Raw genomic sequence first — 108891 nt, 5'->3', positions numbered from 1 at the left:
AAAACGATCATAGATCCTCAGTCGATCTTCTTCGGAACCGCCGTACACATACAGCTCGCACTTGGCAAAATTAAGTTCCAGGCCGAGTTTGGAGGCTTCGTTTTGTACAGTGATAAAATCTTCCAAAACAATTTCTGGGTCACCTCCTTCCGTCCCGTCGTCCAGATACCAAACATTGAGATCAGCGCGGAGGCTTCTGGTCAATTTGCTAGATCCCAGGCAGAACAGCAACGGACCGAGGGGATCGCCCTGTTGGACGCCATTGGCGGATAATATCATTGTGTCCCCACAAAACAACGTCGAGCTCTCTTGATAAAACTGTGAAACAAAATGATAATACTGCGGTATTCTTTCAGCTGCTTCCTTCAAAACAACATCCCGACGTATAGTGTTAAATGCGTTACGGAAGTCCAGTTTCAAAATCACATTAGGGCTGGCTGGGTGTGCTCTAATAAATTTCCGAGTGGCATGCACAGCAGCTTCCGCTCCACCTCGAGTTCCATACCCTAACTGAACTGGGCGGAAAAATGCATCCAACTCAGACTGAACGCGTTTACTTATCACCTTCCCACACAGGCGTCGTATGGTGCAACCGATTGCTATGGGCCGTATTCCACCCGACTTCTTGTTTAAAGGAATGAGCGTTGCGCCATAAAGCACCGTTCGTGCACCATCGGGGACAGAGTCAATACTCATCCTGAGTATCCGCAGCTATGTGTTCGACACCATGTTTTACGGAAGCGTACCAGAGAACTGTACCGCTCCCATCGACATCCAGGACATTCATCCTGAGCCGTTCGCTAATATGCTTAGCCTCAGGTGTGTCGATCATGCAGTATTTCGGAAACGTCCGCGCAGCGAAATCGCTAATAACAGCACATCCTTTGCAGTTACATCTACACCGATGCCGTGAAGAACTTCACTGGGAAAACGTCTTTCATACACTGAGCTGCGCGGACAAGTACGAGTTACCCCTGCTGGTAGCCTGCTGCGTCAACTTCATTCAGAAAAACGTCAACTTCTGCAGCTGTCTGGACACGCTGGAAAGCGTACGTTTTCTCTGGTGCAGCCGATCAACCGAAGACTACGAGTACTGATTGTATCGCTTAGGCGGTTTTCTATGCAACCGTTGCACTGAGTATCCTGAAGAGGCACCGCGACATTTCGCCGCGGACAACTGGTCGCAGAACTTTTGGCCGCAGACATTTCACCGCAAGGCCATTTCGCCTCGCGACGTTTCGTCGCAGGAAATTTCGTCAGTAGGACTTAACGCCGCGAGACTTTCCGTCGCATGGCCGTTTCGACGCAAGGCAATATCGCCGCAAGGATATCTCGACGAAGCGACTTTTCGACTATTCGATAAATAATTTACTAAGCTAATACATAAGTCAGAATAGGGAAAAATAAAAAACAAAACCAAACGCACAACCTAAGAAACCGTAGAAACTTTAGAAACCTAAGAAACCTAAGCAAAACCTAAGAATAACCTAAGAAACCTAAGAAAATCTAAGAAAACCTAAGAAACTTAAGAAACCTAAGAAGCCTAAGAAAATCTAAGAAATCTTAAGAAAAACTAAGAACAAGCTTAAAAAACTAAAACTAGTGAGAATTAAACGCGGTGAATTACTTTGCGGCGATTAGTCGCATCGATCAAAAAGACCCAAGGCGAATTGTTCGCGACCAGACGTCTTCCGTCGAAATGTCGCAAAGGTAAAATGTCTCAAACGATAATGTCCCGAACCGAAATGCCCCAGCGTCCGAATGTCCGGCGGGCCGGGGCGGCGAAATGTCTTCGCGGCGAAAAGTCGCGCGTCGAGTTTGAGTGCGGCGAAATGTCACACTCTCAATTGTCCGGGTGTGCCTGAAGAAGTGTTGCCGCCTGATTGATGAATCAGCGATAGTTATCTGGGAATCAGAGCAGTGCTGTACGCTTTCACACGAGGCGCTACGCATGATTCCCAACGGGACACGCTAACAGCTGAAGAAGACATACTAACTCTTAAGGGGACCACTAGCAGTAGAAAGCGGGTTCGGGAAAACGGGAAGACTTTAAAAACGATGGCCAGATACATGTTTTTACAACTTTGACTAAACGCAGAGAGGATTTAGCTTCACAATGGTGTGGCGCGATCCTCTCTGGCCTGTGTCTAGACCGAGCTATTCATCAAACAAAGAAAAAACTTTGAAACTAAAAGCTGAATGAGAAAGTTTCTTTGTTTATGATGTGATATACATAGTTGTGTGTGTTTTCTTCTAGAAAGCTTATATACCGAAACTCCAATGTTGTACAACAGAATGTACTCCATTTAAATGCAAAAAAACACTTTTCAGAAAGTGTTTTTTGCGTTTAATTTGAACATTTTCAACTTTTCTATCAGCATGTTTCGGTATATAAGCTTTCTAGAAGAAAACACACACAATGATGCACATCATATCATAAACAAAGAAACTTTCTCATTCAGCTTTTAGTTTCAAAGCTTTTCTTTGTTTGATGAATAGCTCGGTCTAGACAGGCCAGAGATCGCGCCACACATTGTGAAGCTAAATCCTCTCTGCGTTCAGTCAAAGTTGTGAAAACATGTATCTGGCCATCGTTTTCAAAGCATTCCCGTTTTCCCAAACCCGCTTTCTACTGCTAGGGATCCCCTTAAGGAAAGTGGTAACAAAGCTCCCATGACAGACTGTCTGCATATGCATATAGCTAGTTTGATCTACGTATACATTTGGTTAGATCCCCACCCGCACCAGGGATACTGGAACCAGGAACAGCGGCACCTGGCGGCATCAAAATCGGTGTCTGGCGTTTATACCGTCCTGGCTGTGTCTTGTCGGGCAGTGCGCTGCAAACCGTTGCTGATCTTCGTGATTCCGCCGCGACTGCCTGCACTTGGACTTCTAAACTTGGACTTGGACTCTTCATTTTGGACTTTTTACTTGGACTTTTACAACTTGGACTTCTAAACTTGGACTTGGGCTCTTCAACTTGGACTTTTCTTGGGTTTCTTAGGTTTCTCAGGGTTCTTAGGTTTCTTAGGTTTCTTAGGCTTTCTTAGGTTTATTTGGTTTCACAGGTTCCTTAATTTCCTTAGGTTTCTTAGGCTTACTAAGTTTATTTCTAAGGAGAAGTCCAAGTTGAATAGTGACTCAGGAGTCCAAGTTAGGAACTCCAAGTCCAAGGTATGAAGTCCAGTTGTGGTCCAAGTCCAAGTTTCAGTATTTCAAGTCCGAGTTTGAGCGCGGGCCATATCAAAACTGAATCAACATTGGCGTCTGTAGCCGGCAGAACTGTTAACATGTTAACGGTTAACGCATTAACACGTGTGCCGGGCGAGGATGTTAACGTTAACATTCCCGCCGGGCCCAGATGTTGGCGACCGAAATCGTACACGTTGAACATGGATTTAATGATTTATGTTATGGATACAAATCCTACAACGTATGTAATAATAATTACTTATAGAAGTATCGAGTTTAATTATTTTTGCCGTTTCTGCAAGAAACGTTTTTTAAAGGGTCGTAAAAGAGGGTTTGCAAAATTTCGGGCGGAAGGGGTCTAAAACGGAAAGCAGAACGCATGACTCAGGTGCCTGATGCGAAACCACCTCTCAACTGCGGGAACAAGAAGATGACATAACAATCAGTACAGGAGTATCGGTACCTGGCTTATGTTTTGGCTAACCGTTTTTAGTTATAATTAAAATTTTTCAAAAGAAATCATTGGTTTTCGTGAATCAGTAGTTAACGATTTCAACTAAAGGTATGTTTTGACTCAAAATTTCTACACCTTCTTTTTGCTTATAATTTACTTACCAATAATGCGCATGTCTGCGCTCGGCTGTTAAACTTGTTGGGCAGACAGACAGCCAGCAAACAGGCTGCAGCACACATGCTGAAGCGCTGTATATTCAAGTAAAACAAACCTTCGACGGCTCATCAGTGGTATCAAATTACACCGTTAACATTCTAGCCGGGCCAGAATGTTAACGCCGTTAACATGGGTGCCGGTCTTATTTTCCAGTTCAAGTCTTCTACTTCGGAATGTGTTTTCTGTTTTTACAAATGCTGTCTGGACAATCGTGTAAACGCCATTGATGTGCAATTAATGCTATGCGATTTCACTAATTAATTAATTTGTGAGAATTACTATCGCATCTAATAAGCATTAGCACATCCCTGCCGGCACGTGTGTTAGCGTTAACATCCCCGCGCGACAGCAATGGTAATGTTTGGTTAACCGTGCGGTAATGTGCGTTCTGTTTTCCTGAAAAAGACAAATTCAGGGGCGATTTTGGTTTTCGCCGACCGCCCGGGGTGTTGATACGCAAAGGCGTTTTTTGCCAGCTTCCGACCAACAAAACCGCGTGGCGCATATTTTGAATACGAACCGACAGTAACTTGATCTGATTATGTGATAAAGAGAAACAGTCGAAATTGCACCCGCCCGTGTATCTGAGACCCTTCATGGGCAATGGTGTTGGCACGCAACACAAGATTTTGACGGACTGCGAGTTCAGTAAAAACTAGTGAGCTCTCATAGCATTAATTGCACAACAATGGCAATTACACGATGGTAGAGATAGAATTTGTAGGAATAGAAAACACAATCCAAAGTAAAAGACTTTCTTGAATTGGAGAAATAAGCCCGGCACTCATGTTAACGGCGTTAACATCCCTGCCCGGCTCCGATGTTAACGGTGTAATTTGATACCACTGATGAGCCGTCGAGAGTCTGTTCTCTAGACGAGGCGCGCTTGTGTGCTGTAGCCCGTATGCTGGGTGTCTGCCTGCCAAACAAGTTCAACAGCCGAGCGCAGATTTGCGCATTCGTAAGTAACTCACTAGAAAATACTGTATAATCATGTTAGAATTTTGAGTCAAACTTTTAGTATAAAACGTTTGTTATTATCGGTTCACAAAGACCGCTGATTTTTTTTCCAAAAACAGTAACCATAACGCAGTCAATTGTAGAAAGGTACAATTGTAGAACGGTCCATTAGAGGGCAGAGCTTCCAGAGCAAATTCTTGGAATGCGAAAAACGCAGGTACAGTATCAGTTTATGCTAAGACTACGTTTTACTTCAAAACAATTGGTCTAAACACAAGCCTGTACCACTACTCTAGTCCTGTACTGTCATCTTCTTGTGCCCATAATTGTGAGGCTTCGCAATTCGCATCAAGCATCTCAGTCAATGCGTTTCACTTTCCGTTTTAGTGGCATCCCACCCGAAATTTTGCGAACTTTATTCTTTATACATCTCTTTAGCAAAAAAACTTTCCTTGCAGCACCTGATTCGTGGCCAGGTGATGCCCTGATACATGGCCAGGGTGATGGATCCTGATTCGTGGTCAGGATGTATGAGTGCACCTTGCGGTGCCTTTCTGTGCGTACCATGGCGAGAGAGCTGCGCGAGTGAGAACTGGCCTTTATTCAATATTTTACAAAGTACCCATGCGTTAGTTTAAACAGTACAACATGATGCTAAAGAGGGGTGGGAAGGCGGGTAACTTCCAGCAGTTGAAAGGTCACATTCAACCTTAACGGTTGCAAAAAATTATATTCGATCCGACACGCGTGCAAAACCAAATGAAATGACAGCCATCACTTAACGCGCAGCCAAATTTCGCGCAATGCTATCGAGTAACTAGGTTAACTCCCGCTGCCGATGAAAGGGACGGATAGGCAATGAGAGGAGGGACAGGTAAGCGCGGGAGTAGCTGCGGTGACAAAGGGCAGGCAGGCGATCCGCTAGGACGATTCCGCATTCCACGGAGATAGAGAGGAGGCAGTCATCACGTCCGTGCGAAGTCCATCAGTTGTCCATCAATGTCCTGCTTTAACGAGAATTCATGCTGGCCGGCGTTTCTCTTACCGCGTTAAGGCCATGGCTATTTTGGCTTTAATGCTAAATTAACATTTTCCGTAAAAAATCCGACATACTAAACGAAGACTCCTTTATCAGTTGGAAGAAAGTTCAAACCTATAAGATCAGTACGCTTCGAAATATGAATTTATGAAGTATGCGACCTAAAGTGTTCGCTACTGCATCTAATGACTGGCTCGGCTTATCATTACGTGAGTATATGCAAGCTAGCGAATATGTGATATAAAATCAATGGAAGCATAAATTTGCGATCCACATCTTTTGTCATACCGAGCCATAAAACGTCACTGGACATTGGTAGAATGAAAGCAAACACAGAAAGACAATAGATTTTGATCACACGCAAGTGTGGCTGAAGCGGACACTCGGCTGTCTGGATAGTCTCTGTGGCGGGATGCATGTGGTGAGTGGAATCAGCCAACATGTGCACAGGAGACATAAACTTGCTTGAACTTTCGAAAGGTGCCGCTAAAAATGCAGCCAAATAACCTCGAAAATTAACTTCTAATTTCGGAGTTGTACGACTTTTTTGAAACTCGGGCAACAGATGCAAGAACATCTCAAAAGCAATTGCGAGAGCAGATTTAAAATATTCGGTTTCACTTGAGTTATAACGATAACCAGCAATTGTAAAGTGTTTTTTTAAAGGCGGCGAATTTAAAATTTGTTTTTTGAAAAAAGCCCTCGCAAGGTGCAAGAGGACCGTGTTCTGGATTTTGTGGATGCTTACGTGGAATTTTCCCACTAGCTTGTGCAGACTAGTTACTTTTTTAGTGGAATTATTTTATTTCAAATTTTAAACTGCATCGTTTAGGTTCCGTTTGGGCTGATTCGCACTGAATTTTCTTTAATTTTCACTGGATACATAGATAGACCTAAATACCATGTACGTTTCGAAGCAGAAGGAAAAACTGCTCATTTCAAAACGATTAAAGCCAAAATAATGGCCTTAAACAAAGTTAGCGCACCAGCGCAAACTTCCATTAACAAAAAAACTTTCCTTGCAGCAACGGCAAAAATAATGAAACTCATTATAATTATTATTACATACGTTGTAGGATTTGGGTCCATAAATCCATGTGCAATGTATAAGATTCGGTCGTTAACATTTGGGTCCGGCGGGAATGTTAAGTAAATAGTTTATAGTTAATTGTACAGCTATAGTTTCAAATCATGTGTTTCACGATTTTTAATTTTGCATACATATATGCTGAATGTTGATCTTACAGATTTTTCTTGATCATTCGAAGCACAGCATTATAGGCAAAACTGCATTAAATTATTATCGTAAAAAGTAAATATCCGGAATTCCAGTCAAAACCGCTTGTTAACGCCCGGTTAACATTTGAGCCAGCAAATGTTATAACGCCGTTAACATTTCAGCCGGCACGCATTATAACGGCTTAAGAGACATGGCCCGGTACTTGTACATGGCACAACATACGTGTACATGCACGAAAACTCAGTTTTGCGCACTCCGATACACTCCATTGCTTTGTTTTATGACATTCTGTGGCCAGATGATTTGCATTAACAGGTGTCAAAACAGTTTGGGCGCGTGTGAATTTTTGAAATTCAGTTTAGAAGTTGAAAAACATGCTAGAACAGTGGATCGGTAAAAGAACGATTTTTATGGTTGTGCGCATTATTTACAGGCGAAGTTTAAAGAAGATCGGTCCATACTCCATAGTGACTTTTGGTATACCGGAATGCATTAAAACTTTTTGGAATTTTATTACCCTAATACCTCAAAACCGGATGCTGCACGTGCAAACGGATTTCACACCTACGTATACAATTCGTTTGGCTGCAAAATACTATGTATAAAACAATGCAAAAAAATGTGTGGGGTGTGTGCAGCAGCAAGTTCCCGTGTATGTACAGGAATTTGGTGCTATGTACCGGGCCAAATCCCTTAACTTTCCAGCCCGGTGAGCTTTTTAATGCTTTCTTTAATCAAAAATTAATGTTTTGATTTTACAAATACCGGCATTATCGTGAGCACATGGGTTGGTTCTGCTCAAAGTTTTTGATATATAACCTTCTTGTAAACACAGCGCAAAGAGCGACTGTTAATAGATTATTGAGAAGGTGGTGAACACGAACTTGTTTACAACTAAATTTAAAACACTCAGCGTTATATCATGTTTGCTATAGTTGATGTTTTTGCGCCATAAAAAGATTTTAGAAAGGATTTTTTAGATTTTTGACAAATGACCGACATAGATTCAGACTGCGTATTGACAGTTTACGTACTGCTACAACTATTACAGCTTTTACCATAAGTATGGACTGTACATTAAGGAGACGCACGTAATGTTTACTGTATCTACTTTCTTCCACCCTAAGTTACACAACCAGGCTAAGTATTTTTATTACTGTCCCAGGGAATAGGAGCAGCCAACTGTTACGATCCACGGCCCGTAAATTGCGTTTACTGTAGTTTGTTACGGAGATTGAACGAACAACTTGCATGATTTCGGCCATTTTCTGCGTTAACATTTGGGCCCGGCTGGAATGTTAACGTTAACATTCTCGCCCGGCTCACATGTTAATGCGTTAACCGTTAACATGTTAACTGTTTTGCCGGCTACAGGCGTCCATCTCGATACGTCGTGATTCGACCAGCACCCAGTTCATGCGTTACAAATTTATCCTTTCCTGTGCTTTCATACTTTATCGCTTCATGGTGTATTGTAGATACACTGTTTTTCAAATTTTTTAAAATTCTGGCTGGTGAAATACTTCCTTGATTTCTTCACTTCCAAACTTTATTGCGCTGCTTGGTTTGAGTTCTACTTGTTCTGGCTCACCTAAAATTCCTTTGAAAGCACGTTCACCAATTCTTCGTTGCCATGTTTCAGAATTTGGCTTCCCCATCATCGGATTTGGCAAATCGCGCCGGGATCGCGAAGACCAGTGATGGTATGCTCCTCGTCTTAGCCAATGCCGAAATGAGCGATGTCCAGTTCGCGGTGAGGCAGGACTATGGTGCCATGAAAATATTTCCAGCGCACAGGTGAGTACGCCCCGTTATTTCAGTCTTAGTGTAGCCTTGATCCAGAGTCTGGCAATCCATCTGATTGACAAATTTTCTCGGAAATTGTCCGTTCGGTCTTGCAGACTCATCCTGAGTATGCGCAGCGATGTGTTCGATACAACGTTCTACGGAAGTGTACCAGAGAATTGCGCAGCTCACATCGACGTCCCGGATATTCATCCCGAGGCCTTTGCTAATATGCTTAGGAGTGTTTATCGTACAATATTTTGTTACATACTGTGCAGCGAACACCGCCAATGACAACATAGCATCATTCGCAGCTACATTTACACTGATGCGGCGAAGAGCTTGTCCCAGCTCAACGTCTTTCAAACACTGGGCTGCGCGGACAAGTATGACTTGCCATGGCTGGTAGCCATCTGCGTTAATTTTGCTTTGACTCAACTCAAAGTCCAGAACTGTTTGGATATGCTGGATGGTGTAGGTTTTTTCGAGTGTTATGGCTACCTTTAGGCTGCCCACAAGGCCACAACCGATATCACCTGCTTAGTGCAGGCGGTGTTTTACGCAGATGTTGCGCCAAGTATCCTGGAGAAGTGCTTGTGCCTAATTGACGAATCAGCGGAAAGTGTGTTGAAGATGGAGCAGTTCTCTGTGATTGGACACGAGGCGCTACGCATCATTCTCCAACGGGACACACTGACCGCAACGAAGACACGATTTATTCGGCGGTTGAGAGGTATACGCATTCCGGTAGTCCTCTGCTAGTGCCACGAAAACTCCAGCTAATTGTATCTGTGACCTTTGGCAATCCAATGTCGACAGCGTCTTTCTCCTCTCATGTATTTGCGATTATATCAAGCGTTTTATCAGGTGGGCTGCAAACATGTGCAAGCTGAGAAACGTGGACGTCTCTCTCTCCATCGACGCGAGAATTTGGGCCAAGCGTTGTACCTGATTCGGTTTCCGCTTATGACTGATACTCAACTGGTTGATGGGCCCGGGCAGGTACGGTCTTCATACGGCTTTTTAATTTGTTTTTCGTAAAGCCACTGATCTAACCAAATCTTGGCCCGCGCTAACCGTAATGAGAAGCGCTGGACATGTATTTAATAGAGAACGTAAAAACGAAATACATGATCTCCGATAGAATGCATTACGGCAAATGCTGCTTTTTTCAGACTGGTTTATTGCTGCAGTCAGAGACATGGGAGATCTGCCAGTACAAACACGCCGTCATCAAGCCAGAACTGCCCTTCTCTACGCAACCACGGCAAAGTCAGCGTAGTTACTTCGATTGCTAAGTTGTAATCATTTTTCCAACCATCTGCAATTTCCAGATGTGCGCGCTGAGGGGGTCATTAATTATACGATTCCGGATTTGAGGGAACTCAGGGAGAAGAGTATGTACAGCGATCCCATTGCAGTGAAGAAGTTGTTGTGGTAAGAATAACATGGCAGAGATAGGCTGGATCGAGATGTGTGGCCGTCGATGTCACAATCACCTGTCGTTTTACAGGAAAATCGAGGTGCTCAAAAGCAATAAAAGTGGGTCTCCTACTCTGGGATTCTTCTTGAAGTGTTCTGGCGATCCCGAATCTGATTCTTGGAAGTATCAAGTTACAGCAGAATTTCAACTGCTACCATGGAAAAAGGGAACTACAGCAATTACGAAGCGTATGTTCGCTTCGCTTTTTTGTAACCTCATCTGTTGATTACGAACGCTGCAAAGGTATTCTGCATTTCTGCAGAGTGCAAATATCTCTTCAACAATGAGATCTTTTGCTGGGGAACTTCGAAATTCACCATTATGAAGGTGAAGGTTTCGTGCGGGAAATTCTTGATTTAGCGTGGTTTGCAAAAAGTTTGCACTTTCAGGAATTGCTGGATCCGGCAGAAGGATACGTCAATCCTGTTGACTTTTCCTTGAAGCTGCAAGTTCGTCTGACCGCTGATCTTCCTCCTGAATAATTATTGTGTCAGTGAGCTTTTTGTGGATACGGACCAGAAAACAACACCACTTGAAGTACGCAGTTTGAACGTTCTTGAAGTACGCAGTTTGATCCCCACCAGCAGATGCGTGGTGTGTTTCGCGAGATACTGACGAGTTTTGTAGCGTTAACTTTTGTGGATTGATTACCTTTGAAGCTGATGATTAGTCGTATAATGTCTATTAGAAATCGTTATGTAACTTGTGTTTATTAGCATTTTTAATGTTTTATACGAGCACTAATTGATCTCGTATTGATTAAAATGAGCTTACAGAGTATATATGTGTTAATTCCTTCTGTAATTCCTTCTTTTGCTTTTGCTGTAAGAGTAGGGACAAGCAAGCAATTGTGGTCCTTTGCAGCTAATATAACGCCTGAGGCCCTGAAAGCTATCGTATTCGCATTTTCAGGTGTTTTACACGTAATTGTTCACTTGTAATTGCTGTATTCGTGCACTGCGGCAATGCTCTTCCCTATACATACTGTACAGATACTGTATGTACAGCACCTCCCTCCTTTTCGTCTGCACATTGGGATGTGTTTTTGGCTTACGATTCCGGCAACGCAGCCAATCAGCTTTGGTATTTAGTTACCATATGACGGTGATATTCCAGAAAATTCAAAACGGTTGCAGAATTCAAGAATAAGCCAATCTGTGGAATAACAACAGCCCTCGAAAATATAGTTAGGTAGAACCCATTATGGATTTATCATGAACGTGTAATCCTTGTAGCGGCTCGTTTGTGTAGTAGCATGAATGTTTAGGCACTATACCTTCCGCCAGTTTCATAGTTGGATACACGGAAGTTGGGACGATCCTACAGGATTAACAAGAACGTGCGTTTTTTTCAAAAAGGTCATCCGTCATGCACTCCTTCAGGCGATTATCGCACGAGCGGCATCATCATCAATAAGAAAACTACGATATACACTGTAATATGATCGCGAAACACGGTGTCGCACTGTACGTACTGAAGAAAAGTTTCGAAAATTAATAATGATCACTTCAGAGGTATAATCGTTTCAGAGGCGCAAAATATATATAGTATTCTCAACAAGTCGTACGTAGAGAATGCTCACGCGGATCGGCGAGTGTTGCCAGGCGCGTAGAAATGGCACAGTGCAATTTGCTTAACCTGGTTAAGAAAGCTCGTCGCATTATAATTATTATTTTACAGAAAAATTTCGTACAAATTGTTCAGGTTTCCAAATTTACATAATATGTGGAGCGCACATGTCACGATTGTTAAGGTCGTTTTCAAAATAGTTCATCTTTGGTATCATACAGGATGACACAAAAACTTCAACATTATACGACGTATATGCATTCTATATTTACATTTCATAAAAACCGCATTACCGCAATATATGTTGCCGCCACAAAACTGTAGGCAACAGTTCATGGTTCGGTAAACGCAAAAACCGCAACGAGTTCCAATTACTAAAATTAATTGCAGCTGATAGGAGCATCATCATCGCACGAAACAGAATAAATCACGTCCCACGACAAAATCGTCCTTAAACAAAAGTAAAACGCCATTACGAATCCGAACGGAAAGCCGAATGTTTCCTGTTTCCATTGTTAAAGTTTTCGGATGATCAGTTTCCGGCAATAACTCAGTTACTCCTGCGAGACGCCATATGTACTCGTATCAAATTCCAGCCGAAATCGCTGTCATTTGAATTTGCAGTTTCAATAGTCTCACTCAATCTTCAACTCCCTGCACGGGTTGGCAACCCCGTGGAGAGGGGGAGTGATTAAAGCAGCGAATAAGAAGATGTCTCCCAATTCAAGTTACAAACGAAGATTGAGAGTGATTTCCAGTGTTTTGCGCTTTGCGCGTCCGGAGTTGTTCCTCTATGGAGCAAGATGAAAAAATTTTAAGTTCGTCTGACAAAATTTTATTTGATGAATTTTAAGGCTGTATTCTAACGGCAGCGTACACATTTGGGCATCAAGACAAAAGAAACAAAAAAGTTTACTTTTGAAAAGTTTTACTTTTTTAAGTATTTGTGATGAGTTTTGTTTTATGGAAATGCGTGAAAATAAATTTTTGCCTTTCTGTGGCATCAAAATTGAGAACGGAAGGTTGGTTTGGTCGGGGTACGTCCACGGCGAAGCTGCACCAGCTATTTAGCTGGTCTACGTCGTAGACCGTATTTGCAACTCCGTGGAGAACAGCGACCAATCACGGCGCAAGGCGGGGCCAATTAGCTCCACGGAGTTGCAACTCCGTGCAGGGAGTTGAAGATTGAGTGTAGCTAATGAGAAGTTACAGAGGGTGATTTCGCAATATGCTTCCACTTTATTCATAAATTAATTATAATCTCCGCCGCATATACTTTATTTTAATATTTGCTCTGTCTGAAAGCCCTTCTTCTCTGCCATCAACTCCACACGATAACGCCAGGACCGAATTATTTTGTGGCTCAGGGTAATTGAAATTCTAGACAAAGATGGGCGCGCGACTGTTAACAAACTGCGAATCGACGTTGCATGCTTGTGATACAAAATTCTTTTAAAAATCCCGTTCGTTCCAAAATCCATGGATGCAAAGTCCGGGGAGTTGCTCGGCCACATGCCCTTCGGAATATATCGGATGCCGCGAGAAGCTAGCCTCTGGCAGGTTTTTTTGGCAGTATGTGCGGGAACGGGGTCCTGATGCAGTACTACCTTCCTTTCTTCACCTGGACAAAGACGGGGGAAGTCTTCTCGCATTAATGGCTTGGACACGTTTTGAATGTAGAAATCGGCGGTTATTTTAGCAGTGGGAGAAATGAACCGGATCACTGTTGGGCCACGATAAAAAACTTTGGCGATAACGTAACGCCTTGTGGTTTTTTAACTTTCCAAAATTTCATCCAATTTTCGGAATTTTTGGATCCTTTAAACTCGTAGCAGATCTTTCTTCGCTAGCCGTATAATAAAGATAGACTAATGCTGCGTCGATTAAAATGATGTAGGGCAAATTTCGCTGGTTCGGAAATTTGGCAAATCGGGGACCACGAGAAGCACGATGTTCTGCCTGCTTATTTGACAGTGCATGTACTTTGCCTTTCTTACGTACTTTCGCTTCAAGATTACGATGAATAATCTTCGATATCGTGTACTGGGATGTCCTAAATTTCCCTGCCAGCTGTCTCTGATACGGTGGATTCGGTATTAAGATAGCCCTCTTGACGTCGGCGATGAGGGACTTTGTGGGAACTTTGGGTGGGCACCGATTTCCTAGGCGTTTTACAGGCGAACCACTCCCTTCGCTCTCGGGCCCATATATTTTCAAAAGCTTATTCATCCTAGTATGAGAAATAACGATCCCTTTGCTCATCAAACGCTCGGTGATTTTTCTGTGGCTTTTACAAATTGTTAATAACGCCAGCACACGGCACCCTGTTCTTCAATCGGTTTTTCATGCCATGTTGATCGCTCGAACTCCACAAATCATTCTGAACAATTAGGCACACTTTGTCCCACAAGACTGTTTAGCAAACAAATAAAAAGAATAGTAAGGGAATTTTTTGGGAATTTTTTCCCTTGCTGGAAGCATATTGCGAAATCACCCTCTGTATAAGGATTGACGTAGCCTTTCGCCGGATCCAGTAATTCCTGCAAATGCAAACTCAAGTAAACACTGTGCAATCCAGTATTTCTGTGTCCAGAAGCCTTGCCTTCATATTGATGTAGTTCCTGAATCCCCAATCAGATTTCTTCTTGCTGAACAAATTGGATAGCTCTGCAAAATTTAAAAAGGCTTAACGAAGAGGATAATCAAGGAAGAGAATATTATTATTCTCCTAATTTTCCAATGACCGCTTTAGCAAGCCTACGCTTCTTGGCTGATGCAGTTCCCGGTTTCCATGGTAACAATTGCAGCTCTGCTTCAATTGTTACTGAACTGCCTGTACTGAACTGCCTGTACTGAACTGCCTGTAGAATATAATTAATTGTAAACAGCTGCTGCAGCCAAAGCAACCGAGAAACCTACAATATCCAGCATATCCAGGCAGTTGTTGGCACTGAGATCAGTCAGGATAAAGTCGGTGCAAATGGCTGCCAGCAGTGGCAAGTCGTACTTGACCGCGCAGCGCAGAGTGTGGACGACATTACCCTTGGAGAAGTTCTTGACGCCGTCCGTGTAGATGTAGCTGCGCATAACAATGTATTTGCATCAGCGCTATTCACTGGAAAGAGCGAGATATGGGATTGTTGTTCGGTGGCCTCACCTGAGCATATTACCGAAGGCCTCGGGATGAACGTCAGGAATGTCGATGTGAGCTGTGCAGTTTGCAGGGACGCTTCCATAGAACACTTCACTAAGCAGAGTATGGAACACAGAGCTACGCGCACCCACGATGAGTCTGCATCAAACCATTGACAATTCACAAGAACTGCGCCAGACGGCCTTAACAAGACGTATAGATTGAAATGACAGGAAAGATTCACCTGTGAGCCGGGAAGATCTTCACGCCGCCATAATCTCGTCCCTCGGTGAACTGGACATCGCTCCTTTCGCCACTTACTAAGATGCGCTGCATACCGTCGCCGAGCTTCGCAATCCCGCCGCGACTCCCAGAATCCTGAGACGGTGCAGTTGACTTAGCAGGCATGATAGCAGAGATTCGCAGTCAGTTTTCAAAAACTTAGACCAAGCGGAACATAATCAGTGTAGAAGGTGAAACCCATTAGTCAGTTAAGTGTTTCACCAGTCAGAATTCGTAAACTTCCTCACTTATTCGCCACCACGTAGCGGCATAGCACCAAGGTCATCAGAGTGCCGAAGTACTACCATTCCATTGCGATTGCGTGTAGTCTACACTCATATAGCCACTGGGCGGAACTGATTGTAAAAGAGCCTTGCTTTAATACGAGCACTGGATTTACCGTAAGCTGCAGCTGGCTACAGCCAGATTCCTTTACAAATTAGCATACATTTTATTTTGTGTACTTAGTGTGTCCTGCTTTATCCAGTATCCATTGTTGAGTTTCATGCTTTTTCGCTTAGTAAGTAGTGTTGGCCACTGCATGATAACTAGCAATGAATCCGCTAGACGGAATTGTGCATAGAAGTATCGTATTGCGGAAGCCACGACGATTGCGCAGCCACTTTAAAATTCAGTTTTGGTTTTGCAGAAGAGAGAATGAATTAACGGAAAAGGTTATTCTTCTAATGCTCGCTGCTACCGTTAGCTCATTCCACGAGATTCAATTCGACCACACAAAATTTAAAAATAATTAATTATGTTTTCGGTATAATTACACTGGGCGTATATTCAATTAGGTCTATATAGGCTTGCTGTAAACACTTCTTAATAAAAATATACAGTGGCTCAGCTAAAACTCAGTATTGCAGATACTATTGATGGCCAAAACTATTGTTCTATCATGTACGTACTGACCTTTTGGGCGGGGCTTTGCGATCAAGTAGACACTCATACTGGTAGTACTAGCGGTGGTTGTTAACCACAACAGTGCACCAAGCGAGCGCCAGTACCACTGGAAAATGATATTGGATTTGTGGAATTTAAAAAGCTTGACGTACGCTCTTCGTGGCGTCAGACAAATTTTATGCTCTTGACGAAGGCTTAATAATAGCATCTCGCTGCGCTCGATGCAAATTATACAAACTGGCAACGCAAGTGGAATGAAAACTGAATTCCGGAAAGCCGTTAAATTCTGAAAAACAGCAGAGAAAAACGGTTTATTTTGTATATACAAAAAATTAAGAAGTCTTTCTGTCGCCCTTCCCGGAGGCTTGCCAGTACGGCGTAAACAAAAAACGATTTCTGATAGTGCTTTAATTGATTTGATAAGACGAGAAACAAAAACCCGTGGTTTGTATCGTGCTATGTGCCAAATGACGTGTCGGAATCTGACTGAAATTTTCCCCATTTTGCCTATGGGATGAGTAAACAATAAACGAGTTGTCGAGTAACAGAAAAAAAAACAGTTTTAATAGCTAGCACAACTTAGCCATGATCAGCAGTTGCCGGCTTTCTCTGCAATAAATTTGGGAAAGCCGCGGACGCGTTACTCGCGAACTGAGCTTTTTCGAAGCATTTCTATTTTTTTTCTACGTAATTTATAGACTTCCTTGATTTATCGACTATCGTCACACAGCATGCATAGCTAAAGCACTAAGCACCACGTCCCAGTGCAAGGAGCACTTCTTCAATATTGCATAGAAGTAATACAATATTTATGCGTCAAGGACTGTCAAATCGACAAAGAAAATTGTGCGCGGTCACACTGCATAACATTTTATAACATTTGGAAACAACGACGTTCCTAGTTAATTTTCGCTTAAGGTTTTGCTCGGACCAGTCATTAACACCGCTCTTTTAATAGGGTAACACGAAAATTATTCATTTTATCTGTACAGTGAAATTTGCACGGGCACAGTGCAGCAGCAGCTGCGACTGCATGTAGCGAACGTTTCTCCCACGACACGCTGCCCTGAGAACTTTGCACAGCCGTGAGCGCAATCGATCATCTGCTCCAGTTTGTACAAAACAGTTTATCTCCATAGACATACACATATAATGAGGCTAACCTCTGATTAAACGTCCATGACAATGCAATGTACAGAGGTACGTACAGACGGTGTAGTCTCTACTAACATATACCTACTCTGAACGTACGTGACAGCATATCCCACGGTTGAGATGGTTTACTCGTGGTGGATTTGGCTGGGTGAGATTACACTGTGGAATTCGTTCAGTTGCGAATTTCTTTGACTTTGAAATAGAATCGGAAAACGATAAGCATTTCTTTGACAAGGAGAGCTTGCCCAAAGGGCTCTCTTATGCAGTTCCTAATTTAGTTTTCGCTAGTCTCTGCGATAGACAAATAAACTTTTAATTCTTTTTAGCTGTTGCATTCTCCAGGGAGTTTTTGTATCGATCAGCATTTCGCGATAATATTCGCGCAGTACATGAAGTTTCTTCCGTAGCGATTATTGTCCGTCAAACACACGGCTCAGGTCTGAGAGGGAAGCTTATGCAGCATAGAAACGGAACGAACCTAAAAACAGTTAGTAGTAAAAAGAACCAGTCTTCTATAAAGAGAGAACCATGCCATGAGAAAACGCCAGCCAGCGTGAGCGTTCAGACGGAGCACTTCAACTGTAACATCGTAACAACTGCTTCCGTTAGTCAGTTTTTGCTACCCATCCAGCTGGCGTTACATTTATCCATTCCAGTAGGAAGATGAGCGGTCAGCTGGACTTGCAGTTTCAAGGAGAAGTCAGCAGGATTAACATAACCCTTCGCCGGATCCAATAACGCCTATAACATAATCTTGTATCAAGAATGCGAAGCAAAGCATTCAGTTTTCAACACAACAAGATCATTGTTTACTGCAAAGGTAGGCGGACAACCGTATGACAAAATAGTTTACCTGCATAGACATATAATCTCTGGATCCATAGTTATCATGATCCTTGCGGAACATATGGAGTATCGCTACAACATTCCAGCATACCTTAGCGAACATTCATGCATGTGTAGCCTGCGTTACCACAGTCCTTACGTTTATTAACGGGTGCTACTTCGGCTTTCCACGGTAATAGGCGAAGTTCTCCAGTAACCGCGCATGTCCAAGAATCGCTTTTCGGGTAGCCAGAGCACGTCAGGAAGAATTCCAGTGCAGGCAAATCACTGTCATCAGAGTTCTCAGCCACCTCGATACTCCTGCAAAACGGTGCATATCAAACCCGTTTGGCCTCGTCAAGATTACTAATTATCGGTGCTTCTGCAGCAGCGACCTCTCACCAACGCAGCTCTTGGACTTTTATGGAATCGCTCGACGTATACTCGACCTTCGACAGCTTTCTGACATCCGGAACTGTATAATTAATGACACCCTCAGCGTATACCCCTATGAAAGAAAATCAATTTCTACAATACAGCCGCAATTTTCTCCGAAAGCACTGAACGCTAACTTTGTCGGGGCTTCACAGGGAACGGCAGCATTGGCTTCATGGTCGCATACTTATACTGATAGATTTCCCATCCTTCCGACTGCAGCAACAAACCGCTCTGAAAACAGCACAACATTTTACAGAGAACATTCATTTGTGTTCTGTACTCAAGCGGTTATTACAGTGACGCATGGTATACGTATTAGCGACTACCATCACAAGGAAGTCAAAGAAACGGCGCAATTCACGGTCCGATTAGATCTTCCTTGGCAGCAACTGCTTAGTGCAAACAGAAAAAGTTGTTGCATAGAACGTACCTTTATGGGCCCATCCAACAGCTGAGTATCGGTCATAAAGGGAAATCGAATGAGAAACAACGTCTGGCCCAACATTTCACGCCGGTTGGCGGAGGTAGCATCCACGTTCTTTTGCGCGCACATGTTGGAAGCCCATCTGGTGAAAAAAAGACCGCTGTTGCCATTGTTCACAGTATCCTGAATTTATCCCAGCCATTACGCATTAGCACCTCCTCCGTACATCGGCACCCTATTGCGGTAGCCAGGTGAAAGTCCATCCGCCTGTTTTTACTCCAGCTTGAGATCTGTACTATTAAACGGTTTCACCATCCTTGACTATTTTAAAAATTCGTTGTTTTTTTCGCTTGCTTTTCAGTCATGCTTCTACTGAACTGTTGGTTGCTCTATTGTCCACTACTGTAAAATGGCATTGCCCATCGCACGAAGACATTAAACTCCTAATTATTATTAATAAAAGCCACATATATACCGCGCTTAATAGCATTCTGTGCCCTTAAACAAGCAAAGTCGTACTTGTCAACGGAAGAGCAGATGGTATCTTCATTGGCGCTCAACGTATCGCCGTTGGAGAACAATGCGCAGCGCGTCTTCCCCAATATCACAAAACTGCTCTGATTCCCATATAGCTTTCGCTGATTCGTCAATCAGACACAAGCACACCTCCAGGATCCTAGGGGCTGCAAGGGCGTAGTGAACCGCCTATATAAAAATATTAAAATAACAAAAATGGTTGGAATCGGCACCGGGGCAGCCCACTAAGTCCAAGATAGCAAAAGGTACAGAGAACCTACATTATCCAGAATATCCAAGCAGTTGTCAATGCTGAGATTATCCAGGATGAACTCGGTGCAGAGGTTAACCAACAGCGGTAAGTCATACTTGTCTGCGCAGCCGAGTGTGAGGAAGACGTTATCCTCGGTGAAGTTATTTACCGCGTCAGTGTATACATAGCTGCAGTGTGTTAAGTTTGTTATACCGTGATTTCCTGCCACAGATAACGGAATGTTGCACGATAGGCATACCTGAGCATGTTAGCGAATGCTCCGGGATGAATGTCCGGAATGTCGATGGGAGCTGCGCAGTTCTCTGGTATGGCTCCATAGAACATTCTGTGGAACACATCGCTGCGAATACCCAGGATGAGCCTGCATGACACAACTGAGAATTAACCAGTGATCCCCCAGGCGAATTAGCATACCTTGGACGAAGATTTCTATTTTAGCGTGATTCTTAAAATCTTAGCGATGACTGCGGACTCACCTGTGAGCTGGAAAGATCTTCGCAGCACCATGGTCTCTCCCCACTGCGAACTGAACATCGCTCATTTCGCCACAGACCAAAATACGCTCCACGCCATCACTGATCTTCGTGATCTTGGCGCGAGCTCCCAAATCCGAGGACGATGAAGTAGGATTCTGAGACATGACAACAAAGTGAATGTCTGAATTCCCAATCAAACTTTACGCAGTCAGAGCCCACAAATAAGCAGAACGTAAGAATCAAAATTAATGTAACCAGCCAGAATTTTAAAGAAATCTAGTTACTAGATTGAAGTTGAAGATTCTAGTAAAAAATATTCGGTAAAATTGTGGAAAAACACCTCGAAACGACGAAACTTCAAAATTACGAAGAGCCTAAATTCTGTAAGCAGCTTTTATTGCCTGACAGTCGCCCGGTGGTAGTAAAGGCTATCGACAGAGCCGAAAAAGACTGCTTTGTGCGTACTGTCGGTATTCCCTGTACAGTACAGGGATACTGTGCGTACTTCACTGTACTTATTAAGTGTGGGTGCTGGACAGTTTGCATCCATACAACGTCGCAGCTCTCTTCCGGAGGGAGCTAACTTATTCGTTTCGCGCTCCGCTCTTTATCTTAACTCGTACTAATTAGTAACTAGTATCGAAGGTCGTAACCGCCCTTAGTGCAAGCGAGCGAGCGTGTAAATTTTTTTGTTGAAAAAGACTTAGCAGGGTGAGACAGCAATCTAACCAAGTAGTTGAGAGTCTACTTAGCTTTTTATATCTTTTGCTTACCGGCCGAGTTATCAACAGATCTGCTCAGATATCAGTTTGTTTTTGGCACCGCTGCGATACCGACGCGATACCATCATTTTATGACGTTTTACGGAATCATGCCGATACGGTGTATTAATTTTAAAACGATTCCTTCAGTAACTCCGGCGCGGGACTGCTAATGCTTTACCGCACATGGCCGCCCTTTCCGCTTGTTCTCCGCCGCACCAAATTCTTTACATTGGGACAGTGATCTCATTTCTTCAGTTTTTCATTCCCAGTAACGATACTTCATTCCCAATACCGATAAGACTTATACAGGTCACCGCCAAAGCCAATTCAGTGGCCACGCTCAGCTTGCCTGTTTATATTGGTTGGGAAGTGTACAAGCCCGTTTAAGAACCCCAATCCCGGCCATCGTCAGTTCAGATCAATCGTTTTCCCGACTGAAATTTGAAAGCCACCACTTGCGAAGGCAAAAACGATGAACTACTTACTGGAGAGATTTTTTAGAAGGATCCGCAATTTAGAGCGCTTTTTTTGCTGCGGATGCACTTGCACAACGATTTACAAAAGGAAACGCTAATGCCGATGGAACCGCACTGGTTCTGAAACACACCGGTGGAGATTTCAAATTTCTATGTCCAATAATTTTCCACTAATTTGCTGCGAGAACGATTTATCGTTTCAGGACGGCAATAATCCAGGAAAAGGAGTTTTATCAAATTTTCTGTTTCCGTGAAAAGTGACTATTAAATGCGACGCTTGTAAAGCAACACGCCGTAATTCACCTGTCATGAATACCGCTTTCAGTAATAATAAAAACCCTTGGCATGGATCTCTATTATTTTTCTCCGCAAAGAAACAGAAATGTTTATCAATTAGGTTTATCTTATTGTTTTTCAAATTAAATTGATATGAAACTACAAATGAGCTCATGTTCAAAGTTGAAAACTAAAAGTGTAGCTCAAAATAAGAAACTTTGATCAATTTCTCAAAAGATTCGCAATTTATTTACAAGATTTCAAATTTGAACTCTGATAGAGTTATTTTTTAAATTTTGTTTAATCTTTTTTAAAACACAGGCTGAAAGAAAGCGAGAAAAAAGTCGTTCCGTTCTACTTGCTGCTTTGCTCGCATCGCTCCGCTTACTCAGGCCGCAGCTCAGAGTCGCTTCGGCTCCGCTTTCGATTTCCTTAGAAACAGTTACTCGCTACTGTACAGTATCATCACGAAAAGTGAACGTTTGAATTGAACCGTTAACAAAACCATTTCCGAAGCAAAGGATATAATAATGATTAAATAATTCTTTGGCATTACTTGCTGCTCCGCTCGCTGCGCTGCGCTTGCTCACGCCACAGCTCGGCGTCGCCTTCGGCTCCGCCTTCGATTTCCGTAGAAACGGTTATTCGCTTTGGTATCATCGCAATAATGGAACGTTTGAACTATACCATAAAAAAATCTTTTTGGAAGAAAGAAAAATCGAACCCTTTGGTACTTGCTGCTCCGTTTGCTACGCTGCGTTTGTTTAAGCCGCAGATCGGCGTTGCCTTTGGCTACGCTTTAAGTTTCAACAGCAAGGGTGACGGCAATCCGTTAACAATAGTTACGGTAGCCCTTACTGTGACAGAAACTGAGACGGTTACGGTAACATGTTTTAGGTATGGTAGCGTAACATTTATTATTAGTACACTTAATTAGTGTGGTGAAAGCTGGTAACGCGTTACCATGACTCATTGCAAAATGAATGCAGCTCAATTGGTCCTGTAAAGTGAGTGCTAATGTTGGTAAAATTGCTAACGATAGTAACGGTAATAACGGTTCCTGACTTCAATTAGCATGGTTTGCTACGTCATCGTTTCAACATGGTCTGTATACAGTCCCTGCAGCAGACCGAAATTTATCGAAAGCAAGCGTATCTGAGTTTCTGCTCGGTGGTCGGGGAGCGCTCTGATTTTATTCGATGCTTTAACATAAAGAGAGTATATCGGAAGAAGTTAGTACACACGCTCTGTATGCTGCAGCTCCTATCCGTCCCCGTCCCCCCATCAAAAACTCGGTTACGCTTGCTTTTACAGCAGTGCAGTGACGTATATATACAGACCATGGTTTCAAGGTGATGGCCTTATGATAACGTATGGCTTGAATGACCGAGCTCAACTGGTTTACAAAGTTATATACTGGTTGAAGACCTTCGAGTATTTCCAACATTTGCTCAAACATAGCATTATAATGAATGTTGTGAATCATGTTACAAAATTTCGCCTCGCTGGAATGCGTTTCCCAGCCCTACCCCTACAATTACACACACAGCATGGAGGCTTTGCTAGGGCGCAAGCAGCAAAATTCCCCTAAGTGAAAAACGCACCAACCGGTCGAGCAAATTTCCCGGACCAGGTTCTAAAAAACGGGCCCTCCATACTGTTTGTATGGCGGGTTCGTGAGAAATGCCCCGGTGGTTCCCGCATGTCGGTTCCCCAAAAACGCACCAACCGGGGCCGGCAAAATTCCCGGACCGGGTCCAAAAAAACGGGCCCTCCATACTATATGTACGGCGGGTTCGTGAAAAATGCCCCGGTGGTTCCCGCATGTCGGTTCCCCAAAAACGCACCAACCGGGGCCGGCAAAATTCCCGGACCGGGTCCACAAAAACGGGCCCTCCATACTATATGTACGGCGGGTTCGTGAAAAATGCCCCGGTGGTTCCCCGCATGTCGGTTCCTCAAAAACGCCCCAACCGGGGCCGGCGAAATTCCCGGACCGGGTCCAAAAAAACGGGCCCTCCATACTATATGTACGGCGGGTTCGTGAAAAATGCCCCGGTGGTTCCACGCATGTCGGTTACCCAAAAACGCACCAACCGGGGCGGGCAAAATTCCCGGACCGGGATCTAAAAAACGGGTCCTCCATACTGTTTGTATGGCGGGTTCGTGAAAATGCCCCGGTGGTTTCCCGCATGTCGGTTCCTCAAAAACGATCCACCCGGCCAGTCTGTATGAGTGTAACGGGTTCAAATTTACGATCTCTTATGCATTTACTGCAGCAGGTCCGTAAAAAATAACCCGGTTAGTTTTTCGATTTTTTGACTACCTTCTCAATTGTTTCAGCGGGGCGCAGCTACCTGCTGTGGGGCTCCGCCCCAAACCCCGGCCAGGGGCTTGGACCCCGGGGACCCAGCTCTCCGCATGTCGCACCGCAGATTAAAAACGCTCGCTCGCTTCGCTCGCTCGCTTGATTACAAACTTTAATGACTAATGCCGACAACGTGGCACGTATGCTCCGTAGTACTTAGTGTGCGCGATAATACATAATAATATGTCCAAAGCTCACCTGTCGAGTACACCACATCGAGTACAGCAGAGGAATTTATACCACATGCAGAGCTGCGTTAATTACCGGCACCCGCTTCGTGCTGGAAATTTGTGGTTTGTGTCTACTGAAACCGAGCGCCGAAAGTCCCTGTTATCCCTTTTCGGGAGCCCATGATAGACGTGCGCCGGACGGATGAGGAAATCGTTTTGCGCGCGTTTTGATAACATCAGTGTTGTAGTAAACGCGACATTAGCAAAATCTGATAACTAGCGAAAGAACTAACCGTGCATAAAATCGTACGCCGTAACATAAGCTGCAAAAAACATTTTACAAAAGAATTTCTCATTTTATGATCCGAGATTCCAGAAGTGCGCTTCTCCTGCTATCATTTTCGCTACTCGTAGTCACTGTTCGTCCGCCATCTCTTTGCATTCACATTTCGTTGATACCAGCAGGTGGATCAGCGGTCAGGTGAACCTGCAGTTTCACGGAGTAATCATTCGGATTAATGTATCCTTTCGTCGGATCCAGCAATTCCTAGAAAATAACCTTGTATGAACGATGTGAAGCAAAGCATCCCCAACTTCCACCCGCCGTAGCACCATAGCAGCTTCCTGACTGTTATGGGATCGCTGTACACAGAAACCTCTGCCAGCTCCCTCACATCCGGGATCGTAAAATTGATGACACCCCCAGAACGTACATCTAGAAATTTAACGACAATTTGTGCCATATGCCCGCAATTTTTTGTAAACTCATAAACACGCTAACTTTGCCGCGGCTCGGCACTAAACGTTAGCTGCGGTTTGTTGGCGGCGTGCTTGTAGCGGAAGATGTCCCATCCTTCCGTTTGCAGCAACAAGCCGCTCTGAAAAAAGAAAGATTTCACCGCACACGTTAACTATGTCCGACAACTAAAGAGTGACTTTCCCTTCCACTTTCCTTGACTGTAACCGTGTAACTGTTACAGGCGCGTTAAAAATCAGATAATAAAGCTTTGAGAAGACCGTACCTCGGCGGGCCCGTTAAGCAACTGAGAGTGCGTCAGCAGCGGAAACCGGATGAGGAACAACGCCTGACCCAATACTTTACGTCGATTTGCTGATGAAGAGTCCATACTCCTCCGCGAACACATGTTTGCAGCCCACCTGTCAAAAAACGCCCGGTTAACCACGCAAAAATACCGGAATAACCTTTCTGCAGAAGAGGACTAATAAAATTGTTCTACTTGTCAACAGAAGAACAAATGGTGTCTTCATTGGCGGTCAGTGTGTCCCGTTGGAGAATCATGCGCAGTGCATCCTGTCCAATCGTAGAGAACTCATCCGACTGGAACACCGTTTCCGCGGCTTCGTCAATCAGGCACAAACACTTCTCCAGAATGCTCGGCGAATAGTTGCATAGGGTACAGCCTAGAGAACACCAACCAGTTACAAAGTATGTATTTCATATAAACGGTTGTATGGAAGCCCCTAGTAGCAAAATCATATTATCAAAATTTCGAAAACCCACACTATCCAGTGTCTCCAGGCAGTTGCCGATGCTGATCCCACTCAGGATGAAATCGATGTATTTAACCGTTAACAACCGGAAACCATACTTATCCGCAGAGCCCAGGGTATGGAAGACGTTGTCGTGGGTAAAGTTCTTCACAACATCGGTGTAGATGTAGCTGCATAAATTGCCCGTTTGCAAAACGGGGGTTCACCGGAATGTACGACAGGAAATTGTTGTAACGATTATTGCACCTGAGCATATGAGCGAAGGCCTCGGGAAGGATGTCCGGAATGTCGATGGGGGCTGTGCAGGTCTCGGGGACGCTCCCGTAGAACATAGTGTGGAACACAGCGCTGCGTGCGCTTAGGAGGAGTCTGCAGGGCGCATTACACGGTAAACAAAAAAATCGGTCCAGTGGATTTACAGATTAGTCATTTCGATGCAGTTGAGATTATGGATAATATTATAGCGAGGACTGACCTGTGAGCATGGAAGATCTTCACGTCACCATAATCCCGTCCCACCGCGAACTGGACATCGCTCATCTCGCCACAGGCTAAATGATGCAGGATCCCCTCACTGATCGTGACGATCCCGGCGCAGTCCACTGCGTCCGAATGTGGTGCCGTTGTCCGAGACATACCTGCAGAGACTACTAGGACCCAGTTAAAAATTAAACTTTTACCGCCAAGACCCACTCAACGCAGCAGTAGAAAATCTTCCGCAATGCAGCTCGAGCTACTTTCTCCGTATCAGCCAAAATTAATTGGTTGGCAGTGTTTGCTAAAAAACCGCGGAAGGGTTCTTCGTATAATTAAAAAGACTGCCCCAAAAAAGTGTATCTAGCTGCCGTCTGACAACTTAGTAAGCTTACGGGCTGCTTACCGTGAGGACCTTGCGATGTAGTAACATCGTCAGGTCCTCGCCCGGTTCGCCCGGTGGAGTGAGTGGTGTCGACAACGTTTAAACAGCGAGTAGCTATCGCCAAAGGGCGGTTAGCACGTCAGCGTCGCTCCTATATCCGAACACCGGAAAGCGCAGTGATGCAGTAAGTTCGTCACACGGAACGACCTGCCGTTCCGTGTGACGCGACAGCTCCTCGTCGGACGGCCGATGCCGGCAACGAGGCCCCTGTGTATGCAGCACCTATTCTGTGGTATCTGAACATACCAGAAAATTAGCAGGCTTTATTAAACTGATCCCAGTGTTGTAAGCCCAGTTCAGCCCACTGTTGAAGATGTTCTGTCTGCAATTTTCAGTGCGATAACAAGCTGGCTTAGAAGCGTGCGGGAAGTTTATTATTACGTATTTGAATTTCGACAAAGGATTTTTATATTCGTGACAGTGCTGGTGAATCTTCTGCACAACAATCTACCAAAAAAACTGGTACAAGAACCACCTTGAAACGAACTAATCCCGCAGTTACAGATTCTCTTGTCGATCTTTCGAGCAAGAAAGGGTGGTAAGCTTTCTAGCTATTACCATTTCCGCAAATCATTCATTGGTACATACATAACATAAAGTGATAATTCTACTCGATTCCACGCGTGGTTACTGCCATTTGAATTTGCAGTTTCAGTGAAAAGTCATTAGAATTGACGTAGCCGTTTGCCGGCGCCAGTAATTCCTAGAAAGACAAACGTAGCGTGAACAAAGCATAATCAAGGGGTTCTCCACCCCAAACCCTCACCTTCATAGAGATATATTTCGAGTATCCCCAAGCGCTGCTATTCTTGTCAAACAGATGGGAAATATCTACGACGTTTGAGAAACCTTTGCGAGGAACACCGAAAGAGCTGTTTGCGGAGAGCATCATACGAGTACGTACGCTTCTTGATTATTGTATTTCCCGTTTTCCACGACAGCAGGCGCAGCTCCGCACTAGCCTGGCACGTCCAGGGAGCTGGTTTCGGACATCCCGAACATCGGAGGAAGAAGCCCAGAGTTGCAGAACTGTCACGCCTTACCTTCTCCAACTGGATAGTCCTGCAACAATACCAAGAGCGTGATCAGTGTCGACCTTTGTTGAAATTGACAGTAAAACCACTCACCAAAGCAGCTTTCCAACTGCTACAGGATCGCTTAGTCTATGCGCGCCCTCCGACAGTTCTTTGACATTCAGAAACGTATGGTTGAGGACACCCTCATCGCGTACCACTAAAAATACGAGGAACGTTAGGAGCATGGCATCAGATTCAATAAACGCAAGAACGCGCTAACTTTGCCGAGGTTCCGTAGGAAAAGGAAGCTGCGGCTCGATGGTGGCATACTTGTACTGGTAGATGCCTCGTCCTTCCGATTGCAGCAACAAACCGCTCTACATAATGTACAATATCGCGTTAAACATGCTTGTTTGTAATTTGCGGGCTGGCTGTTCCGGCCAAAGCATGGTTCATCCGCCAACCAAGGGGCCGACGTCATCTAACTTGTAAGCTCTGATCAGACCGCCCCTTGTCAGAGATCAAAGATTGATAAGTACATTGTAAATCGTTGTGCAAATGTACCTTTACGGGCCCATTCAGCAGCTGCGACATGGTCATGAGGGGAAATCGGATAAGGAACAACGTCTGACCCAGTACCTCACGCCGATTGGCCGCCGAAGTGTCCACGTTTTTTAGCGTACACATGTTGACAGCCCACCTGACAAAACGCCAGATGACGTCAACAAAAGTAATAATAACAGGCTCGCTTTTGTGCGTCTTGAAAATCATCTCCCAAAATCGCTATACCTGTCAACAGACGAACAAATGATATCTTCACTGGCGGTCAACGTATCACGTTGGAGAATCAAGGCTAGCGCGTCCAGTGCAATCGCATCGAACTGTTCCGATTCCCATACACTTTCCCTTGATTCATCAATCAGGCACAAACACTTCTCGAGAATGTTCGGAGCAGCACTTGCGTACTGCATAGCCTGCCGAAGCAGAACAGCTTGTCAATTTGGTATTGGGGCAGCCAAAAACAGCCGTTCACACGAATACGTACAGCAGAGATCACATCCAGGCAGTTGTTGATGTCAAGATCTTTCGTGACAAAGTCGGCGCAGATGGCTCCCAATCTGGGTAACTTATACTTGCCCGCGCAGCACATTGTGTGGAAGACGTTGTCCAGAGTGAATGTCTTCACGGCATCCGTGTACATGTAGCTGCACAGTTGTGTTACACTCAGTACTAGCGATGTGCGTGACAAGCCGACAAATAACGATAATAAATAACTTAAAAGTCTGGTACGACAGGCGCACCTGGCCATGTTAGCGAAGCCCTCGGGATGAATGTCCGGAAGGTCGTGTACCAGAAAACGGCTCTGCCCCCATCTGCATTCCTGACATTCTTCCCGAGGCATTCGCCAACATGCTTAGGTGTCCTTTGTACAATATTTTCTATCGTCTGCAGCGAATAATGGCATGTAACTGTAAGCGTAAAACTGTACAGCTACATCTATTCCGATTCCGTAAAGAAATTTACCCAAGATAACGTTTTTGCCACATTGGGCTGCGCGGACAAGTACGACTTACCATTGTTTGTCGCTATGTGCATTGACTTCATCCTGAATCTGCTCAACACCAGCAACTGCCTGGAGATGCTGGAGAGTGTAAGTTTTCACGTGTGGTTTTCCTTCTTTTGCTGTGGCAGATATTAAGTTGTGCGGCGTAGGCGTTTCTCCATTCCGTTGCTGCTCCGAGCATCCTGGAGAAGTGTTTATGTCTGATTGATGATTCACCGAAAATGGTATGGGAATCTGAGCAGTTTTATGCCATTGGAGAAGAGACGCTGCGTATCATTCTGGAACGGGATACGCTGACCGCCAACGAAGACATAATTTACTCGGCTGTTGACAAGTACAGTAAACTGTAAAGTGATTTTGACCGCTCTCCTTTACGCAGGAATGAACGCGTTAAATCTGTGGATCATACAAATCTTTTTTGCAGGTGGGCTGCAAACATGTGTACACAAAAAAATATGGACGCCAACTCCGCCAACCGACGTGAAGTGATAGGTCAGACGTTTTTTCTTATCCGATTTCCGCTGTTATCCGACACTCAGCTTCTGGATGGACCCGGCAAGGTATGAAATTCGCTCAAATTTTAATCTGTTTTTGGGTAAGCCTTAGGCCGAAACCATGGACAAGGAGCAGCTAAACCAGGCGCCGGTTTCTGTCTGCCGTTTTTAAATGAAAGATAGGTCCTGTGTTAACGAAAGTATAAAGGCACAAAGGTGAAATGTTGTTTTGTGTTAAGACTGGTATGTTGCTAGAGTCTGAACTATGGGATATCTGCCACTACAAACACGCCGCCATCAAACCGCAGTTATCGTTCCCAACCAAGCCTCGACAAAGTTCGCCAGTTGATGCGTTTGCTGAAACCTATAGTCCTTATGTTTTAAAAAGAAAGTATTGCTGTATTTCTAGATGTGCGCACTGAGGGTGTCATCAACTATACGATTCCGGATTTGAGGGAACTGCCGGCGAAGGGTATGCACAGCGATCCTATTACAGTGAGGAAGCTTGCTGTGGTAAGGAATGGGTGTAGCGCAAGAAAAAGCCGGCAAAATCGTTGAAAGCCAGACGTCAGACACCACACCTTTTCGTTGTTTGGCAGGAATATGAAGGTGATAAAGGACACTGCTTCTCGCTGTCCTTCGCTGGGCTTCTACCTGCAGTGCTATGATCGACCGAAATCCGATTACTGGAAATGCCAGGTCGATGTCGAGTTGCGTCTGCTGCCATCGAGGTTGGAAACTGCGCCTATTAAGAAAAGTATGTCCGTTTTGGCTGCTAATGCAACCGGAGGCGTCGCTTGACTAAACTACCTTCGCGTAAATATTCCACGATGTTGTAGAGAAATCAATGTTGTTCCACAAGAGTAGTTGGATCGTGGGAGCTGCGGAATTGATCTCCACGGAGGTGAGTGCTTCGTACCGGGAAATGCTGGGTTACCAACTTACCATGGGACATTGGTCACGTAAGTTTTATTCACAGAAATTAGTGGATCTGTTGGGCTACACTAATCCTAGTGACTTCTCGTTGAAACTGCAAGCTCAGATCACAGTGGCTGCTGACCTTCCTGATGAATATTAATGAATAATGAAAAGGCATGTCCCACTGAACGGTTGCCGGAAATGGATCAACGGAAATAATATTACATAACAATGTTCTGTTTCAAGGTGTATTGTTGCTAGTAGGCCTAGACCGGAAATAGCGTGGTTCCAGCAACTGAAGACGTCAAACTGATTAGTCGTACAAGCAGCCTTCTGAAAGCGTCGTTGCGTTTATGGACGTTTTTTTCCTTTGATATTCATGCACGTTGCGCAGCGAATATATAACAATTCTATATACTACTACATTTTAATTGCATGAAATTGTGTCCTTTGCCAATTCACAGCGCATGAGAACAGCAACCTTCTGCTTTTTTTAGAAAAACTGTTACTGAGTGCGTATGTGTGATAAATCCTAATAGTTTACCACCTACAGTAATTCAATTGCGATTGCCGTAATTTTGTTAGATTAAATTGTTTTCGTCAAAAATCGTGTATATTACCAGCAGCCAAAGATTATTTGGGGGTACCAGAATAGCTAAATTTGTGTCGGCTTTTTATCAGTGGTCAGGCGAAGTCGGAATCATGCATCTGCACGCACAAAGGAGTAACTATACATTAGTAACTATAACGTGGGGCCGTATGGGCGCCACGCGTATCCTCGACAGCGAACAGCGTGAACCCGGATGAGGCTTTATTGCCGAATCTAATGCGCACCGTGGCGCAGCAACACCAGACTAATGAGGAAGGATCCTGCAGCCAGTGCAACTGTGCTGAAGGTCCGTCAAAACAGCGCAGCAATGTGCGGGGTGGAAATCCCCAGAAACAGCGAATAGCTACTCAGGAGGGCGGGGCGTCCCGCCCTTACATAACTATACAAAGAGTAACTTCTAATGTGAGGATGTGCACCGTACATTGCAAGAATCGCAAACTTTCATTATTAGTAATTTATTACACGCGCCTGTAGCCGGCAGGAAGGTTGACGGGTTGATGGTTGACGGACAATGAAGGTCATCAACCTTTCTACAAAGGTCATCAACCTTTCTCGAAAGGTCATCAACCTATCCATCAACCTTTCTCGAAAGGTCATCAACCTTTCCATCAACCTTTCTCTAAAGGTCATCAACCTTTCCACCGGCGGTATCCATTAATTTGCTTCGCAGCCATTGTGTGCATAAACCTTAAGTTTGCGGAATCGAGTGGTTCGTTTTTTATCACACTTCGTCTACGTGTTCAATTGCGTAAGTAGGCCTAATATTGACATGCAGCTCACAGAACGTAGTCACAGAATCCGCCAACGGTCTTGCAAAAGTGGAGTATGGAAGAAGTTCTTGTCATTTTTGCATTGATTTCTCTGTGCGGTGCAAAAATTTCACAAAGTCCGTCATTTTACGATTAATCGGTTGCAAGTTTCCTCATCCTTAACTCAAAATTTTAATTAAGAAACGAGCAAAGATAATTCGCCTTATTTACCGGCAGAACTGCAAAAAGCGAGCGTAGCATCCACCTTTCTGCCGACGGGTGGCGGCATCCATTCATCAAGCTTTTGCGCCATTGCAAAGATTTTCTGTCACAGTTGTTACCATTGCTATTGCCTGATCAGTTAATTCGCTTAACTATGATCAAAATTGCAGACGCAAGGTACGAACATAGTCGACATAATATGTATTACCGAGTGGCGAAATAGTTGTGTGGCACAATGTACTACATACAATACAATGAGCACAATAACATCAATGGACGCCGCCGGCAGAAAGGTGGACGGTTTTACGGAAAGGTTGATGACCTTTACGGAAAGGTTGATGACCTTTATGAAAAGGTTGATGACCTTCACAGAAAGGTGGATGACCGGCCAGTATTACAGCCCAGCTCCTAATATGTTTTTTCCGTTACTTTGGTTTGATGTTGTGACGTGTGGGAGTAGGATCACACGCCGGAGTGTACGTACGGATGCTGACTGTCCGCCTTCCACCTGCAACATAACAGATAATCTAGTCAATCTCTACTGTGATTTGCTGTTCTCTTTTACTAGCGATGTAAATGATGTCATAACGCAGAGTCTATATAAGTTCTTGTTGTCACTGATATCGGCAGCAGTCGCTAATCAGTAGTCTGAGATTTACTTCTGAGACTGCTCTCTAATTACGATTTCCTAGCGTTGTGAACTGTGATGAGAATTGGATAAAGAGACAGCAATACTTGTTCCTTCTGACGTACATGATCGCTCCCGGATTATTGCATAGAATACAATTTTGCTCGTGACACAATTGTCCTGGCTCTTGCCGATCCACACAGGACTCGCGACCGGAAGTTGCAGTTGGAGTGTTCCTGAGGGATTTCTGATTTGTGTTCCTGATTCGTCGTTCGTGTTTCCACCGTAATTATTCTGTTACAGTTTGAGAGTACGAGTGCCTACCGACTGAGCATTACAGGCGTGGAAGAGTAAAGATTGTTCATGGAACCTTAACCGGTGTGAACGATTATACACGACATGGCGCCCACCGGTGTCTTTTAATTTTCCCGATGTAACAGAAAATTATTGGTGGAAAGTTTGATGGTAATTTATTTGTAAAGTGGTCCGCATAGAAAGGCGTCGAACCGCAAAGGTACGCCGAAGGAGGTCAGCGTTCCCGATCTGGCCTAATTTAATTGATTTTTGGCGAGCTTCCTCGCAAATTGTGAGCTTCCTCACGGCTAAGCTTCCTCGCCAATTAAATTAAATTTATTTAATTCGGACCGTAGGAAAACAGTCGAAACCTTAAAGGTCGGCTGTGTGCAGAAAGTGGTATTTTGTGGGTAATTTCCGGGTTGTCTGCGCAAAGCAGTAACTGCGTGAATAAACTGTAAAGTGCAGTGTCAGTGTACCTGGCCTGCAGATAGATCAGATAGTGAGTACCAAGCCATTGTCAGTGGCTAGGTGAGATAACGATCTCCAGCAGCTAGATAAAGGCAAGCCGCAAGCGGTAGCCAGAATCAGCAGCTAGAGATTGTGACAGCAAAATTTGTCAACACCGGCAAACGGTGATTGACCCGTGAGTTAAGATTACGGCAGTACGCACAGTACAGCTGAATAATTTTAACTGTTATTTTTGTAGTCGAAACCGCAAAGGTCGGCTGCATTAATTTTTCACGAAGCAATTCAAACCTTAAAGGAGGATTGTTAGTGAGTAATCTTGCACAATTGCAAGTACGAAATTTCAGAGAAAGCAGTAGCATAATCGCTGCTGTAAACTGTATTTTGAATAGCCGCAAAGGTTAATTCAAAGTAAAGTAAAATGTCTGGTAGTTCAGTCCCCAGGACTCGGCCTCCGCCGCGAAGAATACCAGACGATAAAGTAATTATTGGTGCATATGAAGGAGCGAGAGCTCAAACCAGATTTAGGTTCAAACCGAAAGAAATGCCGCTGGGTCTCATGTACCTAGCTTTGAACGTTATTCCACCAGAAGCACAAGATGCATTTTGTGGAAAAGATTGGATAGATTATCAAGAAATAAGACGGATAATTAATCCCAAAATTAAACAACCCAACTATTATCGAACATAGTTGGACCATGAGTGTTGTATTCCGGAAGCTTACCTGGACATTACGGACGAACAGTTAGATAAAGCTCATCAAGATGCGTTGAAATGGCTTCCAGATTACATAAACAACTTGGGTGAACGTAGAGCAGCGGCACAAGCAGCTCATCTGGCGGCTAAAACAGCCGGAAAAACTCCCAAAAAGCAAGCTGCAACTGAGCGTGTCACGCGCAGTGCAAAGGAAAAAGTCCAAACACAGGCGTCTGGATCCTTGCATGAAGAACCGGTGTCGGAAAATGGAAGCGTGATCAGCGGTCCGGTGGAGATTCCTTCTTCCCAGTCGGACAATAATTTAATTGAATTAGCTGGTGCAGATAAAGAGGATGCCTCGGAGGGATCTGAAAGCACAAAGAAGAGCAAAGGCATTATTGGGGGAACAATGAGTTTCCACCCGGCGCAGCTAAAACTACACAGCTTCGTCTCTGAGAAAGATTTCGAACAACCGGATGACGAATTTCTTTCCCAGGCGAAAGAAGTGGACGAACAACTTGAGGCAGCTGAAACAGACCAGGAGGTTGGGTTAATTGTCAGGAACACAATGCCAGTGCTTCTCCAGAGTCTCCGCACTCTTATTGCGTCCACAAAAACAAAAGTGGATGAAATGGGAAACTCGATGTCTTTAGACGCCCGAGTTGAGGAAGAACGAAATCAAAAGTTAAAATTCCAGTCAGATTTTAATGAAATGCGCATTAAATTCGATAATGAACAAACGGCGAATGACCGGCTAACTAATGAATTACGGATTGCAAGTGATAATTTAAACCGGTTAAGGGACGCAAATAAAAATGCGCAAAACGCCTATGACAGTATGAAAAATGAAAAAGATACGTTAAAAGATACCAACCGGCAATTAGAAAAGCAGCTGGAAGATGTTCAGAGAGAGTTGTCGGTTGCAAGAGTTACCATTGATAGTTTTAAGGCACAGACACTTCCAGACACGGCAAAACAAATGGTTGACTTGGATCAGAAATTGACCAAAGCATATAAGGATTTAAATGCTGAAAGAGACGCGCATAAGTTGACGAATAAAAACTTAACAGATGCGCAAAACCTGTCTCAGAAACTCACCAAAGAGTTGGACGATGAAAAGAAGCGCGCCAAGGACAGGGAGGATACGCTTCAGCGAGACCTCACGCATGCGAACGTTCAGCTCAATAAATTGTCCACTGTTGGCCCGATGCACATTCCTAAAGAAAGCAATGAAGCAAGTCAGAAAGAAATTGACCGGCTTCAGGGGTTATTAAATGCAGAAAGAGAAACTGTCCGAAAAGTACAGGCTGAACTTGAGGAATTTAAGTCTGATAATAAATGTGCTAATTGTGAAAAAGCAGTTAAAGCTAAGAAAGAAGCACAAGCTGCTGCGTACGAAAAATCAGAACATTGTAATAGGTTGTACGAAGAGAACCGACAGCTCCGCGATCAGTGGTACGAAAAACAGGGACAACTTACCAAAATGGAGGAGGAATATCGGCAAGCATGTACGCAGCTCCACCAGTTTCGAAACCCAGGTGTTGCTCTGGGAGGCGGCCAGATACACTTCGAAAGGGAGGCACCAGTAGCGACAGGAGATGTAGTACGGCCTACTCCATTCCCAATGTTTGATCCACAGAATTACCATGTGTCTAGCGAACAGCCTTCGGCTGCAACAGGCAATCCGGTTGGTATTTTACGCAGACCCAGGCAGGAATCGCGTGTAGAGTTTTCTGAAGCGCACTCCGTGCAGCGTTCGTCTTCCGAAGGCCAGATTCCAAAAGAGACAGTGCCGAGAAAAAATAGACCAACCGATTTACGTCATGAGGTCTTTAGACGAGCAGCAGATGACCCTACTCGTCAGTCCCGTGGAACTGAAAACAGGGATGGTTCAGACACAGAGAATGAATTCATGGATGGCATTCCGATGGATGATGATTCCATCCGCTGTCCCAGTAGTACGGCAAGTAACGACTCTGTATCCAGAAATCCCCAACTGGAAGAGTGGTTAATTAAGCAAACACAGATTTCAGACAGAGCAACGCTTACTCAAGAGAGTGTTGTCGAATTACTGGCAAAACTCGCAGAAAAAGGTAGTGATAAGGTTGGAGCCATGAAGCTGCTTACCTTTGATGACTCTCATCCGGAAAAAATTCAAAAGTGGCTGATGAATGTTGAACAGTGCCGAACCACGAACAATTGGGATGATGAGGTTACCTGTCGCAGAATAACCGGTGCATTCACTGGAGCATCTTTTCAATGGTTCGAAAAGTTCTGGAAGGACAATAAAGGAAAGTCATGGAATGATTTCTTCAAACCGGCAATTATCTCACATTTTAATGGTTCTCTCTCTAAAGCTGATATTCGTAGAAAAATGAATAACCGTAAACTTGATTTCTACGAGCCGGTTCGTGCTTACCTGGATAGTTTCCTGCCATGGTTTGAAGAACTGAAAATATCTGATGAGGAACAAGTCGAAGCACTTTTGGAGGGCGTGCAGGATCACCGGCCAGCATGGTTCCGCGAAATTTATAATGCATCTCCTAAAAATTATACAGAATTTGAGAAGAAGCTGCAGGAATGTGAGAAATTGTGGAAGCGTATGAATAAAGATAAGAAAGCGCCAGAACCGACGCAGAAGAATACTTCGGCTGAACCGAGAAGTGCCGGTAATAATAATAATTCTAATTACGAAAATAGAGGCGGCCGCGGTGGCTCGTTTCAAAGAGGAAATTATTACCCGACTCGTGGAGGTCGTGGAAACTATGGGAATAATCGCGGAGGATATTCCCGTCCATATACGGAAACGGTGATTCCGCAGCAGCAGAATTCGGCTCCTGTGCAGCCTGTCCTGAATGTTGCCCAGCCGCAGTTTGTCCCGGTTCCGGTTTATCAGCAGCCACAATTTGTTGAACAGCAACCGGTACGATTCGCCCAAACATTTCAGCAGCCCATCCCGATGCAGGCTGCGATGCCAGTCCCTATGCAGATGATGAATCCGATGGTTCTAGTATTTGCGCAGCCGCAGCCAGTTCAAACTGTACAGAATCTTGATCCGCAGTATCAGCAGGACGGCTCGGTAAATAATAATAATAACGGCGGTTATAATCGTGGGAACTACCGGCAAAATAACAACTATCGCGGAAACAATCAGCGTGGTGGTTATAATAATAATAATAATCGTCAGAATCAAAATTTTAGGCCCAATCAGCAAGCTAATAATCAACCTCCGTTTGATGAACGAAATATTCAAAGAGAAAAATGGCGGACAAATCGTGGAGTTGAAATTTGCTTCCGCTGCCATGGTTTACACCCAGCAGCAGGTTGTACAAATCAATATGTACTTCCTCGCCAGTATGAGCCGTCGGCAGAATTATTGGCTGAATATAATAATCCTCCGCAACAGATGAACATGATGGAATTGGACTTACCTGCTGGTCTGTCCTCGCCGGCGCCACAGTGTCATAAGATGGAAGTCCAGGATTTTTCGCAATATCCGTTAGCTGACCACGTTTGTCTCCTGCCCACTCTTGATGCCCAGGCGTGGTACTCTGTAATCGATATCAACTATCAGAAGGTGAAAACTATGCTGGATACGGGTTCTAGCATATCTGTCATGTCTCTGAAGATGGCAAAAGATTTAAAATTAAATGTTCACCGCTGTCCTGACCATGTTAAAGGAAGAATTGTACATACAGCGTATCAAGGAAGGCAGTTAATCGAGCCGCTTTCCGTAGTCGTCACGATTCACGAATTTGGGATTTGGGATATTGGTCAGTTCTACTTTCGACAGAGATCACGTTGTTTTAGGTTTAGACTTTTTAGCTATGAAGCCTTTTATCCTAGACATGAATACGATGACGTGGCGCCTGTCGCGCAGACCGTCTAATGCACCGGCATTTTTACGCCGTGAAACTCACCTGATGTCTGATGTTATTCGGTCTCATGACTTTGATCCACTGATCCCTCCGGGAGTCAAACCGTCGCCTGCGATTCCGGCTCTGATGTTAACCGAACGCATCGGTGTTGCTAAAGAGGCAAAATTCGTTCCCTACGAATCAGCCCATCTAATTTTGGCAAAAGCTGATCCAGAAATCTGTATCTTACACTTGCAGAAGGCGAAGCAGTCGTGGCCTCGCTTGACTCAGCCGACACAATCTAACAAGACAAATGTCGTCGATGTACCAGCAAAAGCTGAAGTTAAAGAAGTTGTGCCCGTGAATGCTGCACCGGTTAAAGTTGGATCTGATCAACGTGATGAGGAGTTTGTACGGAGCGTGGTACAGGAAATGATCCGGCAATATTTGCCCAAGGCAGCTTCCGTCGCCGACGAACCGGTCAAACCTGTAATTAAAAAGGAGATTAAGAAAGAGAAAATCCCAGAACAAAGTCAAGTTCGTGGGGGAGGCGGAGAACCTGTTGTAAATAGTATCCAGTCAAGTTCGTGGGGGGGAGAGCAAGCGTCTTCCCAGCCGCAGATTAAGAGTGAGAAAGTCTCTTCGCCGCCGCCGACAAGCAGCTCGAGTAGTGCAAGCATCTCGTCTTCAGCATCAGTTAGTCCTGTGCCTTATGCTGACTCCAGTCAAGTTCGTGGGGGTGAAGATTCCCTGCAGCTTCCAATCCAAATCTCCTCGCTTGATGCAGTACTCCAGCAGCATCCTGCAACAAGATACTTATATATGGGAGTTGTGCGGAAGTCTTCTAAATCTGTGGAGTGTCTAAGCATTGACAATAAATTATTAAATGTCATACCTGTTGAGCGCGATCGCAGAGATGTCGATGAAGTCCATGATTATCCGTCGTACATGGCACGGAATCCAGAGTTGAAAAAATGGATGACGCCGATGGATAGGCCGCAGGATAAAGGCTTATTCCCTACAGAGAAAATGTTCCGTGACCCGCAGTTTTGGCGCGAAACGCAACAAATGTGTGTAGATAGCCGTATGTGGTACAAGATGTATAAAAAGCCGTCGCATGCAAATACTAATTATACTAAGTACGAAATAAATCGGTTTACCATCTGTGAAGGAATTCTGTGCAGAGTGCCCGATCACTCCGGTGCATGTCCGAGGATTTACGTGCCGCACCAATGGCGACAAAAATCGATAGCCTGTTTCCACGATATTCTGGTTCATAAGCAAGTTTACGGCCGCTGTGAAAGATTGTACCCGTATTTAGTCAAATTGTTTTACTGGCCGGACTGCATAATTGAAATCGAACGATACGAGAGAAATTGTGACACGTGCCGAAATTCAGTTAATGATCGACAGCATTTCGAAACGTTAAAAAGAAATGAACAGTTAGCCGCTCAGAAAGTTAAAGGGAAGCGTAAAGTTACCTTTTCTGTCGATAATCCGGCTCCGGCAGGTGAATTCGAGGATGGAAACTTTATCCCTGTACAGGGAATGCCGCCGATAAGTGTTGGTCCTTGTCCGGTTTCCTACGAGGATAGACAGGCGGAGAAGCAAAGAGAAATAAACTCGCAAATAGTGGGTGACTCACCGCAAAATCATAAGTTGATCAGTGATCAGATGTTGGATTTGCTTCCTCCGGCAGTCAGGGCCTCTTACGACTCTCCAGTAGACGTAGATATTAACGAGCAGTGGGAGATTTGGAACGAAATTCAGAAGCAAAAAGCATTGAGTGAGTCTGTGGCGACTAATGCAGCGCAACCTACTGTGGGAAATTACGAGCCGTCAATGGAAGGTTCGGCAAGAAGTTCGCCTCGCCGGAAAAAGTCCAGTTACAGCCGAAGGATTAAACGCGAATATGCAGAGCGGGAAGCAGCGAGTCAGATGTCCGCTGAAACCGCGCAGCCACTCCCTGCTCAGCAACCGACTGCCAAAAATCTTCCCAAGCGATCGCAGGATGTCCGTGAGTCCACAGAGATCCCGGCTTGCGTATATACGAAAGATGCAATTGAGTTGGCGTATAGGGACGCCCATCTGAAACAAGCCCAAGCACAGACAGAGATTAATTACGCGGAACAGGACATTTATCGCTTTGAGCCTGAACCCGGCCCGATTGATTGCTTTAAAATGGAGCTATTTCCGGCCTCTCCTGTCATAATTCAGCCCCACTCACAAGGAATTATTCGCGCTACAACGGCAATGTCGGATGAACAGTTCATGGAATTTCAAGATGAGTACCTGTACACGCAGCCGTTTTTATATGAAGGTTGTATCCCTGAAACAAATAAAAACGCAGTCCTGTTAGACGACGTCTTAACGTTAAATGAGTACGGCAATTGCAGAGTCTGCGTAGTCAATGTCTCAGACAAACCGCTAGTCCTTAATGAACAAACAAACCTTGGTGAACTTGCGTTAGTCGATGCAGTGTACCAAATGGACTCACCAGAGTTCCTTGAAAGTTACCATGATGAGTCTTGTGGTGTTTCGCGCGATCGGCAGGGAGTTCCAGTCCCGGAGAAGCTTAATGAGTGTAAAGCTATGCAGCTTCCGCCGCCAGCCGCTAGTGTCATAGACCATGAAACAGAAGAAACCTTTGCAAAAATTAAGGTTGGTGATATTTGTCCGAGTAAAGAAGAATTAAAAGCTATATTTTACGAGGCGAAGTCTGTGTTACCGACGAAAGCGCGTCCTGTCGGATGTTGTACCATATATGAGCACTCTGTAGACACGGGAACGAGTTTGCCGGTTCGAACTCCTCCGTATCGCACTTCGTTCGAAGATAGAAAATGGCTCCAAGCTAAAACACAGGAAATGATTAAAGACGGCATAATCGAACCGACTAACTCGGCGTGGGGTAGTCCTATTTGTATAGTGAAAAAGAAGGACAAATCTCGCCGCTTAACCGTGGATTTTCGAAAGCTCAATGAGAGATTAATGGGTAGCAGTTATCCGCTCCCTAGAGTGGACGATATTCTTAATGCATTAGATAAAGCCACCGTGTTCAGCAAAATTGATTTAAAAAGTGGCTTTTGGCAAATAAAGATTAAACCGGAAGACCGGTGTAAGACAACAATGGTTGGAGAAGAGTTCACGTTTCAATATAAAGTCTTACCGTTTGGGATGAAGGACGCGCCTTCTGCATTTCAGCGGGCCATGGATTTGACATTTGCGAATATGAAGTGGAGGAACGTGCTTGTATTCATTGATGACATTATTGTCTTTAGCAAAAACCTGGCTGATCATATGCGGGATTTACGGGAGCTCTTCCTCAGGCTCCAGGAGTGTGGCTGGACGATTAACCCTGAAAAAACAGAATTATTCGTCAACTCCATTACGTTTTTGGGACATACCGTTGACCAGTTTGGAATAAGCACAGATCCAGAGAAAATCCAGGCTGTTAAGGACTTCGGCCCTATAAAAGATAAGAAGGACATTTTAAGGTTTTTAGGCATGGTAGGATATTATCGCCAATTCATTAAAAACTTCCAAGAAATTGCTGAGCCGCTTCAGAAATTAATTCCTAAAAAAGTTACCTTTGAGTGGGGAACTGATCAGTGTAGAGCGGTCGAGCAGTTGAAGGAGGCCTTGGTTACGGCGCCGGTCCTGGCCCGTTATGATCCAGAGGCTTTGTCGCGTGTAGTAGTCGATGCTAGCACTATTGCGGTCGGCGCAGTGCTTATGCAATGTCCGCGGGATAAGCCGACCGATGTTCCGACCAATTGGAGACCTATTGCGTATTTAAGTCGTAAATCAACAGAGACACAGAAGAGACTTTACTTTCCTACAGAACTTGAGGCTTATGCGGTTATTTGTGCGTTAAAGAAATGGAAGCATTACCTGTCCGATTATCAGTTTGAAGTCCAGACCGATCACCAGGCTTTGGTGTTTTTAAATAACATGCGTGATGCTGCTGGCCGCCTTGGACGCTGTGCATTGTATATACAGCAATTTAACACTAAGCCTGTCCACATCCCTGAAAAAGAGAACGTTATTGCTGACGCTTTAAGCAGAAATCCAGGAGAACAACCAGAACCCGACTCTGACGATTCAGATATTGAATTTGATTATCGGCAAACTTACCCTTTTGCTGGTGATGCAGCGATGATTGAGTGTTGCTTCGCAATTTTGGAACGAGATTATGTGGACATCCGCTTTGAAATGATGTCGGCGGAAGTTAAGGCGGTTTCTGAGGAAGACATGAAGGCCTTTGACGCGGACAAAGTGCAAAAGTTGATTACGGATGACAAAGCCTCGTATTGGGCTGAAGAACAATCCCGTGATGCGCGCATCGTCCGATGGCGGTTACTCTTGGAGAACAAAAAGGAAAAAATGTCAGAGCACGAGCAGCTACACTTGACTAAATTTGTGGTTAAACAGGGTGTAGTATATTACAAGTTCGAATTGAATCGCAAAATCTATTATTGTATGTACGTGCCAGTGCACTGGCGTTTACAGTTTTTACAGGATAATCATGACTCACCTTTAGCGGCGCATTTAGGAGTTTTAGCTACTTACAAGCGGATGTATAAATACTTTTATTGGCCACGGATGTTTGAGTCGGTGAAGAATTACTGTGCATCCTGTGCGGCGTGTCTCGCCCAAAATGTCCCTGCTACAGCCCCGGCTGGCGCTCTGCAGTCGAATCCGACAGTTCCACCACGATTGGTATGGGCAATCGATGTTGCTCCGGCTCTCCCAACGACAGAATCCGGAAATAAAAACATTATTATTGCAGTCGATTACGGAAGCAAATATATCGTTGCTGAAGCAGTAGAGAGAAACGATGCCGCCACCTTGGCATTATTCTTTTATCGGCGTATTTTAACAGTTTTTGGTATGCCGATTCACATTACGTCAGATCGTGGCAGCAACTTTATGTCTGAAATGTTTCGTGAGCTTTTAGCTCTCGCTGGTCTTGCTCACGCACCGACGGCGTCAGGTCATCAGCAAGGAAATGGTTTGGTTGAAAAACGTGTCGGTGAAATTAAGAAGGCTTTGGCGAAGTACGTAAATGAGCAACAAAGTGACTGGGATATTTTTCTTCCAGCACTTTGTGCTGCCTTTAACAGTAAGGTAGTGGAGCGAACGGGCCGCACACCATTCTTCATGATGCACGGCACCGAGATGCGCTTACCCGTCAATAACTTTGCCGTTTGAAGACGACCCTGTTGTTCCCGCTCATGTTTTTGTGCAGCAGATGCAGCGTGGCCTTGGTGAGGCATTGGACTTGGTCAATGCAGAGGAGTTCCGGCATATACTGAAAGACAAAATTCGTTATGATTCGAACATTTCACATGTTACCTATAAGTCGGGCGATCAAGTCCTGGTGTACGTACTTCACAGAAAAGTGGGCAAAAATCCGTTTCTTATGCCCCGCTGGACTGCTGGATGGGAAATAATTGTGCGCCCGTCTGGGCCAGTGCACTATGTTGTAAAGAGTAATAGACGTGGAAACGTTAAAGTTGAAACAATCCACGTTAGCCGCTTAAAACCCTATAATTTTCGCGACGTTGACACTATACTACAGGATGAGCAATTACCTAAGTTGCTGGATTGTGTGGAGAAGAGTGTCCTGCTGAAGTTGTTGACGCGCCCGCGCCGCCACCGGTCATTCCATCTGTTGATGCGGCATCCTCCAAGTTGGACGCTGAATACGCCGAATACTTGGATGAAGAGATGGAAAAAGTCCCGTTACTTAGGACTCGCTCCGGGCGCGTGGTGAAACCTGTAGAGAGACTCATCAATGAAAGCAATGACAAAAAACGCAAGAGAGACCCATCTGCGGATAATAGAAAGCGTATTATTACAAATAGCCGAAATACTGCTGTTCCGAATATATCCCAGACTACGGAAAGTATATCTGTGCTCGTTGAACCGCCGGCTAGCAATTCACCGCCCATTACCTGTAATGCGATGGAAATTGCTCCTGTGTTGGTGCCAGTATCTCCGGTTGTCTCTGAACAGAAGATTTTACCAGCTCCGGCTTGGGCGCGTCCGATTGAACAGTTTTGGCCCCAGGGCGTGATCACTGACGATGCCTTGGACAAACGGGAGTTTTGGAAATTTCGGCAAATGGAGTGCAGCGACACCATGCTGTGGGATGCTGTAGTTGATGGTGATTGCACATTGGAGGAATCCCCGTACGCCGCTTGGCATCTTCCTTTAGTCCTGAAAATTAACGGTATTATTTGTCATTACGGAGAAAAGGCCGATATCGTGAAGCGTGTCCCTAAAATATTCATACCATTCCAGTGGCGTAAAATATTGGTTGAATCAGTACACCGGCGCCTGGTGCACAAATATCATAGTGCAATTACACCATTCGAATATCTATATAAGCAACTCCGATTTTTCTGGCCGGAAATGCGGCATGATCTGCTGAAATACTGCAAAATCTGCACGCTGTGCAACACTGTTTAAAGGGCCGAGCGGCCGTGTAATTATGTACAGTATTTTGAATTTCAATTTTAGATTGCTCTTAATTTTATAATTTTACCTGTATTCTGAAAATCCCCGAAACCCCCGAAGGAGTTGTTGTACGTACAATGCGCAAATTGCTGAATCGCCATTGGACAGCGGTAGTGACGTAGAGTTTGTTGCTCCCGTGCGGATTTTCTTTCGGCGCAGTTATTCATTCGTACTCGTTAGAAGTTCAAATCAGCACCTGTAAATCAGTGTTAGCTACTCGAATTTGCGAACTAGCCTTAAGTCTCGTCGCAAATTTCCGCTTACAATTTTGCTCTGGTTTTTGTTGGCACTTACGATGCATCGTCCGAGATTGCCTCCACACCGCTCTCAGCAGCAGGAAGAAAGCACTAGTTCTTCCGAGGATTCGGTGCAGGTTTTGGCAGATGTTTTAGCAGATGTCCGGCCGCCAATGTACCCTGATCCTCATGTCGGATGGCCAGAACCAACATTTGAATGGTCGACTCGTATGGTTGATTGTGGCGTTCCGCTATCTCCATATGATTATGCTCGTGGAGGAAAGAGTTACATTCCTCCGTCTGGATTAATTCACTGCCCTCACAATCCAGACACGGATTATGTTGAATTGCATCCGGATACCCGTCTGCGTTTCCGCGGCAAGATTTACCAGAATGGTTCGCAAATGACGCTGGGCAAATATAATCGCTTTGTCCACACTTTGGATTTGAAAAAGGATGCACATTATGCGTTGCTTCGTTACCTGCGGGTCGATTTCCGACAAGGGTGGCTCATCGGGCAGATTGTCTGCGAACTTCGTCGGAACCACGGCATCAATGTTGTACGCAACCCCGTTGAGTTCCTCACTGCGTTGGATTATGTTCCTGGCGAAACGGGAGACCGCGGTGCTGTTGTCACACTAGTCGATGTGTATAATCAACACATTGAAGATGAAGTTTCTACTATCGACGAAGACTTACGATTGGAAGCGGAGCATCGCTTTTATGAGCGTTTGAATGCAGCAGATCCGCGCTCTGCAGCACAACGTTGGCAGGAAATGCAACAGGTTCGCTGGTTGCTGGAGGAAGGACAGGAGAAACGCGGACCAGGCAGATTGGATGCTTCTATTGCCAAGCGCCACCATCCAGGCCGGGACGATGATGACAACATGGGCGCTGCTGTGTAGTAATTCCCTGTAGATTTTATGCACTGTCAGCTATTTACGTTTGTTTTTATCATTCTCTAGCTGTCACTGTTCTATATCAAGCAGCGTCGTTTGGTTAACGGAAATATTCTTCCGCTATTTTGAAATTACTATGTACAGATCTCTAGTTTTAGTTCCAAGAATCAGCTGTTTAGAATATTAGGAATAGCATTTTTAGCTGTTTACGATACTGTTTTCACTTACTGTTGATGATGCAAGGGGATTAAAAGATGGTGTTTTGTCGCTGGCCAATAACTCGTATGGTTAAATAATAAATCTTATCCTCGCTAGAAGCTGCACAAAATTTCATGGAAATACCATGGAATAATTCAAATCCACAAGCTTTTCTAAATTTAGCGGAAAACCTCACTTTTTCACGCTTTAACATGTAGCAGTTGGTAGTCGCTGTATCAGCCGGCCGTATGTCGCCAAATGTTAGGGCAGTCGCAGTTTGGGGCGTACAGCTGTTTCCGGTTGCTGCAGAGCAGTGCGTCAGCACTTTTTCATGTTCGGACTTGTAGCCTTACATCTTCTATCATTTTTATTTTCAATCGTAAATCTCCTCTCCTCTGGTCTAAATTTCTCCTCTTTCTCAGAATGGAGATGGAATTTTACAAATCTGAGCGCGGGCGCATGATTTGCGCAGAGCAAGATGAGAAGAAGCGCCGTAAGTTTGTCAAGTTCGCTGATACTGTTGCGTATGTCGTGGCAAACCAGGAACATATTGAGAAGTTTGTTTACTTTTGGCGTTCCTTGGTTGCTCCTTATACTTCTATCACGGAGTTGTGTAAGCTCTCTAACTCCAAAATTATGGCCTTAAATTTTGTAGAACCTGAGCCGTTAGATTTCGAGGCTCAAGTGGCTTTAGCGATCGCGGACGTTCGGAAGTCGGAGATGATGATGTATTATGTCAAGATCGGATTTATCCTGTTTCCCGACACTCCAGTTCGCCGCGAAGCTGCCGAACGAATCCGTGCGGAGTTTGGGTGGCCTTCGCTCTTTAACCCTCCGGAATCTCCCCGTGCGCGTCGCAGGCGCCAAGTCGAAGAAAACCGCATTTTGGAGGAGGAACTTTGCTGTGTGGAGTGCAACAACAATGGTCCTGGTTCCTGCGGTCGTATTTTGTGGACTATTGTTGATGAACCTGTTCCCAAATCGTGGCCATCTGGCAACCTCGATGGCTGGAAGCCAGAGGGCGATCCAGATTATGCAGCGTACTGGGAGGAGAGGGGCCTCAAGCTGGACATCATGGTCCCTGAGTGGGTGAATGTGCCGCCTCCGTTTCCGGAAACACCGAAGAAGAAGAGTAAGCACATTGTAGTGCGGCGCCATTCCCTGCGTGGCATTCCCCACAGCTATTGGAAATGAGGATTTTCGTTGATTGTCTGTTTGGATGTCGGCTTAATGATTTAAACTGTATGGGCTCCCTTTTGTTTAAATCTTTTGCTGATTGGGTGTCTTCTTGCTGCGTTTTAATGAAGTCTCAGTGTGGCACGCATAATCGCGTATAATGTTAGAGCTGCTGCGCTGTGGATATTTAAAAACGAGTGTCGTTTTGCTTCTCTCCCAGTTGTGATCGAGCCTATCGTTATGGCTCAGTTTTCTGTGAATTTTGTACGGACTGCATAATTCAGCCAATGCTATTGTAATTTTGTAATTTTGCAAGGTATGAAGGATTTTGCAAAGGGAATTAAAAGCGTTTGGGAAATTTGAGTCGCGTGTTTAAAGTGGTAAATTGATGGGTGTATATTGACTCAATATACATACGCTAGCGAAGCTACCGACAGATTCCAGTACTGTTGCTGCACTCCGAGTGTATACACATTCTGCCATAGACTTGTGTGCTATTCCGATGCGGTATGACTTCGCAGCTTACGAAGTATGCGGTCGCCGGTGTGGGCGGTTGTCAAATCGTGATTTGAATACATCCCAGCTTGGAATTCTATACAATTCAATTTGTGCATGTCCTATTTCATATCACTTCTTGGGGATAACTTCTCGTTTGATTCATTACTAGTCTGGAGATTTCTACATCAATATGACTCCGCCAGCGTGTGAGCAGAAGAAAGCTGCGGCTAAGCAGGCGCTGGAGAACCGCGTTACGGAATGGACAGCGTCTGTTGCGCAGAAGATGGCCTTGCGCTCTGAAGCCCAGCACCGCTTTAAGCGGAAGCGGATTGCAGTTAAGGAAGCCGTCTCAAAGCTTCCGCTAAAGAACCCGTAGTGTCCTTGTGACTCAATGGCGTCCATGAGTGGGATTCTGCCTTGCGTTACATCGTGGTATGAAAATCAGTGGACGCTGCTGCTTTAGCTTTTCAGTAGGTTACCTTTTCTGTTTAGTTGCAGCTTGGCTGATTATTCTTTCGTGATCTCGTATCTTGCTCTCATTTAGCAATTTTACCTCTTTTAGAATTTTATTGGCAGTTTCGGTATGTTTTGGTTTTCGTTTCGTTGTTCTTGTGAGCTGCAGTTGCTTTACGCTCTGCACGGGTAGCATTATGGCCGTTGCGTTGGGTTTGGTTTTAGTTCAGATATTGGTGTTATTATACAGATTGCGGATTATTAAAGTTTATGTAGTTGCCGTTTGTTCTGTTGTTGGCCGATTTTGAAACGTTGTAGTCTGCAACCTCTGGATAGACCACTTCCGTGAACGTTCACATTAATTGCCTTAAACACTGTCATCTCGGGCGGGTGGCCTGTATGCAGATTTCGCATGTAATTATACGCCTTTGGCGCTGTCGTCAATTTTACTTTTACGTAGAGCGACCCTGCTGGTATAGTAGTGGCTTCCGTTGCTTCGTCATTACTGATCGGAGGTTCTAGTCCACACAAAGTTGCAATTTTGTAAATGTATTTTCTTTTTATGCTCTTATTTTGTGTATTTTTATATTTTCATGTGCTGAGTTCAGTATCGTGAATTATGGGTAGTTTTCCATCGAGAAACAAAGGTTTAAGTGTCGCACACACGATATGGCAATTCGCTGCAGTATTTTCGTAATGGCTTGTATGGCCGAGAGGAGTAGTAACAAGAACAATTGACCGCAACCACAAGCTGGTCTCTGGTTCCATTCCACATAAAAACGCAATTTTGTAAAAGTGTTTTCTTTTTTTTTAGTTTTAGTATTTCTGTCTTTATATTTGTATGCGCTGGGTTTAATGGTTTGAATTATGGCTCACTCTACGTTGCAAGCGGTCTTTTCGAAAAGTGCGAAGCGCAGTGCATCAACTGTATGATATTTTTCACAACGTTTTTGTTGATTTTCGTGTGGTCGAGTGGTCTAGTACGAGAAAAATATCAAACGCCTTTCGGCTAGGCATTGGGTTCCAATCCCAAACAATTGTAAAAGCATTTTCTCAACCTTCTTTTTTTTTTTTTTACTCTATTATTTTGTGTTTTATGTTCTGGTGTATTTTGCGTACTTGCGTTAATATTGGATTATTTTTCAATGAGCAGTATGTGCAAGTGTGCATTTGTTTGTATTTGTCGTAAGACTCTGTGGTGTAGTGGCTAGGCGGAGAATTCTCGCTCACCAACTGTTGCACAGGTCTAGAGTTCGAACCCATAAAATTAAAATTGCAAATCTTAAAACCTTCTTTTCGGTTTTATATTTTTATGGCATCATGAAATAATTTGTTTGTGTTGACATTGGTAATTTTGCGACCACTTCCGTTGAGCAACTTCAAATGTTAATATCGTAGTATTGCGTAGTGTAGTGCTCTGCACCGTTGAACTACAGTATTGGGGAAACTAATAGGTTGCGGGTTCAAGTCCCTTACAGTTAATTAGCATTTTCTGAGAAACTTACTTTTTCTCGTTTTATATTTTTATAATCTTCTGGCGAAATTAATGGCAATGGTCCCCGGAATATTAGACGCAATTTCGAAGAGCAGCGCATAAATTGTGTACTCGATGGTTGCCATGGTGTATCGTCGCTTGTTCTTTAGCAGTCGGATGACTTTGTAGTTCAGTGGCTGTGTATGATGGCCATTCAGTGCATGACTACGTCTCCGACGGCCTCAGGTTTAAATTCCGGTTTGCATGTGCATGTCGAAACTCACTTTTTCGACTTTGTATTTTGTATTTTTAGTGGAATAAAATTGTGTTAGTGAGATACTGATTTTTATAAGTATCCTGAGTGAGCACTTTTCGGTGTTAAAATTTATTCGGAAATATTGTAGAAGTATCCGTAGTCTAGTGCAGAGAACTGTTAATCCACAACAACGGGTGTACCGGGCGGTTCTGGGTTCAAACCCTTATAAATAAGTTTGCAATTTTAAAACTTTCTTTTTCGGTGTTTTCCCTTGGTATTTTTGTGGCACAACACCGTGGCATTTTTATTTTTAATTTTATGGTACTTACGGTTGAGTGATTTGCATTTCACGCCACTAATGACAGCTTGGCCTTAACTATACACGACATATCGCCTCCGGTGTTTATAAGTTTAACTTCCCAATGTGGTATAACCATGCTGGCGTAGGGGCAAGAGCAGGATGTTGTTGTCCAGCTAGACGAAGGTTCAATCCCTCGTGAATACAAATTTTGCAAGTTGTAGAGTTTTCTTTTTATTTTTTTTGGCTTTCAGTGGTCAAGTGTCGACGTTTAAATTTCTATCGGAATAATAAAATTGTTTCTGCATCGGATTCTCGGTTGTGGGGACAAAAGTTGGCTTTACACGGTTATTTTTGCCAGTAATAACAGACAATCGGAATTTATTGTGATTTCCACCAAGTCCTTCTGTTACCGTCTTTTATTGCGGTTATTAATCTACTACATCAGATTCAAAATTAATCTCGGATTAAAAGATCTGTCCGACCGGCAAAATTAACGACTATATGAGAATCTGTATGAGAGTTATGAAATTAAACCGTCGATGAGATTAATCCAACGAGATTAGGAAAATAACAACTGGCTAAATTATCAGACAGCCGTGACGAAACCATTGCACACCGCAACACAGCCCTTTAATCCAAGTCCAATTTCTCCTGGGCATCCTTCAAATTAGACAGACGCTGTTCCAGCGCCTCGCGGATATACGCGATGTGACGGGCGTCCGCTAATTTTCGCATCTTTAGCGTGTTTACCAGCGCCTTGCAGTTGTCCATGATGTCCTTTTCTCGCTCAACCTTTTCCAGAAGCTTGTCGATTTCGTCCAGCTCTCTAGTGGCCTCAGCACCGGGCTTCTCACCTTCTTCCTTAGTTTTCTTTTCTGTAGTTGCATTTTTCGCGGGGGCAACATATTTCGGACGGCCGTTCATGGCTTTCAGCTGTGTCAGAGTGATGATAGGCTCTCTTTCGATTCGTGCATCCTTGCTGGCCCGGATCACCAAGTTGGCGTCAGCCGTGTTATTCTGCGCTGGGTCAATCGCGTCCAGACGCTCCATGATGCCGTCAATGACCAAGTTGACGTCCTCCCCCACATAACCGAAACTGCAGTCGGCGACCTGTTGCTTGATCTCTTTCCCCTGCTGCGTGATTTTCATGGTGCCCATTTTTACATCTGCAAATAGTTGGCCGTCAGTACTAAAAACAGTCAAACAACAGAATTATCGTGCACATGTAGCTTAGACGCATATGAAAGTCTAAATCGTGCGATGATTAGATAGGATTATGCCTGTTAATTACTGGTTGTAAATTGCCTGTATCACTATCTGTACGAATTGCCGCAAAATACTCTTACTAATCATCTGAGCCAAGGTGTCGCAAAGACAACACCCGCGAATGCTTCTCAGCCACAAGTCGATGCAACTATCCACATATAGATTGCCATAGACGGTGATAATCTGTTTCTTTTTCACCAGACGACGCATTCCCCGCTCGAACCAATAGTCGTAGTCTTCGAGTCGCAGGTCGTAGGTGCAGGCCCAGTGTTGAATTTCGGTGCGCGATAGGGCATAGCGGGCGTGGTAGAGGATCGCACGGATCATACGGCGAAGCTTACTGTAGGTATCAATCAGCTTCTCCTCTCGGTTCTTTTTGACTTCCTCAGCGACTTCTAAGACGAAGCGCCCGTCGCGCGCCATCTTTTTCAGCAGTATTCCTGCGTTAATTGCGTCGCCCAGGAAGAAGTCCACTCGGTCTGCGGTAAAGTCGCCATGCATGTCCACAATGAATTGCTTAATGGAAGCCATGTCCACGTAGAAACCACAAATATCTGCTTCCAGGATGCAGGCATGAGCGGCCGTGTGCATCGCCAGTTGTCGACGGTTTTTTACGGTCTCCCTTTCTCTCAGAGGTTCGGCCAAGGCAAACTGGATAGATTTACGTGTTCGCTCCTTCCAGTATCGGGCATGCTCGATAGCATCTGTTTCGGGCGATGGTAATGGCTCCCCAGCTGGTCCAACAGGCTGCGCTGACATGATAATAATGAGATGTTAGAAGATAAAAAGAAAACAAACAGGTGTGAATAACAGAAAAGACCTTCACCGTAAAAAGGAATAAAATTGTTGGGTTCTCCACGCTACGACTAAAAACAGCTGATATTTGTAGCGGTCTTCATGCGGCATCTTGTCTCCAGCCGACCGCTCTGAGGTGTGAGTTTGTGCGGAAACTGTGCAGTTTCCGGTTTATGTTCTGAGTTTATCCTAGCCATTCTCTGATTACAGAGGTGCTCGTGTTTAGAAATATTAAATTTTAGGGGTCAAATTTGCAAATTCACCAGGGAAAACTTTAGTTGGTTTTCTTCTGGAACGAAGCAATTAAAACCTAGTAAAATTTAAGAAATTCGTTCTGTCGCCTGTCAACCCCCGTGTGGTTGACTGCCTGCATTTTCATCACTTCCAGTGTCGGTGCCGGATTAACCGCACTGACTGTGCTGTAATCAGCTATTCGCTTTGTTGTGGTTTTTCGTTTTGTGAAATTTTCATCTTGTTGCCTCACTGTCAGACATTTGCCTTTTCCTGTGATTTTCCAGTTACAAAATGTCTGCAACTCCGCGAAAGCCTACTGCGCGGAAGACAGTAGTTCCGGTTATGCGTGTTGCACGGCCGAGCAGAGAGTTAGCGGGGCTTCCGTTTGGTTATTCGCCTGAAAGCGACGAGGCGCAGTCTTCTAGCCGCGTAACTCGAGCCCGTGTGTCTACTCGTTCCGCCGAACAACCTGTGTTTTCTGCTCAGTCCCCTGGACCGTCTGGTATCCGAGCGGCAATGGAGAGCCGTAATTCTAAACAGCGTGCCAGTAAAAGTAAAGGCAAAGCGATCTTGGATGCCTTGCGTCGCCGCAACGAAAGAGCTAAACTTGCTGCACTCGCCCGTCGTGATGCTGCTGTTATTAGCCGAGGAAGACGCCGTGGCAAATTCCCGACCGATCCCGATGTGGAGATTTTGCAGCCATCTCCTCCGAAAAGCCCACAGAAGAAGCAGAGTATCGCTGTGCGACAGTTGGGCACTCCGGACCTAACTGAAGAAGAACCTGAGTCCTCGGAGACTCCGTCGGTGCGAGCAAAGCGAGGTATTTCCGTAATATCCTGTCATTTTGATCTGTTTTGTCTAATGCTGATAGTACTCGTTTTTCAATCAGCTTTTGTCGGAGCTCTCTGTTTTTGTTGTTGCTGATATTGTCGTATTGTTGCCTGTTTCGTATGCTCATTCGAAATTGGCGGATATTTTGTCAGTTGTTGCTATTACACATTCCTGAGATATACAGTTTAATGGGAATAAGTCCTTGTCCCGAATGTCAATTCCTTAAATAGTAATTTGTGCTTTTGTGGCATATTAGACGAAGAGCATCTGCAGAAAGGCGGAATTTTGTATGTGCCTTACGATCCGAAGGCTCCGCGGCCGGTCTTCAAGACCAAGCAGACGGCTCGTAAGCGCGCGCATTCTGGTGTGTTTCCACGGATGGCTCTGGCTGACAAACAGGGTGAGCATCAATTGGTTATTACGGAGGCTTATTTTCCTGGGTTAAATCAATTCCATCGTTATTATCCTCGCTTGTATTTATCACGCTTTCTATTCATTGATGGAGCCTTAATTAACCGATTCGATCTGTGTACTTTTACGCGATTATTGCCCACGCCTATCGCTTTTGAATTGCGTCGACAGTACCTTTATCTAAATTCGGTTTTTATTGCCTTATTTGAAGAGTTGGCCAAACATCAGAAGACGGATGCTGAAGCACGTCAGGCGATTGTTGCGTCATCAAGTGTGGAGAATGAAGCGCCGCAACCGTCTACTTCGGCCGCTGCCCCGTATTATCTCCGCTCTCGTGGACAAAAGCGCAAGCGTGTAGAAATGTCTCCATCATCTTCATCGGAAAGCGGCAACTCTTCTTCGGATGACGATTATGACAGCACTGTTGCTGTTTCTGATGCTGAAATCGCTGATGACGAGGCAGAGGACAGCCAGATTGAAACTGCTGGATCTGGCCTGGAAGAAATAGATGTGGATCCACTACCGTCTCTGCAGCCAGTTGTGCCGATTGTTCTGCCTGTTCCAGCTACGGTTCATGAGGATTCACCCGAGATCGGCGAGCCAATCATTTATGTCCAACCGCATTCCAATGAATTGTGATTGTGCTCTGCCATATCACCTTGGCTATTGTCTGTTCTTCGTATGATTTGTTCTTCTGTAGGTTATTCTTTTGATGTCATGTATTATGATCATCTGCTCCTATCGTTATGTCTCCTACGCTACTTGGTATTATCGATTTTTGGCGACTTTTTGTGCTTTATTTCTCATTTTTATTTTTCCATACTGTATTCAGAGTCAACGAACGATAGTCGCTGTTGAATCTTCCGTGGTGCCTAGATCTGATCTGATCGGCTGATTATTTTGAATTAAAGGATATAGCGCGAGGCGCTGATTGGTTGTTTTTCTTACCTGTGGAATCTGCCGTATTTTAAACTTTCGCTCCGGCAGACCGGTATAAAATCATTTGCATGCAGTGTGCAGAAATCGGCATTGTGGATTTGTCGGATTTTTCATTTCGACACTGTAGTGTGTAGCGTGTTAGACTTTTTGCGCTTTCCGTCTATAACTTCGACGTTATTCTTTTTCACGTTTGTGTATAAAGGTCATTAGTTCTCTGTGTGGGCATGCCGCCTATTGATCCTAACCGTGCTTTCGATAAACTGGTTGACGCTATCTTTCATTCTTCATCCAACCAGCAGCAACAGAATTATGCGGTTATAATTACCGAGGAAGGGGTGGAGCCCGTGGTGCTTACCGTGGCAACTTTCGTCCGTACGGCAGAGGAAATCATCGGAATTTTGGAGACAATAACCTCCGTCGCGGAAACGATAATTGGCGTCGTCAGGGCCGACCTTTGGCAGCACCGGAAGTTATTGAAATACCTGATGGAGCTCCTAACGCTGCTCCTCCAGTGGAAGCTCCCGCCCCAGACATGGAGGTTGACCACCCGGGAAATGAAGCGCCGAATGCACCGAATCCGGGCCAAGGCGACGGAAATGTGGCTCCAGGTCAGCCCAATGGTCTCAACGTTGCTGTCCATTTACATGGCCCACCACCCGTAGATGTTGTTGTTCCCGTGGCTGTTATTCCGCCCGTACAGGTGCAGCAGCAGCCGAACGCTGAATTTCCGGGTCTCCCGCCGAATGTTTTGCCGCTACCTGCAGTGCCGATTATCCGCGATGCCCGTGACCGTTCTCCAGCCGATCGTCAGCGTGCACTTTCTGGTCCTGTCGGTTCTGCTGATCACAATTTTGTACCTGGATACTTGGCTCAGCAGCAGCAGCGTGACTTGGATGCTGATCGTCGCCGACAGATGGCTGCTGATGTATCTCGCCGTCTTGATGCCGCTGCAGCTGGATCTGGTGGTATCACTGGCTTGTTTTCGTTGGCACCTAATGCCAGTAAGTAACCTTAAGTGACCTTGTGTCCTTTTTGATCTCACCTATTGTGTGTTACTAACCTTGTTTCGCGTATCACTTTCATGCACTGACGCGGCATTACTCTTGTACTGCTCTTGTCCTCCTTTTGGTTTCTATTCCTTTGAGTGTATCGGTAATTTGCACTGATCTTCTATCGTTATTATTAGCTTGATTGTTGTTGTTGACCTTGTTGCTATCTTGTATGATCTGGATTCGAGAATTCGTAAGAATACCAGTCGGATGATTCAGTGATTTATTTCGTTCGTACGTTTAATACATAATAGGTTCGCTTAAAACGCCATATTCAACTTTAATCTCTTACAACACAGTTCAATAAAGCTTTGTGATACTCAGTTGTACATACAAAATACCATCTTCAACCGGCATAAGTGCACAGTATCAGTAATTCATAGTCGCCTTCTTGGATCCCTTGGACCTCCGCCCTGCCAAACCCGTGGACTTCCGGATGCCATTTCGCCAAGGATTCCACATTAACTCACTCGGAATCGCGGCGTACAGTCACATTGGGCATCGGATGGACGCGTGGATTGTGCGGTGGAGCGGGATCAGGATGGATGGATGTGCACAATCGCACTGGGATGTTGCGGGATGGAGTGTTTACGTTGGCACGGCCAAGCATCGTTCGTGGGGGTGACGTGTGGGAGTAGGATCACACGCCGGAGTGTACGTACGGATGCTGACTGTCCGCCTTCCACCTGCAACATAACAGATAATCTAGTCAATCTCTACTGTGATTTGCTGTTCTCTTTTACTAGCGATGTAAATGATGTCATAACGCAGAGTCTATATAAGTTCTTGTTGTCACTGATATCGGCAGCAGTCGCTAATCAGTAGTCTGAGATTTACTTCTGAGACTGCTCTCTAATTAAGATTTCCTAGCCTTGTGAACTGTGATGAGAATTGGATAAAGAGACAGCAATACTTGTTCCTTCTGATGTACATGATCGCTCCCGGATTATTGCATAGAATACAGGTTTGCTCGTGACACAATTGTCCTCGCTCTTGCCGATCCACACAGGACTCGCGACCGGAAGTTGTAGTTGGAGTGTTCCTGAGGGATTCCTGATTTGTGTTCCTGATTCGTCGTTCGTGTTTCCACCGTAATTATTCTGTTACAGTTTGAGAGTACGAGTGCCTACCGACTGAGCATTACAGGCGTGGAAGAGTAAAGATTGTTCATGGAACCTTAACCGGTGTGAACGCTTATACACGACAATCGTGTAATTCTCTTGCATTAGAGAATTTAGGGAAAGGATACTATATCCATCGCTCAACACGCCCTTATCAATTAACTGTAGACAATAGACTCCACGTAAGCGCGCAGTTGACCTCTGGATTATTTAGATTTCGTTTTCCTCTCGCATTACCTAATACGACATCATCCTCAACAAAACTAATTTTTCCTTCAAAAATGTTTTCTGTTTTTAAAAAGTTTAAATCTAGTGAAATTTAATTGCCTGTGTACAAATTTAGGAAGAGGCTTTGAAGTCGGTCATCATAATACGTGCATGTACGGTATCCAAAATCGACATACACTAGCATTTAACCATAATATATGTTTGCGTGAGACCTGCGATCGTGCCCTCGAGATGCTGCAGGCATCAGTATGTTTTATGTCTGGCTGCAGGCTGGCAGTAACAACTAGCCGAGTAAATTTTCGAACCATACTAGCCAAATAAATTTTCGAAACAACTCGCTGAATAAAGCAATCGCAAATTACGGCTATTTTTGCCCCGTTATTGCGTGCACTGTCGTGTGTTTCTGAGACTTTTGTCGTGCAGAAAGCATGAGGGCCTTTTGAGAACTTTTGAAGGCTTTCACTAGGACGAGTGATGATCATTTAAAAAAAGGTTGATGACCATCAGAGAAACGTTGACGACCTTTAGAAAAGTTTGATCAAAAAGGTTGATGACCTTTAAAAAAGGTTGATCAGAAAGGTTGATGAAAGGTTGATGACCTTTAAAAAAGGTTGATCAGAAAGGTTGATGACCTTTTGAGAAAGGTTGATGACCTTTAGAGAAAGGTTGATGACCTTTAGGGAAAGGTGGATGACCTTTAGAGAAAGGTTGATGACCTTTAGAGAAAGGTTGATGACTATTCAGTAAGTCTGATGACGTTACAGAAGTATTGATGGCCGTTACGGAAGGGTGGATTGACTACTGGCGACAACATGTGTTGCCATAACTAGACGTAAGTGTACTGTAACATGCGTACCCAAACCTGCCCTATTATGCAAGGTGCAATACTTGAGTGTTTTAATTTGCGGTCATTTAAAAACACGGTTTTAATATTAGCAGGCAGTGCTGAGTGTAAGCGCGGTACTGTACAACTGAGTACTGAGCCCGAAAATTTTGAGTGGTTAGCTGGTTACGGATCTACGTGTGGATTGCAAACTTACTAGCTCATTCCTCTACAGCTCATATTGGGCGGCCGTGTAGTTATTTTAAGATTTAGACCCATGTTTTTAGTTGGTACAGCTTGAGGTACTGTTCGTGATCCCATATCCGTGCGTAAATATTACGGCATCTGCAAATGCGGACTGTCTGAAGATCATGTTTTGAACTTGGGCCTTTCCCATGCATGTCTCTGCAATTGTCTGTGACGGCTGCTGCTCTAAATTGCTAAGGTGTTTTTCGCACTGCTTACAATTTTATTCCTCTAACTATTATGGCGGATAAAGTGCACAAATAGCGCGAGCACGACAACCAATTAGAGACATCTGCAACTTTTGCCCTAATTCTGAGGTGCTGCGCTCCGAATTGTCAGTACATCTTTCTAGCTGTTATAGCTGAACATTTAGCAAAGGTCAGTCCCTGCACTATGGCTTCGGCTACTCTGATCGCATAATATTATGACGCAAGTTATTTCATATAGCCGCAATGTCTTCAAATGCAAACCCGGCGTTATTTTTAAATCAATGGACAGCGAGAAAGAAATGCTAAGAAATACAAAGTTAAGAATGAGAAAACTTAGACAAACAAACAGTAAGCAAAAAAATAAAATCAGTAAACAGTATGTTGGGCAGCTATGAGGACAACCTTTGCCAAAAAGGCGGAAAAGTTTCTGCAAAATGGTTGATAACCTTTTGAAAAGGTTGATCGAAAAGGTTGATGACCTTAAGAAAAGTTTGATGACCTTCATTGAGCGTCAACCATCAACCCGTCAACCTTCCTGCCGGCTACATGCGCCTAATCATGAGCTGGTCACCGGTTTCTACAATGAGAAAGATTTGCGTTTTATACAAAAATACTATCGTGAAATGCTTCGCATAATACTAGTTATGCTACACAACTAATATTACCTACTCCTGGCGCTATTTTTCTTCCCCTCTTTCCTCTCGAGTTCGAAACGTGTAGGAAGAAACAACGCTTTTTAAAGCATAAAATGCTCGGTCAGTGCATGTCAGGTGCGCGGTTCGAAGTTCACCCTTGCAAAAATTCTATTTATAAAGTTCGAAGTCAGTTAAAACAGAGCTACCGCCACTTAAGTTGTTCGCGTCATGATTCTTCGTGGTCAACGAAGAACAAGAAAAGGCATATCGTTGTGATTATTCATAAACCGTTTAGATTTCGGCCAAATTCACTTCAATACTTATTAGCGTTCAGTTAATACATAGTTTGTTTTGAAGAGCTGCACCACATTCCGACTTCTCTTAATAGCCGCGTAGGCATTTTGGATTTTATAGCTTGTACGAACAGCATCTATGCCAGAAGTCCCTTTTCAAACTATTTCCGCGAGGATTTGATGAACGTGTGATGTACTCTAAGGCTAAAACATCTGGATACGAATATGCACTACTTCGAATACTGCCGTATATGGGCTCCCCTTATATTACTCTCCCTTATATGGGCTCCCGGCTAGTTTGCAATACCCGTCAAATTAATTTTATCGGATTTATAGCAGAACCCTTTTCTACTTCTCTCAATCGGATTTACCAGTGAACACACCAAAGAATTCCGAAATTTCACATACGAATTATATTCATATGTATTATTTATATATATTTTTCATTAATTTCAACCGGATTTGCCAATGACAAACTGAAAAATCCTACAAAAGTATTGGCAAAATAAGTATTTTAAATAAATTTAAATAAATCAAAATTTTCAGTCAGTCATGACACTGATAACAACTGCGAAAGTGTGAGTAATATCGTAACCGCCCATGTAGAGGGTTCCTCATATTGCTCGGGAGCCAAGATAAGGGAGAATAATATAAGGGGAGCCCATATAATTGGCAGTATTCGAAGTATGGCCAAAATGTCCGGGTAACATTTTACTCTTGTCGTTCTTGTTCAGAATCGAAAAAGTGAAAAAAAGACTGGTTGAGCAAAATTTACGGCTGTTAGTATCAACTCCCCGGCAGATGTCTATTCCCAATAAATGTTATGCCTGATATACCATTTGTTACAGTATAGAATAGCAATTTCCGAAGTGTCGCTGATAGTTTTATGTGTCGTACAAAGCTCAAAGCGTCTCTCCCTGTCAAAAAGTTTGTTATGAACTGTATCAACATACCTCAAATCTTAAACCGTTTATCATAAAATGTGCCGACGGCATGATTTTGGCAGCAGATCTTATGTAATGATTTTTATTAATACGAAAATGTATCGAAGTTACAAAATTCATTCGAAACCCGTATCCGCGTCTTCGCAGCTGTTTAACCAAAACGTTAGATAGGAACGTAAACGTAAGATATTGCATCTAAAGCGAAAGCTTCGTCGGTCGACCAAAATTGATCGCCTCGCCACATAACCTTAAAACGATTTTGATCCATGTGTCAAAGTTCTAGAGAATAAAAGCTTTTCTGCAGAATCTTGTTAAGTAATCAGTTATTGAAAACATAGTTTTTGTGCAAGGACATCGGTCGACCGACAAGAATTATCCTCAAAAGCAAAGTCGCAAAAACAGAAAAGAAAAAATCGCAGAAAAGAAAAAAAAAGTATGGAAACGAAAAACACACTGCTCCAGTTTACCTAGTTGGAAGCAAAATGTTAACGACAAAATTTTGAGTAATACCTGGCACTGCCCACGGGGTGGCTGCAATACTTTTGCTGCCGACTACGCTCACTTTGGGCTACTTTCATGCTGCTTCTGATTGGCTGTACGGCAGTTTCAGTGCTCACCGCAAGTTTACGTTCAGCGCCGTTGCGCACAAGCTGATTTTGACAGCCAGTTTTGGTAAAGGCAATTGTCGACTTTCTTGCAATCTCACCACGGTGTGTCCAAATGATTTGTGATCTTATTTGAGTCTCTGACGTTTTTTGATTTTATGGCTGTCGACGGCCAAATTTGATTTCAAAACGCCAATAGAATACTGCCAGTGTAGTTATTTTATGCGTGGAACTGTCAGGCACGGCTTGTCTGTAAAAGCAGCTGCAGCATTTAACACAGCCTCAACAGATGTAAGGACTCACAGCAATGTTGGACAAGTTCTACGGTGAGAACCAAGCGACTAGTCTTCCATATCATTCATCATAAAGATAAAAACGTTTCGAATTAATGCATATTTTTTATTTGCAGACCCTTAAGAAACATTGCTTAGCTGGACAATTGTGCATGACGACATGCAGTTAAGCACAGGTAAGCGAAGTGTAGAATGAATCGCTTTATCGGTTGTAAGATTACAAATCGAGTTCTGCTTTACGAAAAGAAATGGTCACTCTTGTTCCCATAATTTTTTTTTTGCGTGTCCTGTGAACGTGGATAAAAATTCGGCGCCGATGGAAATTATATTTTTAAGGCAAACAATTTCCTTTAGGTTTTTTAATATGCAACAACGAGAAGTTTAACGTACTAAAATCTTTGTTTACTTAAGTTTTTTATCTGCTACCTGCATGTCGACATGCAAGTGCTTCAGCAGCTAGTTACTGCGCGTTTGGCGGTGCGCAGAGGGTAAACTCACCACGTTTATGAATTTGGTTTCGCCACGTTTTGCAAGCAATATTTTCTTACTCCCTTTTCAAATTCTAATTTTAAAAAATTATTAGATAGTGAATCAGCGTGGTGCTGCTGCATTGCACTAATCGTTGCAGTTGCACTTGTGAAAACATTACAAGATTTTTTTTCTCAAAGTGACGATTCCTAAATTCACCAAATACTTTCGCAGCAGAAACACCGATTCGCAATTTAAGGTTTTTGTTTGAGAACTGCATGTAGACATGCACAACATTTTTGTTGCTGGTGCATTAAAAATGTTGATGTACCGCGTTTGTTTATAACGTAGCGGAATGCGTGCGTCTGAAAGTATCATTTTGTACGTAAGTTAACCATGCTGATGCTTTGCAGGGCAGATGAATTATTGTTCTATGCATCTCCTTGGCCAGAACGCAAATTTTCCAGGAATTTCGTGGATGTCGACATCCATGCTTGTACTTGCCATCCTGGCGATAATTAGCTGTTATGCATATTTAGTAGTCGCTAATGCTTGATTTCTAGCATTCCTGTCAATTTAGAAGCATCATCCAAATCGGTTTTTCTGTCTGATTATGTTGGTGTTTTCATGAGAAAGTTTTTTATGCAAAATTTGTTATGTACTATATGCCAAAATAAACGGGAAAGATTATGCGCATAATCTGAGTATTATTGTTGGAGGTGGAGTATGTCTGTATTGTTGTGCTGTATCCTGTCGGTTGTGTGCTGTACCGTAACCAATTAGCGAGCACCGTGCACCAAGCGCCCTTGTGGCCAGTTGGCAGCCAGTAGTATAAAAAGGACGCGCTCAGCGTACGGAGCCACATTCGGCACTGAAGTAGCATTCACTGTTGCAATTATTTTGTTTGATTAACGGTCACTTAGTGTTGTCGCTATGGACGTGCCGAAGTCGAAATCAGCCTTACAAAAGCTGAATTTTAAACAGTTAAAAGACTTGTGCGACCAGCTTGAACTTTTGTACGCCTGTGATGACGCCAAAAGTCAGCTGTATAAATCGCAGAATCCCATCTGTTCACTGATGCCGACTCCATCGCCACTGTACTGGAGCGTTTGAAATTAGACAACACCTGCCAGGATGAACTTGAAGCTGAGGAAATCACATCAAAGTCCACCCTGCTGATCCTAGGGAAGTCATCAAAATTTCCCGACAATTTGTCCATTGTTAGCCGAGAAGGTGTCCGCTGTATCCTGGAGGAGTTTATCCGCGCGAAACTAGCCAGCCGGAAAACCGCAACTCCCGTCGCCGGACATAAATCCCGCCAGTACTCGTCGTCCCGCAGCAGCAGCCGCCAGCGTGCCAATACCGCCGGGCAAAACCATAAAGGTCACCATGCCGCCACTACCTCTGGCGTCCGTATGCCCAGCTTCCGCACCCCAACCCCCGTCGGTGAGTTGTGTGGGAATAAGCTTGCTCGTTCTAATAGCGTTATGTCTGTGAATTCATGCGGAAGTGCTAAACCGACAAGTTCAGACACTGTTGATGGCCGTTTTCCAAAGGAAGCGCGCAAGCTTAAACAGCCGCATGAACTGGCTTGCCCAAAGCCTGGCGCTAAAAGTAGGGCCGTATTGCCAACTGATTTATCTCTTGACGAGTTTTCCGTAAACAGCTGGCGCACAGCTGTGAAATTATGCAAAACCATGTCAGGTGGGTACGCAAGCACATTGCTGGAACACCTGGCATATGATGAATTTCTGGCCTCAATGAGATGTAGTTTTAGAGATGACGTTGTTTTGTCGTTTGATATGGAATTCCGCCATCAGGCGGAAGAAGAAGAGTTTTCCCTGACTGACTTTAATGAGCGTAATAGTATCGGCGCAAAACACTTTCTTGCCGGTAACCGCCGGCAACAGGGCACCAGCAGTAACAAGCAGCTTTTTCGTGGGAAGAGCGGCTCACACTCGAGCCGCTTTAAATTCGCCTGTTGCTATGCCTTCCAGGAAGGCAAATGTCCCCGCTCAGCTACAGCGTGTGCATTCAATCATGTCTGCGGCGAGTGCGGGAAGCGCGGGCACAGCTTTCAGGAGCACCGAAATACCGGCGCCGGTCCGGCCGGCTCCGCTCGTGGATCAAACTAGTGTGTCGTTTACTTCTGTCTCTGCCATTCCAGAGCAGACTTGTTTGTCTCCCTTCCCCGAATCGTTAGAATTTTGTTCTTGGTCGCGCAACTACGCTAATTGGGTTAGTGAGATTTCAGGCATGGAAAACGCACGCTTTATTCTTGATGGTATCAGGGAAGGCTTTCGTATTGTTTGTGATGTGAATGCAATCGGGCCAACCGATTGCGCTAATTACCACAGCGCTCTTAACAGCGATACTAAGCCCGTCTTAGATAAGCTGTTCCGCGAAGAGTTAGAAATAGGTCGCATTCAGCGGCAGACGGCAAAGCCTCTGCGTATTCATGCGATAGGAGCTGTGCCTAAGAAAGAGACGGGATCCGTGCGCCCTATCACAGATTGTAGCCGTCCCTTTGACATTTCCCTGAGCTCCTTTATAGAGGCAGATGCATTTAGCTTTGAATCTGTTGACGATGCCTTGCGATTGGGAACACCTAATTGCTATTTCGCCGTTGTTGACATAAAGACTGCTTATCGCTCTGTACCCGTGCATCCGATGCACTGGCAATTACAGGGATTCCGATGGGCTTTTGAGGGAGAATCAGACGCATTTTATGTTGACCGTTGTCTTTGCTTTGGCTTAGCAAACGCGCCGGCGATCTTCCAAAAAATTTCGCTGGCTCTAGCGAACATGATGCTTAAGCGCGGTTTTGTTGTAGTTTATTACTTGGATTACTTCCTTTTAATTGGGAAAGATTATGATAGTTGCAACGAAGCATTATTGAGTTTTTTAAATTACTAACAAATTTGGGTTTCTCGGCAAAATGGGAGAAAATCGCCGGCCCAAGCCGGCGGATAACCTTTCTCGGGTTAGTAATCGACTCTGAATTGCAACGCCTAGAGCTCCCGGCAGATAAACTTAAAAAGTTGTTAGATTTAATTAAATGTCACCAATCCGCGACGTCTATCTCAAAGAAACAGTTGCAGGAATTGGTAGGCCATATGTCGTTTGCTTCAAAGGCGGTTTATGGCGCCCGTACGTTTACACGAATATTTATAGACCAACTCTCGACGCTGGACAAACCGTGGCACAAAGTAAAGGTCAACAGTCTTTTACGTCACGAACTGTCATGGTGGGAGAAGTTTGCATCCGAATTTAATGGTCTGTGTCCGTGCCCGCTAGGAACACCCCGCAAAGAGGTGGTAATCTGCACCGACGCGTCCTTCACTGGGTTTGGGGCAGATGTCGGTGGCACGTGGCTTGCCGGCACTTGGCTGCCGGATACCGTTGCACCACCCGGCTTTGAGCAGAACTGGGTGCCAGCGCCCTTACTGCACGGTTCACTTCAGGGAAATATTAATTTCCTTGAATTAATTGCGGCATGCTTGCCGCTCATTCTTTGTGCATCCCGTCTTGAAGGATGCAAAGTGCTGGTTCTGTCGGACAACACCCAAACTGTTTCCCTCCTCAATAGAGCAACGACGAAAAACGTTGAAGCGCTTAAATGGTTCAAGCGCGTATTTGCCGCTAGCGTTGCTCATGACTACCGGGTCGTGTCGGCACACGCGGCCGGCATTAAAAATGTTATGGCAGACGCCCTGAGCAGGTTGACCGAGTCAGCGCAGCACAGGGCACGGTTTTTTGAATATTTTCACTTTACCTTCCCCGGGCCTAATTTGTCGTTGTGTGCCTGTTGCAGTCGCCAACTTACATCGTAAACTGTCGGCACTTCGCCTGAAATCGATGGCAGCCGGCACAGCCAGAACTCGCTCCTCTCAGTGGAGAACATTTGTTTCCTTCTGTACGCAGTATAAACTGCGAGCGCTACCAGCCACAGAGTAAAATATTGCCTTGTATATTGCTTACTTATCGAAAAGATTAGAATTTCTTACTGTCAAAAATTATGTTTTCAGTTTGGTAACGTTTCACACATTTAACAATTTTGACCCACCTGACCTTAACCATTTCGTCATCAGGCATGCATTGGCCGGGCTGCAGCGCAGTCGCACTGAGCTGCCAAATAAGCGCCTACCGATATTGCCGAGCGATTTGCTAAAAATTCACAAAAATATATGCGTTATAGAAAGGAAGTACCGGCGCTGTTTCTGGGCCGCAACAGCGGTTGGGTTTTTCTCGTTGTTGCGCAGCTCAAACCTGTTTGAAAACAAGTGTAATTCGCACCTGCTTTATCGCGACGTGCGGCTTACGCACGAAGGTGCTTTGTTGTCAGTTACAGTTTTAAAAACTGATCGTTTTCAAAAGAAAACAATCGACATACCAGTCCCCAGACTTGGACGGGACAACTGCTTGTGTCCTAGGGCGGCGCTCAAGAAGGTGATACAGCATAACCGCTTTAATGCTTCGAGCGCTTTGTTTTCTTATTATGATAATGGTACATTGACACCAATGTATTCCAGTCTATACAACCGCCTACTATCCACGTGCGCCCGCATGCCGGCTTTGATTCATCCCGCATTTTCGCCCACTCGCTACGCAGCGGTGCCGCAACATTTTCAGCACAATTGGGGATCTCCGCATCCGCGCTGAAAGCCCAAGGCCACTGGAAAAGCGACTGCTACCAGCAGTACATTCAACGCGATTCCCTTGAACGTTCGGACTTCTGCCACGCCATTCGCGACGCGCTGCTCTGACTCATCGGCCATCTCCTGTTCCTTTTGCATCCACATGTTCCTCTCCATGTCTGTCCTGGGGGTTTGGAGGTTGTTTCGCTACGCGGTTGTGCATTTGCAATAAAGAATATGCCCATTTGCAATAAAGAATATGCCCATTTTAGTAGTTGTTCTGCATGTAACCGGAAACAATAATGGGAAAGATTATGCGCATAATCTGAGTATTATTGTTGGAGGTGGAGTATGTCTGTATTGTTGTGCTGTCTCCTGTCGGTTGTGTGCTGTACCATAACCAATTAGCGAGCACCGTGCACCAAGCGCCCTTGTGGCCAGTTGCCAGCCAGTAGTATAAAAAGGACGCGCTCAGCGTACGGAGCCACATTCGGCACTGAAGTAGCATTCACTGTTGCAATTATTTTGTTTTTTGTTTTCTTTTGTCACGAGGTTGTTTCGCTACGCGGTTGTGCATTTGCAATAAAGAATATGTCCCTTTTAGTAGTTGTTCTGCATGTAACCGGAAACAATAATACAAAACGGTATCTGATATCCATATCTAAATGTTTCATATTCGTAAGTTTTATATAAAAAAGGAGGTAATCTGTAATATCTAAGGCTAATTCAAAAGTAATTATTAAACTATATGATATTTCTCACGAGGGTCTCGCGCTTCTCGATCCCAGATGCATTTGAACGCGAAAGCGTTCTTATACTAGCGGTTCCAGTTTCGCGTCGCCAACAACGACTCGCATCCAGGATCAGAAATTTGAGGTTCTAATAGTTAACAGAATTAACTGCACAATCATCTGCCAACATCTGTCATATATAATAGAGTAGTAATCAAAAAGCATCTTTAAAAAATCGAATTTTAATTTTACACCGGTAAAAGCAAACATTTCAGAGTGTACCCGTTACCGAATCCATTAGGAGGTTTCTCAATTCTCAAAGACGGTTTCTGGGCGGAGACAAACTTGGTACCGTACGTCACACCGTGCAGTATGCGCGGCGGTCCCTACAGCAGAATTTATGTACATACAGAATTTCTGTACATTCTGTACTCTGTTAATCTAGGTGAAACTGGAAATGCGGAGAGTGTACCTACCTATTTACGCGTTATATCCATATGCGTGATGCATTCACTTGAATCCAGTCGGCAAATCAGCAATCATTTGAATTTGTAACCTCAAAGAGAAGTCAGTTGGATTGATGTAGCCTTTCGCCGGATCAAGCAATTCCTAAAAAGACATACGACATATGTCAGTTCTGTGTACTTCAAGGATTTTCCCTGAACACAACTCTCACACCTCCATCGAGATGTATTTCGACGATCCCTTGCTATGCGCGTTCTTGTTGAACAACTTGGACACCTCTGCAAAATCGGATACGCAACAACTTAGTACTTACGGTACAACTGATTATCATGGACCGTAGGAAGAAAAACACAATACTGTATCTGCATAAAAAACCATACGTTTTTTAACTGGAGGGGTTTCCGGTTTCCATGGCAGCAGACAAAGTTCGGCAGCAACTTGACACGCCCAAGAATCGGATCCTGCATAGCCATCACACTGAAGGTAGAAGCCCAGAGCCGGAACTTCACGGTCAATGTTTTTGTTCACCGCAATGTTCCTGCAATGCGACGAGCCGCTGAGGAGTCAACCTCCAGCCACCTTTCTAGTTTCAATTTCCGTTACGTCTACACCTCACCAAAGCAGCTTTCTGACGTTTACGGGATCACTGTACAAAGCCGCTTTCCTGAGCTCCCTTATATCCGGTATCGTATAGTTAATGACACCCTCAGCACGCACGTCTTGAAATACAACAATAAGATAAAGCTCGAAAACGGCGGTAACGCCCATGAACGCACTAACTTTGTCGAGGCTCCGTGCAGAACGACAGCCTAGGTTTGGTTGTAGCGTGCTTGTAGCGGTAGATGTCCCATCCTTCTGATTGCAGCAGCAAACCGCTCTGAAAGGAGCATCAGATATCATACACATTTGACATGTATTTCACAATGTGCATATAAAAAAGGCATCGCTCACGGAAATTAGACTCGTATTACAATTTATCAGGAATAAGAAGGCCACTAATTTCAAATAAAGAAGACATTACTATTGACCTTTAAGACTATCGAAAAGAGATTATGATAGTTGCAAAAAGCGTACATCAGCTGGTCCATCTAGCAGTTGAGCATCGGTCAAGAGCGGAAACCGGATGAGAAACAACGCCCGGCCCAATACTTCACGGCGATTGGCGGACGTAGCGTCGATATCCCTTCGCGCACACATGTTGACAGCCCACCTGACAGAAAACGATTGATAAAAGTAACAGCTTTAAGGAGTACCTTTTCTAGAGTAGTGGAACAGGAACTGCCACAACTGCTTTACTCGTTAACAGCCAAGCAGATGATGTCTTCATTGGCGGTCAACGTATCCCGCTGGAGAATGGCGCATAGCGCCTCCTGTCCAATCGCACAGAATTTTTCCGATACCCAAATAGCTTCTGCGGATTCATCAATCAGACACAAACACTTCTCCAGGATACTCGGCGCAGCAACTGCACAGTGAACCGCCTACACAACTAAGCCGGTTAAGATCTGCTCGGGCAGCATGGATGTAAAGCCCGAAAACACGTACACTGTCCAAAACATCCAGGCAGTTGTCGATGCTAAGCTCAGCAAGGATGAAGTCAGTGCACATGACGACCAACAGTGGTAAGTCGTACTTATCCGCGCAGCCCAGTGTGCCAAAGAGGTTGTCTAGGTTTAAAGACTTCACCGCATCGGTGTAGATGTAACTGCAGAATTTCCGTATTATATTCACTGCAGTAGCAACGAAACACTGTAACGATGTACCATACCTGAGTATGTTAGCAAATGCGTCGGGGTGAACATCAGGAATGTTTATGGGATTTGTGCAGTTCTCTGGCAGGCTTCCATAAAACATATTGTGAAACACAGCGCTGCGAGCACCCAGTATGATCCTGCACAATGAGTTTTACAATTGTAATAGCAGGTTCGATTGTAATGGATGCAGACTGTATAAATTAAAGTCACGAATTGAGCCATCACCGTTCACAGGTACCTGTGAGCCGAAAAAATCTTCACAATGCCTTGATCCCGTCCCACCGCGAACTGGACATCGCTCATGTCGCCACTGTCTAATAGGTGCTTCACACAGTCGCCAATTTTCGCCACCACGGGGTGATTTTCCCCTCCCGAAGATTGCGTGAGATTTTGAGACATAACTTGAAGGATTCAATTTCCAGAGCAATTCAAAAATCCCAGATAAGCAGCTGTACTAATTAATAATATTAATTTTTCGAAACGTTTAAGAAAACAATTCTATGCAGTAGACGGGTTCAAGTACTAAGTGAACTGTTCGCGGACTCATTCGTGGCTAATGAAATGACAAGGCATGCATATCTAATGATTCTTATCTGAATTATTGTGTGATTGCGAGATAAGAGAGCGCTTTTAGGATGAGCGCATACATGGTACGCATAATTCGGTACCCGTACAATGTTTGCACAAGCTCATACTTTTAAGCATCGTTGCTTTATCGTAAAACCGGTCACAACGTTTTAAGAGTCAAACAACAACGTCCAACAACAGCCGACCTAAGAGTTCCAGTATGTGATTGTAATGTGACATTTTATACTTATTCTGCAGCAAAGAAGTGTTTGTGGCGTGCGCCGATAGTTGATACGTGATGCTACCGGAAACCTTTTTTAAGATCCACTCACAAAAAGTACAATGGTTTTTGTCACTTCCGTGCAGTGTCACTGAACGGCTGCAGCAGTGCATTTCTCTTCTCTAACAAGATGATACCGAGTATGTCAACTCGCTTGGGTAGAGCCAAAATGCATTAGCGCAGATAGGAAATGTTGCGAAAATTTTTGAATCACATCAGCTGACTAAGCTGACCGTTATTAGTTTTTCGGCATATGAGGATAACTTTGAGGCACTACCAAAGATAACAATTTGGCATGCAGCTGCTGCCTTATGTCCAGTGTAAAATAGCTACTCGTTAATTCGTAATTGCGGGCGTAACGCAATTAACATTTTTGATGGATCAAGGGAAACGGTATCCGGCATGCGACGTTCTTTTGTGGATACGTTCAGAGACAGTTTCGTGTTGCTGCAAACGACCAGTAGAAAAGTGCCCCGTCGAAAATATTCTTGTAACAGTGCCATCTGTTGTTGCAGTCATAAAATAATCAACGCCCAACGGATCTGTTCCTTCAGTTATCAGCTTGAAATTGTGCAGTAACACGGTTTTTCAGTAATTGACGAACAAGGTGGAGCACATGGCTCGGCCACTGTCTTTCCCACGCTGTACTGCGCTGGGAAATTTGAACTGCCCTGGTTAGTGGAACTATGTTCGATCCTCTATGCGATGGAAGAGCCGAACGCGGACGACTACCTAATGCGCCTGGGAAATATGGGATACATGCATCACATACTGTATTTGCGCGAGCATGTTATTATTAATGCTTCTGGGAATGTGGGCAGAGCGCTAGAGACTTTAACTGTACGATGCGTCCCTACAAGATAGTACATAACTGCTAAATTTCTTTTCAATCAGAGAGCTTAAAACAGTCCCGTCAGGAATGCTGCACAATTATATGCTGCACCACTGTGTGATAAGCAGGTTAACGGACGAAGACCGAGAACTCTCGCCAACCGGGACAGGGCACGATAATAAGCGTTGCTGTTTGAACTGAACTGCTGTAAACATACTAATTTTTTCATTCTGGAAGGTACAGCATCCTCAACCGTAAACGACCCTGATTGATGGTCTTTCCATTCGTATTTGCGTCTCTCACACGTCAGGAAATCACATACACCCGTTTTGTGCATTCTTATGTATGGACACATTGCGCTGCAGTTGCGCAGATGGTCATTTACCAGATCTATCACATATCGACCTTTGTCGTTTTAATCGTAGCGGTACACGTATAAAAATAACTCGATTTTCTTTTTCTTGCTGCACATCTGACCATGGATACATGGAAAGGACTTCCCTACGACATAGAGAAGCTTCAATGCTAGAATTAACGATTATCAGTGGATAAAATAATCGGTAAATTAGCAGAAAAATCGGCAAAATTTCAGCAACACAGTTATTCAGTTTCCTGAGGAGGTTCTGCGGCCAGGTGAACTTGCAGTTTCAACGAGAAGTCACTGGGATTAAAATATCCTTGCACCGGGTCCATCAAATCCTTAGGCCCGAAGAAATATAGTTAACACGACTGCACAATGCAGGATTGTATAACAAAAATATTCTCACCTCCATGTAGATAAAATTTGTGAATCCCCAGTCATTTTCTTTCTTCGAGAACATATGGGAGATCGCTGAAGCCAACACAGATACTTTCGTGAGAGTACAGCCACAAGTACACAGGGCAGAAATAAAAGGATAAGCTGCGCAGTATATTTGTCTTGGTTGTTTAATTTTAAAGCCAGGTTAATCTAAAGAAAAGTAAGCAAATATTCTGCCTATTTGTAAGCAGTTATTGGGTTCCTTGCTTATCGTCCCCTGTTATTAATTGCTACAGAACTAACCACCCCATACATACGTCTTTTAATCGGTGGAGTTTCCGCATTCCATGGTAGCAAGCGCAGCTCCGCTTTGGCCTGACACCTCCAGGAATCCGAGCCGGGCACGCCAGCACAATGCAGAAAATACGCCAGGCCGAAAGATCCCCTGCCAGTCGTCTTACGCTTCATTACATGGATTCTCCTATAACAAAATGTCTACCAAACGCACTTAATGAGAACGTGAGCCTGCTGCTTCTAACCGGCTTGTAATTATAAGTTTTAAAAGAGTCTTTGAGTTAAACGTACGCGAGAAGCTATGAGTCTAATAAAGCTACTTGAGTACCACCGTTTGCGCGATTTTGAAATTCGCAATCATAGCTTCACTGGTGACCTATGTCCAACCAATTCGAGCACTCACCAAGCCAGTTTCCGGACCGTAATGGGATCGCTCATCGTTCGATCCTCCTCCAGCTTCCTAACGTCCGGAACCGTAATACTGATAACGCCCTCAGGCCGCATATCGTCTGTCAAAACGCACAAAAATGTCTGGTAGAGAACGATCTGAGTTTTATTACCAACCGTGTACAACTATACGCACTTTGTCGAGCCTCCCTACGAAACTGCAGCGCCGGTTTGACGGCGGCATGCTTACAGCGGAAGATGTCCCATAACTCAGACTGCAACAGCAAGCCGGTCTAAAACAAAATTTATCCTTCATATTTCTATTTTCGAATGTAAAAATACAGGCCATCATTTAAATCGGTCACCGCTCAAGTCGTTTGCCAACGATTTCCGCAGATTTCTGTTACCTTAGCGGGCCCATCCATCAACTGCGCATCGGCCATCAGCGGGAATCGAACAAGATACAGTGCCGGTCCCAAAATTTCACGTCGATTTACCGCAGAAGCGTCGATTTTCTTTTCCTCGCACGCCTCCGCAGCCCAACTACCAAGAAAAAAACGGCGACTAAAGGTTACCCATAAATTACTTCGCAAAAATGCAGCAGCTGCAGAGTATGCGCAGTAGGCGTGTACGAGGCTTCTGATAATAATACGATTTCAACATTATCATCATATTCACGTAGAAAAACCACGTCCGAATTGCGGAACGAAAACTGTGATTTGCCGTTGCGGAAAACAAGAAACTTTTCGGAAAGCAGAAGTGGCAACATATTGCCGAATTTGAAAGCCCTACTTTTCTATCGATTCATAGATGGTGGCTTCATCGGCGGCCAAAGTCTCCCGTTGAAGAACGATCAGCAGCGTCTCAGGTCTGATGCTGGAGAAACGATCAGACTGCCAGATAGTTTCCGCTGACCCATCAACCAACTGCAAACACCGCTCCATGATGTCCGGCGACGCGCACGTATGCTGAACGGCCTGCAAAAGAAGATGCCATAACTGTCATTGACAACTGTTTGTTCGAGCCCCAATTACATACTAAACTGGGACCGAGAACCAACCTTCTCCAGGATTTCCAGGCAGTTATCGAGGTTGAGCTTATTCAGAATAAATTCGACACACTTCTCCACCAGCAAAGGTAAGTCATACTTATCGGCGCTGTTTAGCGTCGGGAAGACGTTGTCGTCGCTGAGGTTCGGCACGGCATCCGTGTAAATATAGCTACGATTAAAATTAAGACGTGTAGCTTACACACAGCGCAATGCACAAATCGCCGGACAGAGGGAAAATAAATCTGGAAGTCTGCCGGGATGATTAGTTCTATGAACATTTTTTTAAAAGATATTTTATTACCTAACAAATCGAAGAAGCCAGAAAAGCTTTGAAACAAATTCGAAAACTTTAAAGTATGTAAAACACAACTGAAAAACAGTTCGATAATAAAAAATCAATAAAGAATAATAAATAAATAAAGAATAAAAATCTACGGCGCTCCCTGGCTGTCAATTTTTATTAGGTCTTCCGCGAGCGACTTCAAATCCGACCTTAAAAACTGGGAAAAGAAGTGCCGACTGCTCTCCCTCCACTTCAGCATAGACACATACCTTAGCACATTTGCGAATGCGTCGGGAAGAATGTCCGAAATATCAATAGGAGCTGCACAGTTCTCGGGGACGCTTCCGTAGAACATGGTGTAGAATACATCGCTCCGGGCACTCATGATGATTCTGCGCAGTTACACGGTTAGTATAACAAGCAAATATTAAGCAAAAGTGTGCAATAATCGCCAGCGAGACCATAGAACGAAGCAGCAGCCAGCAAGCCACATGTAATGAGAAAGCTACCTGTGAGCTGAAAAAATCCGTGGTGCTCCATAATCCCGTCCCACCGCGAACTGAACGTCGCTCATCTCTCCACGAACTAACACCTGCTTCATACAGTCAGCAATCTTCCCCATACCCCCGCGATTTCCTAGGTTGGAGGAGAGTCTGGAGCTCTGCGCCATGACTGCAGACTGAAGAGATAATCGTGGTCGAACCGATACCTGTTGCCAAGATTATGCAATTGCCTGTTAATTATCCCCTCCAACAAGTTGCGAACGACAGCGCGCAAAAGCAATCGAAGCACAGCGTATTATGTAAATGGAATCGTATTAGTAATATCTCCACTAACAGTAATAATATTATATCCCTATAAAAGTAGGATCCGGAGATTCACGCAACAAAGGGATTTTTAATAAAAACTCGACAGCCGAAAGGATTTGTTTGGGTTTTTACTTTTTGCCAGAAATTTGTAAGCGAGCTACGCATGTAGTCGCCTCTTCGCGGTGGGTGCTGTTGTTCAGGAACACAGTAGCCGAATAGCGAATACAATGCGAGCAAGAAAGGAAGCTACGGGTTTAGGGTATGCGTTGTAGCGAAGACAGCGAAAACCGGTTTGTACAGCTAGTACGCGCACAGACAGCCACACTCATACGTGTGTAAGTGAATGCGAGCGGATTTACCCACTCACACACCACATGTGCGCGATCGATCGATACAGCAAGGCAGCACTCCGCTTGCGCTTTTTAGCAGCACCGGAATGCGCTGTCTTCAGTCTATTTATAGTCACAACAGAGAGGCTGAATTGATCAACCAGCCTCAGCGGGCAAAAAAGGCTGTTCGCTGGCTTTTTAACATAGACCGTAGCCTCCTCATTTAGTCAGATTGTACCTGCCACTCTGCCACTGCCAGTTTGACAGTTTATCAATAATAATTATTATCATGCTGTTAATACCTTGTGATCTGCAACCTCGGCGAGCGCTTACCCGGGGTAGTGAGCGCTGCTGACAAGACAAGGATCGACCGCCCTTGCACCGGAAGTCGAAATGCAACTGCCATTTCCGTTTTGCGCAACCGCTCTTTGTATGTGCGCAGTCCGACCGTACTATTATGGTAATATTATTTGGTTTAGTAATATTATGGTGGGAGCGTTTTTCACTTGAGTGACTTCTTAACAAGCACGAACCGCTTAAATAACGTAAACAGGTAGCTGCGCATTAATGCGCCACAGATCGGACCATGTCGGCGGAATGTAGGCACACTTTGGGAGCGTCATAGTTATTACCACCGCGAATGGGATATCCCCCATACGGACTGGCACCATAACCAGTCATCCGAACTCTAACAAAACTTACAATTTCCATCCACTTCGATCAAGTTGTGAGTTCTTAACCCAGTTACATGTATATACTATGGGGTCTAGGGGCTGCTAACTAAAGAATTCGCGCTGCATTGCTCTATCGGCTGAAAGGCAAATGTACGAGTATTATCAAAGAAACGGTGGTATGTTTAACTATGTTACTATGTGCATAACGGTTTGTAGCGCAAGTCAGGACGGCATCGTACCGATAAGAAACATAAGGATTGATATTCATGCAGGGTATAAAGTACTCTTCCATATGGGAAATCTAGGTAAAACAGGAGATCTAACCAGCTTTTGAGCTACCAGCTGGTTCGCGAATATCTGACAACAAGAACTGAAAGAAAACTGGCCAAAAAACAGACAAGAATTACAATGCGCAATTCGATGATGTGCGATGGATCAAGAAACTTTTCCACAAGGCATATTTCTTTTTAGGTACGCGTTTCACTGCATTCATTCGTTTCAAGCCGGAAGGGTGATACAGTCACTTGAATTTGCAGTTTCAGCGAGAAGTCACTGGGATCGATGTAACCTTTCGTCGGATCCAGTAAATTCTAAAAGTACAAAACGTGCGGGACCCATGAGAGATCAGACCAAGGATTTTCCGTTCAAAACTTCACCTCCATAGAGATAAAATTCCCGAATCCATAACCCCAGCAAGCTCCATTCTTACCAAATAAGTGGGATATCTCTACAAAATACATCGGCTTGTATTAGATTAACATTACGGCATAAACAAGCACAGAAGTACGTTTCTTAATTGGTGCAGTTTCCGTGTTCCACGGCAGCAGACGCAGCTCTGCATTAACCTCGCAAGCCCAAGAAGCCGATTTCGGATAGCTGGAACACACCAGGTAGAAGCCAACATTAGCTTCAGTTTCTTTTCCAACGTGTATATGCCTGTAAAACGATGCGCGTAATTTCGTAAAAATCATCAAGACTGATTAATGATTTCGACTTTCACAAGAGTGACACCCTCACCAGAACAGCTTCCTGGCTGTTACGGGATTGCTCAATGTAAAAATCGCCTGCAGTTTTCTCACGTCCGGAACAGTATAGTTGATCACACACTCTCCGCGTACATCTGGAGGAACCAATAAACAGTGTCTAATCCTTTAGGTATGATTACAATTTTCAACAAACAAATGATCGCTTACTTTGTCGTGGTTCCTTACGGAAGGGCAACGGCGGTTTGATGGCGGCATGCTTATAGTGGTAGATGTCCAGTAACTCCGATTGCAATAGCAAACCAGTCTATGTAAAACAAATTTTCATATATCAAACCTTAACCCTCCAACGCTCACTACCCGAAGGAGTACGAATTTCTTCTTGAAAATTTGGATTTTCCACTGAAAAAATTCAATTAAGAAAAGAAATTTTTGTGTGCTCGTGCTGACCATAGGTCACAGTCACCGGCAATGATGGGGATGTTTGACAACACCATTGGGCGTAGACGGTCCTAATCATAAAAACGTTTAAATCTGTAGTAATTAGGTGAACAGCAGCTGGTCGGAACAAAAGCGTTCATCGTATAGTACATAAACAGCACTTCAAAACAAGGGTACTGGAGTGGTCAATTAACTGACCAGTGGTCAGCAAAATTAAAAAGCCCAAAAAACTGGGTTCCCAATGGACTGCTACTGAATGGAAAACATTATCACCATGATCGGTTATCTTGAATGTTTCGTTGTCCGACACCTAAAACGAATACCCGTCCTTTAGTTTCGTTTGAGGCGATAGCCGACCACCGTGCCGTTCACCTAAACCGATTTGGAAGGGTTCCAGTAACCGGAACCACGTGGAGCATGTAGCAAGCCCGAAAGGAGAGGAGGCCTTATCCGGTTCAAGTATATAATAGGTGTGTCGAATATGCTCCCGCCCGCATTTTAGGACCATACACGCCCAATGGTGTCTGAACGCAACACCCGTTTCTGATGGACTGTGGTCTTTTACAGTTTTATTTTAAGGACCCATGCTGGACATTTTTTAATAAAGCCTTATTGGTTTTACATTACTGAATTATTACAGATTAATTGACTCATTGGCTAATTAGTTAGTTACCAAGACATCCCGGAGCTCAAAAAGATCAAAATGAGCGATTTTCGCGAGCTCGTGGTTCTTGGGTGACTTAGGAGACAAGTTTGGTTTATTTTTTTATCGCAGCCGTAAAGTCTCGTTATGCTAATTACGCTATGAAATACCGAATAACTGCTATAAGTCGCTGAGAAAAACATTTCGAGTACTATGTTGCGTCCTAACGCCAATGGGCGTCAGCGGGTTAATGCCATTTATTGTGGTCCTGTCCGCCTATTTGCTGGGCGTTTAAAAGATTAATACAAGCCATACCAGTACCTTTACAGGCCCATCCAGAAGCTGTCCATCGCTTAAAAGTGGAAAGCCGACGAGAAACAAAACTTCACCTAAAACTTCGCGCCGATTGGCAGAGGTACCGTCCATATCCCTTCGCATGCAGGTTATCTCAGCCCACCTACGGTGAAATACCCATAAATACGAGCTAACGAGCAGAAAGGGAACAGAAGCTGACAAAGGGTGGTTGATGTGCCGCTCACTTGTCGACCGCTGAACAAATAGTATGTTCGTTGGCAGTCAAAGTATCCCGTTTTAGAATCGTTCGCAAAGCCTCTTGGCCGATTGCACAGAACTGATCCGACTGCCAGATAGATTTTGGTGACTCATCAATCAGGCACAAACATTTCTCCAAGATACTCGGCGCGACACCAGCATAGTGCACAGCCTAGCAAAAACAATTCCACAATCAACATGTTACAGCTCGGTTAGCGGTTAGCGAGGAAAACTTGCGTTGTCTAGCACGTGAAGGCAGTTGTTTAAGTTGAGCGTGCCCAAGACAAAGTCGGTGCACATAGTCAGCAGCAACGGTAAGTCGTATTTGTCAGCGCATTTCAATGTGTCGAATACGTTGTCCTGGGTAAAATTCGTCACCGCGTCGGTGTAGATGTAACTGCACAATACGGTGCAATGTCATGTACAGTATTCGCTGTAAATTGAACGAAATGCTGCGTTGCAAACTTACCTAAGCATGTTAGCGAAGGCCTCGGGATGAATATCAGGAATATCCAGGAGATCTGTGCACATATCGGGAAGACTTCCATAGAACATCGTATGGAACACAACGCTGCGCAGACCAATTATGACCCTGCAGAAAGAATTAATCACAAATTCAGAAATAAACTGAGCAAATTTGGCCATCATGGCTCATGAGCGAGGACCCATCAACTGCTAACACAAATCTAACGCTCACCTGTGAGCTGGAAAGATCTTTACCGCGCCGTGATCGCGTCCCACCGCGAATCGAATGTCGCTCATGTCTTCGCAGAGTAAGATGTCCTTTACACGGTCGGCAACCTTCGCCACTCCGGCGCAACTTTCCGTAGCCGTGGATTGTGCGGAATTTTGAGACATGACTGGAACGATTGTTGACAAATGGATCCGAATTACATCTGCTACAGACTGAAGCTCGACGTGCACGTTACAGACTGCAGAACACTCAAAACCACAGAGAAGCAGCTGATCTTGATCGGCCAAGGTTTCAAAAATCTGAGTACGCTGGTGAAAATCGGAATAACGAAGGTGCGAAACGAAAACTGGAGTGGTGGCTTTTGCTAGGAGTGGCTCTTGCTGGTGAGTGGTGACTGGTGAGTCACTGGTGACGCTGCAAATTTTTGCGTCGTACAGTGCCGCTCTCCCGATGGCGGTGGGCTGCTTCAACTCAGCCCAGCAACCAGTGTGCTTAGTGCTTACTGCTTAGTAAGCACTGCTTACTAAACAGATACGGTACGTTTTGTCGATCCTCCAAGGGCTGCGGTGGCCAGCATCGTAGCCGTGGGTCGTAGTCGGCAGATGAGCTGCGGCTTGCGGCGTGTGCATTATGAGCATAGGCATGAAAACGACGGAAGACGCGTGGTGCATTGACGTCTTTGTCGCAAACCCTGGAGGGCTGCCGGGTCATTGTGGTACTTCATGGAACTGAGTCGCGACACGGATGTGCGACGAAGGCACCGACAACATCTTGATGAAACACGATAAATCCTTTTTCTGCGCCCACGCCTACCCACATGCAGAAGATAGTCACCGATTGTGGAGACCAGTCGGCGCGCCGGCCGGTAGCCGGTCCGGCAACGATTTGTCGGCTTTGAAGACTAAAACATACTGGTGGACAAAACGAGTTGCAGTAGGTCTTCGTGCCAGGTAACGGCGTGTTGCATGATAGACGGCGACAGGGATTACCGTGGGTATCACCGGAAGTGGCGTCAGCAACCAGGTCGTATATATCGTGCTGCTGGACGTTCTGCGGCAGATTACCGTCCACAAGACTAACAGTTCCGGCTGACTGCTGAAATAATTTCATGCAGCACGCACTTAGATGTTATAATTTCGCCTCAATTTAAGCTATTAATTTGGAACGTTGTCCTCGATTTTACATAACAAGTACCGCCACCGAGCGGAATCGCATGTAACCGTATCAGTGGCTCACTGGCTAAAGCAGTTACATGATACTCTAAAATAATTAGTTTCTGAAAGCAGTTACTTTTATAAAGAACATGTTCCTTTGCCAAACTGTTTCGCATGTAATATGAAACTTTAAAAAGTAACGAAGTGTCGGAGAGCTTCTTATGCATATTCCTTCGCGAAATTCTGTATGGATTGACAATTACCAAGAACAAGGATTTTTTACGCCAGTTTGCTTAACCGACAGGAAAAGCAGATGTACTCGTACTACCATAGAATATTAATTTTAAAGCGCGTATGTACAAACTCGTAAACTGCATTTGTGTGTGTGGCGATTGTGTACTGATTTTAGTGAATTATGTACGTGTCTCACGGGAAAGCGAAAATTTATTTCAAACACAGGTTCTGTAAGTTTGTAACCAACACATCGTATTTAATTCTTTAGAAATAAATTTTAACTGTAAAGTAGTGTGCCCGCGCTTGCACTTTTGTTGTTATGGCGGCTATTGCCCAATAAACAGAGTTATTCTTTAGAATTATGCAGTCAACAATCAACTTACAGTGAGTAATAAATCAACATTTTATAATCCCAGTTAGAACTAATCATCTTATGAGCTTCTGGGTTATTGCAGATTTAGTAACGCGATCGAGTTGGTAAAATTCGTTGACGAATGAAAAATCACTCCATCTCTGGACGCGCAAAGAATTAAGAAACTCACAACCGTTCCGAAGATAGTGTTGTTATCGTAAGAGCTTGCCGTCTTTTTTAGGTCGCACAGGCGCATCTTTCAAGCGATTCCTTCCGGAAGGTCAGCAGTGACTTTAACTTGCAGTCTGACGGAGAAGTCAGAAGGGTTGACGTAGCCTTTCTTCGGGTCCAGCAATTTCTGGAGAGCAAGTAGTTTCCGTGAATAATGGGTAGTCGGGTACGAAATTACCAAGAAGGCAAATGAAATAGAGATTTGTGCACATCAACCCTTACCTTCATAGAAATATATTTCCCACCATAGGCAACTGCATTCTCGCCAAAAATCTCGGAGAAGTCTACAAAGTGTACAAACTTGTACAAAGGTTATAGTTATGGTTTATCTGAAACAGCAGATAAATACACAAAACCCTCATACTTCTTTTAATCGGTGTAGTTTCCGTTTTCCATGGCAGCAGGCATATGTCTGCATCAGTCCGTTACTCCCAGGAAGCCGATTTCGGATAGCCCGAACAGCACAGGCGGAAGCTAAGAAAAGCAGACTCGCCCTGCGTCTCTTTCCTGACGCGAATGCCCCTACAAAACGACGGCTGTCAGTGGCAATAATGTTCCGCTGGTCCCTGTTTTCGGTATGTTGACGCCTTACCAAAGCAGTTTTCGGACTGTTATGGGTTCACTACCTGTAGCCTTCTCTTGCAACTGTCTGGCATCGGGAATCATATAACTAATGATACCCTCAGCTCGTACATCTGGAATTATTAAGCAGTACTAAATCTGTGGATGTTATTTTCGCTAAACGGATTAGCGCACTAACTTTGTCGGGGATCCGTTGGGTAAGGCATCTGCGCCTTGGTAGAGCCAAGCTTACACAGGCGGATGTCCCGTGCCTCTTATTTCAGCAATAGTCCCCACTAAATAAAAAAAAACACAGAACTTCGCTTTCCCGTTTGAGTGTTCCGTGAGCTTGCTCTCTTTTACTCGGCCTGCCTGCACTCATATCGCTGCGCCTGCCGGCCATCGCAAATTTACACTCACTAAAAGGGTTAAATGCTTACATTTCTTTACATATGGCTTGATATAAAAGACAGACAAATGGGTGCAAAAAATGTACTGTACCTTGACTGGCCCCTTCAGTAATTGAGCATGGGACAGAAGCGGAAACCGGAGGAGTTGCAACGCCTGACCCAAAACTGGGCGCCGATTGCTGGTGGAATCGGCCATATTTTGTTGCATGCACATTTTCACAGCCCACCTGTAGAGAAACGATAAATTTCAGAGATCTCCCGTGTTAGTAAGAAAACGGCAGTTAAACCGGGTTTACTTGTTAACAGAAAAACAAATGGTGATTTCGTTGGCTGTCAAAGTGTCCCGCTGGAGAATGACTTGGAGAGCCTCTTGACCAATGTCAGAGAAATTCTCCGAGTACCAGATACTTATCGCTGATTCATCAATCAGGCACAAGCACTTTTCCAAGATAATGGGCGCAACACTTGCATAGTGCACCGCCTAAAAAACACATTATTTTTAGAAACGCAACACATTTGAGTCCGGCATACGCCGTACGCCGTGGATATCCGAGAAGCCCTACTTTGTCCAAGATATCCAGGCAGTTGCCGGCGTTAAGTGCGTCCAGGACGAAGTCAGTGCACATTGCCACCAGCAACGGCAGATCGTACTTATCAGCGCACCGTAACGTATCGAAGACGTTGTCATGGGTGAAATTCGTCACCGCGTCGGTGTAGATGTAGCTGCAAAAATTAAGATGTTTTAGCAATACATGGAAGACAATTTGCTAGAAGCGCAGCCATACGTAAGCATGTTGGCGAAGGCCTCATGATGAATGTCGGGAATGTCGATGGGAGCTGAGGAGTTCTGCGGTAAGCTTCCATAGAACATTTTATGGAACACGGCGCTCCGGGCATTCATAATAACCCTATATACAGATACAGACTATAATCCTCAAGGTAATCAGACATAAATCGACAAAACATTCTGTAAAATATGAATACAAGGTTAACAGCTCCGCATCCGAGGATCTCACCTGTGAGCTAGGAATAACTTCGTTGCGCCATAATCACGTCCCACCTTGAACTGAACATCGCTCGTTTCCCTGCAGCCCAACAAGGGCTTGATACAATCACCGATTTTGGCGATCGTGACGGAATTTACGAAGTGAGTCGTTGTTGGATTTTCAGACATGACAGCAAAAATCGGCATCGAGTTGTGTGCTGTTTATTCGGACTTCGCAGTACACTTCACAGTTCACAGATATGGCCGAATATTAAACATTTCGAACGAAATAGTACAGAACTCGTGATCCAGTATTCAATGCGAATCAGAATCGAATGCTGCAAAATATAAAACCTGAAAGCTCGTCGCTTATGATTCTGGGTCATCTGGCAAGCAGCTACCAAATCCAGTACGACTGTCCGAGCAGATCCTGTTGTTAGCGAAACGTGTGCTCGCATCAGTGCGCGGTATACACTAAATTGCTCATAAGTCTCATCACCCGGCAAGTGTCTTCACACGAGTACGTATCATTCTCTTTACGACTTGGGCACTGCCCCGTCTAAAATATCCTGAACGTGTCCCATCCAAACGTTCTCTGTTGTTCTTGAACTTATCTTAGTAAATCGTTACTTTACTGACTTTACTAGCGTCTTTTCATCTGCTATGCATGTCTCATGACGCAAACTGTGTTACGTAGGGACATTAAACTCTTCTTAATGAAAAGCAGAAAGTGAGCTTGGCAAAGGATTCTGTGTGTACAGCTACCTGAATGGAAGGCATTTCTTAAACGTGTGTCGACGGCGAAGGCAAAAAAACGGAGATTCCATTCAACTAAAGAAAGAAGGTAACAACATAAATAATTATGATTCATCTGTGAAATACTTTTATGCATTTATGATACCTGTATCTTGTTTGTAGCTTATACATATCTGTATGTATGTGAAAATATGTAGGTTTGTAATGTAATGCAGATGAGTCCATTAGGATCAACTGGCGTAATCCAAGACACGCGGCTTCAACTAAAGCGCATGCTTTCTGTTTCTTTACTAAACGATTTGTGCTCAAGTTGTTCCCTCAACCAAACGGAACGGTGTTACGTGTATGGAATATTCGCAACGCATATCGAAGCGGTAGTGTAACGATACAACAAGAGAAAAATCTTTCAGGAATCCCAAATTTAAACGAAAACACAACTCTTCTGTCACGCGCGTGTCCTTGCTCCCATACATCCAAACATGCCCGGGATTCATTCGATCCCTACAGGGAGATCCGCATTGACATAGACCTGCAGTTTCAAGGAGAAGTCACCAGGATCGACATAACCGTTCGATGGATCCAGCAAATCCTGCGTATACACACATTTATCAACAATTATGTAGCTGAAGAATTACCGCAAAAGCCCTCACCTCCATTGAAATGTATTCGGAACATCCCCAGCTACATGAATTCTCGTCAAACAACTGGGACATCTCTGCAAAATTTCATAACAACCTCGCAAATATGTACCACCGATTTTCTGAGGATACAGCAATAATCGTATAGTTAAACGTGCTTACTGTGTTCAATTGGTGCAATTGCCGCTACCCACGGAAGCAGGCGCAGCTCCGCATTAACTTTGCACGTCCAGGAGGTCGATTTCGGAAAGCCAGAACAATAAAGGAAGAAGCCGAGAGCAGCAGATGACCCGACAGTTTCCTTCACAATCACGATTCTCCTGCAGAACGACCTACGTCTTACCATCAACCTTTTGGATATATCAACTGTGTTCAAAGTTGGCACAGTTAATTTTGCATCAGCGAATCCCTTACCACAGCAGCTTTCTGATCGTTACTGGACTGCTGTACGCAGGCTTCGTCTGCAGCTCCCTCACATCCGGAATTGTAAAGTTAATGACACCCTCAGCGAGAACATCTAGGAAATGCCAAAACATGCATAAAATACGAATGCGGTTGTCAGTTACCGCTCTCAATGTGCTAACTTCGTCGGGGTTCCGCACAGAACGGCAGTTGTGGTTTAATGGTGCCCTGCTTACAGAGGCTGATGTCCAGTACTTCCGATAACAGCAATAAACCGCTCTGCATAAAACGCAGCAATTTAGCTAGCCAGTTTCCGATGTAATCCGGCGGCTCAGTTTTTTGTCGTCGCGTTATTCAAAGCTTGCTGAGGAACAACTTATCAATCGGAGAGAAGACCGTACCTTCACGGGCTCATCCAGCAGCTGTGCATCCGTCAACAACGGGAACCGGATGAGAAAAAACGCCTGGCCCAATGCTTCACGCCGATTAGCGAATGTTGCGTCCATGTTCCTTAGCGTGCACATTTTCGTAGCCCACCTGCCAGAAAACGGCTGTTGCAAAACCGATAAAAGCCATAAATAGCACGCACTCGCTTTAAAAAAGGAATGCAAAGACCGCTGAACCGCTACCTGCCAACCGCTGAACAAATGGTATCTTCGTTGGCCGTCAACGTATCCCGTTTGAGAATGGCTTGTAAAGCCTCTTGCCCGATTTCACAAAACTGATCCGACTGCCAAATAGTCAACGGTGATTGATCAATCAAAGCCAAGCACTTCTCCAGGATCTTCGGCGCCGGACCTGCATACAGCACCGCCTACAAATTGCATTTTTTATAAACTCAGGCAGTTCATGGTAGCAAACTAGAAGACCTACATTATCCAGAATTTGCAGGCAGTTGTTGAGGTTGAGCGTGTCCAGGACGACGTTGGTGCACATCGCTACCAGCAACGGCAAGTCGTACTTGTCAGCACACTTCAACGTGTCGAAGACGTTGTCGTGGGTGAGATTCGTCACCATGTCGGTGTAGATGTAACTGTAAAATTCTGTGTTATCAGATATACGCTGCAACGACCACGAAACGCGGTAGCTCGTACCTTAGCATGTTCGCAAAGGCGTCGGGATGAGCGTCGGGAATGTCAATGGGAGCTGAGCACTTATCGGGCAAGCTTCCATAGAACATTACGTGGAATACAGCGCTGCGGAGGCCCATTAAGAGCCTGGATAACAAAGCAGGGTACGGAAACGAAGGCTCATCGGATTTGATGGTCATTGATGGATGAAAGAATACTCGTATACGGTATACAAAATCGAAGATGAAAACTGTAAGCTTACTTGTGAGCTGGAAAGATCTTCACGGCGCCATAATCACGTCCGACGGCGAACTGCACATCGCTCATGTCTTCACAGAACAGCAGTTTCTTTGCACAGTCGCCAAGCTTGGCCACCTCGGCGCGACTTCGCGCGTTCCATGTTGGGAAACAGGTTCGGGACCTTATCCGATTCGGAGGCACTGCGAACCTTCGGATCGCATGGAACACGGTTCGAAGAGAACCTCCCAGAGCCGTCCCAAAGACACGTAAGGCATTGATTTTAACCAGCCAGAATCTCAGAGATCTGACGAGTTTATTCCCGAAATACGAAAGGATGAAAGTAAATCGAAAAGACATCACTGAGGAGTAAAACAAAGCAGTAAACGTGTTAAAAAGCGTGTTTTGATTTTTTTGAATCAGAACTTTTGATTAGGCTAAGGCTATTTTGCCGCAAAAACTGCGGCAAAATAGTCACTCCGTTTTGATTACGGGAACGTTAATTTCTCTTGACGCTGTCACGCTGCACGGTATCACGTACACTGCCTCTCACCCGTTGGCGGTGGGCAATATCCACCCACCAGTGGATAGTGGACAGTAATCATTTCAACAAATACGAGTCGAGTCGTACATCTATTTCTTTAGAGTCCAGACTCTCTTGATAGTTTTCGGCATTATTAGTGGCAGACATGTCTTTCAAAATTAGTGCACAGTTCCATGACACCACCAGAACACCGGAGCGATCATGATGCAGTTGTCACAGGGAATGGCGAGTTCCTTTTGTGGCGATGCCGCTTTCCATGGAAGCGAGCATGATATGTGCCAATGGGGAGAGATGGTCGTCGCGTCGTATAAGACGTGGTGGACGCGCCCATGATCACCGAGAGAAATCCCTCCTCAACCGATGCACCTTCTAACCAAGGACAGGCGTCGACGAGACCAAACCGCCCTGTCACGACGTGAAGGAGCGATCTGCTCTTTATTTCATCGTGAACTGAATACAACAAACAAAGGGCAACAACAACAATAATAATAAGGCGAGACAATCTCATGGCACGTTGCCATGGGATTGGGCAATATGGAAATCTCGTGACGCCATACATTACACGCCCCATGCCATGCTAAAAGATAAAGGGGCTGCGCTGAGCTGATTCATGCGCTTTATTCGCGGCAGACCTACCCATATCGCCTGTCTCTTCATTGCACGACGGACGCAAACTTCTTCGCCGCCATCGTGTCCTCCAGTAGGCTCAGAGTCTAAAACCATCCACTGCAAATTTCAGGTAGTAGGTCAGAAGGTGACACGCCCAATGCCCACTTCGATCTGAGCACTCAGCTGCAGCGTCAATGTTAATGTGCAAGACGGTGGAGGAAATGGCCAAACGGCTGAACAATGATGAAATATATGTAACGAACGGCATAATTTTTTATATTGTCCGCTCGGAACAACAGCAAAATACCAACTAAATACACACAACGTAGCAACGCTGGTACTTTCATCGTTGCTACGGCACGATGGGACGTTGTCGTCCGCGGCTATGATCTGCGGGAGACAAGCGGGAGACACACACGCCTTCTTCGTCGCCTCGAACGAAACACATCGTTCATGGCGGGCTGTCGGAGTGCAGGCGCCGTGGTCATCGCAGACGGCGTTAGCGATTCGCCGGCTTTGAATGAACTCGACTTCGATGGATGCTGAAGTTGGCGAACCGTCAAGGACAAAGAAATTTACTACTTTATCGACGTCACTGCCAAGGGCATCACCGGAAGTGGCTTCTGCAAGCAGGAAGCGGTCCTTAATCTTGAGTGGCGCAGACATCAATCTATGTGACAATTTTAATGACTCAGTCGCTTGTTCGCACGGTGTCGGCATCAGCCGGTGTAATTCTGGACTTACCATGGGACACATGGTGCGTACTGCAACGCGCACTGAGACGGTAATTGAGTACTGAAACGGAATCCTGCAGCAAAATTCTTTATCTGATCCTCAAACAAGCATCATTTCATGACTCTCAGTCAATCAAGTTATAAGATCCTGATCAGCCAAAAAGTTTGTACGAAATCCTTGCATATAAGTGTACTTCGGTTCACGATGTGCGAACAATTTCCTGGGCGGGCGACGTTCAGTAACCTTTGCATATTGTAACTGACCCTACACTTTGGCAATAAATCATTGAATTTCTTTGATATCTTTTTTCAACGCCTTAAATTTTAGTTTAAGCTGCTCTGATTTATTGTTTAACATTTCAAGCTTCGTTATTCAGCCTACTCTGTACTCATTACTGTACAAAGCAATGAGCGTTACAAGTGTACTCTGAATGAAATTTGGCACGGTCCGCACAGTCGCACAGATATGCAGACTGTGCTGTACTCATGTACCGTCAAAACAACATAATCGCTTCAGGACGAAATCTTCAACCAACACATGGCACTGTTATTCTAATCAAACAATTTTATAATCTGTACACGACCGATCTCATGATCTCACTATCCTACGAGCTCCATGATCGAACCGAAGAACTGATACAAAACCCGACAGCGTACATGAACGATTTCGCCATCCCTCCATGCACCAGGAAGCGAAAAACCATTTCTGGAGCGATTTTAGTTTCGTATTCCTTATTTCGCGTTCCTTATTCCTGGCGCGTCCGTATGCACACTTCAATCATTCGATTCCAGTAGGAAGGTCAGCAGTCACTTTGATCTCCAGTCTCAAGGAGAAGTCACTAGGATTGACGTAGCCGTTATCCGGATCCAGTAATTCCTTGAAGCAAACCCTTATCATTTGGTGAACAATGTGTACTGTAGCCTCTAGATGAAACTGCAGTTATGCTTAAAACTGCAATTATGCGTTTCCCGTGCAACACACTAACCTCCATAGAGATAAATTTCCTGTATCCCCAGGCCAATGATTTCTTGTCAAACAGCCGCGACAATGCTAGATGAATCAAGAATATTTTTGCGAGTATGACAATCGTGCTGTGGTAGCGGATGATCAACATCAGTATGCATACGTTTCGTAATTGGCTCAGTTTCCGTTTTCCAAGGCAGCAGTCGCAACTCTGCATTAACATGGCACGTCCAGGAATCCAACCTCGCATAATATCCAGTACATAGTAGGTAGAAGCCCAGAGCACCGTGCATTTTTTGTGCAACGCCGATACCCCTAAAAGGAAACCCTGTCAATTGCTATTGTCTTCAAAGTACAAGTAACAACTATCGATTGGTAATTCCAGAGCAAGCCTCCTACCAAAGCAGCTTTCTCACTGTTATAAAATCGCTGGTCGCATGCTGGTCTCGTAGTTCCCTCAAATCCGGAATAGTATAATGAATAACACCCTCAGCGCGTACATCTGGAACAGACGCCAACATTATTATAGTCAATTTATGGACGAACAAATGGACCTTGGTACATTCATAGCTTCGCTGGGCAAGGGCTACAATTTTCAAAAAACACGTGAGAGCGCTAACTTTGTCGGGGATCCGTTCGGAACAAGAGCTCCGGCTTGGTAGTGGCATGTTTATGGAGATATATGTCCAGTGCCTCCGACTGTAGCAACAGACCACTCTGAATAAAGCAAAAAATTTCACCAAATACATTTAGTTTCAATTGCACTTTAAAGGTTTCGTAGTTCACCGTGTACTAGACTTATCGATCGCTCCAAAGGTCCCTAGCTACATACATTGTAGATAGTCCCTGGCCAGGGGTGTAAAACTAATTAACAAAGTGGCCCTAAATCGATGCATATAACGCACCTTAACGGGACCATCTAACAGCTGAGCTTCGGTCATGAGCGGAAATCGAATGAGATACAGCGCCTGGCCCAATACTTCACGTCGATTGGCGGGGGTAGCGTCCATGTTCCTCTGCGCGCACATGTTTGCAGACCACCTTCAAAACCGTATAATAAAAGTCAAAGATAAGACAAGCGTTGCAGTGTCTTACTGCTCAAATAATTGATTTACTCGTTAACAGACGAACAGATGCTATGTTCGTTGGCTGTCAAAGTATCCCGTTGCAGAATGGCTCGTAAAGCTTTCTCCCCGATCGTGCGGAACTTTTCCGACCGCCAGATAATTACTGATTCATCAATCAAACACAAACACTTCTCCAGGATGCTCGGCGCGGCCTCTCCAAAGTGCAGAGCCTAGGGATCAACGATTCTCAATAAATATGAGACAGCTCAATGCAGCATAACCTACTGAGATAACCTACGCTGTCCAGACTATCCAAGCAGTTGTGAACGTCGATCGTGTCCAGGACGAAGTCCGTGCACATGGTCACCAGCAACGGTAAATCGTACTTGTCAGCGCATTTTAACGTGTCGAAGACGTTGTCCTGAGTGAAATTCGTCACCTTATCGGTGTAGAGGAAGCTGCGCAAATTGTGCGGTCATGTACAGTACTGGATGCAAAAGCAGCAAAATTTGCACGTCAGAAGAACCTCAGCATGTTGGCGAAGGCGTCCGGAAGAATGTCCGGGATGTCGATGGGACCCGTACATTTATCCGGGAGACTTCCGTAGAACATGGTTTCGAAAACAACGCTGCGAACACTAAGGACCAATCTACATAAATACACTGACAATAATTCTAAATGGCTGTAAAACGGAATCGAGGCGGAGGAAACGTATTGGCAAACTATGGATGAATGTGCTGGAAAGCGTGCAGTAATGTATTTAACCAATCCTCAGTCACTCAGTCAGTCAGTCCTCACCTGTGCGCTGGAAAGATTTTTGCTATGCCATAATCACGTCCCACCGCGAACTGAACATCACTGATTTTCCTACAGGCCAGCAACGGCTTGAAACAATCGCCAATCTTCGCCATCCTGCCGTGATTGTATACGAGTAGTTCGAGGATGGCGCGGGATTTTCAGACACTGGAGAGTTAGCCAGTACTACGGATAACACTTTGCAGGCGGCGCAGGTCAGAATCTGAATACCAGTCAAATTTAACGAAATAGCGCAGAAACAGGGATCGCTAGTGTTAGTCGCAACCTGACCAATCCACGTTCAGAATCCAAAATGGGAAAGGTGATTCAAAGTTCCGAGATATAGATATAAGATTTCGTCGTAAGCACATAATTTGAATTTGAACATTCTCAACGGATGCGAACGAAGTCAAACTGCAGAACAGATTGCACGCGTTTAGTGCAACCACAGAGTATTGTGACTGCCGTTTCTGTGGTCAGCAGAATTCGTGATTTGCGGCGGAGTGGCAGCCGCCAGAGACGTTGCTTCGCACATCACTGACTACAGGAATTTCGCAATGCGGCAAAATGAAACTGCGCATACGCTACCCGGCTACCGCCATCGGCATCGCCCCACAATTTACAGAGCACTTTACACTTTTTTATGGAGCATGCGCTTTTCTATTCGTAGAGATTGGTTTTCCGTTAGTGTAGATGTACATGAAACATCATCTTGCGAGCGCGCGCTTTTTAAAAAGTGACCGGAAAAGCCCGTGTCGTTACGGGCCGGACTACGCTGACTTCTCGGCATCTCATAGGCATCTGACTTCCAACCACCCCGAAACGGCGTGTCCACGCAAATCACGAATGCTACCCAGCTACTGCACCTTTGGGCGGTAAGCTACTCAGAATCGAAGGTTCGTCATCGCCCCGCAGGTGACATCTTGAGGTTATAAATCGTGTCGGCGGCAGCTCTTTGAACATATCACACACGATCCGCTCCCCGCACCTTGGCCGGTGTACTAACTACTGTGCTAATGGCCTAATGCTGTGTATCAAGTATTGTAAATTTGTACGTACTGCTGATAGAAAATGGAAATGTTAGTGTTTTGACTGTTTTGTTTGCGGAGAATTTCTGGGTTAATATCTTTATATAAAAGGTTCACAGGGTGGCTTAATGCCAAGTGAACAGTTGGCTCTGGTCTTGTAATGGCAAACTAGCTAGTCTTCCGCTCTACCGTAATAAGTATAGCTATTGCCATTTAAGTACACTCGGAATATTCTGTGCCTTGTTGCACAATCTACAATTCTGATACCCAACACCAAAGTCAATCGGTACTAATGAGTAAAACAGAATTTATTATTTCAATTTTCAAGGCTGTATCGGCCTCCAAAATACTTCATCTAACGCTACTTAACTCAATCAGACAACTTCGCAAGTTCGAGCTAATCGGAGATTTTGCCAAAGACATCGTCGGTTCAAGAACCATTGAAAAAACGAAATACTTCTTTTATTCAACGGTGCGTGTCGAAACCCAGACATTACCTATATTTAATAACAGTCTTATATTTTATATTAGCCAAAATATTGTTAGTCAGATTACGCCAGTCCTGACCAAGGGCGTTCAATCAACTCAGAAAGGGAGGTCAGCAGTGAGCTTGACTTGCAGTTTAAGCGAGAAGTCACTAGGGTTATAACCCTGCTCAAGGACTTACTGGACCCGACGAAAGGATACGTTAATTAATTAACGTATCCTTTCGTCGGGTCCAGTAAGTCCTTGAGCACAAAACTTATTATTCTATGGTCCTATTTTAATCTGTGGTCCGAGAAACATTACCTCGTATGCTATAGGTTTCGAAGTTCCATAATTCCTATTTCCCCAGTCAATTTCATTTTTGCAGAACTCATCGTATGTCGCTGAAGCAAGCATATGTAAACGAACGTTTTACCGGATATTCTGTCTGAAGAGTGCTGATAGCGGTCAGCAAAACATACTTTGACTAATGGGAGCTAACTCCGCTTTCCATGGTAAAATTCGGAGTTCTACAACAGCTTCACATTTCCAGGAGTCCGAATTCACCTCAACATCACATTTTACAAAACAGCCCCACTGAGTCTGAGAAGACCCTGTCTTGGTGCGCTTCTTAACCAGAATTCTCCTGCAGTACGATTGCCCTTTAATCACATTTCGTCGTTTTATCCTCGTAGAACGACTCACCAAGGCATCTTCCGAATTACGACTGGATCGCTCAACGTTTCGCCTTCCTCCAGCTTTCTGACATCTGGCACCGTAAAATTGATGAGGCCCTCGGTTCGCGACTCATCTGCAATTAAGACCACTCACTGAAAACAAATCTATGCAATTACTCGGCAGTCTTCGTTTACTGCGTGAATGTGCTAACTTTTTCGGGCCTCCGTGCGGAACGGCAGCTCCGATTTGACATCGGCGTGCTTGTAGCGGAAGATGTCCAATAGCTCCGATGGAAGCAGCAGTCTGAACAAATTCATAACGGGGTTAACAAAGATCGTATAATTCACGGGAAAAGGAGGGAGAAGCAAATGGATTTACGAAAACTGCTTTGTTTACTTTCTCTCGACCTGTTTGTCAACACTATTTGCCTTCTTGCAAAATGTTAACACGAGAGACAAGATTGTCTGAGACAAATTCTATAACTTTGCCGGTTCCTTGCAACGCCACCGACAAAATAAGTAACTAAGTTTATTGTATCGAAACCATTGGGACCGTCTGCTGGTGGCGGCTTCCTATTGGACATTCCTACGGAGGTTGGGTAACTTTTGTCTAAACCTTGACCGGTTTGCTTCTCTATACAGCCATCGATATGAGACTCAGAAAACCAAAACAAAAAAGCTATGTTTTCTAGATTAATCCGAATTAGTGTCTACCGATGGCCCGGGAAAACGCATTTACTTGAAGGAGTTGGCTACCGTTGTTGGATAATACTAATACTTCTAGTGATACAAAGTGCAGAAGCTCGTCAGTGCCTTGGCGGGGCCATTCATAAGTTGTGCATCGGTTAACAGCGGGAAGCGGACGAGATACAATGCCGCGCCCAACATTTCACGCCGATTGACGGCTGAAGCTTCCATATTCTTCTGGCTACAGGCGCTCACAGCCCACCTGCCAACTTGCCGATTTTCGCCTTGAAGCTGGCTGAAATCGTACAGCGTGTCGTACGCGGCCCACTTTAACTACTGGTTGTATATATGCTGTTTGTATTCTGTCTTTGCTTCCATTATTATTATTATTATTACTATTATTATCTTCCTGGAGCAGACAACCAGTGCTCCTTACTTTTCAACCGACGAATAGATGGTCACTTCATCGGCGGCCAGCGACTCTCGTGGAAGGATAATCTGCAACGCCTCTTGTCCGATGGCTGTGAACTGATCCGACTGCCAGACGCCTTCCGCGGATGCATCAATCAAACGAAGACACATCTCCATGATATTGTAGTCGGCATCCTCCACTATGGGTGGGGTATATTTATAACTAACGGCCTACAGAAAGACACAAATTTACTAGCAGAAACGGAGCAACCTGCCCATGATACCTACCTTGTCCAGTATTTCTTGACAGGTGTCCCTGTTGAGCTTGTTTAGGATAAAGCGGGTGCATTTCCGAACCAACGACGGTAAGGCATTTTTATCGGCGCAGTTCAGTGTCTCAAACACATTGTCCTCGGTGAGGTTCGCCACGGTATCCGCGTAGATATAGCTACAGTAGTAACAAAATCCGCTCATTTTGATGGGTACCCAGTACGTCCACTGCTCCATACAGGCATACACACAGGTACTCACAGCATATCATGCAACACCACCAATCGGACACTATCTGTAGTATTACCTGAGCATATTAGCGAAGGCGTCAGGAAGAATATCGGGAATACTAACGGGATTCGCGCAGTTCTCTGGCAGGCTTCCATAGAACATGGTGTGGAACACGTCGCTACGGGCAACCATGATGACTCTACACAATAGTAACCTAGGTATCAATCAGAACAGAGAGCCGCCATCGCATGTGCAGCAGAGTAAGCACCTGTGAGCTGGAAAGATCCTCACTGCGCCATACTGGCGTCCCACCGCGAACTGAACATCGCTCATTCCGCCACAATCTAACACCTGTCGCAAACACTTTGCAACCTTTGTGGCCTCACCACGATTATTGCGGTTGGGAGGCTCTGGGAAGCTTTGGGACATGGTTGCTGTTGCAAAACGCAAATCTGCTGCAGCCTGCCAGGGACTATTGAACACTGTAACACAAATACAATCCTGTTCAATAAGCTCCGAACGAAACAGCAGACAATAGTGAGGATAAGGACCCTGGAAATGCTGTCTATCGAAGAAAACCAGATAGATGAAAGGTGAAATGAATTACAAGAACAAACGATAAGCATTCAACATATCATACGACGTAGAGAATCCATCACGGTGGACGCGGATGATCTGACCAGTTCGTAATGTCGATTTGCAATGCTCTGTGATTTGCAACGGATTTATGATTTGCAACGGAGGGGCAGCCGCCCTAGACGTTTGCTTCGCAAATCACTAACTACTGTACTGCCGTATACGGCTACTGTACGGTCCAGCCGTACGTAACCGTATAGGAATAGACTACGGCGAACAACATGCCGTACGTAACCGTAAGCCAAAAACACGGTTTTACAATGGGCTACGGCATACGGCACTGCCGTATACGGCATACGGTAGACTACCGGAAGAAATTGTACAACTTGGACCCTTTCTGTCCTAAGCTCTGGATGAACTTGACGATATCCAGAGAGAGACCCGATTCTGTCTCGGCAGGCGCTCCCCATCCCTGGCCGTGTTGGTATGCCGTCGTGGGGGTGGGGTGACCCCAGCCGGGTGTCGTCGACCACCAGTTACTGGTACTGGTAGTCCCAGCATACTGACAGTTCCACGCGCAGTTATTAACTAAGTAATCTGGACATCCGCTATAGGCGCGTTTTTTGCGACCAGCCAAAGTTGTTGTTGTAGTCGTTGTTGTTGTTGTCGTCGTCGTCGTGGTAGTATCTAGAGTAGAGGACGTGGTAGTAGTGAAAGCACCAGCCGTGGGAGTAATTCCACCACCGAATGGGGGGTTGGTTTTCGGTGTGGTAGCACCAGCTGGAGTGGGTACAGGATAATAAGGTGCGCTAGTAGTCGTAGTACCACTAGTAGTTGTGGGAAAAACATCTATGTTGTCGTGTATAAGCGTTCACGCCGTTTAAGGCTCCATGAACAATCTTTACTCTTCCACGCCTGTAATGCTCAATCGGTAGGCACTCGTACTCTCAATCTGTAACAGAGGAACTACGGTAGGAAAGCGATAAACGATTCAGGAACACGAGTCAGGAATCCCTCAGGAACGAGCTAACCACAACTTCCGGTCGTAAGTCCTGTGAGGATCGGCAAGAGCTAGGACGATTGTGTCACGAGCAAACCTGTATACTAAGCGATAATCCGGGAACAACTATGCACTTCAGTAGGAACAAGTATTGCTGTCTCTTTATCCAATTCACAACACAGTTCACAACGCTAGGAAATTGTAATTAGAAAGCAGTCTCAGCAGTAAATCTCAGACTACTGATTCCGATATTAGTGATAACCAAAACTTATATAGACTTCGCGTTATGACATCATATACATCGCTAGTAAAAGAGAACAGCAAATCACAGCATTGATTGACTAGATTATTCGTTTGTGTTGCAGGTGGAAGGCGGACAGTCAGCATCCGTACGTACATCCGGCGTGTGATCCTACTCCCACACGTCAATGTAATAAATGCAACCGTTCACACTGTGGACGCAGTTAGTGAAACATGTATAATAATCTGATCCGTAATACTGCCGGCTTTGTGGGGCGTCACGTCTGTAGCCGGCAGATATATCAACCTGTTGATTGTAGATAATCTACATGTTAGCCCGTCAGGAAAGTAGATTTTCGTCAATAGATCTGACGAACTGCATCAATAGACCTGCCGACCCGAGCTTATGCATTGTCTATGGGAGCGTCAATAGATCTGCCGAACCCGCACAACAGTGAAACTTGATATCCTTGTCCAGAGCTTGTCGGCATCAACAGCTCGGCCGAGCCTGAACATATGCAGATTAGTGCCGGCGCAGCGCCAGACGCAAAACAGCATCGCTATTTCTGCTGCGCCTTCCTAATATTTCAAATCAGCACGCCTCTATTCTGTGAATGCAGAGTGCAAACGTCTCACAATCAGCGCAAAATTAAATTTGTAATTTTCTCTCACCAATAAAAGTGGGGCACAAAGCTATAATTTCAAAATGCAGGACTGCCTGTCGTCTGAAATGCCATAAACAGAACAATTTTGATTGTACCGTATCTAGCGGCATTGATCCGCTAATATCGAGTACCGGAACATCGATATACAGATAGTTTTTCAACGTCCACTTACGAAAAATGAGATTAATGGGTATGTACCAAGCACAATTCAAACAGGGACCGGACGCCACTGTGCTGAACTACAGGACAGTACATAAACAATATCTTCAATCTAGTACATACAGCACACGAATAAACTTCTAAATCTATATAATAAATTTCTATATGGACACTTTGAGAAGCGGAACGGCGCAATTGCTACATTTGCTGTTGTGCTCGAAATGTCAACTTTCTTACATGCGGAAAGAAACGAGTGGATGCCCGTCAACAGGTCTGACGAACTGCATTGATAGACCTGCCGACCCGAGTCTATGCTTTATCTGCGGAATGGTAAACAGATCTGCCGAACCGGCACAACAGTGAAACTTGATACCGTTGCAAAGCGCATGCCGGTAACAACAGTTGGGCCGATCTGCAGCATCCCATTGTTATAGGTACAGCCGCATGGGCCTATTGTGCCAGTTGTAAAACTTGCAAAGGTGACGTGTTTCACTGTTGTGCCGGTTCGGCAGATGTATTGACGTTTCCATAGACAAAGCATAGGCTCGGGTCGGCAGGCCTATTGATGCAGTTCGTCAGATCTATTGACGAAAATTAGGCAACCGAAAATACCAAAATCCTATATTAGGCAACTGAATATCAGTTTACCGGTAAAGCATCGTTTTATGTAAAATTTTAAGCAAAAAACGAGAGTTATGGGTTTCGTATGTGTAAGCGAAAACACGGCAGAAAAGTGATCGCGCTGCCTCGTTAAGGTCATGTCATTGGGTGCGCATGCAGAGGTCATATTGACAGGTTGAGATTAAGCGGACTAATTTTTACTTTGTATGCATTACACTAAATAACAGAATATTAGAATAAAAATATGAGAATTTTAGATAGATATTCATGGCATGCGTATTGCCTATTGCCAAATAAAAGATTGTATATAACTCTTATGGGATAAAAATTGTTAGTTATGCTGACTAATGGCGGCTACGGAAGCAGCGGGGTATTAGAATTTAGAAGCCACTAATCTTAAAATTTGGAATCATAATAAGTCATTATCATCTTACAGGTCAATCCCACAATAGAGTAAACATATAAAAAGTTCTCTACTCAATCCTTTAGGCTGGATAAAGTACTTTACGCTGAATGAAGTGTATTATGTACTGAAATAATGTACTACGTGATTTAGCGTTTAACCAATTTTCATTTGCGTAAACCAATAAAAATTCCTTTTCTTTACTCAGTTAGCTTTCCACTAGTTATGCAACTAGATTTCACTTCCCGTGATGTTTTTCAAACTCTCAAATAAATTTCAAAAAATTTAGAATTTGAAACAAATTTAGTAATGCTGATTTGGTCTGAAAACGGTCTTTGGGATTATAAAGTGCGTTTAACGTTTTTATAAAAAAATTTGAAGAGGAACGGTTGATAATGCGAATTGTTGATAATGGCTGATAATGTTGGTAAACCACTCTGCGCTTAAGCTTCTGCAATCTATTTCAGAACCGGATATTGCGCCCAGGCAATTTTCAATAACTGGTATTTTACACTTGCACAGTACGTCTGGATATATAAATGAAATATATATGTACAGCTCTGTACGCAATAAAGCGCTTTTGCGAATAATATTATTGCGAGTTACACTTAATTTGATTGTGAATTATATACGTACAAAATAATAATATAAGTACGATGGGACAACATAAGTGATATAAAACGACAAGCAAAAGTTTAGAAAATTACTTAGCGGTCAAATTTGCAATTTTGCTCGAAAAAAATTTTGTTTTGTGAAAGAGGAAAACGTGGAACTTGGTCAATGTGTCACTCGAACAACAAGGCCCCACAACCCATGCCAATGCGTTTTCTATGGGGACCTCAATAGATCTGCCGACCCAGAGTCGGTGTAACATTAGTGAAACTTGATATCCTTGTCAAGGGCTTGCCGGCATCAACAGTCCAGCCGAGTCGGTCTATGCATAATGCACTGGCTATGGCAGGATCAGTAGATATGGCGAGCGCGTGCGGACGCTCAGATCCTGTCCGATCGAATCTTTCTAATGCTACGATGTTGATAACTACACTGTTGATAACAATTTGTAATCCAGCCATTATGTTTAAAATATGTAAGCCATTATTTCTTTGGTTACGCATAGCATCAATCAAAACCGTTACAGTGCCGTATATTATGCAATATAGCGCATGTTTTTAGATATGATTTGCTTCCGTTTTATGTGTTTACGTTTTCATTTCGCGGTAATATTGTAAAGAAGTTTTGGTAGTTTTAGAACAAAATTGTTATCGATTATTTGTCCTAGCGACAGTGCATTAAGGTGCTATTAGTATCAGTAACATTTGTAATACATATTAAAGGAACTGCAGCAGTTGTACCACAACTAAATATCTTATATACTGTATAAGCATGGATAAAAGAATTACACTCTAATTTGCGATGATGAACTAGTTCCAGATTCCTGCATTCAGCAATACAAATTACATTGTATTACCGCTTGTACTTATGCCTATACGGTCGTATCTCAAACTGCACCACGCCCGACAGTCGATGCCGGCGTGCTCTTCACAAGGATATCAAGTTTCGATCACTGTCTCTTGTGCGGGTTCGGCAGATCTATTGACGCTCCTATAGACAAAGCATAGGCTCGAGTCGGCAGGTCTGTTGATGCAGTTCGTCAGATCTGTTGACGAGAATCTACTTTCCTGACGGGCTAACATGTAGATTATCCACAATCAACAGGTTGATATATCTGCCGGCTACACATGTCGGCTGCGATGCGCGCCGGACCGGATACGTGCCACCGGTGCCGGATTTTCGTTACTGGGGTTGATTAAGTAAAGCGCAAAAAGTACCCATTTGGCGAATACTGAGCAGGGACAGTATAAGCCCATGATAAAGGTCACTGATGATTTCGAAGCAGAATTAAAAGCGCAGGCAAAAAACTGAAGAAATTCGAAAGATGCCGGTTATCGTAAGTTTCCTATAAGAAATCAATTTAAATCCTTAAAAATTTTCCGATCGATGCGCTAGCGCTGATAGTGCCTGCAGTAATTTGTGACTACAAATGTTTTACAGAATTAGCAGCTGAAGTCCAATAACCGGGCAGATTATGACAAATTCTTGTCGTTTACGATATAACATGATCACAACAGAAACTGACGTTGTCATGGTTAACACTCGATCGCACTCGTCTACACGAGTACGGAGTTTTAATTACACGGAGTTTTCTTGTGTCCCGCGCAAGGTGCAGCCGATGGGTTCGTTCCAGTCTGGCGTAGAACGGTCTGATATTCATGCAAAATGTTTTCTACACGTTGTTCTTCCTTTTCATTAAGCACGCCAAAAAAGAAAAAGAAAGAGTTGCTTTGGAATCGGTAAACTGAATCTGAGGAGAAATGAGGACTTCGCAAAAGAATTCGCAGCAGAGCCAAATCACGCTGCCACACTGGGAGGCTGTCATTTGTTCACCAACCGGAAGCGGTTGGAATTCGGTAGTTTTAAAGTTTTCGGTGCATTTATTTTTACTAACTGTTTCAATAAGTGAGAAGCAAACAAATTTTCTGGGGAATTCAGGTTAGGTAGAAAGAAGTCAACTGCCAGTGTCACGTTCCATGAATTTCTGAACGAATAAATATGCCCTCAGGCACATGGACGAGGACGAGTGTTAACTAAGATTGTTAATATTTTCCAACTTTTAATATTAATTATTTTACTTCAAGCCGTTCTTTTCTGAAACAAAATAGCGTACTACTTACCTTGTAATAAACTGCGCAACGTAACCTCACGCATTCGCCCTCGGCACTTAATCGCTGGATAGAAAATAGATGTGGCTCTATTTTGGAGAGGTAACTTGTGTTTTTTATTAGGTGGTAATTCTTGCTTTCTCCTGGTGGGTCTTTATTAGCACAAGCCAGTCACATTGCGAATTTTGTAACATAAACAAAATGTAATTTTGTAACATAGATTTTGCAAAGTTTTGTAACATAAAACACACACGAACTTTCTTCTTGGTGGCCGGAATGTTATAGTACAACCTGAAATACTGCACGCAGCGCTCCAATACTTCTTTCTATATTTAAGACCTTTGGACATACTTTTTGAGCAGAACGTTTTAAAAAGCTAAAAAATACCCTACGGACCACTATCGAAAATTAAAATTTTTTTTCGGACTTAACTTGACCAAAACTGACCACGAGTTGACGAGATCATAAAAACCGCGCATAATTGCGTTTTGGACGGTAAGATTGTATAAATACTTCGAAGTATGTATAAAGATGTTATAATATATATGTTCGTATGTACGAGTACATGCATTCTGTTTTTTTGCATACACACTCTGCCGAACAACGTCACAACTTACAGTACAGTCTCACAATGAAAATACGAGTAGTAGTACATATACTGTACATACGCTAATACCTGTTTCTCAAAATAATTTGTCCTGCAACTGCCTAAAGCGAAAATGAATGATTTTTGAGATTTGATTAATTTGAAGCCAGTGACATGTCCCAACTGATTTCATGCATGCATTCAATGCCAAAAGCGGGGAAATATCCGGCATATTTTGTCTGCAAGTCCTTGTGATTACCGTGGCGGGCAACGAACCCTAATATAGATTTCAGTTATTGCTTTCCTTACACTAAATGAATTATTAAACAGTCTTTGTCGTATAAATACGTCAGTCTTAAGTTCTATAAGTAGGAAAACTACGACAACGTACGCCGATACTTGTAATACTTGTCAGGTTTCTTATGTAGGCCAGTAAATTTTCGTTTACCCTGAAATAAATGCACAGATTTACATAAAACGGGTTCCCTTAATTTTTGTTTACTTGACTCCTCAAGCTTACACCTCACACTCGCTAATATCTTCCTTGATAAACACCTGTTAAAGATTATTAAGTTGGCCTCTACGTAACCACTAAACCATAAATCGATTATCGACCGGCAGCGTCCGTGTTTTCGATACTTGAATATATGCATCATCATAATTATAACTAACCATTGCCGCTCTATTGTACATTAGTGCAGACAGACAGAGTCAGTAAGGACTGACTCTGTCTGTCTGCACTAATGTAGAGCGGCAATGAACTAACGCATATGTACAAACTTCCACAGATGGCGGCATTATCACTTCCGGCCGCAATTTCTGTCTACAGTAGTGTTTCATTCCTTGGTGTGTACGTAGTACGTCACTGTGTGTGTAGTACAATACATTGTGTACTGACTGTACTCGTAATTTTCTTTAATTCAAAGAGTATTTACTGTACAGATACCTATGAAGTATGAGCTTATGATTATCATTGAAAAACCGAAAAAAACGCATGATATCTCGCTTCATCGCAAGGTTGTCTTTGTTCCTAGCTTGCTCTAGATTTTGACAGGCTGTTTCTCAAGCTGTAATAGCTGTTTCTCTTGCTAGTAAGCCGACTCAGGCGCCCATCTTGCTTTTTAACTTTTAAATTTTGCTCCGTTGTACCTCGTCATGTGCTGTAACTGATAATGAGGCGTGTGGACAATAAGCACGTTACTGGTAATTCGCAGCAACGAAAATTACAAAACGCTTAATTGGGTATACGCAGCAACGAAATGTCTCGAAATTTCCATCGTAAAGGGACATGTAGCACGGATTTAGCGTGAAGTTGGGCTTTAAACTTTTGGCACTATGTATACTGCGTCTACCGTAATGACAAAGTCACTCCTCTCCAAGGTTAAAGATAATTATAAAAGGGGGAAAAATTATTGTTATAATTTATATAGGTAGTTTGTAATTTTGATCGATGCTTGGCATACTGTACAGCCGTCATGCCAAATGCATGTATGTAGAGCTGAAGTTGTGTGAAGTAGTGTGGAGATCAGCGTAACCCGTGAATTTGAATTTTTCGCTGTGTTAATGCCATAGAAATTACAGGACAAGATTGTACGGTTGTTGCAGATATTGAAATCGAAGGTTTTAGCTGATATATGCAGTTTGGGGCCGGCATATACCATGCCGCTCCCTGGAATTACAGGTAAACGATCTTTTCTTTCTAGAATGCCTTGCTGTTTCCAACGGAACTCTGGGACATCTACCTGTACAAGCACACCACGGAAAAGCCGGTATTGCCTTTTGACAGTGAGCCGCGCCGTTACGTGTAGTACCACATTGAGGACTCGGTGTTCAAACACAACGAGGCGGTGTTTGTGGAAGCCGACGAATGCGACTGGTATCCGGCGGAAGTGATCGGAGACGGTGGACACGGGCTGGCCCACATTCGGTGGATGCGGGAGACCTTGGGAGGCGAAGGCACCACGTACCCCGAAGACATCATTCGTACTGCAGATATTCTGCAGAGGTGCCAAAGGCTGCATGTACTGGCGTCGGGGATGTCCAGCGAGGCGAGCTACTGCCACCGCCGTGCCGGCCAGCACGTCCTGCAGGTTGATGGGTGTGAGAGGGCAGTCAAGATTGAGGATCTAATGCTGCGCAAGGAAGAGGCGATAGCGCGGAAAGAAGCCGTGAAGGATCTGATAAATATGTTTTAGACTTTAGTGTAAACTCTGCCGGCACAGATAGTACTCGTAAAATTAATAATGTATGCTCAGGCTTTCATAAATTAATGTAAATGCCAATTTACGTATGTACCACCAACAGCACCTTTACAGTTTATAGCTTTATTACAGGGCCCCATCAAATGTAAACAGCACAGTCAACAATAATGGACATGCGTAAAGTGCGCAAAGCGGTCAATAATGGACATGCGTAAAGTGCTGTATTACCAACTGCCACAATTACACGGATCAATTAAATTAAATCAGCAATGTAAATCACAGCACAGTAATGTGAGCGCTGATGCTGTATGTCGCTTTGACGACCACATATTGCAGAATAAAAGAATATCATTAGGAGATGCAAGTTAAAAGGAAATAGCCAATCGGCCAAGCCCATACCGGTGAATGCCGCAATAATTACGGTTAAAGAAATAAAAGTACAAAGTCTTTGCTGGTGTATTTACATGCAGGGTTACATCCAACAGATCTCCGGTTTATAGTTATACGAAGAGAACAGCAGGTACATCTGCAGTGTTTCAAAATTGATATATGCATTTGCCGGGTGTTAGCGCTGTGTATTGTACACTGTATATCCAGTACGTTTTCCATCGGGTTTTTAGCGCAATTTCTATTGTTTACTTATATCTGCGCGGCTTGCTTAACGAGCTGAACTCGCCGGTACCGTATCGTTCTTCAGCTCGGCGAATGCAACCGTTGCTTGACTGTGTTCTGAAAGGCAATCCGGCCTTTCTGCACAGTCGGCATGGCGACGTTCACTAAACTTGTGTTAATAAACCGGGAAAATACAAACCGCGAGAACATCACCTCGCTACGCCAATCCATTTATATACTCGAAATTACAAAAATATCGATTGGTTAGCACGATGCAGAAGCTGCAGACAGTTATACAGTTAAGTTAACTGTTTACTGAGTTGACAGATAGGTATAATAAGTTATTGATAACATCATTGTATAAAAACCTATTATCACGATTTTTAACGCTATTCGGGCAGTCTCGTGAACCTGACCCGAAATAAAATAAAGTCGATAGCTATAACAAACGGCAAAGTTGAGGATAATGAAAGAATAATGCAGAGTTTTATTTGAGAATAACGAGAGAATATTGAAAAATTTGTATGATATTTCTCAAGGGGTTAGAATAGCTTTTATGAACTCGTATTTGAGTTTTTGCACTTGCCGAAAACTGGCATTGTTGATATTAGCCACATCAAACATTCGGTGAATTTTATTTTAGGTTCAGGATCAATGGAGGACTAAGCGAAAGTCGATCAAGCCTTCGAAAAAAGCTTTGTTTGTGACATCATTATCCAAAAAAAGCCAGAAATCGTGAGCAGCGGAACTAGCCAGAATGAAACTACAAAATGGGCTCCCAGCTAGTTTCTATAATTGGTGATTAAGCCAAATTTACGCAAAGTCTACGAAGTGGTTTGACGCTTAACTGTCAACCGATAACTCATATATATAAATATCTGTACGCGGCACTGCCGTCGCGTCAGTTGGACATTGTTGACGTCCGTCCCCGTTTAATTAGACCTACATGGATGCAAGTAGCAGAAATGCATGACCCTTCCTTTCGCACTTGAACACGCGCTCCCGTCTCCCGCTTATTGTTGTGCTGTGCGAGTGGACGACCGTCATATGGCCGTCGTGGTCCTTGGATGATCCAATCAGTCGCTTAAGAAGTACATGGGGTGATGGTCCTATTGTCCGTCAGGCAGATGTTGAGGTAGTGATTGACGCTCACCTGATTCCCGTTAATTTTGCTCCAGTCCACGATCACGGCCGGCGTGGGCGCGTTGGCACTTCATTCCTCCGATTAATCTATATAAGAATCGCGACTTTGAGAAACTAATCGCTTAGCTGTCTTCAAATTTGCATTGCCAGAAGACGTTTAAGTACAAACCGTTGACCTTTACAGTCTTTCACAATATTATTAAAATATATTACTGTGACCTTTTATTAACACTAAAGTCTATACTTCATGGCTCTGTCCGAAACTCTCTTCTTAAAATTAGTGAAAGAGACCGTTGTGGCGGAATGGAATTTTATCTGGGACCTGCGTTTTGAAGTCTTGCTCAACGACGTAAAATACACCTGTCTGGAGGACATTATGAAATATCTACACCGTAATTACCGACCAGTAGAATCCGGCCAATGGGGCGTCAAGCTCAGCCCGCGGTGGAACGACATGTTCCGCTGGACAACCTGCCTGCCCAGCACCATGACCGCCATCTTTTCTCTCAAGGAACCCGCCACACCGGACGAACAGTACGAAAGCCGCGGATTAGCCGGGGACTGTCGCCGCCGAAGCCACGCCTACTACCACATCTTCAAGCCTAACCATACCCGCACCCTGTGGGGCCACACCAACGAGGATAAACGCGGCAATGACACTGCCAAAAAGCTCTACCGGATTCTGCACTCGGCGCTCTTTCATAATCCACAGTGGACGGGACAGGGCACGCCCAATGTCTGCACTTGCTTGGATTATTACCGGAAAGATCTAAAACGCCGCTGGGGAGATGATTTCGATCTACTGCCGTTGGCCAATAACGGAATCTTGCTATTGAATGTAGCGCTGACCCGCAGTGCGGGCGCCAAGAACGCCGAGGAAAAGTTGTGGTATGCGTTCAGCCGGGCGCTAATGCTGAAACTAAGCGCGGAGTATCCACACCGAATTTTATTCCAGTTTTTTGGGTCGCATGAGTTTGACGCATCGGAAATCTACATCAGTGGGATGACAATTAATCTGCCGCACCAAGGTCATCTGCCAAATTATGCCGATTACAAGATTGTGGAGTATACGCGCTTGATACTGAATGCACCGGAGGAAATGCAGAAAGCCCTACCGCACCGGGTGGTGGACAAGGAGGAAAATCAGGTTGTGTCGGCACGAGGCGGACGGATCGAAGGTGTGGAAGCGGTCACTACGATGTTAAAAAACGGCTTCCCGGCGGATGATCAAGCGGTGCCGGAATGCCCGGCGGAGATTATGCTGCGCAATTTCCAGCTGACCCGGCAGACGCTGGTGGCGTTTCTGGGGAATCCCGGTAATTGGCGCTGATGGAGGATGACGAAAGTTTACTGGATGGATCATTCAGATGGATGGTAATCCCCACTTTAGCACGATTTTAGCGTCGGCTGTGAAATACAAGTACCGGTTACTGTTTCACGAACGAGTCGAACGACATATGCATATTGTCACAATTATACAACATGGTGTTTTCATTAGGAACTGCTTTCTTTCGCACAAATATGCAGCTGCTGGCTGGCTTTACGTACTGGTTTCATACAATACTTTAACTAAGACTGATAGAAATGCATATTGCATGTATTTTTGTATGTTTTTCCTGTTTTTCCCGTTTTCCTTGTGTGTATTTTCCTGTGTAAGTGATTGTTGTTATGAAATTTACGGTTATGATAGGAACGAGCAGATTGTTTTCAATAAATCCTAAAAGTGGTAAACAAAACTACGCAATTAGTTGCTAATTAACTTACAGTCTTAGCTATCTCCAGCCTTCTGCATAAATAGTTACATAACTGTAGTATTAATTATAATTTGTAAATACTTCTATTGGTACGGACTCGTATCTGTGCTATAATTTCTGAATGGATATCATCTTTTAACCGAAGCACCGGAAGTGTACAATTCCCCGCCTCAGTAATACTTTAAAATATACTGTACATGTACTTAATGGCTTTAATTATTTGCTTGTCGGCATGTAATAAATTGGGCATTTTTATTTACGCTTATTATGCCAATATAAAAAGACATTTTTGTGCAATTCACCGTTAAAATCAAATCTTGTGAACTTTAGCATTCCAAAGCCCACGACATCCCGTTTTAACACATTTTAGCACAAACGAAAACTTTTTTGACCTCTGCTTTGTCGGCTTTTTCTTCGATTTTTCCGCCAGCTCTACCTTACCCTCTGCTTGGTAGATATTAGAAAGAACACGAGAAACCTCTATTTAAATGCATGTTTAATTCATGGGAAACAAAAACATTATTCCGAAGTCACTTAGCTCTGCGCGCTAGGCAACCGCATTCTTCCGGAAGCTCTTTTTAACAACTTTTTTTTTGGCTCGTACTCGTACAAGTCTATGGGAGATGCAACTTTTTTTAGGACATCTGGAGTACCAATCACACAAAAGGTTTCGCTGATCCATATCACATACCTTTTGGGACCCTCAACAGTTTATAAAAATGTCCATGGAAAAATACCACTCGGAGAATTTTCTGGAAGGTCCGTTATAAGCCGTCTAAAAGTGACCACTACCCCATCTCGATTTTACCCGGTTGGCCACTAACTGCCGCTTATAACGTTTTATATTTAGCATATTCTGATCCGCAATAAAAAGTTACACTGGAAAAGTACAAAATAAAAAATAAAGGTGACTGCTATGCGCCCCGTCAAACCGGGCGCATAGAATTTAGCTATGCGCCCCGAATGTCCGGGCGCAGAAATATCGGCGATTTGCTGTTTTTCCGAAGGTTTTTTATGGTTGTATTTGGCTTCTTTTACTGTATTTATTTAACAACTCCATTTTCCTGTTGTATTGTCATAAACAGGGCAGCTTACATATACCTCAACCTGTAAATTTATTGGCTTTAACGCGGATTACGGCAACAACGTTAACAGTGACGATGCGTAGTTATTAAGATTTATTTGAGCACTGGATGAAGACACTAGCACCGGAATACGCGTCACCGGTGCAACTGACTCCGCCATCCTTGCTAAAGCCAACCCCCAGTCTCCTCTCAAAAGAATGTGGAATGTGGGGGGGGGCAACTACATGATACATGAAAATACTAAAATGAACTAAACAACATAAATGTGCAATCGGTATGCGACATTGTCAGTCAGAGTTGCATCACTCCCCGAATATCGGGATGAACATCCCAACGACACAACCTAATGGCTTTTCTCGGCTTGCTACTGGTCATCCAAGTCGTCCAGCCTTGCAACTACCTCCGCTTCAGATACGTTTAAGGAAGTGGCCCGGTTCATCATTCATGGTACCATATTCGTGTACATACACGAAATCTTTCACTTTCGCGTGTTTCCAACCCCTTGTTTGTCTTGTTTTATGACATTCTGTAGCCAGATGATTTGTATACACTGGCGAGAAAACCGTTTGTGCGCGCAACATCCGGTTTGGGAGTTACGGCTGTTAGAAAATTCCAAAAAGTTTAAATGCATTCAGGTGTACCAAAGTCTCATTATGGACCGATCTCTTTCAGATTTTGCACGTAAATGCACATAC

General features: G+C 44.3%; 8 protein-coding genes and 1 long non-coding RNA gene across 10 annotated transcripts; 2 read left to right on the top strand and 7 right to left on the bottom strand.

Moving 5' to 3' along the window:
• Window positions 1–27462: 27462 nt before the first annotated feature.
• LOC129596704 (BTB/POZ domain-containing protein 6-like) lies at window positions 27463–29273 on the bottom strand. Its single transcript, XM_055494051.1, has 9 exons — window positions 29173–29273; window positions 28917–29076; window positions 28661–28845; window positions 28436–28571; window positions 28152–28248; window positions 27983–28088; window positions 27760–27917; window positions 27622–27686; window positions 27463–27558 (listed from the first exon to the last, which is right to left on the bottom strand). The coding sequence occupies exons 1-9, from the start codon at window positions 29271–29273 to the stop codon at window positions 27463–27465; spliced, it is 1104 nt and encodes a 367-aa protein (XP_055350026.1).
• A 21600-nt stretch (window positions 29274–50873) lies between these two features.
• LOC129596679 (uncharacterized) lies at window positions 50874–52495 on the bottom strand. The gene is made up of 2 exons (XM_055494013.1): window positions 51731–52495; window positions 50874–51550 (listed from the first exon to the last, which is right to left on the bottom strand). Exons 1-2 carry the CDS (start codon window positions 52407–52409, stop codon window positions 51015–51017), a joined length of 1215 nt encoding a protein of 404 aa, XP_055349988.1. The 5' UTR covers window positions 52410–52495; the 3' UTR covers window positions 50874–51014.
• Window positions 52496–52947: 452 nt separating this feature from the next.
• On the top strand, window positions 52948–54669 carry LOC129596680 (protein ENL-like). The gene is made up of 3 exons (XM_055494014.1): window positions 52948–53499; window positions 53767–53910; window positions 54133–54669. Exons 1-3 carry the CDS (start codon window positions 52971–52973, stop codon window positions 54558–54560), a joined length of 1101 nt encoding a protein of 366 aa, XP_055349989.1. The 5' UTR covers window positions 52948–52970; the 3' UTR covers window positions 54561–54669.
• A 6534-nt stretch (window positions 54670–61203) lies between these two features.
• Window positions 61204–62285, top strand: LOC129596681 (uncharacterized). Its single transcript, XR_008691464.1, has 3 exons — window positions 61204–61339; window positions 61423–61482; window positions 62188–62285. It is a non-coding gene; the product is annotated as an uncharacterized LOC129596681 (long non-coding RNA).
• Window positions 62286–67153: 4868 nt separating this feature from the next.
• LOC129596678 (BTB/POZ domain-containing protein 3-like) lies at window positions 67154–69894 on the bottom strand. Its single transcript, XM_055494011.1, has 11 exons — window positions 69600–69894; window positions 69376–69498; window positions 69153–69312; window positions 68904–69088; window positions 68682–68817; window positions 68388–68484; window positions 68224–68326; window positions 67988–68145; window positions 67821–67885; window positions 67619–67751; window positions 67154–67528 (listed from the first exon to the last, which is right to left on the bottom strand). The coding sequence occupies exons 1-10, from the start codon at window positions 69758–69760 to the stop codon at window positions 67653–67655; spliced, it is 1287 nt and encodes a 428-aa protein (XP_055349986.1). The 5' UTR covers window positions 69761–69894; the 3' UTR covers window positions 67154–67528; window positions 67619–67652.
• Window positions 69895–71491: 1597 nt separating this feature from the next.
• On the bottom strand, window positions 71492–74700 carry LOC129596742 (BTB/POZ domain-containing protein 3-like). Of its 2 annotated transcripts, none has more exons than XM_055494092.1 (10): window positions 74304–74700; window positions 74064–74186; window positions 73521–73680; window positions 73253–73437; window positions 72868–73003; window positions 72657–72753; window positions 72477–72582; window positions 72097–72260; window positions 71808–71872; window positions 71492–71739 (listed from the first exon to the last, which is right to left on the bottom strand). In XM_055494092.1, the coding sequence occupies exons 1-10, from the start codon at window positions 74462–74464 to the stop codon at window positions 71641–71643; spliced, it is 1296 nt and encodes a 431-aa protein (XP_055350067.1). In that variant the 5' UTR covers window positions 74465–74700; the 3' UTR covers window positions 71492–71640. The 2 variants fall into 2 exon arrangements, with proteins under 2 accessions (XP_055350067.1, XP_055350069.1); XM_055494094.1 differs by having other exon boundaries at window positions 72657–72735.
• A 1142-nt stretch (window positions 74701–75842) lies between these two features.
• On the bottom strand, window positions 75843–79387 carry LOC129596702 (BTB/POZ domain-containing protein 3-like). Its single transcript, XM_055494047.1, has 10 exons — window positions 78923–79387; window positions 78695–78817; window positions 78463–78622; window positions 78213–78397; window positions 77995–78130; window positions 76800–76896; window positions 76624–76726; window positions 76394–76542; window positions 76263–76333; window positions 75843–76196 (listed from the first exon to the last, which is right to left on the bottom strand). Exons 1-10 carry the CDS (start codon window positions 79081–79083, stop codon window positions 76074–76076), a joined length of 1308 nt encoding a protein of 435 aa, XP_055350022.1. The 5' UTR covers window positions 79084–79387; the 3' UTR covers window positions 75843–76073.
• Window positions 79388–83878: 4491 nt separating this feature from the next.
• Window positions 83879–86377, bottom strand: LOC129596699 (BTB/POZ domain-containing protein 3-like). Its single transcript, XM_055494043.1, has 10 exons — window positions 85975–86377; window positions 85737–85859; window positions 85516–85675; window positions 85272–85456; window positions 85044–85179; window positions 84825–84921; window positions 84655–84757; window positions 84403–84560; window positions 84253–84317; window positions 83879–84191 (listed from the first exon to the last, which is right to left on the bottom strand). Exons 1-10 carry the CDS (start codon window positions 86307–86309, stop codon window positions 84093–84095), a joined length of 1461 nt encoding a protein of 486 aa, XP_055350018.1. The 5' UTR covers window positions 86310–86377; the 3' UTR covers window positions 83879–84092.
• Window positions 86378–88614: 2237 nt separating this feature from the next.
• On the bottom strand, window positions 88615–94860 carry LOC129596703 (uncharacterized). The gene is made up of 16 exons (XM_055494050.1): window positions 94700–94860; window positions 94508–94630; window positions 94219–94378; window positions 93956–94161; window positions 93045–93136; window positions 92861–92966; window positions 90666–90734; window positions 90394–90516; window positions 90166–90325; window positions 89916–90097; window positions 89706–89841; window positions 89421–89517; window positions 89200–89302; window positions 88964–89115; window positions 88823–88887; window positions 88615–88713 (listed from the first exon to the last, which is right to left on the bottom strand). Exons 1-16 carry the CDS (start codon window positions 94858–94860, stop codon window positions 88615–88617), a joined length of 2034 nt encoding a protein of 677 aa, XP_055350025.1.
• Between the last annotated feature and the right edge of the window lie 14031 nt (window positions 94861–108891).

Source organism: Paramacrobiotus metropolitanus, unplaced genomic scaffold (genome assembly GCF_019649055.1).
Source record: "Paramacrobiotus metropolitanus isolate TYO unplaced genomic scaffold, Prichtersi_v1.0 Parri_scaffold0000094, whole genome shotgun sequence".
In the NCBI taxonomy this organism is placed as follows: domain Eukaryota; kingdom Metazoa; phylum Tardigrada; class Eutardigrada; order Parachela; family Macrobiotidae; genus Paramacrobiotus; species Paramacrobiotus metropolitanus.
The sequence above is the reverse complement of the archived record's forward strand: the minus strand, read 5'-3'. Positions and strand labels throughout refer to the sequence as shown.

Excerpts from the sequence above, each read along its gene's own strand:
- LOC129596680 (XM_055494014.1), top strand. The coding sequence starts at position 52,971 with ATGTCTGCAACTCCGCGAAAGCCTACTGCGCGGAAGACAGTAGTTCCG. Across the intron at positions 53,500-53,766 it reads GTCGGTGCGAGCAAAGCGAG|ACGAAGAGCATCTGCAGAAA; the intron begins GTATTTCCGTAA and ends GTGGCATATTAG. Across the intron at positions 53,911-54,132 it reads GGCTCTGGCTGACAAACAGG|AGTTGGCCAAACATCAGAAG; the intron begins GTGAGCATCAAT and ends CCTTATTTGAAG.
- LOC129596742 (XM_055494092.1), bottom strand. The coding sequence starts at position 74,464 with ATGGCGCAGAGCTCCAGACTCTCCTCCAACCTAGGAAATCGCGGGGGT. Across the intron at positions 74,187-74,303 it reads CGGATTTTTTCAGCTCACAG|AATCATCATGAGTGCCCGGA; the intron begins GTAGCTTTCTCA and ends GTAACTGCGCAG. Across the intron at positions 71,873-72,096 it reads AACTCCACCGATTAAAAGAC|CGATCTCCCATATGTTCTCG; the intron begins GTATGTATGGGG and ends TGTTGGCTTCAG.
- LOC129596699 (XM_055494043.1), bottom strand. The coding sequence starts at position 86,309 with ATGTCTTTTCGATTTACTTTCATCCTTTCGTATTTCGGGAATAAACTC. Across the intron at positions 85,676-85,736 it reads GCCTTTGCGAACATGCTAAG|TTACATCTACACCGACATGG; the intron begins GTACGAGCTACC and ends AGAATTTTACAG. Across the intron at positions 85,457-85,515 it reads GCCTGCAAATTCTGGATAAT|GCGGTGCTGTATGCAGGTCC; the intron begins GTAGGTCTTCTA and ends TGCAATTTGTAG.
- LOC129596702 (XM_055494047.1), bottom strand. The coding sequence starts at position 79,083 with ATGTCTCAAAATTCCGCACAATCCACGGCTACGGAAAGTTGCGCCGGA. Across the intron at positions 78,818-78,922 it reads AAGATCTTTCCAGCTCACAG|GGTCATAATTGGTCTGCGCA; the intron begins GTGAGCGTTAGA and ends TTCTTTCTGCAG. Across the intron at positions 78,131-78,212 it reads ATTTGTTCAGCGGTCGACAA|GTGGGCTGAGATAACCTGCA; the intron begins GTGAGCGGCACA and ends ATTTCACCGTAG.
- LOC129596704 (XM_055494051.1), bottom strand. The coding sequence starts at position 29,273 with ATGCCTCGGGAAGAATGTCAGGAATGCAGATGGGGGCAGAGCCGTTTT. Across the intron at positions 29,077-29,172 it reads GGCTTCGCTAACATGGCCAG|CTACATGTACACGGATGCCG; the intron begins GTGCGCCTGTCG and ends ACAACTGTGCAG. Across the intron at positions 28,249-28,435 it reads TGCTGAATGGGCCCGTAAAG|AGCGGTTTGTTGCTGCAATC; the intron begins GTACATTTGCAC and ends TACATTATGTAG.
- LOC129596703 (XM_055494050.1), bottom strand. The coding sequence starts at position 94,860 with ATGTCCCAAAGCTTCCCAGAGCCTCCCAACCGCAATAATCGTGGTGAG. Across the intron at positions 94,379-94,507 it reads GCCTTCGCTAATATGCTCAG|CTATATCTACGCGGATACCG; the intron begins GTAATACTACAG and ends TTACTACTGTAG. Across the intron at positions 90,098-90,165 it reads GCTTGGATAGTCTGGACAGC|GCTCTGCACTTTGGAGAGGC; the intron begins GTAGGTTATCTC and ends GTTGATCCCTAG.
- LOC129596678 (XM_055494011.1), bottom strand. The coding sequence starts at position 69,760 with ATGTCTCAAAATCTCACGCAATCTTCGGGAGGGGAAAATCACCCCGTG. Across the intron at positions 69,499-69,599 it reads AAGATTTTTTCGGCTCACAG|GATCATACTGGGTGCTCGCA; the intron begins GTACCTGTGAAC and ends CTCATTGTGCAG. Across the intron at positions 68,327-68,387 it reads CTGCACGGAGCCTCGACAAA|ACGTGCGTGCTGAGGGTGTC; the intron begins GTTAGTGCGTTC and ends TTGTATTTCAAG.
- LOC129596679 (XM_055494013.1), bottom strand. The coding sequence starts at position 52,409 with ATGTCAGCGCAGCCTGTTGGACCAGCTGGGGAGCCATTACCATCGCCC. Across the intron at positions 51,551-51,730 it reads CACCTTGGCTCAGATGATTA|ATGTAAAAATGGGCACCATG; the intron begins GTAAGAGTATTT and ends AACTATTTGCAG.